This window comes from Sebastes fasciatus, chromosome 18 (assembly GCF_043250625.1).
Source record: "Sebastes fasciatus isolate fSebFas1 chromosome 18, fSebFas1.pri, whole genome shotgun sequence".
Lineage (NCBI taxonomy): Eukaryota > Metazoa > Chordata > Actinopteri > Perciformes > Sebastidae > Sebastes > Sebastes fasciatus.
The window spans coordinates 1,591,060-1,735,238 of record NC_133812.1 but is presented as its reverse complement, the minus strand read 5'-3'; the positions used below and the strand labels follow the sequence as shown (position 1 = coordinate 1,735,238).

The window sequence follows — 144,179 nt, the reverse complement described above, 5'->3', positions numbered from 1 at the left end:
AACAGATATTTAACTAACGTTAAATTGTCATTTTTCTAAAAAAGCTGTGGTACGGTGTTCCGTACACGTTACGCCCGTCAGCGCCACGCCAGGCAGATTTACATTTACATTTTCGCTGCTCTAGTCATCTCCCCTCTCAAGCTACAGTCAGGACTGGAGCTTCCCCCCCGGTGCTGTGGGAGCACCTCACAAACTCACTCAAAATAAATCTCACAGGAACAAAAGGTGGAGGTCTCTGATTGGTCGGGAATGAAAGAGGTGAAACTGAGGATGACACGCATATAAATGTTATGCACGATCTAGAAGTATTTATTCGTTACCATGGGAAACGATTCAGTGATATGACGCACCAGAAGTTAGGGACATAATTCACGCAAGGCATCCTGAAGACTAGGAATAAGGTGGATAGGTAAGAAACAGAACAGTAACGTGACTGTAGAAGCAAAGCTGGCTGTAGTGAGTGAACAGATTGATTGATTGATTGATTGATTGATTGATTGATTGATTGATTGATTGATTGATCGATTGATTGAACTAGGACATGCACTGAAGGTATTGACAAGCTCAGTGCTTGTTAAAAAGTACGTATAATATTCAACTTGTGGAATGTTGTTTTTTTTGCCCGCTAGCCATGCTAGCTCCCATGTTTTGTGCTACAACCTTACTGCCCGCTCTATTTCCTGTCCTGACTGCTTTGCCTCAGCATGCGAGTAAATCTCGTCTGACCATATTGCGTTAATTCTGTGCCTCCACTGCCTCACTTGAGAGGCAAGCTAACATTACTGTAATGGTACGTGTCTACAGAGGCGTTTTTGGACGCGAGGTATCGCCTCAATTCCCAGCACTGGATGCTTTATGGGCTGCCAATAGGCACCAGGCACTAGACACCTGATTGGACGAATGCTTTCCCTCGTGGGCTGCAGCTCCCAGCTTTGAAACTGGAACCTGAATTTTTTTTTCTCTAATATCACGAAAATAGTTCACCGAAATGTGTTTCTGAATTTCCTCTTTGATAACGCTTATACTTAAGCTGCTATAGGCATAGACTGCCGGGGGACTTCCTATGACACACTGTCATAAGGAACTTCCTATGACACACTGAGCTCCCCTCTCTTTATGTATATACTCATGTCCCATGTCCATGTTGTTACTAACTTCATTCCTTCCCGGGAGTCCTTGTGCCTCCTTGTCTCGCAGCTAACCGTGGAGCGGGGTCACACCTGGAGCGAGGTTATACCTGGAGCATGGGTACACTTGGAGCAGGGTTTCACCTGGATCTTGGTGGTCTCCGGTATTGTGGCTGCATCTGCTGCCGCGTCGGTGCCTGCTTGACACCAACTGCTACCATCCCTAATTAACTACGTCTGTACGAGGGACTACCAATGCTAACGAGGGATTTCCAACACCTAGTGACAATGTGGCAGCCTGGAGAATAACACTTCTCAATCACTGCCAAAGACATCAAGAGCTCCCAGCAAGCATGCTGATGCTGCAGGAACCAACGCACGGGCATCGATCGCAGGGACGTCCCACACCAATACACATGGACGTACTGAGGAGAGATGCTGGACAGTGCTGGCTTTCCGATAGTTGTATTATCACTCTATCCATCCACCACTATTGGTTTTGTGTTATCAGTCCTACTTGTATTAGCTATTACAGCTGCTAGACTGCTATTGTGGCTGCTTCTCTATCTCTCTCTCTCTATCTATCTCTCTGTCTCTCTCTCTCTCTCTCACTCTCTCTCTATCTATCTATCCCCCCAGCCGGTCTCGGCAGATGGCCGCCCGCCCTGCGCCCGGTTCTGCTCCAGGTTTCTTCCCAGTAATCGGGGAGTTTTTCCTGGCCACAGTGCGCTTGGTGGATCCTGTTGGGTCTCTAAACTATGGTGTACGGTCATAGACCTGCTCTATATATAAAGCGTCTTGAGATAACTTCTGTTGTGATTTGACGCTATACAAAAATGAATTGATTTGATTTGATTTGATTTGAATACATGTTAGGCGAGAAATCAACGGTTAGACACCCCTGATTTGCATAAAGTAGCCTAGACCTCAACCTTATGCGAATGAGGAGTGGCCAACGTAACAGTCCGTCTCTTGAAACGCTACGCTACCAGAATGCATTGCACGGCTGCCTACATAGACAATGAATTGGAAGCGTGGAAATGACAGATTCTGTGGACACGCATCATAAGGCAGCAAACAGCAATACCTTCCTCCATGATTTTCTATCTATTATGGCAAATCCAAAATACTTGTTCATATAACTTCTCAGTTGGTTTGGTGTCATGATTATATGTTCAGCACGGGTCACTAGTTTTCTCTACTTCACGTTATTAAAGAGCCGAGTGTGCTGATAGGGCAACGAGTGGATCAGACAGACCACTGCATGTTAGGAAAGCCTCCAGCTATTGGAGATCTATATGTAGATAATACATTTGCTTCATTCGCTCAGCTCCAAACTAAATACCGTCTTCCCCAATCACATTTTTACCGCTACCTTCAATTCAGCCAAATTCTAAACATTTGATCTCCCGCTTTGTCGCTGCTTTTACGGTTCCAGTAAACATCAGTCATCTCAGGGCGCCTGGGCCGAAGAATTGGGCGTTCCAGTGTCAGACGAACTATGGGAGGAGGGCCTGTCCAGTATACAGAGCTGTTCTAACAATTCTAGATATAGATTAATTCAATTTAAAGTCGTACACCGACTGCATTACTCTAAGACTACACTTAGTAGGATATATGAATCAGTCTCCCCCATCTGTGACAGATGTAGTACTGCAGAAGGATCACTGTCACACTTATTCTGGCACTGTCCAGTATTGGGCAATATCTGGTGTGACATATTTAATTGGTTTTCCAAACAGTATGAAATAAACATTCAGCCAGACTAATTTGTCAATATTTAGATGCTCTGACAGGACAAGGGCCCTTCCCTCCCATCAGAAGCCAGGCATGATTGCAGCAAAAATAATATTACTAAATTGGAAGTCTCCATCATCACCATGTTTCAGGACGTGGCTAAACAAAATGCTTTCCATTGCTAAGATGGAACAGATTCGCTAAGCAAATGTAATTCACAAAACAATTTTTTAAAGGTGTGGAAGCCATTTTTGACATTGCTTGATAAGACCTGCAAACTCTGCTTTATCCTGTATGCTGACTGATATTCTGTCAGTCTTTCACCCTTATGTGTGTGTGTGTGTTTGTTTTTTCTCCCTCTTTACCCTGACGGGGTCTCCTGTTTTGCTTCTATTGCTGTCGTCTGGCAGCTCTGCACTTGTTCTTGACATGTACCCCTTGTCTTTTTTTTCTGTTATTTTGTATAAGGGTACTGGGTGTTTCACGTCTTGTGTGGGTCTATTGTAAAAAAGTTGAAAAAAAAAGAAAAAAGGAAAGCCTCCAGCGGGAACACAAGGCACAGCCGGTTGTTTATACAGATTATTACAGGTTGAACATTTACCTCCAGCTTTGTGTTTGAGTGTGATAATATAATATTGATTTATTCCGTTGCTATATTAATTAATTTTGGCTGCTGGTCAAAGGCAAAGTCTGAGTATGCCTTGGTCATTATTTTTTGTCATTTTACAGTCTAAATGATAAACAAAGGTCATTAACAATTTATGTAAATGTGCGTTAGATGCAGACCTAAACTTAAATGACAGCATTGGAATCAAAGTTCTTCTGACACAACCTCCCCTAAATCGGTCAAAATGATAAAGTTTCAGCTGAAGCTGCGGTGGTGGAAAACCTGGTTGGAAATTGATCTTCTGAACAGTACGTTAAAGCCTGACAGGTCCATATGAATGCAGAAGAAGTTAGTTGCAGTTTAAAACCTCTACATGCTCAGTTGACTGCAAACAAAGTTACAATGGAAGACTTGGGCATGTCAACAGTATACTGGGCTGGAAATATCTTATTGTACAACCAACAAGCCCACAGAGGTCATCAAAACAACCTTTATTTTTGTGTCTTTGAACCAGAGAAAGAAGCTCAGACTGATATAAGATGTAAGAATGAATAATATGAAAAGGATCAATTGTACACATAAACCAAAGCAGCTTTATAATCTTTTACAAGTGAGATTTGTGGAAAAATATTCAAGCCAAACTTTTCACACAAACTCCACTAATGAAACCTGTTGATGTATTGGAGCATGATGAAGTCAACGCACCAGGGAAATGTGTTTAAAGGGAGGTTCCTCTTTGTTCTTGATGGGCAGCCCTATTAAAACAAGTGAGGATCAGCAGCAGCCAGCAAGATGGATCAATAGTGAAATCTTAAAACTGCTGATGGATCAGTTTTTTTACCAAGCTTAAAAGTTCAAAAGAACGCTCTACTTTTTGAGCCAGATGGGTTTCTAAAGCCGAGAAATCAAGTTCAGTGCAAAGATGATAAAGCAAACCTTCACTATTTAGAATTAGAAAAGTTTCTGTAATCAGCCATGTAAATGAAAGTCGGGCTTTTGTTGTCGTCTTTCACCCCAAAGTCCATAAACAGTAGTCAGCCCGTTTGCACGAAAAGGTGTATGAATGACACGATAATGTGCAAGGCATTTAGCGTACAATAAGAATGCCTCTCTTGCTTTTGGCGTGTCATTTGTACGACCATGTAATGTACTGACTGCAATGGAAACGCATCTGTGTGAGATAGACCGCTAATAGAGGGTGGGTGGAGAGGTGGATGGGTCCAACAAACCAAGACCGACGTTTGAGACCTTGTTTTGTTTTATAAGTTTGTAAGTTTTTGTCACTTTTTTTGATTGACGTTTGTGACGTTCTTTGGTGAAATGTTTTCTGTACTTAAGTTACATTGTTTCTGTACGGATTTTACTTAGTTTACATACTTATGACGTTTTATCGAAACTTAACTGTTGTTTGTTTGTTTGTCAACCTAACTGCAGACAATACCGTAGTTTTGTTGCATGGCGTACAAATGACACCCTAAAAGCCTCAAATGCGTACTCATGACACGTGGAATGTCCGTGTAATGTTGTGCTATGAATACGCCTTCCCATGAGACTGGTTGCAGTAGTATAGGGTTAGTGGGGTATACAAACATCTTTTCACCCCCCCCCAATGCTCTAATTGGTTAGCTGGCCCGCTCTGTTGTGATTGGTCAACTTCAGGCAGTTCAGGAGGAGTGTTTCTGTGGGGGAGAGTAACTCCCTTTGGCGTGGACTTTGGGCTTTGTAACTTTGCAGACCTTTTACATGCACAAAAACTATTTAACACACTAATGCTGGGATCAGACTACACGATATTTTTGTCTTTGACGATGGTCACCATGTCAGATCTAACGATCACAGCGGCATAAACTCTTGCAGTGTCTTGGTCGGGTGACTGGCAAGACTACACGTATGACAACGACCAATCACGGCACGTCGTATTCCACGATCGTGCGCAAGTTCAGACGTCATCGGGGAGGCGGTTGAAGCGACTGTCGATCATGGTGACAGAAGCGTTGTGTGTGATGCTGGCTGTCTGGTGTTGCGAAAAGAGAAAGAAAAGAAAGAAAAAACGGTTGTGCATGCGCTCCTGGGTGGCACAGAGAGGACGGTATGGGCTGTCCATACTTCAGTCAGTTTGGTTGTCCCACCTGACAGCAGCAAACTCGGCATCTCTCCTCCTTTTCTCCATGTTTGTTAGAATAGGCTAGACTAATTCCTCGGGTGTCGTGGGGCGTCCCAGACGTGGCGTCGGTTGTCTCATTTATCGTTCTCGATCCCCTACGACGGCCGTGTTGGGCTAAAATCGGGCAGATATCGTGTAGTCTGAACCGGGCATAAAGGAAAGGGGAAAAGCACAAAACCATAATAGGTCCTCTTTAAAATAGCTCTCATTGATTTGACCCCTTTAATGATGAACACAGTTTATTGTGAACAGTCTACAGTAGCAGACACCCAGGAGGCTGGCCCCGCTGATAAAAGAGCTCACCAGAGGGTGGCACTTTTATAGCTGATTTAAGTTGCTTAAATAGATGAGTCAGTGAGGAGCACATTGTTAGTGGTGCTTTGGGGTTTGTTTTTAGACCCAGAACTGCAGCAACCAGGGAGAAATACTGAAAGTGACATTTAACAGAAAAATCTATACAGTGATGACTCAGTTCTGCTGGGTTGGAGAAATGTTTTTTTGTGTTATATGTACATCTGCTTTGGTCTATTTAAACATTTTTAGATGAACCTGTCATTTGTTTTACATCATAAATTATTTATCATTTTGGCTTCCGATGCCCCTGATAATTCTGTACAAACAGGGGCTCAGTACCACATAGGCCAAATTTCCTACTGTTCCTGCTGCTGTGTTTATTAAGTATATTTATATAGTCCCTCTTCTAATCTCCCTGCCGATCTGTCTTCCTGTCAGTTTGCCAATAAGGTATGGAAAGCCCATTACCGGAGCATTATTTTAATTGTAATAGGAACGAGATATAATATAAAAACGATACCTGCGTGGGCATTCGTTATTGTGATTATGGTCACAACTGTGAGGCTGTCAGTGGCTCACAGTCAAAGGCATCATGTCTCCGTGTGTCCTCGTACATTTTAGCATGTTTCATAACCGTGTGGAAACAACCAGGAGCAGCTGTGCACCCCCCCACCCCCCCACCCCAAACTTTCTTCCTTATTTTTACGTCCTTATCGTTTCCTTTGCTTTTCAAAATGTCCCAGTCTGATTTCCAGAGTGTCTGATGAAGACAGTACAACATTCATTAAAATGGAAGATGCTAAAAAATACAAATTATGTGACAATACCTTTACCGTCTTCTGTTTTCCCCTCTACATCACACTGTACTTTATCATTTGATGTGATAATCCACAGCAGATTTAGCTAAATCTCTAGAAAATCAGCAAAAGAAAATGCATTCTAGACACCATCTTGCAAAGGAATCACAACAGCCGGGACGCAAAATCAGACCAGGCCGTAAAGTGGGGGGGCCAGTGGCCCCCTCACTACTTACCACCCCCCTGCTGTACTTCCGCCGTCCTTGCTCAGACCACACCCATCTTCAAGCGCTGCCTTCATTTTGATCTCAACCAAACACCTGTAAAGTTTTGTGACTGCATCTTGTGACACTATCGCGGTGAAAAAAATCTGTCCACAGACAGAATGACAGACATATAATATTTAATAAACAGCTGGCGAAATACTCCAAACCGATTATGTGGTAGTTCCTATACGGTGATTCCTACAGTAGGCGTCTCCAGGACCACATTGCCATGATGACACACACAGACTCCCACGCTGAAAACAATACCAGCCACATGCTGTCATGACTAGGGATGTCATGAGAACCGATACTTCGGTACCAAGTTGATTCCAAAGTTTTCAAAAGTGACGGTACTCTTTTTCTACAGTACCGAAAGTACCGTTCGATGCCTGTAATGGTCATTGGTAGGGATGTGACAGTGAGGAAAATGTTCCCACCGGTTAATAAACTTGTGACAACACCGGTGTCACCGATTACACCGGACATTTTACAAGAAAAGATTACGTGATTACGTAGATTATGTGCAGAGAGCTGACTCTGATCTTTACCGTCGGGTGGCGGTGTGTCTGGCCTCTCCGGTAGAGCTTTTGCTGCGGGGCTCCGCTGCGGGGGTCTACGTGTCGCCGCTGCTCCGTGCACACCGGCTGTGACAGCTCCATCCACCTCGCGGCGATTACCTCATTAACGTTATGGTTCCCTTAAAGCGTTGGGATTAAACCTGAAATATTACCAAATAGGTGCGTTTGCTTTTCACTTTGACAACAAATCTTCTGCCTCCTGCTCCTACTACTCTGAGCTGACGGACCAGATGCGTTCACGGTCAGTATGTAGTGTCCGTCGTCTGACTATCGATTGATAGCATGCCGCTGATATGCCAAAATGAACAAAATGGGTCAATTATTTTTATTTATTACTTAAAAGCTACATGCCTCTGCCTCTTCACTGGTATTGGTATCGACTACTAGATTTCTGGTATCGTGACATCCCTAGTCATGACTGGTAATGCGTATTTCCATCCACTACTGTTTATTAGGAGTTGGGCACATAAAGATGTACAGCGAATAATTTTCTGACTCTGTGTTACTCTTGGATGAACTCAGATATGGTGTGTTTCATTGTTCCCAATTTCAACGAGGAAGTACTCGCAGCAAACTGCTGTGCTACACTGTCTATTATATTTCTATTCTGTCACATACACTGTGAAAAATATAGGGAGGATGTCGGGGTGCCGGTTGGATGTACAAAGCTTTGGTCTGTAGTAGAGCGGTCAAAGTTAGCACCATAATAACGCAAATTAATTAATGCCACTAATACTACTATCTTGTCGGGAAAGAGGCTAAATAACACTCCAAACTTATTCTAAAGTTTGGCGAGGAAAAACTGGCATGGCCATTTTTCAAAGGGGTCCCTTGACCTCTGACCTCCAGATATGTAAATGGGTTCTATGGGTACCCACGAGTCTCCCCTTTACAGACATGCCCACTTTATGATAATCACATGCAGTTTGGGGCAAGTCATAGTCAAGTCAGCACACTGACACACTGACAGCTGTTGTTGCCTGTTGGGCTGCAGTTTGCCATGTTATGATTTGAGCATATTGTTTTATGCTAAATGCAGTAGCTGACAGGAAGTCATCTTGGACCAAAGCTGTTGCCCTAGCAACAGAAAGGCAATGAAAAGGTCCATAGGGTTTGTGTCCAGCCTTCTACCAACAGTCAGTGCTGATTATCTTTAAACATAAACCTTCACCATATCTCAATAGTATTTTAAAAATGTGTCCATAACCACTTATTCAGCCCACTTCACTATTATGTGCAAGTACTGATGAAAGTGCTGATGCATATCAACTTTAGGACGTCTAAAGACACACTATGAATAATTGGTGTAAATGGTTATCTGTGTCCGAGTCACATGTTACTGCCTGGTGTAAGCTGTGGTTTTGGTTGGCTATGTTGCAGATTGATGTTCAAGATTCAAGATTCCTTTATTTGTCATTTTTATGCTCCACATAAAAACAAAATTGTGTTTCTTACATCCACCACTCAGTACAAAAAAAACAATTGGTGAAAACTATGAAGTAATTAGCTAATAAATAAGCTAAAAGTACGCTAAAAAAGAATAGAATAAATAGTTTTAATTTAAAGATATTTTTAAATGAACAGTCTCTTTAGTGCAGTTCACATTCTCTGATTGAGCAGTCTGATTGCTGTGGTAAAGAAGCTGTTTAGCAGCCGAGTAGTCCTTGATCTGATACTTCTGTATCTTCTCCCGGACTGCAGGAGTGTGAACATGCCATGAGAGGGATGAGTGGAGTCCTTTATGATGCCGTTTGCCCTGCGCACTCACGCTCAGTGTAGATGTCCTGCAGACACGGCAGCGAAGCACCAATGATTTTTTCAGCAGATCTCACTATTCTGTTCAGTTTGTGTTTCTCCTCTGCTGTGCTGTTACCAGACCAGGAAGAGCTGCAGTAAGTGAGAATGCTCTCTATGGTGCCTCGGTAGAACATGGTCATGGCTGGGATGGGGAGGTCCACCTTCTTCAGTCTGCGGAGAGAATAAAGGCGCTGTTGGGCCCTCTTGATGACAGCTGTGGTGTTGTCACTGGAGGTCAGCTCGTCTGTCAGATGGACCCCCAGGAACTTGGTGCTGTGTACCCTCTCCACCTCAGAGCCCCTGATGGTCAGTGGGAGATGGTGCCGGTGACCAGTCCTCCTGAAGTCAACCACCATCTCCTTGGTCTTATTGGTGTTGAGGGCAAGGTTGTGGGTTTTGCACCACGCTGTCAGCTGCTCCACCTCTTCTCTGTAGGGCGACTCATCGCTGTTGGTGATGAGGTCGGCAACTGTGGTGTCGTCGGCGAACTTTATGATGTGGTTTGTGTTGAAACTAGCAGAACAGTCATGCGTCAGCAGCGTAAACAGTAAAGGGCTCAGTACACACCCTTGTGGTGATCCTGTGCTCACTCTGGTCGTCCTAGATGTTACGCTACCTACTCTGACTGTCTGCCGTCTCTCCGTCAAAAAGTCCAAGATCCATCTGCACATGCCAGGATCCACACCCAGCAACAACAACTTTTCAATGAGCTGTTGAGGCAGGATTGTGTTAAATGCCGAGCTGAAATCAATGAACAGGATCCTGGCATAAGTGTTCTTGTTCTCCAGATGCGTCAGAGTGAGGTGGAGCAGAGTGGAGATGGCATCCTCTGTAGAACGGTTTGCTCTGTATGTAAACTGCAACGGGTCCAAACTTGTTGGGAGGCCTGACTTGATGTGATTCATGACAAGCCGCTCCAAGCATTTCATGACTATAGGGGTCAAGGCTACAGGGCGGTAGTCATTCATGGAGGCTGGATTCGGCGATTTGGGCAGAGGTATTATGTCGGCGCTTTTGAGACAGATGGGCACTCTGGCTTGGCTGAGGGAGATGTTGAATATGTCCGTGAAGACATCCTTCAGCTGTTCTGCACATTCCCTCAGCACACAACCTGGGATGTGATCTGGACCAGCAGCCTTTCGAGGGTTGATGTTGGAGAAGACCCTCTTTACGCTGTCTGCGGTCAGCTGCAGTGCCTGGTTGGTGGGAGGCAGTGCCCGCCTTTGTGCTGCTCTGTTGTCTGTAATCTCAAACCGAGAGAAAAAGGTGTTGAGGTGGGGTCATTGTCCGTTGCCCGTACTCGTACAGGCTTGTAGCCTGTAGCTGTCTGGAATCCCTGCCATAAGCGCCTTGTGTCCTTGGTGTCAGTGAAATTGCTGGACAACTTTTTCCCATATACCCTTTTAACCTCTCTGATTCCTCTTTTTAGGTTGTTCCCTTGCTATATTGTACGCTTCAGTGTACAATGATGTTACACAATCATAATTCATCCTACTGTATCCTGAGTTCATTAAAGCTTGAACATTTGCTATTCCAAACGCAAAGTTTAATAATCCTCCACAGTGCAAGCAGTGATGTGTTTTCCGTATTGTGTACGCAGCAGCTGCAATTTGACCGAAGAAAATCAAAGAAAACAGACTGTGACTAATAACATATTCAATGTACATACAGTATCTGATGTGACAATTGTATTAAGATGGACTCACAAATCCTTTAATACAAGATGTGGCTTAATCAATATCCATGAAGCTATTCAACACATTCAAGTTTGACCCAGAAGCACTGAAGAAGGTTGTGTGGTCTTATTATTATGATACATTACAGCTGTCAAAAGAACGGACTTTGCTCCTTTACACACTTCTTTAGATAACTGAAAACCAAATAAATCCCCCCTGCAGCACCGTCTAATAGACTTTTAGTCAAGACACATTAAAGACAAACTAAACTTCTTTTTCTGAGATCATAACACTTTGAAGTCCTGGGGCTTATTCCCTGTCTGAAATAAAACAAAAAGCAGCACTTTTTCCTCACATTTTTTATCATGTCACATCTCAGGTGGGCGTTGTAACGCACCTTTGAAGAGGTGCAGTCTCTCTACAAAACATTGTTTGTTTATGCATCACCCGTCTGTTTTCTCCAAGATGTCCTTGTATGTAATTGGCAGGGCGCTCTGATTTTTATTACTTGCAGGGCTGTAATGGGGGGTGTGGGTGGGCAGTGGCGGGGAGGCGCCTGAGAGGGCTGCTGATGCTGGTGAGGGGATGGAAATTACCTCTCATAACAGCAGCAATAGCACCGAGATCTCCAGGAGATCGTTAATATTCATTGAACACAACGCATCTCATACAAAACACTACACTGTGGTAAAAAAAATCACAATCATAAATTTACATGAAGAACATGAACACAAGTGTTTGGAGTAGATCCATACTGGGGGGACAGGCTGCAATGTTCTTATTCTGAAAGCTACAGAATACTGAGTACCCCTCCGCTCAATCCCTTTCCAAGACTGAGGTAACGTGAGTCGGCGAGTGCACAACCGTGGTATTGCCGTTCGCTCAGCAGCCATCCTTACCACAATAACAGCCTGGACACACCAGGAACGTCAGCAGCGCGTGGCGGCTGCGTTACCTGTTGTTTTTTATTTTGGCGGCCCTGTTAACAGGTTAGAGCAGCCACACTGGCCGCGTGAGACGCGCTCTCAGCTGCGTCTCTTCTAGAGATTTAAGGTCTCACCTATTTTTGACGCGTGCCGCGCGCGTCTCACAGCAACAACAGACAGTGAAGGTGATCTATTGACTGTATATTGACATCATACCAGCTACATTACTACAGTTTCGATGTCTATCTGTAGAATATGTTACGGAGATGAAAAAAAAGTAAAGACTTATTTTTAAATCAACACATCCTGCTTTCATTTCAAAATAAAAACCCTCAAGTTTTTTTTCTGTGGACAGAATTCCTTCATTTGTTAACACAAGGCTTTTATTCTGAAATATGTGCCGGACAGTGTTGTAGAACATGCAGTGACTTGGAGAGCTCCATGAATGAATATAGTTCGGAGTTTTAATTGTGGATTATTACTATTATTTACAAATTACCACACGTTTCTTAACCTTTCTCTGTCTAAAATAAATATAAATGATATTTATAATGAAATGAAATGGCCATTAAAAGGAAAACTCTATGTAGAAAGAAAGGGCTGACAGCAGCAGCAGAAACGCAGCTGACACGCAGCTTAAATGCATCTGGTGTGAACGCCCGAAGCGTGAATAACGCTGCCGCCTCGCGCTCCTGACATTCCTGGTGTGTCTGGGGCTTTACACTACTTTAGGAGCAACGGAAGTCGGCTGGCGGTACCACGGTTTTGCACACTGCAGCTCACATTACCACAGCTTCACAAGCGTGTTGGAGAACTACGGCGGCCTTCAGGTAATATAAAAACACAAAATTCTCTCTCTAGAGGCAGAGTTTGGTTTGTCCGTTCTGGGCTACTGTAGAAACATGGTGGTGAAACATGGAGGACTCCGTGAAGAGGACCCGCTCCCTATGAAGATATGAAGGGCTCATTCTAAGCTAACGAAAACACAATTCTTGGTTTCAGGTGATTATACACTTATGAAAACATAGTTCATTCATTCATTCATTCATCATCCATAACCGCTTATCCCATTCGGGGGTTGCGGGGGTGCTGGAGCCGATCCCAGCTGACATTGGGTGAAGGCGGTATTCACCCTGGACAGGTCTCCAGACTATCACAGGGCTGACACATAGAGACAGACAACCATTTACACTCACATTCACACCTACGGGACATTTAGAGTCAACAATGAACCTGCATGTCTTTGGACTGTGGGAGGAAACCTGAGCACCTAGAGTAAACCTATGCTAACACGGGGAGAAAATGCTAACTCTACCCAGAAGGGCCCCAAGCTGTGAAGCGACAGTGCTAACCACTGCACCACCTTGCAGCCTGAAAACATAGTTATGAGTATTATATTCCATTTCTGCTAACAGATCCCCCAAAATGCCACACACTGGCCCTTTAAACCACGGCACCTCCTTGAAGGGACTTTTTTCATCCATGATAGTGTTTTTAATTTACCTATCTTTGACGCATTCAACATCTTCGCTGCACTCAAAGAAAAGTCCGTAAAAATACGGGCCAATGTCCCGCGTTAATATGAAGGAATTTTCTGTATTGATTTTTCACAGGAGTTTTCCTGTATTTTTTAAATACGCATTGCATTGTGGGAATAAGAACCTCCGCTAGCACGAAATTTCAAATTTCGGATGTGGAGAAACTTTTCTCTCACTTCTGTGTTAAAAAATCAACAGTTAATGTCTAACCAAAATGATTCATGTTCAGGACTTAACGTTAGCTCAGTATCGTTTTAGTTGGAAAGCTGTTTTGTTGTTTAGTTCAGCTGTTGTCGCCCGTTTACGTACCAGATACCCAGGAATATCTTGCTGACTCATTTTGAGACTAACACAAGTTTGATATTGTAGTTTACATTTTACCAATGCTTATATTTTAGACTTCAATGGATGTCAGGTAGAGTTAACCCCAGCTTTAGCCTCAGGCGGTTCCGCAGAGACCGATAGGTAACGTACAAATTCTAGCGCTAGCGTCTGTTTTACCTCCAGAATGTAAAAGTTAGGCCAGCTATTTAGCTAGGTACGGATGATATACTGTAAATCTACAGAATTTTCCGTTATAGGATTAACAGAAGTGTCCGTGAATGTTACAGAGGACATCCTGTAAATCAACAGAAATTTCCATTTTAGGGTTGAAGAAAATGTTCGTAAACTTAACGGAAAATGTCCAGGTAATTTTCTGCCAGGACAATATCTGTTTTTCTACAGATTGTTTTCTTAGACTGTGGCTAAAGAGGGTGTTTTGTCTCCAGATGTCTTTTGAACTTATTTGGCACTAAAGTCACATTTTACAGTATTTTTCTGACTGCTATACATCTGGAAAAGTAATTTATATCACTACGACGATCAGCAACCATGAGCAGTCTTAGCCGTGGGTTAACAGTACTTTTAATACGGTGATTTACATGTTTATTCTTCTGTTTTTATACACTTAAAAATGTAATATGACATAACGTATGTTGTTATTCCCTCCCTGCATCTGCACTGAGTATCAGCTCGGCTCCTCTGCTCCCTCCTCTTCAAACTGCAGTAACTCAGCTTAGCTGAGCGGGTAGCGGCTGTATTAGTAGCCTGAGAGATTCTTCACTTCAAAGTCTCGTCCGCTGAGTTCAGCACTCCAGCACCTGGTATACAGCAGAGCCCCGCTGCCTTATCAGAGAACAGAGACCTTCTTCATTGTGTGTATGTGTGTGTGTGTCTGATCCTGTATCACTAAATATCCAACCACAGCTTGCCTCTCAGCAAAGATCTTAAGAGTACTCCATTCACTGCAGTCAGATACCTACTGTATATCTATCGAACTATATCCTCTTACATTGTATTATATTCTGACAAACCAGGGGTCATTCCAGGACGCAGAGCTGTAGTCTTACACACTTCTCTGCGCTTCCATTAGAGCAGTTACCCACCCATAGCTTAACCCCAAACCTAACTGAGACTGTGTCTGCCCCACCTAAATTAATTAAATCAAAAGTAAACAGAAGAGGAGTTAAACATAATAATCTAATACAATCTAACACTAGCACTGCAATAAAGCAACAAAACAGGAGAATTAAATGTGGACTCTTAAATATCAGATCTCTGTCATCTAAAGCTCTACTAGTAAATGATTTAATATCAGATAATCACACTGATTTATTTTGTCTTACTGAAACCTGGCTGTGTCAGGAAGAATATGTCAGCCTAAACAAATCCACTCCCCCGAGTCATATTAATACTCACATTCCTCGAGACACCGGCCGAGGAGGTGGAGTTGCAGCCATCTTCGACTCAAGCCTATTAATAAACCCTAAAACTAAACTAAATTATAACTCATTTGAAAGCCTTGTTCTTAGTCTTTCACACCCAACCTGGAAAGCACTACAGCCAATTTTATTTGTTATAGTGTACCGCGCTCCAGGCCCATATTCTGAATTTCTATCTGAATTCTCAGAGTTTCTATCAAGCTTAGTCCTGAAAACAGATAAAGTCATTATAGTAGGTGATTTTAATATTCATGTGGACGTTGATAATGATAGCCTCAGTACTGCGTTTATCTCTTTATTAGATTCAATTGGTTTCTCGCAGAACGTGCATAAACCCACTCACCGCTTTAACCACACCCTCGACCTTGTTATGTCATATGGCGTTGAAATTGAACATTTAATTGTTTTTCCACAGAACTCTCTTTTATCAGACCATTATTTAATCACTTTTGAATTCTTATTACTAGACTATACACCATCAGATAAAAGTGTGTACACTAGATGTCTATCCGATAGTGTTGTAGCTAAATTTAAGGAAGCAATTCCATCAGCATTAAATTCAATACCATGTCTCAATATAACAGAGGACTCGTATGTTAATTTTAGCCCTACCCAAATTGATCATCTTGTAGATAGTGCTACAGACTCACTGCGAGTCACACTTGATTCTGTTGCCCCTCTAAAAAAGAAGTTAGTAAAACAAAGGAAGTCAGCTCCATGGTATAACCCTCAAACACGCAAATTAAAGCAAGCATCGAGGAAACTGGAAAGGATATGGCGTTCCACCAAACAGGAAGAATCTCATTTAGTCTGGCAAGATAGTCTTAAAACATATAGGAAGGCTCTCCGTGATGCCAGAGCAGCCCATTACTCATCATTAATAGAGAAAAATAAGAACAACCCTAGGTTTCTATTCAGCACTGTAGCCAGGCTGACAGAAAGTCACAGCTCTATTGAGCCATGTATTCCTACAACCCTCAGTAGTAGTGACTTCATGAGTTTCTTTAATGATAAAATCATAACTATTAGAGACAAAATGAATCACCTCCTACCGTCAACTGGTACCAATTTATCCTCAAATTTAGGAACCTTAGAAACAGCTGTACAACCTGATATATATTTAGACTGCTTTTCTCCTATCGATCTCCACAAATTAACCTCACTGATCTCCTCATCTAAATCATCTACCTGTCTCCTAGACCCTATTCCAACTAGACTGCTTAAAGAAGTTTTACCTCTAGTTAGCACCTCTTTACTGGATATGATCAATGTGTCTTTACTAACAGGCTATGTACCACAGTCCTTTAAAGTAGCTGTAATTAAACCTCTTCTTAAAAAGCCCACTCTTGATCCAGAGGTCCTAGCCAACTATAGACCTATATCTAACCTTCCCTTTACCTCCAAAATACTCGAGAAAGTAGTTGCCAGTCAGCTGTGTGACTTTCTACAGAACAATCATTTATTCGAAGATTATCAGTCAGGATTTAGAGTGCACCATAGCACAGAGACAGCACTAGTGAAAATTACAAATGACCTTCTAATGGCATCGGACAAAGGACTTGTCTCTGTACTTGTCTTGCTAGATCTCAGTGCTGCTTTCGACACCATTGACCATGACATCCTATTACAAAGACTGGAACATTTAATTGGCATTAAAGGAACTGCACTAAGTTGGTTTAAGTCCTATTTATCAGATCGATCTCAGTTTGTACATGTCAACGATGAGTCCTCCATGCACGCCAAAGTTAATCACGGAGTTCCACAGGGTTCTGTACTTGGACCAATTCTATTTACCTTATATATGCTTCCCTTAGGCAATGTTATTAGAAAACACTCCATAAACTTTCATTGTTATGCAGATGATACCCAATTATATCTATCAATCAAGCCAGACGAAACAAACCAGTTAACTAAACTTCAAGCATGCCTTAAGGACATAAAAACCTGGATGACCTGCAATTTCCTGATGTTAAACTCAGACAAAACTGAAGTTATTGTACTAGGCCCTGAGCACCTCCGAAACAAATTATCTAATGATATAGTTACTTTAGATGGCATTGCCCTGGCCTCCAGCACCACCGTAAGGAATCTGGGAGTTGTCTTCGACCAGGATATGTCCTTTAACTCTCACATAAAACAAACCTCACGGACTGCCTTCTTTCATCTACGTAACATTGCGAAGATCAGGCACATCCTGTGTCAAAATGATGCAGAAAAATTAGTCCATGCATTTGTTACCTCTAGACTCGATTACTGCAATTCCTTATTATCAGGCTGCTCCAATAAGTCTCTTAAGACTCTCCAGTTGATCCAGAATTCTGCAGCACGTGTACTGACTAGAACTAAAAAAAGAGATCATATTACGCCTGTATTAGCTTCTTTGCACTGGCTGCCTGTAAAATCCAGAATAGATTTTAAAATCGTCCTCCTCACCTACAAAGCGCTAAACGGTCAGGCCCCATCATATCTTAAAGAGCTCATAGTACCCTACTACCCCACTAGAGCACTGCGCTCACAGAATGCAGGGTTACTTGAGGTTCCTAGAGTCTCCAAAAGTAGAATGGGAGCAAGAGCCTTCAGCTATCAAGCTCCTCTTCTCTGGAACCAGCTCCCAGTTTCAGTCCGGGAGGCAGACACCGTCTCTACATTTAAGAGTAGGCTAAAGACTTTCCTCTTTGATAACGCTTATACTTAAGCTGCTATAGGCATAGACTGCCGGGGGACTTCCTATGACACACTGTCATAAGGAACTTCCTATGACACACTGAGCTCCCCTCTCCTTCTGTATATACTCATGTCCCATGTCCATGTTGTTACTAACTTCATTCCTTCCCGGGAGTCCTTGTGCCTCCTTGTCTCGCAGCTAACCGTGGAGCGGGGTCACACCTGGAGCGAGGTCATACCTGGAGCGGGATCACACCGGGAGCGAGGTTATACCTGGAGCATGGGTACACTTGGAGCAGGGTTTCACCTGGATCTTGGTGGTCTCCGGTATTGTGGCTGCATCTGCTGCCGCGTCGGTGCCTGCTTGACACCAACTGCTACCATCCCTAATTAACTACGTCTGTACGAGGGACTACCAATGCTAACGAGGGATTTCCAACACCTAGTGACAATGTGGCAGCCTGGAGAATAACACTTCTCAATCACTGCCAAAGACATCAAGAGCTCCCAGCAAGCATGCTGATGCTGCAGGAACCAATCCACGGGCATCGATCGCAGGGACGTCCCACACCAATACACATGGACGTACTGAGGAGAGATGCTGGACAGTGCTGGCTTTCCGATAGTTGTATTATCACTCTTTCCATCCACTACTATTGGTTTTGTGTTATCAGTCCTACTTGTATTAGCTATTACAGCTGCTAGACTGCTATTGTGGCTGCTTCTCTATCTCTCTCTCTCTATCTCTCTCTCTCTGTCTCTCTCTCTCTCTCTCTCACTCTCTCTCTATCTATCTATCCCCCCAGCCGGTCTCGGCAGATGGCCGCCCGCCCTGCGCCCGGTTCTGCTCCAGGTTTCTTCCCAGTAATCGGGGAGTTTTTCCTGGCCACAGTGCGCTTGGTGGATCCTGTTGGGTCTCTAAACTATGGTGTACGGTCATAGACCTGCTCTATATATAAAGCGTCTTGAGATAACTTCTGTTGTGATTTGACGCTATACAAAAATAAATTGATTTGATTTGATTTGATCATATTAGCTACATTACTACAGTTTCGATGTCTAGACATCTGTAGAATATGCTACGGACAGTGAAGGTGATCTATTGACAATATATTGACATCTTACCTGCTACATTACTACAGTTTTGATGTCTATCTGTAGAATATGTTACAGAGATGAAAAAAAAGTAAAGACTTATTATAAAATCAACACAAATAAAAGCCCTCACACGTTTTTTCTGTGGACAGAATTCCTTCATTTGTTAACACAAGGCTTTTATTCTGAAATATGTGCCGGACAGTGTTCTAGAACTTGCAGTGACTTGGAGAGCCCCATGAATGAATATAGTACGGAGTTTTAATTGTGGATTATTACTATTATTTACAAATTACGACACGTTTCTTAACTTTTCTCTGTCTAAAATAAATATAAATGATATTTATAATGAAATGAAATGGCCATTAAAAGGCAAAATCTATGTAGAAAGAAATTGCTGACAAAATAAGTCAGTGTTACTTTTAGTTCCACACAAACACCACTCTCCTGGTTGAAAGTCTTGTGTTTGTTTGACCCATCTACCAACCCCCCCGCCCTTAACGGACACTCACGCTATTAATACTACGTTACTCCCTCCGACCATTGAATAACACCGGGACATCAGGAGAGAAACTAAACTTCACATAGAGATTCAATTAGAAGTTAGAAGTCTCCTGCACTAGTTGAGTTCCATTTGTTTGGGAGAAGGGGGGTCGTCAAGGGTCGGCGAGGGGGAACGCAGTGTGGCCCGACCCCAGAGATGGAGTCCCTCTCGGGTGGGGCGAGATGGACCACCCGAGCTCGGCACGATAAAACAGGTAATGGAGACACAAATCAGCCTGGTTTGATCCCGGCGTGCCCAGAAGTGCCGATGGAAAAGCCTCAGAGGGACCTTTAGGGCCCCGAAGGTCTAGGGCCTCGGGCCAGTTGCTGGCTCTGCCTGCTTAATAAACTTATAAAACAGCAACAGATTTCATTGGTCAGTTTACAGCAGATCCAGTAAAAACTAATCACAGCGAGGTGTGGATTATCCAGAGTAACCAGGACATTGAAATCAAAATGTGTGTTAATTAATACACTAATTTGTGCAATTAAAGGCCTCATCAGCACATGGGATTATGTTTAATATATCATAGTGATTATGAAGAACATTAGGCAGCTCCAGCTTGTTAATAAACATGACATGGCTCCAATAAACAGTTATTTCAGAAACACTTGGCTTATAAACTGTCAAATTAAAAGACACTGAAACATATTGGCAATCAGCAACTTTGGGCTAAAAATATCTCAGCACGGGGCTTTGAAATTCACACTGTTTGAACTCTTCTAGGAGCTGATCCCAGCTCAGATCAAACACTCATGTGAGCTTTAGTTATCAGCATCCAACACGGCGTTGGTGCGTTTGACATCCACTAGCATTGCCCGTATTTCCAACAACATCATTACTGATCATTAAAAGCTCATCAGGACGTGAGCTTGTGACTAAAAGGAAACGTATGAACGGCGGCGGACGAGTTCATCCTTAATGAAGTTTGTCGTAAAGTCTGCATGCATTAGCCATTGATGGAAATGACACTGGGGCCCTTTCTGGTGGGCCTGAATGATTAATTGATTCCTCACACAAATTCCTCCTTTGCTATTGATTACCATTAGTGCACTTTTAATTTGGTGGTCCCAGGAGACATCCCTTCCCTTCACATGAGGAATGAGGTCAGAGCTGTTTGCTCACATTTGATCCAGATTAGTAATATTCCCAGACACTCACATCTGATCTAATTTGCTCACACACTGTACAGTACATGTGTCAGGAGAAATTATTTCTGCCAGGAATTGAAGTCTTTTAATTTGAAAATCTCTGTCTACCGTGTCAGAATAAACCCACACGGGGACGACGTGAAAATGAAAATTGGAGAAATGCATTTGTGTCCAGTTACATTTTGTTCACTTCCTTTTATTGATCTTTAATGTGAGGCTGTAACTGAGGGAAGACGCTAGCAGACTGCCACCCACAGCAGCACCCACCGATTCACTGCGAGATGTGATGAAGCGCTGGCCAGGGCAAACGCGCCTGCTGCCAAAAGTTGTGAACATGGACCAGAGGGATTTCATGCTTTGAGAGGAAAACAGAAGGCACGGAAAAAGTTAGCCTACACGGCTGTCATAAATCTTCAGCAGCAGTGTGAAAGCTGGCTGACTCATAATTTGCTTTGGGGCCATACCATCTCTGCAACAAAATCTATACATTCATATACTTGGGTGTGTGTAAGTATGTGTGTGCAGGTTATTTGTTGGAAAAATACAGTTTGGAAGAGTTGCTTTTCTTATTTGTCTCTGTCTTTCAGGGCACTAAAATGAGTTTTGCTCCACTGAACACAGCAGAGTTTATATGGGATTATTGAATTACGGCACTGTTCCCACAACAATGAGGTACAGCATCTCTGAATATCTGACTGGGAGGCATATTTATCTCATATTGTAAACACATATAAAGTTAAAAGAAAATTCCAACAACTTGGGTCTTTGTGGCTGTGGGCATAATTTCTATTGGAAATATTAACATTGTATTCACCAAAACAATTGAGGTCTAATAGTCAAATTTCTGATCAGTTTAGCACTAATTTGCTGACAACGTTTTTTTTTTTATAACTGACAGGATCATAAACCATAAAAATAAGTCAGTTTGTAATCTAATCTGTATGAAACCAGGCGCCAACCTCCAGGTCTGAAAAGTGAAGCCAATGCAGAAGTGGCTTAAACTTGCATTCAGCCAGCAGGGGGCGACTCCTCTGGTTGCTAAAAGAAGTCTGGTTGTATAGAAGTCTATGAGAAAATGAGCCTACTTCTCACTTGATTTATTACCTCAGTAAACATTGTAAACATGAGTTTATGGTCTCAATCTCTAGTTTCAAGTCTTCTTCAATACAGCATGATGTTCATTTGGTAAATTAGGGTCCCATTTAGAGTCAGATAGACCATAAAGCAGGGGATGCTTTACGGCGGGGCTACCTGGTGATTGACAGGTCGCTATCACAGCGTTGTCCGGTCTGGGAGTTGTTTGTGTTTTGTATAACAGCTTTAACCCTTTCACTGTGTGTTTTCAGTTCATGAAAGTTGATTGTTACATTTTGGTCGCCTAAAAATGTCTTATTCAGCGTTCGGTTGTACTTAGCTCTACCCTCTCGTATCACTTCTGGTTGCAAAAAAACCCAAGATGACCAAGGCCAAAAACCGAGATGGCGACGGCCAGAAAGCCAAACTCGACACTTCAAAACGATTCAAACCAATGGGTGACGTCACGGTGACTAGGTCCACTTCTTATATACAATCTATGTATGAAACCAGAATCTCCCTACAAAGTATAAGGCTGTTCATACTATATATTGTTTTACTGTCAAGTATTGTTTGTGTATCCAAAGCTTCTGTGACTAGACTGTTCCAAAAACTATTAAAACCACAGCGAGCCACACTGTTGCACTGGGTCACTGTAGTTTCTTTTGAGTCATGGCCATGCTGCTGTAAATACAGCACCAAATGCACATGAATCTGCACATTCAACAAACAAATGCAGTATTTACTCCGGTTTGAGTAACATCTGCTAAAAACTACAGTGCTCAGCTGTTTTAGAAAACTACTGGGGCTTTTTCTAAAAGATGGAAGTACACATTTGTGACCCCTATATAGGGCTGAACGATTTTGAAAAATATCGAATTGCAATTATTTTGACTGATATTGCGATTGTGATATGATTTGTTATATTAGAGTGAATGATCATTTTTACATATTTATTCTCATTGTCCTTGAAAAATGTATTTAAATGTTTATGGTTTAATTTTTGCAGGGATCTGTACTAGGGATGTCACGATACCAGAAATCTAGTAGTCGATACCAATACCAGTGAATTTCCACGATTCTCGATACCAAATTCGATACCACGGTAAAAAAACAAACAACATCAACAATAAATCCCCTGTAATTCAACACGCACTCTTTTATTAAAAACATTTGAACATTACAAAAAACAGAGGAATGTAGCCTTTAAGTAATGAATAAAAAGAATTGACCCATTTTGTTAATTTTTGTGTATCAGCGACATGTTATCAATCGATAGTCAGACGACGGACACTTTATACTGACCGTGAACGCATCTGGTCTGTCAGCTCAGCTTTGGGACACACCAGGAACGTTAGGAGCGCGTGGCGGCTGCGTGGTGTGGTGGCTGCGTGATACACGCGTCGGGCGTTCACACCAGCTGCATTTCAGCTGCGTTTCTGCTGCTGCTGTCAGCCCTTTCTTTCTATATAGAGTTTGCCTTTTAATGGCCATTTCATTTCATTATAAATATCACTTATATTTATTTTAGGTTAGGTTTAGGTTAGTTTTAGGTTAAGAAACGTGTGGTAATTTGTAAATAAAAGTAATAATCCACCATTAAAACTCCTTACTATATTCATTCATGGAGTTCTCCAAGTCACTGCATGTTCTAGAACACTGTCTGACACATATTTCAGAATACAAGCCTTGTATTAACAAATGAAGGAATTCTGTCCATAGAAAAAATGCTTGAGGGCTTTTATTTCGAAATGAAAGCAGGAAGTGCTGATTGAAACCCCATACTTTATCAATTCATGGAGCTCTCTAAGTCACTGCATGTTCCACAGGACTGACTGCTCATATTTCAGAATAAAAGCCTCGTGTTAACAAATGAAGGTATTCTGGCCACAGAAAAAACTCTTGAGGGCTTTTATTTTGAAATGAAAGCAGGAAGTGTTGATTTAAAAATAAGTCTTTACTTTCTTTCATGTCCGTAACATATTCTACAGATAGACATGGAAACTGTAGTAATGTTGTTGATATAATGTTAATATACAGTCAATAGATCACCTTCACTGTCTGTGACATATTCTACAGATGTCTAGACGTCGAAACTGTAGTAATCTTGCGTGAGACGCGCGTCTCATGCGGGCAGTGTGGCTGCTCTAACCTGTTAACACGGACGGCGAAATAAAAAATAACAGGTCACGCAGCCGCCACGCACTCCTGACGTTCCTGATGTGTCTCGGGCCTGAGGCGATGCTACTTTCACACTATGCTAGTTTTCCCACATCGTCGACCCTATCTTTAATGTGATTATGTTGATGATGTGTCTGTCTTTTTATTTTTTACAATTATGACCGAGAAACAGCATCCTTTTGTCCTGAGCATAACATGCAACAGCTAAGCATCAGTGGGCTGGAGTCCAATCCGTGACTTCAGTCTAATTAGCCCCCATCCATCTTCACTATCGCTCCTTAGCGTATACTGCCTCACAGAAAGCAGAGATAACAACCACTAAATACAAAAGCCTGCAGAGATCACAAACACAGCCACAGTGCAAATGTGTAAAATGTTTGTGCCTCTACTGTGCCTCCATAACAACTGTCAGCCATCCAAGATGAATGGCTGCCTTACCCAGATGGGGTGTGGGATCCATGGCAACAGCTCTACCACCTTTTAACTGCTGTTGTGTTTTCGGGTATGATCTACTTGCCTTGGCTCCGTCTGGCTGCCATCACACTGTAATCAGGCTTTAACTAAATATGTCCTATCCAGCTATACTGCTGCCAATGGGCCTGTCAGGTTCGCAACCTCCGATTAATATGGACTTGAGTTGTTGGATTGCAATGAAGCTGCCAAATAAACCACTGTAAATAATTTATCATAGTATCTGGAAATAACTTGTTACTACAGAAGTTCTGAAGGGATGGAACTGCTTGCCATTAACTCCATAATAAAACTATTTGCACTCACAGTGTAATGATGCTTACGTAAGATCAGGGAGCATTATTGTTACACTCTAAAGACAAATCAATCCCTGGAAAAGCTGCTGTTGTTCTGGTGATGGGAAAGGTATTTGCTCATTTGTTTAAATTATATTCGGACTCTAAACTGCAAATAGTCTTGAAGATTTAAAGGGTTTTGGTCGCGGACAGATTGCTAGAGTGAATGCTGAATGGGCACATGCATGGTAAGATATGTCCATTATATAGGGGCTGATCACACTGAGACACGTCGCAACAGGCATGGCCGCTTCAAAGCGTGTCGAGCAAAACAACGGTGCGCCTGTGGAGCGCTGTTTGTGTGGGCTGTATGCTTGCAACCGGGCGATCATAGTGCTGAGCGTTTCCTTTAACCCTGCCTGGGTCCAGCCGCGGTCTGGAGCTCATTCACATGAATGGAGGAAGGGAAATAACTCCACTATTAGTGCATTTGACAACTTTTAGGACCTATGATTTAAAAAGTTGATTTACCTCAAAAAAAAAGATCCACTGATTTACAGACGTCTCTTTCCGAATGTAAGTCTATGGGAAAAGTCTTTTTGCACTAAATGGCATCACGTGATAGTCCCGGAATTTGTAGTTCTACCGTTTGGCCTAGGGCTGTCACAATAACCGCAACACTGCATTACCAAATTATTGACGAGCCAACCGCAGGGGATGGCAAGCAACCGCTACGTTCATGTTTTTTTCTTTTTTTAATTCTTTGCAATGGGAGCTCCAGCTACAGTATTTACACCATGCTACAAACAGCAGCAGCGTGACGAGACGCTGAGCGCTGCTTGTTTGGAGGTTTTTCTGGTCACAGAGAGTTGAAACAACTTTTAACATAGTCATCCAATCACAGTGGAGGAGGGGCGGGACAAATACCACAAAGACCAACCGTTACATCCTACATGTAGGCTACAAGTGCTGGACAACAACAACAGTGGAAGAGAAATTAATACACATAAAGTTCATCCCATTTCCCAATTTTTTGCCTCCTCGTCGCCTCACTCCTCGTCTCCTCACTCCTCGTCTCCTCACTCCTCGTCTCCTCGATCCTCCAGCTTGTGACCCAGAAATCGATCTCAGTGCTCCATCTTGAAGGACATCCCAGTTCCTAAAATGCATCTCGAGGAGCAAGGATCGAGGATCGAGGATCGAGGATCGAGGATCGAGGATCGAGGATCGAGGATCGAGGATCGAGGATCGAGGATCGAGGAGGCTTGCCAGAGGATACACTGGAGGACACACTAGTGTGTCCTCCAGTGTATCCTTCTCGGAAGTTGTTTTACCGACCGACACGCCCCCTTATTGGATATCATTTATTGATCGAACGCTGCGCCGATTGGATTGATCTGATACGCATCAACATCACTGGAGTTTCATACCGGAGTGAACACAGATCACAGATTAAAAGTTTTATAGTTTAGTTGTCTTCTGATTTACCGTCTAGTTATAATCTGTGTTAACTGTAGGTGTGAACAACAAACGGACCATGTTGATGGTGAAGTATTCCAGCAGCAGAAGGACCTGCAGGATCTCTGCTTCACACACCGTCACTGAAGGAGTCTGTTACTGAAGGAGCTTTATAAAAGCTGACAACGAACGGGCCTCAAGCTTACTTATTATTATTTTTTTTATTTTTTTTACTATACTATTTATATATAGTCTTGCCTTAATTTGTTTCGCACCCTCTCAAGCACACACACTGTACACAGTCACATGATATTGATCCTTGCCCAGTTCTGTTGGCTTTTTAAAGTTTTCTTTATTTTTTATTTGTTTTTCACTTTCTATATTTATATATTTATTTATTTAATGAGTTTTTTATTCCATTTTGTTTTATTCATATTTCATTTTATTTTATTTGTTACAAGACAAAAAAAAAAAAAATGAATTCTCAACTGGCCGGGGATGGGCCATGCTGCCTCCATCCAAGTGGGCTCCTCCTCCATCTCCTCTCTCCTCCCTCCAATAATAATTACCTATGGATAGAAAAGGGAAAAAGCCCTGAGCTATCGACCAGGCTCACGAATTTACAAATACGAATACGGACCTCAAACAACTTCCTTCAAAGAACCATTTTTCTTTCGATGATCTGTTATTTCCCCCGTTAACTTTTATTAAGTATCCAGTTAAAGTCAGAGAGAGAAGGAGGGTCTGTCTTTTACACCTTTTACATCATTTATCCTCATTTCCATTCAGTCACATGTGAGGCTGATAATTCCTGAGCGTCGGGTCATCATTTACATTTTCCCTGAAACATTCAGCCTAATACATCATTTCTAGTGTCAGAATATAAATAAATACAGACGCTAATAATGAATAAATAATATAAAGGCATTGTGCCCCATTGTGCATTATGGCTGAAATGGTTCCTGGTCCTCTAAGCAGGACTCAGTCCACAGTAGAAATACAGACTGCAGCTGTTATTCATGTGCAGGTGTTTGTTAAACAGGTAACAGGCTACAGAGAGGAAACACTGCTGCTCTGCCACTGAGAATAACTGTATGCCTTTATTAGTATTATAAGAACAGTTCAGACACAAACAGCTGTTGAAGCCGACTGACAGCTGATCCAGCTGTGATCAGCTGCTGCTGTCATCAGAAACAGACGTCACTTCACGTGACGCTTCAGAGGAAACGACGTCTCATGTCTCTAAAAACATATTTCCTCGCATCCTCTCTCCTCACATCTCTTCCTCGCCTCCTCCGCTCGCATCCCCCGTGGGCGGGACTAGGAGAGGAATCGAGCCGTATAAATTCAGAAAAGGGAAAGGCCTATAGACTGGCGGGTCTGTCCTCTCTTCCTACGTGCTTCAGCCTTCCCTTCATCCAGACCAAGTACTCTACCTTGTGCCGCCATTTTTACTTCTGTACTAAGTGTCTTAGCTGAAAAAAAAAAAAATCATACCTAATCAAATACATAATATTAGCCTAACAATAAAACTTCTTTATATAGCATTGAAATCAGGATAAATGAATTCATTTGCAGAAAAAAAACAAATACGGCTAATATCATTCTCACCGCATGCAGGAGGAAGTCCTTCACTGAGACAGCCCTAGTTCGGCCACTACGAATATTTGCTTCAAAGCCTGGCGCTCTTCCCGGGGGCTTGATCTACAGGCAAGGAAGGAAGTGGTAAAGTAGAAAAGCCCACCTCTTGCTTGATTTGATTGGCTGCCAGGGTCGAGTTTGACATTGAGGAGTGGTGTGACTCTGCGCCTGGTGCTGAAAAATGTAGACTATTTTAACTTTTATGCTCATCTGAAAGGAGTGCACGGCAGGCACGCCATGCCATTGGAAAACAACGGTAACACGTTTCTAGCGACGTGTCTCGGTGTAATCAGTCCCATACGGTATATGCATATACATGAAATGCTGATGATACTGAGTTGATTCTTCAAGGTGTACAGTAGAAATGAGCTTCCTTTCTGTACAAATTAAACAAACAAGATACAACATGTAATTGGTCAGCTTTAGAGGTGTTAGTAGAGGACAGAGCCAAGCTAACTTCCCCCTGCTTTGAGTCCTTACTGGAGCCACATGCGTCTCTTTAGTCCCTCTCTAGTGGCTCCCTGTGGATTTATAAAATGGAAATGAATAAATGTTTTTCCTTTTAATTTATCATTGTTGTAGGTCTATGGTACGACGGAGTATTAGGGCCACATTGAGGAAAAAAAAATGTATCTGAGATTTCGAGAATAAAGTCATAATATTACGAGAATAAAGATATACGTTTACGAGAAAAAAAGTTGTAATATTATGAGAATAAAGTCAAAAGTTTAAGACAAAAAAGTCGTAGTATTATGAGAATAAACTCGTAATATTACGACTTTCTTTCTTGTAATATTCTGACTTTATTCTGTAAATCTCAGATTTTTTTCCCTCAATGTGGCCCTAATACTCCGTCATACATTTGCACTAGGGCCCTCACTGCATTAGACTTATATACTATATACTTAGACTATAAACTGTGTTACCTTCATCACAATGATCAAATGTTTTGAGGCTCCAGACAGATTTTTTATTTTTTTCTTGCCTAAAATGTCTCTTTTGATAGTAAAGGTTGCTGACCCCTGAGCTAAGCTAAGCTAAACTAAGCTAAGCTAAACTAAGTTAAGCTGCTCCTTTCTCAGACATGAGAGTGGCATCAATCTTCTTATCTAACTCTGGACAAGAACGCAAATGTAAATTTTTTTCAAAATGTTGAGTTGTTCCTGTAAAGACAAGAAGGAAAAGGAAGAGGTTTTAGTCTCTGTTAAAACATGTCATACTGACATCTGTCTTGGACTTTCTTGGCATTTTTGATATTACTTCTTTGCCCTCTTTATATTCCTACATTAAATTCATCCAAACCCTGTATGGTAGAGTGATAGCTGCAGTTTGGAGTGTGAAACCTCTGAACTGTGAGTTTAAATCTTTTAAAAGCAGCCACTGTGCAGGATACTAAAAAACCCACGATCTAGAGATTCCAGCTCAGCAAACTCTGCTGTGGAATATGTTCAGTGTATCAGTGTACCTCTGTTTTCATGTTATATTCTGGGTATGTTGGAGTGAATAAAGTGAATGTAATTTCATGCATTGCTCTATGAGGCGTTTCCAGGCTCTGACCTGTGACAGAGTGTAACACGTCTGTTTTATATGAATGCATGATGCCAAGAAGTAAACAAGTCAAATGCTGACTGTTTGACTATTTCTATATTAGCATGAAAATGACAAATGAGTAACAGGGGCTTCATTCGTGGGATATTCCACGGTTTATAAACACTCTGTGGAAGTATTGACTTTTTCCCCAGCCCCAGTCACAGGCAGACCCATCAGCGCCTTTCCTCCCCAACAAGTGTACATCTGAGACTTTCTGTCATTTGCCTCGACTTCTGGCCGAAGATCAGAGCCTCGAGATTCAAGGCGATTGTCTTTCTTTAGGATGGGTTGCTAGCTGACTGACGATCTTTTGTGGGCCCGGGGGGGATTGGTGGAAGAGAGTGGAGAAGAGAGAAGGAGCAGGAGGGGGACGGATCGATGGTTAGTCGACCCTAACAAACAGATCAAGAGGTGACCTCTAAGTGCATGCCAAGAATACCCCGACAGGAAAAAAAAAAAAAAGGAACAGAGACAGAGCTAAGAGAGTGGAAGAAAGGTGAACACAGAAGGGGGAAGTAATGGAGAGGAGAAAAGAGCTGACAAAGACCTTTAGACACTACAATCACTCTCCATCTCTCCAAGGGGGAAATACTTTGGCCAAGACTTTTCAATGATTTCATTACGTGGCAGCGATAATGTAAATGATGGTCAAAGAAGTCCCCTTTAGCCTCACTTCTAAGAGTAGAACATCTTAAAGACATCATTGGTAAATGGCAGTCTCCCTCATCAAAGTCACACACTTATTCACTATATAGATACATTATACATTCATTTTATACTGTAATTTGTATTCCTGTTAAGGTTTTGACCAATTTGTTGGAGCATTAGAAAGGTTTACATTTCAATTGTAATTCCTGTTCATTTTAAAGATGTTTTACCAAGTTGCTGGTGTACGATAACAATTCAGTACATTTATATCTATGTATGTATTTGTTAGGAAAGCATAATAAGCATAGAGCTTATTGATTAGACACTGGTATCAGATCGGTACTCGGTATTGGCCGATACCCAAAGCCCAGGTAACGCTATCGGTATCAGGACTGAAAAAGTGGGATTGGTGCATCCCTACCATATAGTAGGGTTGGGTGATTGGACCAACATATATTGGCTATAGGCGATTGGCTGAGTACATTGCCAGTTGTTTTTTTGGGCGACGTTTGTCATTTCATTTTGCCAATTTGTCCACTTCCGAAGAACGAACACCACTCAGCCACTGCTCTGCGGGCAAAGAGGATTTTGGCAAGTTATATTTTATTTTTGTGGAGTTTGAATGAAATGTGTTTTACGATGCTCCGCCAATCTGCGCTGCACACATACACACACACCTGCAAGAATCAGTAATAGGCGGTTGTTGGGCTGACGGTGACCAGTTGGAACATTTTAACATATCGCCCAACCCTACTATATAGTGCACTATACACCATCTACCATTCTATTTCAATGTGCAAATTCTAAATATATGCAGATGCAATAATTACAGACATGCCATACTACACACATACTACACAGTGATGATGCAAAAGTATGATGATTGACAAATCTTCCGAAACCTCAATTTACTGCTCACTACAGAGTGAACTACTGAGTGTGGATATATGTATACAGGGAAGGGAGTAGTAACCTAGTGAATGAGGGAGTGATTCTGGACATAGTCCTGGTCACACCATGAGAGTGGTGCAGCAAGATTATTCTGTGCTTACGCGTGTATATCGTGCTGGAAGCTTGGTGATGTAGAGACAACTTGTGGGCTCGTTGGTGTGCTACTGTAGCTGGTAATACTAGTGCTTGTCCAAGCCAGTGGGCAAGTGCCTTAAACTTGCATTCTTTTTAATAGCCAGCAGGGGGCCAATCCTCTGACTGCACAGAGAAAGACTTCTTCAATACAGCATGATGTTCATTTAGTAAATGATGGTCCCATTTAGAGTCAGATAGACCATAAAGCAGGGGATGCTTTAGGGCGGGGCCACCTGGTGATTGACAGGTCGCTACCACGGTGTTGTCCGTGTTTCCGTCTGAGAAGTTTAACCCTTTCACAGCGTGTTTTCAGTTCATGAAAGTTAATTGTAACCTCTTTGGTCGTTTTGGCCTAAAAATATTATTTTTTATTTGCAAAAAAACAAGATGGCGACGGCAAAATGCCGAACTCGAGGCTTCAAAACAGAAGTCCACAAACCAAGGGGTGACGACACGGTGACTGCGTCCACTTCTTATAAACAGTCTATGGTCCAAGCAAGCTGGCTTGCTAACTGGCAGCTCAGTGGCTAATCAAACAGTTAACACACTTTATTCAACATGTTCAACCTAACCTAACCTCTCTCCTCGTCTCGACTCAGCAGGGTTATGTAACTTTGGACGGTGCAGCACACCTACAGTAATAGGCTGTGATAGGTTCCTTTCTTTTGGACTCTCCGGCTCTCTGCTCCTTTAAAGGTCAGCGATGTCAAGACTCTGAATTTGGGATGGAGTTTGATAGCATCCGCTTATCAAAACCGAATCATTTCAAATCCCTCATAGAATCTTTTTTACCTTTCAACAGTATAAAAAAGTTAAAATGACAAAAACTCAAATACAATTTCTAATCCCTTTGGCTGAGATAGCAGAAACACCACAGTTTTTAGTAATAGTCTACCTAATGTTAACAACAATGACATGAGCAGGTTAATTAAATGGATCTGGATGTAGCGTACTGTACTTCAGCTACTGACTCCGAACACTGAAGGTCCCATCTTACTTTTAAAGGGACTGTTTGTAACTTCTTACACGTATAAATCATTGCGGGTCGGTGTCCCATGCGCTCGCGTGTGGCTACGCTGTTCAGACTCAGACTCCAACACAAACTACAGTGAAGCACCAAAACCTCTTGGTTGTATCTAGTGAAGCCCGTCTGTTAAACAGTGTTGGCCGCGGTCAGAGGACGTGGGGGAGACCGTAGCTTTGGTCTCCAGGGCCGGAGTCTCTGCTGTACTCTGCTCCTCTGCTTGCCTTCACTCACACACCGCGCTCGTTCTCACTCTTTCGCTCCACCTCTCACGTGCATGCTGCACACTCCACACTGCAGAAGAGTTAGTTTAGCTCTGAGAATATCTAGTGAAGGATCAGTGGACGTTTGTGCAGAAATAACTGCTGCAGCTCCTCCAGACCAACAGAGGTTTCCCGTGTCTTGTGAAGTGACGGGGCTCCGCAAAGAGAAACGTTATTGTCTCCGACCAAAACTCCGGTGTCTCCCCTGTTCCCTCCGGCCGCGGTCGGGAGGCTGAGGCAGGAAAAGCCAACACTAGGATCAGCATTGATTCATGGAGAGACCTTGGTCTGGTCAGCTAACATTACTGCCAAGCAGCTGAAATATAGAGTGATATTGTGCTTTTAGCTGACGTGTGTCTCCTCACTGTTTTGAGCGATGCTCCTTCATGTCTATGTAGAGCGAGCACAAGCGCCAGCAACAGGACGCTGACTTTCGTTGATTTAACGGCCACAGGTGTCGCTGTTAACAAGACATTTCTGATTCTTACAAACAGTCCTTTTAAAGTTAAAGGTATGGCTCACAGCTCCAGGAGCTTTGCAGAAGACAGAGGTTAACAGTACGCTGCCCTTCCTCTCCAACCCTCACTGAATTATTAAACCAGCAACTGACAAGCTCATCGGTTAAATCAGGACAGGAACAAATCTGACACGACACCTTCCTTCATCTTCAGCTCCACCCGGAACTAAACATTGGTGTGAACACGGACTACGCCGGCTGCTGAAGGCAACACGTTTAAACTGTGTGACCAGACCTCGCCTCTCTGCTGCTTCTACGCGTTAGCTGAGTGACAGTTGAAACACGCACCCCCGGGCGCACTCCAGCCAATCCCTATCTCCGTGGCCCCTGAGACTGTGCATTACCGTGCGGCAGAAGCATAACTTCATTAAAGTTTCATCGTGTCTTGGAGCAGGCTTGAAGGGAGCTCTGAGCTGCCTGCCTGCATGCCACCGCTGACTGAAAGTACAAACGTTCCCCCTCTCTGACTCTTCTCTTCTCTTCCTCGGACTCTCTCTCTCTCTTCATCTCTCCTTCTTCCCTCCCTCTCTGGTCAAGCCAAGCGCTTGTTAAATAACATGCAGGCCCCTTGAGATTTGCCCATAAGCCTGCTGTTGAGCAGATGGACCAGAGGACTCGGTCACTCACTTATAGCTGTCTCTTCTGGTATGTGAGCTGCCGTTGAGACTCAGGAGAGGAATGTAAGGAACACATGAAGCAGGCAGTTATCTATACTGAAACAGAATATATACCTGAGCAAGAAACCGTTCTTTCTTTGCCTTTAGAAATTCAGCTGAGGAAATGTATCAGGGAAGAGACACATTTTAGATAAAGGCAGTCAACTGATTTATCTGGTGTGACTTTCTCTGAGTACAATCAAAGAACTGATATCGCTACGAAGTGAAATCCAATTGTTCGTTCCACTGCAAAATCAGCGCCCAGCAGCAGAGCTACGCTTCCGCCATTTTGGACTGAAAGCGACTACCAGACTATTTCTAGTCTATTGTCATATTTAATGTCTCGACTAGGGCTGTCAAAGTTAGCGCAATAATAACGCGTTAACGCAAATTTCTTTTAACGCCACTAATTTCTGTAACGCATTAACGCAATCGATCTTTCGGAGGTTGTAGCCGGCTCAGTTTTAAAACTAGAGTGAAGATACTGGTATCATATGAAACTAAAAAAACTAATGAATCCATCGGTGCCAAGCATGTCATACTAAAATGGGTTCTATAGATCCCCACGAGTCTTTGTCACGAGATTGTCTATGATTAAACAAGATTAATCGCCCATTTTTTATCTGTTCAAAATGTACCTTAAAGGGAGAATCGTCAAGTATTTAATACTCTTATCAACATGGGAGTGGACAAATATGCTGCTTTATGGAAACATTTATATATATTATTGGAAATCAATTCAAGCTTCAGTAGTCAGTATATTTTTGGCATCATTGGGCAAAAATTCCATAATAACCTTTCAGCATATTGTAATTCAAGTGTTCTGAGAGAAAACTAGACTTCTGCTCCTCCTCATGGCTCTGTTTTCAGACTTTAGAACATTTAGCCCGTGACGGGAGACTTTGACCAATCACAGGTCATTTCATTGAGAGAGAGCGTTCCTATTGGTTACTTGGCGTTCCTTCACCAGATTTCACAATGGCGGCGGCGTCACAAACTTTCTCATTTTACAGCTAAACAGTCCACTACAAGATGATTCTGAGAACATCTGAGGAGAGTTATTACAGTAACAGAATATTGATTCATATTTGATCAGCGCTGTCTAGTTTGACCGTTTGGTCAGAGTTCACGAGTGATTGACAGACGGCTCTCATAGACGGTTGCTGGACAGCAGACCTCAGATCAGCTCTAACTGCTTGTTTTCCTCCAGTCTGTGAAATCTTGCAAATGCCGTTAGGAGCACCGGAGGACACAGAGGAACATGATTTTTTTCAGGTTACCTGTTTCATGTACTACTGTCACGATATAGAGGCCGTTTTATAAAAATAACTTTTTTTAATCATATTTGCTCCAATCTCGCCTACTGCAGCTTTAACAACACAAAACAATGACAGATATTATCCAGAAACCCTCACAGGTACTGCATTTAACATAAAACAATATGCTCAAATCATAACATGGCAAACTGCAGCCCAACAGGCAACAACAGCTGTCAGTGTGTCAGTGTGCTGACTTGACTATGACTTGCCCCAAACTGCATGTGATTATCATAAAGTGGGCATATCTGTAAAGGGGAGACTCGTGGGTACCCATAGAACCCATTTACATTCACTGATCTGGAGGTCAGAGGTCAACATTTATCACAGGTTTGGAGCTTTATTTAGCCTCCTTTGCGACAGGCTAGTATGACATGGTTGGTACCAATGGATTCCTTACATTTTTTAGTTTCATATGATACCAGTATCTACACTCTAGCTTTAAAACTGAGCCTGCTACAACCTCCGAAACATTGATAATGGTAATGTGTTAAAGAAATTAGTGGCCTTAAAACGAATCTGCGTTATTATCACGTTAACTTTGACAGCCCTACTTATAAGATAATAAAAGTGATAAATTACAGCCAATATATCCATTATTCCAGCCGCATACAGCTAGCAGGAAGCTGGCAGAACATAATATGTCATATGAGTGTGCAGGGCGGTGCAGTCCCGTGGGTCTGATGACCGTTCATTATGACGAGGAAAATAACTCTGGATTTGACTAATAATGAATTTTACAATTTTTAGGACATAACGATTTAAATGAGGGCTATTAAAGTGTTCGTACTGGGAAGTTGATTTACCTTAAAAAAAAATTATTCTCTGATTTACAAACTCTCTTTACACATCCATGGCCACGGACTCATTGGCGTTTTCAGTCCAAAATGGCGGCAGCGCTACCGCAACGCTACCGCAGCGCCATCTAGCGGCTTTGAGTTTAGTCTCTTTGCTACAATATTAGAACCACGACGGCTTTTTCTGGAGCTTCCCAGCAGTAGGTTGTGTATGTACCAAGTCAGTCTGTCGATGGACTTGAAAGGATCCTTTGGTAAATGCAATCTGGAATCAATTGGACTTTTAGCACAGGATTTATATAGCTGCTCACTCTGTGTGCATTTGGGGTTGTGTTTCAGTCACTGAATAGCCTCTGAGTCAACAGTAGAGCTACTGGGAGATTTTCGGGCAAAGCAGAGGGGCCCTCTCGCTAGCCATATTTCAACAAACATTTTTCACGTTTATTGTTTGCAGTCGTTTCAAAGCGGGTGCCAATATTTCTCTCAACTGAAAGTGTTTTACTTGCTTAGTGTATCACAGCGTTTGAAGCTGCAGTAAGTCAAGGATCAAGAGATTCACTGCTCTATTTATAAATGCTGATAGATCCAGCAGGGCGCTCAGTGGGAAGTTATTTTTTACTTGCTGTCAGTAAAGTTGTGAAAGTCTTTAATTCCTTTGATTTGATTGTCAGGTGATGCACTTTGTTACATTCTGCTAATAATGCTGTGACTAATAGTAGCACCACAGTGATTTCCTTCAGCTGGTGAACCTTGAATCAGATGGTACATTTGTAACACAGGATAGATGGTACAACGAGGGGACACGGTACATTTCTTCTGTGTCTACTCTCAGACATGTTGTCCAACAGTGAAGCCCGGCAGAGGGTAAAGACATCGTCCAATTCAAACACTTTTGCTCGACAGCCCACTGTGACCGTGGATGTGATGGTGATGTGAAACAACTATCATTTCTGGCGTCTCAGAGCTGCCTGTAATAACAGGAAAATGGTCTCAAACACATGGTTGCTGTAGTTTTTCCCTGACGTTGAACACTCCTTGCAAATGTCCTTTCTGTGGGTCTAATAAAGGATTATTTTATCTTATCTTAAAGGTGCTAAATGTGCTTTGGGAAAATGAACAGAAACAAGAGTGACATAGTCCTGATAAACCCAGACATTTACTTACCGGTTTAAAGCTGACTTTCAATAAGTGCTTCAACTTCAAAATAATGAACTTATTGCTGTGTGTCACAATCATATCAGAGTTTCTGTTGTCCCAAAGCTAACGTGGGTGGGAGTAATGGACACAATATGCTGGTTTTATTGGCGCAAATGGTCCCCATATGCACTTTTTAATGATCCATGCTAAGGATGCTCATTTTGAAAATGTTTCTTAACCAATAACTGACCCTCGTTAACCGATTATTAACCGTTAACCAACAAGATTTGTGCCTCGCATGCAGCGGTGTACCAGCTGCAGGAGCACAACAGATATTGGTTGACGGGAGTCTCCAGTTCACCGTCCGGGAGCGTTAACTTAGCAGCTACGATGCTGCGTGTAGTGTCGCGGACATGCAGCCACTTTCACAGTAAAAGTCTCCACCACACATTTAGTTTAGTTTAGCAGGTTGTCAGCTGTGTGTCTGCCCGGCGGAACTTTAGCGAGTGGCCAACAAACAGTGTGTGTGTTTGTGCTACGTTAGCAGCTCTAGCATTACCGGAGGCTTCGTGCTCGCCGCCACACACATAGTCTGAGTAACTTTAGTGAGTTTCCAACAGACCGTGTGTGTGTGTTGGTGGTGAGTGTGAGGTTGTTGGTGGTGTTCTAGCTGTGATCGTAGGTGTAGCAGTGTGTGTAGTTTATTTGTTGGTGAATAAATGCTATGAAACTACAACTCCTCCACTCCGCTCAAGAGAGACAGAGACCGGAGCCGACTTCCTGTATCCTGCAACTCCGGCTCCGCCTCTTAAGGTGGACTGTTAAGGTGGACCAGCTTTTCTCCTTAAAGAGACGAGCCGCTCCTCTGATCCGCTCAGCTTTTGAGTTAATTATTAACATTTCATTTAACCGTTTTAACCGATAGCATTAATCGGTTAAAGTGCTTAATGTCGGTTAACGGTTGAACGGTTAATTATGAACATCCCTAATCCATGCATTATCTGTAACCACTTATCCTATCCAGGGGCGCGGAGGGGCTGGAGCTGATCCCAGCTGATATTTGGCGAAGACGGGGTACACCCTGGACAGGTCGCCAGACTATTTTATAATATACAGTAAATTATTCAATGCCAGAATCAATATATTTGCTTCAATTGAGTCTATGTGGAGGTAGGAGGAAGGTACTGCTTTTATTGTTGCAGTCAGAGTGACGTGACGTATATCCATTCCGTATCCGTCAACCAAAACAAACCGCAGCCGGCCACAGCAAAACAACAAAGTATAAAATGTTGGAGGGTCAGCGTGGATACGACCTGCACCCTCACATTTTAAATCCAGCGTGGTAAACACTACACAGCCAGTAAAGGATGGAAACACTTTGGGTTTCACACATTGACAGGAAAAGTAGAGCTAGACATCACGGCTAAAGCTGCATGCTAACTCACGGACAGGAAACGTTATTGTATTGACTCCCGCAGGAGCAGTTTGCGTTGGTTCTGGGGGCTCACTGAACCCTCAGAAATGCATCTATATTTTCGTCGCTCTCGGCTAGTTAGTTCATTCCAATAGAAAAAAAATTTAATCAAACTAATTTTGTCACTGACTTGCTCGCGTCACGTTCTGTTTGGATGGTGTAACATGTAAGTTACACACATCCAAATGTGTAATATGTAATATATAATAATTAGACCTCTCTGCGTTGTGCACATTACATTCCCTCTAGATTTTTTTATCCCCCAACCTTAAAGTTCAAACTGCACCTATGGTGACTACGTCCACTTTTCAAAATAAGGTGTTAACAAAGGGAACTGTACTGTATATACAAAATACATATATGTAAATAAGATTGATTGATTATATTCACCAGAAGTATAAAACATTACATGTCCTGTATAAATTAAAAAGAAAATACCAGTAATTTGTGAAGGAAATGTCTTAATAATGCCTGACAATGACTGATATATTTGACTTCAGGACATCTCTGACTACATACATGCTGAAAATCACACATTTTTATTGTATCAATTTAGATATTTTCCAAAGTAAATGTCCCCAAAAGTGTATGATTCATCTTTTTCCCATGGTCTAGTGTTAAAAAGGTTAACAAAAATCACAATAATTTGTAATATTGAATTGCAATACTTGTAGAATAGCAATACATCGAATCGGCACCCAAGTATGGTGATAGTATGGGATTGGGAGATACTGTAGGTGTATCGTCCCAGTCCTACCCCTGACCATAGACCCCTGGGGGTCCCCGGACCCCACTTTGAGAATCACTGATTGAGAGGCTAGATGGATGAGCATCTCCCAAAGGAGACAATGAGACGGGAGTAATGTCACATGACTTGACACTAGTGAATGGCATCGCGGGGGTTCACAAGTGTTTATTGTTAACTCAGCCGGTGTTGATATTTCAAGCTGGTCAGTACAACCAGATGACGTAATATTTGTTAAAAATTAGCAATAAAATTAAATTTATCACATAGAAATAAGAAATTGTATGTTTGTTTTGTTCACTGTTCTGTAAGTCATGAAAGCTACGACTGAAGGAATTGTCTTTCTCCAATTTGGTTTGCTGGTCTGCCTTTCTGTCCCTCTTTTCTCCTCCTCTGTTCCTCGCCACCTGCAGCGGTCTTTCATCTCCTGAACATCAGCATCAATTTTTCACATAAATCACAGCCGCCAACATCACGGCGGGCGCATTATGCAACGGAAATGGTGTCAGCCCGTTTTGAACCCAGCCAGAACGAGTGTCTTTCAGCAGCACGGGATCCTACTTTACGTCTATGAGCATAAGTTACAGCAATATGAATAGAAATGGCTATGACTAAGCGTTATCTTGCTGTCAGCACACAGTAAACAGCAGATCTCAAAGGCGTTGTAAATCCGCCTCACAAAAGCGGGCGAGAGGTCCGGAATGACAAAGTTGAGCAACAGAGAGAGAGGAGCTGCAGAGAGAGGAGGAGAGGAATTTCCATGTCAAGCCGTAAGAAAAACTGGAATTAATTTATGTTCTGCAGGTCGACATGGGACTCATTGCCATGGTAACAGGCCATGTGCTACACCACCTTCCATCTCCACCTCCTCCCTCTCTCACTCTTTTCTTTCCTCCTCCCCTCCCACAGCTATCACTCATCTAAGGGAGATGACACTGGTTTCTTCCCTCCGTCACCGCTGCTGTCTGAGGATTAGCCCCCTCTGGATGTTGAAGTTTCACCGCCCACCACAACATCCAGAGGACACGTCACATCCTCTAATTAACAGCCCCTCTGTCTCTCTATTTGTCTCACTCTCTATCCATCTCTCACTTGTTATCTGCCACGATGTCTCTCTTTCTCAGCGTCTCTCAGCAAACCAAACATGCGTGTTGACACAGGGATGAAGCGGGGCCGAGCTGAACCGCAGCCCAGAGCGGGAGGCTTATTTCCCCACTGAGTACTTGAATGATCACAGTGTGGTTTGTTGATTATTTGGTCTGTTTGTCTCTAAAGGTGTGAAGAAAACCTTCTAGGGGAGCACTTCTAATTTCAACAGGATGGATTTGATAGGATGTGGTTTACAGAAATGGTGTCGGTTAATGTGGGCTCAGAGTAATCGCTGGTCATGCTAATTATTTTGTCTCTGGTGGCCAGCATAAACAAGGCATGACAAACAGTACAACCACACTGTGGAGATCACACTCCTGAATGTACGGGACCTACAGTACGGGCGGCTGTGGTGGGTAGAACAGGTTGTCCACCAATCGGAAGGTCGGTGGTTCGATCCCCGGCTGCTCCGTTCACATGTCGATGTGTCCTTGAGCAAGACACTTAACCCCAAACTGCTCCTGAAGGCTGAGCCATCGGTGTGTGAATGAGTATTTAGATTAGATCCTGATGGGCAAAGTTGGCACCTTAGCAGCCTCTGCCATCAGTGTGTGAAAGTGTGTGTGAATGGGTGAATGCTGACATGTAGTGTAAAAAGCTTTGAGTGGTCAGAAGACTAGAAAGGAGCTATATAAATGCAAGTCCATTTACCAGAAGACATTCCTTTGAAGGCATTGACTCTTTGATCTGCTCCCTCGGGCTACAATAAGCATCCTAGTTCCACTCCTGGTATTACTGTAATGTTTCGTTCAAAAAGAAAAGACAGACGATAAAGAATTAAATTAACATACAGTATGTGCTTTTTTCATTCATATAGAGGCAATTCCAGCAAAGTTATGTTACAGGTTACACAGGCATAGCTGGTGTGACTTATAAAGTTTGGGAGCCCGTTAAACATGTCCTGTTTGACCGAGGGAGCAGCAGTGGAATGTGCTCCCTGGGTTAACTACATTCAAATCAATCAGGCGTGAGGAGTTTAAAGGTCATCATAGATGTAGAAAATTTACTTTTCAGACGGCAACCACCGGTTCTGAAAAGTGAAGCCAATAGGGAAGTGCCTTAAACTTGCTTTCTTTCTACTAGCCAGCAGGGGGCGACTCCTCTGGTTGTATAGAAGTCTATGAGAAAATGAGCCAACTTCTCACTTGATTTATTACCTCAGTAAACATTGTCAACATGAGTTTATGGTCTCAATCTCTAGTTTCAAGTCTTCTTCAATACAGCATGATGTTCATTTAGTAAATAATGGTCCCATTTAGACTCAGATAGACCATAAAGCAGGGGATGCTTTAGGGCGGGGCTACCTTGTGATTGACAGGTTGCTTCCTCAGTATTGTCCCATCTAGGAGTTGCCCGTGTTTTTGTTTTACAACTTTAACCCTTTCACAATGTGTTCTCAGTTCATGAAAGTTAATTGTTAGCTCCATCCTCTTGTGACACTTTTGGTTGCAAAAAGCCAAGATGGTGACGGCCAAAAACCAAGATGGTGATAGCTAAAAACCAAGATGGTGACGGCCAAAAACCAAGATGGTGACAGCTAAAAACCAAGATGATGACAGCTAAAAACCAAGATGGTGACAGCTAAAAACCAAGATGGCGACGGCCAAAATGCCAAACTCGAGGCTTCAAAACGTCAGTTCACAAACCGATGGGTTACGTCATGGTGACTATGTCTACTTCTTATACAGTATACAGTCTATGGTATATTTAGAATGGACATGTTGAGAAGGATCAGGGAATTGATCAGAAAATTTTTTTCCAATTGCACTACTATAAAATTGGGGGAATTGCGAGAGACAACATTGCTTCTACATATGGGTAAAGCTACATCTAGCAGGAGGTTAGCTTAGCTTAGCTTAGCATAAAGAGCAGAGGGCAGACTGAGAGCATGAGGTAAACAGCCAGCCTAGCTCTGGCCAAAGTTTTAAAAAATATTTTAAATCTCACTAATTAACACTTATCTCATTTGTTTAATACGTACAAAAAACAAAATGTATAAAGACTCTTCCCAGTCTTTATGCTAACCAGCTGCTGGCTGTAGCTTCATATCAAACATACAAACATGAGAGTGGTATCAATATCCTTATCTAATAGTTGCCAAGAAAGAAAATAAGCTTTTTTTCCCAAAAAGAGACATATATTTCTCTCATGAGTTGGTGGAGACCAAAACAGAGCTAAGGAGAGTTAGTATTGCCCTTCCATTTGTCAGGTCACCAGACACATGACTACAAATGACTGTTAATGTTGCTCCTTGCCTGCTGGATGATTAAAAACTAGCAATAGTTTGCCAACAAGCTTGCTATATCCACTTTACAAGGCCATAATATGTCAAATGTGTGTTTATTTTGGTTTGCTGTGGAGTTCTGCCCCAAGGTGGCCAAAAAAAGGGATTAATCCAGCTTTAAGACTGTGCTTCTTCCCAGGCTTGATGCGTATTTAGGGCAGTACTTATGTTGCCTTAAAGTCAGGGAACAAAAGACTCCTGTGAGCAGTAGATGCCACAAATGACATTAAACATGATAAAATGACTGGCTGCAGCCTGGCACCGGAAGATGAACACAGTATAACTGTTTCTCAGGATGTATACAGTAAATCCTCCTGGCTGAGGTGGGTATACTCTGTATACCTGTGTTTATGTACTACTACACCTCTGGGTGTTTCCCATCTCTGCTTTCCATCACCGTGTGGAGAGAAACATTGAGTATCTCTGTGTGGCACATGTAGGCGCAGCAGCCTCAGCTGACGGGGGTCAAGGAAAGAGCAACCGATCTTTACATGCGTCCTAATTCTCCCGCCCTCCTAACTGATGGAAATGTCAACCTAGTTTGGAGTCGCTGGCAAGCTCAAACATTTACGGATTGAGGACTGAGTAGCAGAACAGGACTTCTTATTTGTCCGAGTGTGTCAGAGTGTTTGATTATCCCATAGTCTAGTGTGACATGTTTATTGCAGATGATATTATTTCATAAAACAGACATACGACAGACATATGAGGGAGCCTTTTGCTCAGTGATCCTCATGAGGCAAACAACCGCTAAACAAGTAAACGTCTGGATAAAACTTTATAATAACCATCATTTATAAATGGTAAATTGGTAGTTCATTAAAATTTTGTTAATAGTTATTTTAATGTTAAATCATCAATTAGTAATTAATAATGTTTGGTAATAATTAGTAATGCTATAATTTATGTTATTTTAACAGTTTATTGTTGCAGACATTATAACATTTGATATACTATATTAAAGGAATTTGTTTATGACTACAAAGTTATTTATAAACCTTTCAGAAGTTGTTTGTAAAACATCTATAAAATAAATAAAATATTATAATGTATACAACAACAAAGTGATAATAAATACAAGGGCTGTCAAAGTTAACCTAATAATACCGTGTTAACTTAACAAAGCGAAAATTAGTTCTAACGCCACTAATTTCTTTAACGCATTTATGTAACTTGCGATTTATATTTTGTATCAGGTGAATCCTGAGGAATCTATTGGTACCAACTAGGGGTGTGACGATTCACTCAGCTCTCGATACACAATATTGGGTTAACGATCTGATACAATACGATATTATAATATTATATATATATATATAATATTATAATTTTAACAAAACTTGAATGATGAAAATATGACTGAAAAAGTAGCCTGTTATTCAAAAGACACAAAATGCAAAACAATGCTGTTGTTTGTCCTATAAATCAATTAGTTATGGCATCAGTCCTTCCTCCTGTCCTCTGTCCTCCATCAGTCAGTATCAGTCCTTTCTCCTGTCCTCCTGTCCTCTATCCTCCATCAGTCAGTATCAGTCCTTTCTCCTGTCCTCCTGTCCTCTGTCCTCCATCAGTCAGTCTCAGTCCTTCCTCCTGTCCTCTGTCCTAGCTGAGACCAGCTTCGTCTCAGCCAGCTGATCAGTTTACCAGTCAGATACATGACAGACTAACCTAAACAGTTGGACTTTGCCAGCTTTAGTTTCAGTCTTGTGTAGCCGAGGGTTACGCTGCTCCTATACTTTATGAAGATAATAAATTAATAACATGGAGCCTCCGTAGTCTGCAGCCTCGTCAATAACAGCACGTCACCGCTTCACGTCTTCCGTTCCTCCCTTCACATTAAACTCCCCGGACACAAACACTGGATCACGGCTTACTAGAGGAACTAAAGTCATTCACAACTCAACTAAATAACTAACACGTGTTTACTGTTAGCTGTTAGCCGCCGAGCTAACACGCTCTGCTTGTGTAAACAGCAGCAGAGGATGACAGACAGCAGACAGAGCAGATTGAAATGTTGCTTTCCCCCCATGTTTAACCGTTTCATCGTGTTTATGCTCGTTGAACAGGTGTAATAACGGATCTTGGCTTTACACTTGCAAAGTTTTATTGCACTAACTTACAGCTCCATCGCGGCCTCTCTGATCAGCTGTTCACTGACTGCGCTATGTATGTGGGCCTATAGAAGGAGGCTGGGTCAAGGGCGGATATGGCTCTCGTTGTATGACACATGAACAGTGTAACTGAAGCTGCGGCCGTGCGTTGCAATTGGTTCAATTTCGGCGAGGGCAGACCAGATTTTACTGTGCATGTGTTGTACCCCTAAGATATGACGCATACTCAGCCTCCTTCTATAGGCCTCACAGAGCAGCAGGAAGAGGCTGCAGCTTTAGCCCTGGAGCCTGTATGTACCTAGTATCTATTATGCCGATATCACGATTCAGTTTTTCGTCTCGACGAATATATGGTCACGTTTTTATATTGCGATATTTCGTCACACCCCTAGTATCAACCATGTCATACTTCGCTTGTCGTGAAGGAGGCTAACTAACGCTCCAAATTTACACTAAATCTTGGCGAGGAAAAACTGTCATGGTGATTTTCAAAGGCCTCTGACCTCTGACCTCCAGATCAGTGAATGTAAATGGGTTCTATGGGTACCCACGAGTCTCCCCTTTACAGACATGCCCACTTTATGATAATCACATGCAGTTTGGGGCAAGTCATAGTCAAGTCAGCACACTGACACACTGACAGCTGTTGTTGCCTGTTGGGCTGCAGTTTGTTTTGTGTTGTTAATTGATTTCCAGTAATAAATATATACACACATTTGCATAAAGCAGCATATTTGCCCACTCCCATGTTAATTAGAGTATTAAATACTTCACAACAAATCAAACAGACAAAATTTTTTGACAAATTTCACTTTAATGTACATTTTGAACAGATACAAAATTTGCGATTAATTTGGGATTAATCAGGATTAACTATGGAAAATCATGCAATTTATTACGATTAAATATTTTAATCGATTGACAGCCCTAATAAATACTTTACTAACGTAATCAGAATGTAATTGTTATCGTCTCCTATCAACTATGATACCATATATAATTTATAAACTAAATATTTCATATTATACAAACTAATGATAAAATAACAGAAATTATAGTATTACTTATAATTAGTAAACTTTATTAATTATCATTTTATAGTTTGTTAACACTATTATAAATAATTATTATCTAAGTTTGATTAACTATCAATCTACCAATTGTAACTGATGGTTATTATAAAGGGTTCCTCACAGATGAAGGCTTCTAGTTGAAACACGTTCGGTTTTGCCCATAATAAATCAGAAGAGCTTTTATCTGAGAGTGCAGTGTTTGCCACTGAAGCTGTGCGCGCCGCTACTTTCCATTAATCATATGGTGACATAACTTATGGATAACCTGTGGACAAAGGAAACTGTGGTGTGTACTGTATATTTTCTTTATCTTCTCTTTCGAGTACGTCAGAGCTTTCTCTGGCTGAACAGCGTTTTTCATAAACTTGTGTGCACACTGACGGTGTGTATTTGAATGCTCGGGAGAAGTGTGGTTGTACAACATCTCTGGAGGTGAATACTGTAGGTGGCAGACTTTGAGCCTTGAGGGGAACAAAGGAGAACCTTGATCTATACTGCAGCTTAGGCTGTACTTTACGTCAGTGCAACAGTGCAGTGATTTAGAATGGTGTCCTGGTCAATTCTATAATAATGAATGTACTCTGGTGTTACAGGCATTGTGTGGTTCTCTCATCAGTTCCTTATATAACAGACTGAAGGATCAAAGGTACATGATTTCATGCAGTGAGAAAGTGGATTCTTCTCAAGCGTTTTAAAATCAATCCCAACCTACAAGTCCCTCATCGTCACAGATACGTTGTTTTCATTTTATCTTCCAATCTTCTTGCATTGCATAAGTGTTCACTTGTTGTACTGTCTGACCACAGACAGAGAGGGAGCAAAGTGAAAATAAGAAAGAGAAACAAGGGAGCGGTTACGTCTCGCAATCACAAACACTTAATAGATTCTCGCGATTTGTTTTGCTGCATTGCAGCAGTGGTTCCCTCATGGTCCTCTAGAAAGGAAATGAGGGAGAGTAAAAAAAAAGAAAGAAAACAGGGCAGTCTAAACCTCAGTTCAACTCCTTACATTAGAAGACACCACTCAAACACGTTCCTCTAGAAAGCTGGATCCATCCGTCATTCTTATTTTGAAGAAATACAAATGTTGAGATGATCCGAGAGTTCTTCTACTACTTCTTGCTCTCGCTGGGCTGCCAAAGAGACTGTTTCTCTGCTCATCAATATTATTCCGTGGAAGGTGTTGCCTGCTTCTCCATGATTTAGATAGATATCCCAATCCTCCTATCTTTTCTGTGACAAATCAGCTAATCCCTGTAGGGATGTGTGAGATGGCTGATCAAGGAGGCGTGATCTTGGGTCAGAGTATTGACAAACCCTCCTGCAGAGGTCAACCTTTTCACACTCCTTATGACAGGACACTCTGCAGGGGACCACGGGGACGGGGAGAAGGAAAGACAAAGCACAAATCTGAGGGGAATACCCACGGGATGAAATTAGACCCTGCATTCATGAATAGAAGCGGTTGTAGCTAATCAGTGTGCACACACAGGCAGAGACCATTCTCACTGAATGACTTCAACTTAATATACTCTTTATATAGTTCCATTGTTTTATATTATATGCACACTAATATATTTGGACAGTATTTATTAAAGTAATAGTTTGAAATTAGGGGAAATACGATGATTCGCTTTCTTGCCAGGAGTCAGATGAGTAGATAGATACCTCTCATGACTTTGTATAGAGTGCTCCAGGGATGAGGGATTTTTGGAGGCCAACCAAGGCCTATTGAAGGAGGCCGGGTCACGCTTCATGAACGCATCATATCTTTGGGGGTATAACACATGCGCAGTGAAATCTGCTCTGCACTCGCCGAAATTGAACCAATCGCAACGCACGACATCAGCTCCAGTTACACTGTGCATGTATTATACCCTGTACCCCAAGACCTGTGTCCGCCGTGTCCCAGCCTCCTTCCATAGGCCTTGAGGCCAACCAGGAAGTTAGCATCGCCCTGGTTCCCTCGACAAACAGCCAATGGGATGTTTCCATTGGGTTTTGGATTATTGCAGAAAATCAGCTCTGTGGCAAACACATGTTTAGATACTGACACGTTTTGTTCAGCAAGATAATCTCCACAAATGAACACCACCAGTTTGAATGCAATCGCCGGAAGTAAAAAGCTAACGTTAGGCTATAGACGAACTACACCACGGTCACATGAGCGTGAGTAAACACAACGAGGCTCTGAAGGAGGACGAGTCAGCGTGATGACGTTTAGTAGTCTCATTTAGACACTTGTTAGCAACCGCCTTTTATAAGACACACATAAGCTTGAATATTTACTGATGTATTTAATGTCGTAGAACAAAACATTAAAATGTCTTCAGCTTGTGTTAACCACAGACCTTATTACAGGCATCTAACTAAAAACACATTGACCTCCAGACGAGGGAACAGGAGGTGCTAAAATGTGAACTCATTTCTGTGTTTTAGGACTCATTCCTGCAGCACTCTATTAAGTACAGAGCTAGAGCTAGGAGACTGTTAACCTAGCTTAGCATAAAGACTGAAAGTAATGGAAAACAGATAGCTTGGCTCTGGCCGAAGTTCAGACTTACACCTAATAACTTCTTCTTCACTCTGGTGAGAAAGGCAAGGTAGCGCCTTCACCACCTCCAACAGCTGAAGAAATCCAGAGTCTCCCTGAGGATCCTTCAGTCTTTGTACTCTGGAGCTGTAGAGAGCATCCTGACAGGAAGCATCACTGCCTGGTTTGGCAACTGCTCTGCTCAGGATAGGAGGGCTCTGCAGAGGAACCCCACTCCCCTCCCTGCAGGACTTGTACACCAGGAGGTGCAGAACCAGAGCCTACAGGATTAGGAAGGATCCTCACCACAAAAACATCGGACTGTTCCAGCTGCTGCGGTCAGACGCCCACCAAGCATCACATGCTGCCCCCCTTATCCATACACGTTCACACACACACACACACACATAGGGCTACATACAGAGCATACACACACACTCATTACTATTCTATTCACACAGTTATATTTATATTCCATAATGTATATAGACCCCGCTCACTGTAAATATTTGTACGTTTTGGTTTGAGCATGAATTAATAAACAAATTGGACTTTGGGCGGGGCCAAGCCAGCGGTTCTCCTGTTGCCAGTCTTTATGCTAAGCTAAACTAACCGGCCATGGATGTATTAAGAGAACTGGATACAGCGTTGGAGGCGGGGTCATGTTCATTCCTATGAAAGTTGATCAGTGGCGCATGAAGCTAAAAAATGTAGAATTGTAAGTATAAAATGAGCAAGATCTTCTGGGGACCTTGGGCGTCCATTGGGCCCATAGAGCAAGCCCTCCAGTGTTTCTGTAGCAGCCAAATTCCTCATTTCAGAATATGGTGAATTGTATCTTTGTTGCCCCATTAGATATTCAGTCTATTCAATTCTTTGTGCTTTGAGTTTTGTAAATGGGTTTATCATTATATTTCATTATGGAACTCTAATATGGAGCCTTGCCTGGGTTCACTCCCCTTGTTCCCATGTTCCCCCTGTACCACTTCTACATTAGAGCAGGGAGCCAGAGCTATGCTGGACCCCAGGCAGAGTGCTAACATACCGTTTTTGACTACACTGAATTGTCAGTTGATCAGCTTATTTATTGAACCCTTTTTTTTGTTTGTTTAAAATTATAAGTATCATTGGGGCTGTGGTACAAAATATACTTTGCTTTCAAATGAAATGATATGTATCATTTAAACACACTGGATCTCTGTAATCTTTGTTTGGACTGCAATCCGAATTGCATCTGACTGCAGACATCACATAGCTGTAAAATGAGAACGCTTGTGACCCAACAGCCATGTTGAGAACAGTTAAAGAAATACCAAGCACCGCCCAGCAGCCAGATGTTCTAAAGCCTGAAAACAGAGCCATGAGGAGGAGCAGGAGTCTAGTTCTCTCTCAGAACACTTATTAACTAAGGTACTGTATATAACAAAGGTTATTGTGGATTTTTTGCCCAATGATGCCAAAAATATCCTGCCTATCAACACTTTAAATAATGGCTATTCAAGTGTTCGTACTGGAAGTTGATTTACATAAAAAAAAATATCCGCTGATTTACAAACGTATTTCTCCATTGATTTGGCCACTAAGTCAAACTTGCTTCCAAGCCTGGCGCTCTTCCTGGGGGCTTGCTCCTGGCTCTGGCTTCACATTTAGCTTACAGCAAATTGTCAGTTTTATTGTTCATTCGTTAAAATAAAGTGTTCATTAGTGAGCTTTAGAGGTGCCGGTTGTTGGTTTTTTTGAACTTTGGACAGAGCCAGACTAACTGGCTCCACCTACCCTCAGTTATACTAAGCTAAGATAATCGTCTTCTGGCTCTGGCTCCACTTCAGGCACTTAAAACATACATTTATAGACCCCCCAGACTTCCACTCTGCATATCGGCCCTATTCTTTTTATTACTTATAGCTCTTAATTATTTCCTTTTTGATTACCTTTGCTGAATCCTTTTACGGTCATTACATTGTACCATTAAATACAGTTCAATATACATTCAAAGAAAAAATAACTCCATGCAAATACAGCAGAGTGATCCAAACTGAACACTGGACCAAACAGTGTGAGTCTGTGAATGAAGGGCCTAAATGTCTTCATGTATATGATGCAAAGTGCTTTGTCATTAATAACAGGCCAGAGACAGACTGGGTCAGACCATTTGGAGCAGCTTAAACCTTTTGGAATTTGAGTGAAATAGCTTGTTATGTAGGTTGTTTCCCGGCTGGGTTGCCCAATGGTTAAACAGTCTGTCCCTCAAGTAAAAAGGCTGCATCAGGTGCTGCAGCAGCCAGAGATAACGCTTCGGTTACAAATTCTGAAGTGCAAATGTTAACTTATCCACTCAGCGCATAGATTTATTGTCGGTGGCCGACGAAAAGATCTCGGCAGCGATAGATTTCCCAGGCTGACGCAATAACACAGAAGCAATGTTCCCATTCTTACCTGCAATCAGTCATTTCCACCTTCCCGCTCTATCTCATCTGTCTCCGCTTGCCGCCACCAATCACCTGACAGTTTATGGGATACACCTACAATATATATACATCATTTCTGTGTGTTATCACATAGCAAAGCAGCAGCGACAATTGCAGCGGCGTCCAGAGCCGCTTCGTCATGGCACTTATGGAACAGCACCCTGGAGATCAATGAGGGAATCAGCGTCACGCGGGGAATGGGGGTGGGGGTGTGGAATGAGAATTAGTCTGGAGGATCAATGCACTATAAACAGTTTCACTGACAACACCCTCTGTTTCCCCCATCCTCTCCCACAGCTGAAATAAATACACCCAATTAAGCACCAGAGGGAACGCTGACTCCGACGACCCCCGGCCATACACATTTAAACAGAGCAACAGATACTGTATAATGTAGCTCTGAACAAATCAAACATCATTGATCTAGATCAATACTGCTTAGCGCATGTCTCCTACTTATGCCGTCTCAGCACTGGCGTTACTGGAAATCAGAGAAGGTAACTTTTGTCTGATGTGACTCATGCAGCCACACTGATGGCACCAACACATCTATTGTGCTTCTACTGTTCAGTAGAAGCAGCACGTCCTGTCAGCCTATCAGCAGAGGCCTCATCTAGACACATTATGAATGGGGATCGATACAGCATAGCAAATACAGCGTTCTACGGTCTGTTATTTCTTTATAACAGACCGCTGCTAGGTATAACAGACCGTTGCTATGGACGCATAGCCCTTCAGGGTAATACAAGACCCCTCCATCAGGGTCTACCCCTTTGCCATCACCCTGTCGGGGTTTATTTCACAACAATGACCGGCTCACTGTACATTATCCCTTACTTTACAATCCGCCTGCTGCTATTCTGTCTTTCAGAGGTTGTAGCAGATCAGTCTTAAAGCTAGAGTGAAGATACTGGTATCATATGAAACTAGAAACACTTAAGAAATTGATTGGTACCATGTAATATCAGCTTGTCAGGAAGAATGCTCTAAAGTTACATTTTTTAGAAATTAAATTTTCTAAATTTTGGCGAGAAAAAACTGGAATCCCTTGACCTCTGACCTCAAGATATGTGAATGAAAACTGTGAGATGTACACAGTGAGAACTGTATTTTATTAGATAAAACAGATGTTGACAAACATGCATAATTTATAGTTGAAAAAAGGTAATAAATCGTAATATATCGCAATATATCTTATCGCAATATAGCAAAATGTTTAAAATCGCCTTAACTATGAATTTTGTATTGTAATAATATCGTATCGTGTGGTCTCTGGTGATTAAATAGAATTCAGACATCTTTATTTGATTATGTAGACCTGTGCTTTACCTGCTGTTACATGTCAAAATGTCTTTTGTGTGGATTTTGGCTTTGCATTAACCCACCAAGGCAAACCATTTGGTCACACATGGATTGCCATTAAATCTAATATTTAATCCAAACTCATGCCTCACATTCCTATTAATTCAATGTAATATTTAAGATATTATTACGACTTGGAAGTTGATGTGAACACTATCTACAAGTCACAATCTCGTAATTAAGGCAACAATGACGTGAACGTAGCATTATATGCTGATGTTTCACAGGTACAGCGTTGACCATGTTCACTATCTTAATTAAGCGCATAAGCACGGCAACATTTGCTAATTAGCATTAATCAATAAGTATAGCTGAGGCTGATGGCAATGTCATTCATTTTGCAGGATTTTGCTCATAAACCAAAGCACTGGACAAAATAAAATGTTGATCAAGTGATGGTACCAGAGGAAAAGTTAAGGAGTCAAAGTTATCACAGTTCATCCTGAGGGGAACATTAATGTCAATCCATCAAATATTTGGAATGATAATTCAATCAAAAGCAGAAATGTCAACCTTATTGTGGTGCAAGAAGAAGACAAAGAGTCACCAAAATCATTAGGATTCAATATCTGGGAACCATGAATATTATTATGGCAATCTATCCAAAAATGATCAAAACATTTCACTCCAAACCAAAGCGTGAACCGACTAACCGTCATTGGACCCCTAGAGTCTAACCATTAGCATGGCTAACAATCCCACATCTTATTTCCATGCTTTAGTTACGTATAGATTTTGTTAATTTTTGGATACAGTCTTTTGTTATTTAAAGGTGCTAAATACAGGACCGGGACAATTTCTATTGCCTCTTAACGGCTCTCAACATGGCGACTGAAAGCCGTTGTTCACAGCTAACAGTGCTAACAATGCTAATCAGTACAAACAATAATGGCGAAAGTGCTGACAGACATAACAGTGTTTACCTGAACGCTTCTGCAACGGCGCCATTGGTCGATACGGCGTTATCAGCTGTAACAAGCAGTGCAGAGTAGCGGCCGTGAGCTAGCCAGTGCGGCACGCTCACATGCACAAACATACACTAAATGCATGCGTTGCCGGCCTGGCTATGTCAACAAAGCACAGAGAAACTGTGATTACCACACACACAGAGGGAGAGAGACTTCACTACTCATCAGGTAGACATTACTCCTCTATATCTTTAAATAGCAAATAGTTGTTTGCTGCTGTATTAATGCTCTGAATTTGGAATTTTAAACCCTTTAATATTTGTTTCCTACTGAATCCTATTAACATTTATCACTGGAATGACCTAATGTCCCCACAAAGTGCATGAGTTTGAATGCAGACCAAATAGTATCATTTGCTCCACCACAGAGGCCACAGAGTTAAGTGTTGTTCACAGACAAGACGTCCCAACATTATTCATCAGAAACGAGGAGCATGCCTGGCATATTTATGAGGACAGTGCCAAACCATTTCAAAGAGCATCCACTTGGAAAGAAAGAATGCTTCACAGTGTCTGAGGAGGAAAAAGCATAATTCTGATTAAACGCTGAAAGAAAATAACACGTCTTCTTCCTTTGCCTGCACCGCTAAGCTTCTGCTCCACAGCGTTCCCTTACTGCTGAACCAAGTCACACAACCACAAGAAACACATTCATTGTCATTTGACTGCTGCAGTGAAATGGCAGCCATGAAATGTTCGATAATACTGTCTTAGAAATGTTCATTGCTGCAGAGCACGAGGTTCAGAGAGATGCCATATCTGCTGAGAAAAAGCTTAAATGTTCTATTCAATCCACTCACAGTTGTGCTGTACGTTCCAGCTTTATCAAGCAGAAGAAGCAAAGCTCATCCCATTTCCAACATGTCTATGGCAGTCAGTCCACAGGAGCTCCAGCACTGACTGACTCTCCAGGATGTACCCCCACTGTCTTATTTATTAGAAGAGACTTCTCTTTTAATACCATAATATCATTTAATATCATTTCATATCATTTAATATTAGCAGCTCATTAAAGTAGTTGCTGTTTTTAAACAGATTAACAGCCTAAACTGCAGTCATCTAAAATGAAATTCCCCTGCTAGTCCTGAGATTAATGCCCTCTCCCATCATGCCTGTGGGGTTAGCTGAGAGGCACACAGCCATTAGTCACTGCTTGCACTGGATTTATGACAGCAACTCATTTTCCCGTCAGCTCAGTGCCTGTGCTTTAGCACTAACGCACACTTTGAATATCTCCTTGTTTAATCAGCCCAATGTGAATACGTTATAAAATCTGTATTGAGTTTGGAGACCTAATATGCCAATCAAAGCCCCTCCAAATGTATAATGTATAACAGCATGAATTATTTTTTTACATTTTGCATATCTGAATAGCAATGTACAGTATTTAGCTTCAAACCTGAACTCTGGAGACAGCTGGGATACAAAAGGCCAGTGTTCAGAGTGTGGGAGGACTGAAATGGTGCTGCAGCACGTACGTAATGAAGTACCATAATAGAATTATGAGAGATTTTGGCACTTGTTAATTCAGGCCATTACTAAATGGCCCCGCCTACGTTCTTTTAGCTGATAGGCCCTGGCCCTGATTCAGGATCTGCACACTCAACTGGACTTCACTTCGCTAAAATAACCAGCCGCCTCATCGCTCAGCACAGAAGCACTTTTTACTAATGCCCACAACAGCATGTGATGTTAAGGACCCTAATGGTGATGTATGGTATGGCAGGAGCTGTCCGGTCCTGACCTACAAAGCCCAAACACTGGAACTGTGAGACATAAGCCATACTTTAACTCCATCCATCCAAAGCCACCTCTGAGGTATGGTATATGGCTTAATAGCAGTTACTTTAGCTGTACAGAAGGAAATCTTAACACTAGTCATGGCCTTTGACTTGTGAGCCACTCAAGCAGTTAGTTGTACTGTACTGTAGGTGCTGAGGGGTTTTGGCAGGTGCTGTAAAGGTGAAAACACACTTTTGCAGGTCTATTGCATTCTACTTCAGATGCAGCCTCTGGTGGAAGTAGTTGAATTATTTTCATGAGCATCATCTGTATCATCTGTATCATCTGCTCATATGATTGCTAACCTTGTCTCCAAAATAATACAACTTAATACAGATATTTAAATTCAAACAAAAAGAATACTTGTATACTATGTTACTGGTATCGAGAATCGTGGAATTTCACAGGTATTGGTATCGACTACTAGATGCCTGGTATCGTGACATCCCTAGTGTGGGCCTATGGGAACCGACAAAACGCTTGTATTATTGCAGCACCAAACGGCGCGGTGAAAATTTGGGGTGAACCTATACTAAATTATGTGCTGTTGCACCTAAATGAAAAAGTTAGGCACACCAGTGCAACCAATGTAAAAAGTCTGGAGCCCTGGTCACATTTTTATAAATTTCCGCTATGAGTATTAAAGGTCCCATATTGAAAAAAGTGAGATTTTCATCTCATTTACATTATAAAGCAGGTTTAAGTGCTGTATAAATACTGTTAAACTATCAAAACACTCAATACACAGAGAAATACACACAGCCTGTATTCAGAAATTGTGCGTTTGAAACAAGCCGTCAGGATTACTGTCCATTTGTGATGTTACAAATATACAATATTTAGACCATTACACGGTTTTAAACGTAAACATTCTAAATGTGTCCCAGTTTATTTCCTGTTGCAGTGTATGTGAATAACATCAGCTGACAAGAAGTAAACATGGACCCAAGCTGTTGCCTAGCAACGCAATTCTGTTGCAATTCCGTTGAAATGCACTAAAACGGAGCGTTTCAGACAGAGGGTAAATACAGCTATATTCAGGCAGACAGTATGAGGAAAATAAAGTTTTTTTTTTACATTACAGCATTTAAACATGTTCTAGCAGAAACACAAAAAAACAGTATGAACCTGAAAATTAACACGATATGGGACCTTTAACATCTGTTAGTGATGACGCAGAATACTTATAATTTATAAGTGCCTGAAATCTCAATTTACTGTTCACTATAAAGTGAACGATTCAGTCTTTTCTATAGGGTGTACTGACTGAGCAAAGGAGTGACAGCATACTGCCAAAGTTCACTACTAGGTCAAAGGTTACAGTAATCTCTTAAATCTTCAGGCAGCATATGGTGTGAAGTGTAAACAAACAAATCCGTCAGCATTGGCATGTCCGACTTTATCAAAAGCATTCGTAGAGCAGTGTTGTTGACCATTCTGTGTGCAGAGCTTTACAGTAATAAAACCTCAGGACAGCTGTCGTGGTCGCCGCCTCATCCCAACTCCCCCACCAATGACTGTCTAGATGACCAAGAATCTGTCGCGAGTCAGTATTCGACCGGCACTGCTGTTTGCTGCGCTCAGACAGGTCTCCTGTCCAGTCAACGGCAATTTAATTAAAGCTTTTCAGGAACACGCAAAACAATAATGCAAAGTTGTGTCATAACACTCGACTGTGAAATCCTCTTATTGTCCTTCCTCTCGGCCCGCTACCCTTCATTCTGCTCTGCACCAAAGCACAGATTACTGTGCAGGCAGAGCTGAGTGAAAGCAGCAGTGGGATACATTTCGAGTGTTCACTTTCGAGGCTATTTAGATGTTGGTGCGAGATAAATCAACTTTAAATTCATGAAGCCCCCACTGAACACTATTTTTGTCCCGTGTCCACAACAGGCTCTCTGCCAGAGCTGCTTTTCCCCAACAGATTAATAATGAAGTGTATCATGCACTTATGATAAAAGTATCCATGAAATGACATTTGTAGAATCAAAAGTGTTTAGTTCTGGTCACTTTCATGGCATTAGAGTGCAGTAGTGAACTCAGTAGTGTGCAGAGGCGATGGATATTCCATCGTATTTTTAGTCTCTGAGTCGATCATCTGATTCGGCTTCTGTGGCTCAGTGATTGCTATTGATCTGTAAAAGGCAGCAAATGCAGGCTTAGTTTTCTGTGTGTGTGTGTGTGTGTGTGTGTGTGCGTGCGTGTGTGAGCGAGGATAGATACAGCGCTGTAATGTGTGTGAAAGGCAAACTCTTTGCTGGAGCCCTGCTTGTTTGCTTTGGGAAGCTGCTGTATGGTCTGCTGCAGACAGTTTGATACCACAGCTTCTCCTTTGATAATAACCCAAAGATGCATCAGCATGCACTGAAATGCCACAATGTAAACAACGTCTAGATACAGACAGACACCTTAAGGCTCCAGTGTATACTCGATGCAACAGGAAAGAAGAAGATAAAGCTGTTCCTTGCACAAGAGAAACAAGCCATTATTTTCATATTTGATGGAATGTTTTTGCTTGTTAATGTCTGCATCCGCTCACATTTTCTCTTTATTCACAATCTGCAAAAGGTCTGGGCCACAGAAGAAGAAGAAATTCAAAGTTGCGTAATAATTGCTCTTGCTAGCCGTTGAAATATTGGAGGCATATTGGCTGATACCCATTAATTATCCTCTAGCTTTCCAGTAATAAGCTTTCCAAGTATAGGCCACAGTGGTTCTTCCTACACAGAGGAACCATGCAAATGATTGGAGGGGCATAAAGGGAGGAGGAGGTGTGTGTATTCCACGTCTTCAAGGTCTCTCCATGAACATGAGAACGTTTCTTGGACTTTCACGCTGGGATAATGCCCGTCTTCCATTCCGCCTAATGAAAATAAACAAATATGTGTGTGCCTAATCCCTTTCATTTTGGTGGTGGGGAGGAAATGAAGAACAGGGGAATGTTAAATCACTGCCAGGTTTCATTTCTGCTATTGTTTTACATCTTGGATCCCTGGGTTAGGCTAGGAGATGATAATTTGTGGTTAAGTGAATTATACAGCAAAGCTTTTGTGAAAAGGGGGAGGAGTAATTTTGTAAGAACTTAAAAGAAAAAAAGAGATAGCTTCTGTCTCTGTTGGAGCTTTTGAAGTCTTTAAAGCTGTAATGACTCTTTCATGTTACACAGAAAGGCAGCAGATACAAGTTTAACATCACATCTGACTGAATGAACTGTGTGTCAGTGGTGGAAGAAGTACTCAGATCTTTTACTGAAGTCAAAGTAGCAATACCAAAATATTTCTACTCAAAATTCAAAAATGTTACTTAAGTAAAAGTTAGGGCTGTCAATCGATTAAAATATTTCATTGCGATAATCGCATGATTGTCCATGATTAATCGCAATAAATGTACCTTAAAGGGAGATTTGTCAAGTATTTAATCCTCTAATCAACATGGGAGTAGGCAAATATGCTGCTTTATGGAAATGTATGTGCATATTTATTATTGGAAATCAATGAACAACACAAATCAATGACAGATATTGTCCAGAAACCCTCACAGGTACTGCATTTAGCATAAAACAATATGCTCAAATCATAACATGGCAAACTGCAGCCCAACAGGCAACAACAGCTGTCAGTGTGTCAGTGTGCTGACTTGACTATGACTTGCCCCAAACTGCATGTGATTATCATAAAGTGGGCATGTCTGTAAAGGGGAGACTCGTGGGTACCCATAGAACCCATTTACATTCACTGATCTGGAGGTGAGAGGTCAAGGGACCCCTTTGAAAATGGACATGACAGTTTTTCCTCGCCACAATTTTGACCAAGTTTGGAGTGTTATTTAGCCTCCTTCATGACAAGCTAGTAGGACATGGTTGGTACTAATGGATTCATTAGAATTTTCAAAAGATGCCAGTATCTTCACTCTCCCTTTAAAACTGAGCCCACTACAAACTCTGAAAGATTGATTGCGTTAAAGCGTTAAAGAAATTAGCGGCATTAAAATGAATGTGCGTTAACTTTAATAGCCCTAATAAAAACACAATGATATTGCTTCTAGCAGTATTTCTCTTTAAATACTTTTTTCATATTCATAAATGATCAAAGGGCCGGATTGAGGATGTTAAAGGGCCGGATTCTACCCACAGGCCGCTAATTGAATAGGGCCTGCCATAAATACTATTGAGCCAAGATAGCCTAATATTGCTGTTTGACATAACTTCAACTAACTACACCAAATACATTAAAAAGAACGTCTGTCCTGGGGCATTTATTTGTTTCTGACTCTGGGAAAGTAAAAACAGTAACATTTCCCCAAAATACTGTCTGTCTTTAATCAAATCACACCCATTATTCTATGTGATCTTCTTTTGATATCTAATGTAATATTGTTTCACTTCCATTCACTGAGCCTCCCCTGAAACTGTTTGGAGCCCCCCTGGGGAGGCCCGCCTCCCACTTGGATAACCTCTGCTTCAGACCTTAAAATGAATCTATTTCCATTATTGCCAGTGAGTATTAGCAGATAGCTAGAACAGGGACCAGGGTCATCGTTTTACACCATAATACATCTCCATCAGGGAGCCTGCTAGAATCCTAAAAGTAGCTCAACTGCATGCCTTAAGGCAACAAATGGAAAATAACACTTTTACATATAATAATAAAAAGAGTCACGCACATCCTTGTATGGATACTAATGCTGTTTGCTGTTTCTCAATTCTCGTACTTACATTTTTGCTATTTTGAGTGCATAAGTGCGTTCACACTGAGAAGTATGGCAAAATGCAGTGCACTCTAGGTAACTTAATGTTGTATTCAAAACGGTCAAAACGTTGAGTGTGTAATGCTGGATACTTCTCACCCTCGACGGTCGGCATCTTTGCTATGTAGCAGAAGGAGGGAGGTGGGAGGGGGGGCACCAACTTATTTCAAACTTGTGAAAATGGCGGGCGAGGAAGCTGCAGCGGTTGCGATTAAAAAGGCAAACAGAACTATACAAGTAAAACGTGGCTTTCTTCTCTAGGTACCACTATACTGTAGTCGGATAGAAGCCATTATTGGGTGATTTGAGACAACACCACCCTCTCAAAATTCACCCACTACACAAGTAAGTGCACAGTGTACACAGTGTACAGGGGTTTTCCTGCATAGAGACTTACGAGGCGGCCGCCTCCGTCAAAAATTTCGTCCTGCCACCAGCTCTTGACAAAACTGTAATGAGTGTCTTCATGGAAAACACTGTTTTCTAACAAGCATCACTTAGTGGAGTTCTGTCATTTGTAACTGTAATCACGCCGTTGTGTTGGCGCTGTATCCTAATCAGCACAGTGAACCGGTAAAGGAGCTGCCATTAACTGCCAAAGAGACGTCTGTTTTGGGCTGGTCCGCAGCAAAGCGGGAGCAACAGTGTTTTCACTGGTAACATCCACGCCACAACAGCAAAAGATCATTACTAAAGAAAACAAAAGTCCTTTTCCCTGCCGTTCCATGTTTTAATATAGTTTTATATCGCCAGCTGGTGTGTTCTAATTAGTGATGTGTGATTAATGTGTTCATCACATTACTGTTGCAGCTGGTAATGGTGGAACTCATTTTAACAAACAATTGTTGTAAAAATTAAAATATTCATCAATGGGATTGTGCGAGGGACAAAAAGAGAGTTAATAACGTTTGAAAGCATCATAAAAATGTTATGAGCACATGGTAATAACTGATAATAATATGTTATAAATATATTTAAAAAAACTTTGTAAAAAAAAACATATAGACAATCTTATAAAAAAATATTTATTACAAATTCTATTATAGACAAATCTTCCATCCACTAGCTGCAGGAGTTGGTGGATTTCCAAATTCATAAAGTCTACTTTCAAATATACCTACAGTATGTAGGCCAAGTCCATTTATAGAACAGAACAGGCTTCCTAATAATAATAGTCTGCTTCATTAACTGTAAAACTGTCTGGAATTAATTTTCCACCCTCATGACAATGCATGTGGTAACACCTCATCATGCTTTCATTTTGAAATGTGACAGTTATGTAAGACTAGTGCATAGGTAACACACTCTACTGCACTTCAAGTTAAGTGTAACTAAAACCAGAAGATTACTGACAACAGATGAAATACTAGTCCAGCACCTGCAGATGGGCATTTGATCTCGTTAAAAGACAGTGAATGGAACATGAAGTTGTTAGCGGAATAGAAATTGTTTTAGGAATAGAAAACGTTCATTACTAACTATGGCTGAGTGGAAAAGACTTTCAGCTAAAGGGGGGAAATATATCCATATCCATATGCAAATGAAGCAGTGCAACAAATCAGCAAACAAACTGGGCAAATACGGCTCGGACACAACTAGCCCTGACAAAGTCATTATCAATTGGAAAAAAAAATGTAATTCAACTCCCCCCAGCCGTCGCAGACTGTGCCTGATTAAAAAGGCAGATTGAATGTGTAGCGTCTGAATCCAATTATTTTTGGAAAGCCATACCGTGGCATTGTTTCTTTTTGATTTTCACCTGCCTGTCTGCCAGCTGAGGCACCTTGCTCACTGAAACCAAATGCTGCCCAAAATATATTTACTAAAAAAATAAACAACCATTTTAATTCAGAGATGTGATCAGGACAAAAAAATGTAATTCCAAAGTCCTGAGAACATCAGTGAACACAACATTGGTCAAATTGCTTTGATAGAATACACCGAGGGGGCTCCTGCTAACAGAAAGAGAACACATGGAGCTAGATTTAAGAGAAAAATCCTAATTAGTCTTTATAAAACAAAATGTGTGATGCAATTTCTACATTTTCATTCTGCTCCCTTACAAAGAGGACTTCAAGGCAATAAACCAGATCACAAAATAGTTAAGAGGGCATGTTTGGCAAGCAGGCTACAGGTGACTGTCTTTAAAGGAACAGTGTGTAGGCTCCAGTGGTATCTAGCGGTGAGGTGAGAAGATTACAACCAACTGAAGCCTCTCCTGTGTGCCAAGCGTGTAGGAGGCCCTCTCTAGAGCTATCTAGAGCAAAGCCAGTGTGTAGAGTGTGTGTGTATGTGGGAAGTGAGTGGTGAAGCAAGAGAAAGAGAGCGGCGGCGGCGACGGCAGCGAGTAACGTTATTGACTCTGGCCCAAGCAGGAAAAGTTAACAGTGTTTGGTTTGTCCGTTCTGGGCTACTGTAGAAACATGGCGGAGCAACATAGCGGACTCTATAGGGAGGGGACCCGCTCCATATGAAGATATGAACGGCTCATTCTAAGTAGGGTTCTGACGGTGAGGACATTTTCCCACAGGAAAATACACCTGTGACAACACTGGTGTACAGAACAAAACGGTGTACAACACCATTTTACAAGGCGCTGAATATACAGAATGTAGCGCCTACTTTGATCTTTACCGTCGGGTGGTTGTGTGTCTGGCCTCTCCGGTCCAGCTTTCGCTGCGGGACTGCAGGTGTCTACCTGGCGCCGCTGCGCCACGCACACCAGCTGTGAACGCTCCGTTCTCCACATAGCGATGGCCTCATTAACATTATGTTTCCCTTTAGCGTTGGGTTTAAATCTGAAATATTGCCAAATAAGCGTGTTTGCTTTTCGCTTCGACACCAAATCCTCCGCCATCGGTCTGTCAACTCCCTCTCGTCCCGTGTGTGAAATATGACACCTGCTATATGTGTTGAGACTCCGTAAGACTCCGACATTCACCGTCGGTCTGTAGCGTCCGTCGTCCGACTATCTATTGATAACATACCGCTGATATGCCAAAATGAACTAAATTGGTTTTATTTCTGTAAATAAGCAACACGACGGTGGGGGCGTTGGGTACGTGATGTAATCGGTGTGTGCCCGACCACCGTGTAACACCGTAACACCCACTACCGCGACAAGCCTAATTCTAAGGTAACAAAAACACAACGATTCCTATTATCAGGTGATTATACGCTAAAGAAAACATACTTATTAATATTATGTTCCATTTCTGCCAACAGATCCCACTAATCGTTACACACTGGTCCTTTAATTCTGTCATAACTTCTGTTTTATCCGTTTGGAACAACGCTGCATTGAATGCTACACAGTTAAGAAAAGCAAGCACTGACAATATGGCTGTGCTATTCATTTAAACAGATGCAGTCAAGCTGTCATTGTTTTCCTCACGACTACCCACTGGATCTGTCTCCAGCATGCGCTAGAAAAACCAGCCTGACTTGAGAACAAAAACAAACCTATTCACTTCACATTTAGGGAGCTGGTGGCAGGTAAACAAACCCCAACAGCACTCTCATCGGCTCAACTTGAGCTGAGGTGTCACATCCACTGTCTACAGCTTCTACCACAAGTGCTGAGGTCATGTTAAAACCAATTTAGTATCTATCTATCTGTTGTAGGGCTGATCAATTATGGCAAAAATCATAATCACGATTATTTTTGTCAATATTGAGATTAAGATTATTTAACACAATTAGTCATTGACTATGGAAACGTCATGCATTTACAAAGAAAATCCTGCAAACAATTTAATCATAAACTCATTGGTTGTATAGATATGAATGGTGATGACATGGCAAAAAAACTCATCGACGCACTGAGGACAGTCAGTCCCGTTGACAGTCAGTGCCGTTGACAGTCGCACCGGTAGCAGGGAGCTCTGTCCCTCCCACAGGGAGAGAGGGCACAGCGAGCACTAAGCGGTGAGGCCCGGACGAGGGGTGCTGTAAAGCGCCACCTTCACCCGGGCCTTTCCAAGCCAACCTAGAGTCGGTCGTGGCGCATCGCCAGTACGCCCGGCGAGGACCTGCCAGCCTGTGGGAGAGTTCCCATGAGGGGATCCTCCCATACCGAGCGGCCGTCCCTGACCTCATTTTGGCAGCTATTACAGATTTAGTGTTAGTCTTAAAACAAAAATACTTATTAGTTTTAGTCACATTTTAGTCATTTTCATCCTCCATAGTTTTAGTCTAGTTTTAGTTGACGACAACTCAAAACATTTTAGTCCAGTTTTTTAGAAAAGTAATTTGATTTTAGTCAAAATGTAAGCTTATTTTTTTTTATATAATCTTAGTCCTGTTTAGTTATCAGATTATATTGAACATTTCTGTAATTTCAATCAAGCTCATTTCACATAAAAAATGATCTTATCATTATCTGAAGAAAAACACAGGTTGAATGATGAAGAATGCAGCTTTGCAGTTAGTTTGAGTCCTCCTGGCTGCGCTCATTAATGATACGCGGTTCAGTCGCACCCACCGGCCCGTTATGAAAGACAATCTGCCCCCCCAACATGTAAAAATATATGTTACTCAACCACCAGAACCCGACTTGACCCGCAAACCGCTAGCTTTATGCATTATAGGAGCACAATTGTAAGGACTGAGGACTGAGACAAGAAGGACAGAGACAGATTGAGCGCCACAGCCGCGGCGCATTTTGTGTGTGTGTGTGTGTGTTTGAGACACAGAGAAAGAGACAGAGAGAGGGGAGGAGAAGGTGGAATGTGACAAAAATAAAGAGAGATTTTGGTAACGTTTTTATGTTTTTAAACTACATTTTAGCCTCGTCTTTTTTTGTCAACGATATCGCATGTTTGATATTGTCACCGTTACTGTTGACGAACATATTTCGTCATAGTTTTCGTTAACAAAATGAACACTGAGCGGCGTAAAAGTCCATTGCTGTAAAGGAACGGTGTGCTCTGGATTTATAACACAAGACAAGACGAGAGAAATGTAATGTTGCACAATAATCGTTTTATGTTGATTAACTTGTTTTCATAATTGTTGGAAGTCAAAATTGTTGTTATCATAATTAAAATGTAATTAATTGCACAGCCCTAATTATTAACGTTGTATCTAGAAACTTCAATTAAGCATTTAGTGAGGTAAACAGCATTTTTATTACACTAGCAGCTGTTCAGCAACCGCTCTAATATAGCCACTAGTTTTATCAGAGAGTTTAAAGATATGGAAGAATTCATTTAAATGAGCTCATTAATATTTATTGTTATGTTGTCCTCCAGTAGTGGCAGGATGTTACTAAAATTGTAATGTGTTCGTCTGTTACGATAACGAAGAGCACATTTAGCTGACCAAGTTGTTGACAAAAAGTGAATCTAATTATGAGTTAGAACAAACAATATATTGATTAAATTCTCCTTATTTGTCAAAATAATGAGCTTGGATCTACGCTTTGCCTAAAGGTAGAGTCATGTATAGCATACACAGTACATGAAAAACACATTTAAATGCAATTATATTATTTAATTCAACGGTGAACAGGTTATTTCAACTCCAAAGGCAGCTAACCTCCCACAGAACTGCTCAAGGATATGTTGCATACAGTACACGTGAACACATTTAATGGTAAAAACACAGTAGCAGTAACAGAGCGTACTCAGCTCATTTACCCTGACTGAATACGCCCACTCATAACAGGAACAAGTAGCATACTGTATCAATACACCCACAGTTAAACGCATAAGAACCAATTATATGTGACAAACCTGAATAAGTGGATGTATTTTATACAATGCAATAATATAAAAAATAGTTAAATATTAGCTTATAAGAAATATATAAATAAGACCAACAAGGATATATACATTTTTTAAACCCGTATCTGGGTTGGAAAGAAGCAAATAAATATATAAATATATAAATAGGTAGATCGATAACATTAAGATATTTTAAAACCAGAATATATTTCCATCAGGGAAAATATGGACAGGAAGTAGGTTTTCTTTCATCGACAAATACTGTCAGGGTGTCCTTGGGCAAGGCACTTACTCCCCAGCAGCTGCTGCTCAGTTGGCAAACAGCAGCAGACTGTTATTATATGGGAACCTCCCGTGAGAGGATGCATGAAAATGTATAAATGTGATTCAACATCCCCTGAATAAAGAGGCAGTTGTACAAATGTACAAGAACCAGAACCACTCACAAAAAACAAGAAAGAGTAGAAGCACAAGAAAGCCATGAACAATATACTGAAAATCTGAAAATAACATTTTCAGCACATGGCAACAAGAAGAGCTTCATTTCACCTTGATTGCATTTGCGATGTTCACTTGTAGGGGTGGGGACGGTGGAGGTGTTTGGTCTTGGCTCTCTTTGAAAGTCCGACCCGGATCGGCCGTGTGCATGTTCTCAGAGGCTCCAGTCTCCTGATTTGCTCCGGCTGTCCTGCAAACGCGAAAACACAACAACACTAAATAAAACAGTACAGTATGCACTTCTTTAGGCCCAAAGCCCCACAGAACATTCTGGCTTTTGTTTTCTGTTAATGGTTGCGAAGAAACCACGGTGAACAAATGGACATACTGATGCTTTCAGCTTTCTTTACCAAAGCTGACAAAATAAAGGATTACTTCGGTATTTTTTAACCAGGACCCTATTTCCCCATGTTTTTGTGTCTAAGTGACAAATGGGGACAACACTTTCTGAAATTGGTCCAGTATTGAGGGAGAGCGCTGCAGCCGCCAGCCACTAAATGAGCTGTAATTTAATCCTTTGGGGCAATCTGGCACCGCCATTGTACGTCCACTAAAGCCAAGTTCACACTACACGACTTTCAAAGTCATCAGATCGCTGTACTGTTCACACTACACAACTTGCTGTCTTGTAATTGTGAGTCTTGAAGTCGTTGATTTCACACTACAATACTGACCGGCAACAGGGGGTGACACACTACAAGATCTTTCACCGGGAGGAATTCAGTCAGGACCACTTTAGTCAAAGACACTTATTACATTGCAGTAATATATACATTATATTTGGCGGTATGGCTCTGCTCTGGGACCTCCCTGCCCATCCACGCGCATACGTGGAACCACGAGCCTACGTGGTAGCATGAGGCAAGGAGAGCACTCCTCCTTGCCCTTCCATGTGCACACATGGAAAGCCAAAGGCAGGGAGAGCAGCAGCAAAGACCCCCAAAACAACCATACCAGGCAATCCTCCCTGGCCTTCCATGCGCTTACATGGAAGAGCCACAGGAGGAGCTAGCTGAGCACCCAGTGAAAACCTGTACACTGGTTAAACAAATGCCACTTTCCAGAAGTGACACAGAACATTAATATTACCCCTCCTGCCACACTACAATACAATTATTGACCTAGAATTGGTTTACACACATAAGATGCATAAAACAATTACAGTTTAATATACATGTATGTTATAAACTCAAAATATACTTACTAGAAAATGGACATTATATATATGGATATAAATGGATTACCTTGTAATATATAGTCATTCTGAACAGCCTTTACTGGCGTAAAATACAGTATATCACAGATCACATGGTTAAGATCATATCTGCCTGTTTTATAATCTTTGACCACCAGGTGGTTTCGTGCACATGATGCATCCAGATATTAACCCTTTCTGAACCAATATGCTGGAAAGCTTTGATGCTTCATGAAGCTTCAGCTCGCCTGCATCTACACAGGTTGCACCCTTCCACGTGCATTCGTGGTTCCATGTGCATACATGGAAAGCTAAAAGCAGGGAGCGCAGGGAGCCCCAAAAAATGACCACTCCAAGAAAACCTCCCTGGCCTTCCATGCGCCTACATGGAAGAGCCAGCAGGAGGGGCCAGCAATACGACTTAATGGAAAGCTAATTAGACTAAAACATATACCTCAAAACATATACCTCAAAACTGAACTTAAGTATAGTACTTGAGTAAATGTTCTTTGCAGAACTGGTAGTACTGACAGATCAGCAGGGTTAATTTAAGGCTGTAACATGGAAAACGTGATCATCTACAGACCGATGTGTTCCTCTCTGAACATACGAGTCAGCAGAGCTGTTTATAATCTTTTACACGGTTGAAGAATTCCCTCCGTCATGGAAACTGAACCCGAGTCTGATGCAGCTCCCAACATCTTCCAGCTTCCTGCATCCTTCTTCTTGAGTTTCCTCTGTCAGCGTGGAGCAGGAGCTGCAGAAACAGCAGCAACATGAAGCAGCAGCAGCATGGAGCTGCAGCAGTAGCAGCAGCAACATGAAGCAGCAGCGGCGTGGAGCAGCAGCATGGAGCTGCAGCAGCAGCATGGAGCTGCAGCAGCAGCGTGGAGCATCAGCATGGAGCTGCAGCAGCAGCAACATGAAACAGCAGCAGTAGCAGCAGCAACATGAAGCAGCAGCGGCGTGGAGCAGCATCATGGAGCCGCGGCAGCAGCATGGAGCTGCAGCAGCAGCAGAAGCAACATGAAGCAGCAGCAGCAACATGAAACAGCAGCAGCATCGTGGAGCAGCAGCATGGAGCTGCAGCAGCAGCCGCATGGAGCCGCAGCAGTAGCAGCAGCAACATGAAGCAGCAGCAGCAGCAGCATGGAGCTGCAGCAGCAGCATGGAGCAACAGCAGCAGCACTGAGCTGCAGCAGCAGAAGCAACATGAAGCAGCAGCAGCAACAGTGTGGAGCAGCAGCTTGGAGCAGCAGCATGGAGCAGCATTAGCAGCAGTAGCAGCAGTGGAAGCAGCAGCAGTATGAAGCAGCAGCAGCAGCAATGTGGAGCAGCAGCAGTGTGGAGCAGCAGCAGCGTGAAGCAGCAGCAGCGTGGAGCAGCAGCAGCAGTAGTGTGGAGCAGCAGCAGCGTGAAGCAGCAGCAGCAGCGTTGAGCAGCAGCAGCAGTAGTGTGGAGCTGCAGCAGCGTGGAGCAGCAGCAGCAGTAGTGTGGAGCTGCAGTAGTGTGGAGCTGCAGCAGCGTGGAGCAGCAGCAGCAATAGTGTGGAGCTGCAGCAGCGTGGAGCAGCAGCAGCAGCAGCAATAGTGTGGAGCTGCAGCAGCGTGGAGCAGCAGCAGCAATAGTGTGGAGCTGCAGCAGCGTGGAGCAGCAGCAGCAGTAGTGTGGAGCTGCAGTAGTGTGGAGCTGCAGCAGCAGCAGCAATAGTGTGGAGCTGCAGCAGCGTGGAGCAGCAGCAGTAGTGTGGAGCTGCAGTAGTGTGGAGCTGCAGCAGCGTGGAGCAGCAGCAGGTTGAAGCATAGAGTAGCAACTTGGAGCAACAGCAGCGTAGAGCAACAGCAGCGTAGAGCAGCATCAGCATAAACTTAATGAAAAGCTAATTAGACTAAAACATATACAGTGAAGCCTTTTGATTCTTCACCGGTTGCAAGCTGAGGCATATGGCTAGAAAATCAAATGATAGAGTCAAGCAGATATGCCGTAACATTTACTATATATAGCTAGCAAGTTACTGAGCACTCATAGCTTTTGAGCTTCGAGGATGTCTTGAGCCTCCGGCCGGAGATAACGCTCATAAGCGGTTGATGACCATCGGCCCCAAGCCTCGAGTGTGGAGACAAGAGCTGTTAATGCTGCTGTTGTTGCTGCTCCTATGCGGAGAGAATGCGCAGTGCAGCGTTCTGGTGGCAGTTCGCATGATTGGCAGAGGAGGCGAAGGTGTGAGGCAAACCAAGCTTGGGACATGGGCTTCCCCTCCTCTGTGACAAAGAATGACTCTCAATACTGAGTGTTTAATGGTTACGTCAGCTATAGTGAGATCATGCGAAGGATCGAACATTTGGTGCGTGTAGTGAACTTGCCACCTTTAAGAAACCTGAAAATGCTGTGAGGAAAACAGTTTCTAATAAGGTCTGTGTAAGCACCAAAGCACCCTTTATGAAGGATGGCTGCAAGGATTTGGCTTCTCAGATTGTGCGAAATTGCAGCAGCAGGTGGAAATAATGGACCCTGGTGGAGATTTGGACTGCAATTCCCAGAAATCTCCGTGGGACTATGACGTCATCAAAGCTCGATGGAATGACGTCATCGATCTGCGGCGCGCGTAGAGGTGACGGCCCTTCCGTGTTTTGAAAGAAGCCGGCTTGCTGGAGATGCCGACATGGACTCAAAGCTTGGATCTGGAGTCATACTGGAGATGCCGACATGGACTCAAAGCTTGGATCTGGAGTCATACTGGAGATGCCGACATGGACTCAAAGCTTGGATCTGGAGTCATACTGGCGAGTGACGACTGGATGCTGGATAGAGCTGTCATGACAGGGTTGTCCTCCTGCTCCAGGGAGCCGGCTGCCGGGGCTGGAGCTCGGGCCACTGGAGCTCGGACTGCTGGGCTCGGACCGGGGCTTGGACCGGGCCTTGGACCGGGCCTCGGACCGGGCTTGGACCGGGCCTCGGACCGGGCCTCGGACCGGGGCTTGCACCGCTGGATCTCGTGCTCTTTTGGAAGGCGGCTCAGCGGCCGTAGCTGGGACTGCAGCGGAGTTTCGGGCACTTTCTTTCCTTTTCTCAGCGGCTTTCCTGGGAGCGCAGGATTTGAGAAGATCTGCTGGTGGAGTTTTGCCATGGACGCTTTCCAAAAACATTACAAAAGCTCTTCATGAGGAGACCCGACTGGAGCCGTGATGTGGTAGGACTTGTAGGAGCCTGGACACTCGCCATTAGGAAATGCTGGGAGCAGAACTTGAATGTCTACTTATCAGATGCGAGCTCCTCCGATGGCTTCCTCTGCCTCGGATGCTGTTGTTGTGACTCCATAGCCCAGTCATCATGGATGGAAATCGACATGACCAGCAGCAGGGTAAGTTGAAGCTTGTACGTGGAAAATCTGGTTGTTCTCCTGTTGCGAGCGGCTTGTAGAGGAAGCAGCAACGGTAGGCCGGCTGAAGCAGCTTAAATAAGGTGCCCTGTATGAAATTGACCAATGAATGCATAGAGAGGAATCAGCTGATCTGTCAGCTGATGCATCAGCTGATTGGGCTGGCTTAAGATCAGCTGTTATCAGCTGATGCCATGGTATGAGCAGAGCTTGACATCATGGCCTGCATGAACTAATGCTACGCTCGATTCGTTGATGAGGTCTCCAAACTACGTTTTGTTACGAAAACACACACGAGAAATACACGGTAGATGACGTGATACCATATGCAAGACACATTGCTGATGTTGCTGTTGGCACATGTGTTCACAAAATAGCCTGTTTCCACCGGTTAACAAACTCTTTTTTACTATTTATTCCTCTAGGTGCAACAACTACTTTGCTCCATGTTGCAAATGCAACACATACAGTAAGGTCCTATTGTTACAGGCGACCCCACCCCCAGGTTTCCTTCCCCCAGGTAGCTTGTGGCCGGAGTCCTCGACAGGTCCAGATATTTAGCATGCTAGATATCTGGAATGTGTCTGCGAGGCGTTGGTGAGCCTCTCGGCTAGTGTCTTTGAGCAGCTCACACATGACGCTCGAGCGCAGATGTGCGAGTGCCGAGCCAACGCCGATTTTCCTCTGGTCTGGGGCTTTTGTTGGGGAGCGGAAAATCTGTGCTAAAGTCTTGTAGTGTGAACTAGGCATAAAAGTTCTTGTTTTTGCCACTGACAGGCTCAGATTGGTATTATAAGTGTCAGACAACATTATGGAAAGGACCTTACAGAGAAATAAAACGTTTTCTTACCTTTCACTTTCTGTTTGTTATTGTGTCATGTGACTTGTTGCCTGAAGACAGCGGTAGAAACGTGAGTGAGAGTGGAGAGACGAGTGCCAAGGGACACCGGTGTTGTCAGAGTTTGTTGTGTTGGAGTATAGAAAACATAGCTTAGTGATATCTAAAAAAAATTAAACAAAACAGACCGGATCAAGTGAAAGGTAAGAAAAACATTTCATTTCTCTGAAGGGACCTTTCCATAATGTTATCAGACACTTTTAAGAACAATCCTCAGATTGTTCTTAAAAGTGTCTGATAACCTGTCAGTGGCAAAAACAAGCACTTTTAGTGGATGTACAATGACGGTGCCAGGTTGCCCCAAATGATTAGATTACACCTCGTTTAGCGGCTGGCAGCTGCAGCGTTCTCTCTCAATACTGGACCAATTTCAAAAAGTGTTGTCCCCATTAGTCACTTAGACACGAAAACACGGGAAAGAGGGTCCAGGTTGAAAATAAGTTATCCCTTAACATAGAGCTTGTCAATGTGCAGAGAGAGTAGGCATGCTATTAAACTGATTTATTCCTTCAAACTGACAGGTGAACACATTGCATCTCCAGGTAGGCAGGTTGTTAGACTGACTCTCCTCTGAAATATTCAGAGGCCAATCCTCTTAACTCCCAGCAGACACACTTGGATTCATAATGCAGTGGAGACCAGCTTCTATGCTTATACTGTTCATTATACTATTTGTTTGTTTCTTTCTATGTCCAGATGATTTACTCTAAAATAAGTCACTAGACTGATCCATACCATTATATACTCATGGCAATGTACCAATATTAAAAACCTTTCAAATACATTTTGAGTGTTCTGTCTTTCAAAATCTTGAAATAAATGAGACTCTTATTAAAAAGAACAAATATTTTCAACACAATGCTCAGGGGCTTTTCAGTCTTTTGTCTGCCACAACAATGAGACTCACTGTGGCTCAGCTGTTCCAAGAATGGTTGACACACGAAGGACGGAGACCACATTCCCCTTTTCTGCTCCATCTCCTGGGGCTCTGAGAGGAACATATTGACAGTTAGAGACAGCCAGGAGGGACCGGCTAAATCTGTCTTATTTGTTGCTCTGTTTACCCTTAAACAACGTTTTTGCATTCATGGTGCTGTTATCGTTCCACTGCAGCTTATTAAGGGAGGGAAATTAATATTTGAACATTCATTATAGGAAGCTGTGTCAATTTGAAAAGACACATCAATAAAATTAATTGTATTTTCTCGCTGACCTTTTAAAGTCCATCTCCCAATACTCAAAACAGTGTATGTATGCAAAAAGAACACTTAGCTCCAATTAAACAATTTTAATTTTTTATAGTTGAGAAAACCATTATTTCACTCAAAATTTAGTTTCACCCTTATTATAAAAACAAATTGACTAAATAAAGTTGGATTGATTACAGAGACACTTGTTGATATTTGGTTCTTCTGTTCCTGGAGATATAATACGCTTTTTTGTCTTTTATTTTTTGGAAAAGAAAACGACAAACCTTTGTGTTTCTCTGCAGTGTACATGGATGTTTCTTGGCACAGATGGCTGCCAAGGGGCACCTCCTGCTCGCCGTCACAGCTGCCAGAGGTACAAGCAACCACTGGATCACCTCCACACATTTCCAGGCTGCGGTCTTCATCAGCATCATCTAAACAATAGACATGCAGCACACAGTGCAGTCAGAATACATTAGGACATGGAGCAGTGTTGCAGGTGGTTCTTCGTGTTTTTCTGGCATCATTGTTTGAGCATAATCGTGGTGTCAATAAAGATGATTTAAAAACTGACAGCCTGTTCTTAAGCCTCATGGTCATTTTTTTATGTGAGATATTCCATATTATACAAGGCTGAGTCAAGTGTTTGGCCTTGATTCAATAACTGTATCTAACATTAGCTGAGAAATGCTTTTACAGCTTGACTTTTCATTTAATTTTATCCAAAATGTAAAGAGGACGTGGTTCACTTTTTTAAGGACTATGGACGACAACTTCCATTGCCTTAATAGTTTTTCAATATTTATAAATTCGGAGAAAAATCCTATATTGACTGATTTTAAAGTGCACTTCTTTTCTCAGCAGCACGGCGTAGCGATAGCTCAGATGGTTAAAAAGAATAATCCCACATTTTAGGAAATACTCTTATTCTCTTTCTTGCAGAGTTAGATGAGAAGATCGATACCATCTGTTTGTTAGATATGAGGCTACAGCCAGCAGCAGATTAGCTTATTTTAGCATCGACACTGGAAGCTCAGGGAAACAGCTAGACTGACCTGTCCAAAGTGAGAAAGAAAAATAGTTAATAAACAACTCCTAAGTTAACTAATTAACACATTGTGTCTTGTTTGATTTGAACAAAAGCCAAAGGGTAAAAACAAAAAGTTTTATGGGGTTATTTGCTGAAATATTTCTTGGCAGTCACTTCCTGGAGTCTTGTCGTGACCGTCACATTACCAAGCAACCAGAGGAGACTCTCGGCAAAAAAGGTAACAATTGTAGCTCCTAAAATGTTAAACTAGTTTTAAGATTTGCTCACAGAACAACGTCAGTTTCAGTATCTGTTGCACTGTGAATTTGAAGAAAAATGATAATATATACTGTAACTAATATGACTTAAATCATCATACATTTGTGTGCGTGTGTGTGTTTGAGTAAATATATATAAATATATATATATATAAATATATATATATACGAATATACATATTAGGGCTGTCAAAGTTAACGCGATAATAACACGTTTACGCCAATTGTTTTCAACGCCAATAGTTTTTAACGCCAATAGTTTTGAATTAATGCAACTTTTAACGGCACTAATTTCTTTAATGCATTAACGCAATCGATCTTTCGGAGGTTGAAGCGGGCTGTAGCGGGTTGTAGCGGGAATATGGTTTGGATGCACCAAGAAAAGAATATCTTTCAGGGTATTATGGCTTTTATATGATCCTCATAATCTACAGAAAGGTTTTTGTGGTGTTCACACTGTGCATAATATGGAGTAAACGATACATATTACAGTAACATTTGTAAATGAAACATGGATAGCCAATTAATCAGATTGGTCAAAGGAACGTTTCTAATGGTGCTTGTTTACTTCTGTATCTGTACGTCATGGGTGCTGTCAATTCTACTGGAACCAGTCTTTTACCAGTCATTTTATACTATGAATTTATTAATTATATACAATACAGTAAAGGCGGGTTGTATCGTTTGTAGTTACCTGATGTAGTGTCTCTGAGGTGTCCTAGTTCTGGGCTGCTGAGATGTTCTTTGCAGTTTGAAGTGTCGCCCTCCAAGGCTTTAGATATATCACTACACTGCTCAGGTGATGACGCTCTACTGTCACTTGCAAAGTCGCTTATACTGATAGCGAAATACAAGTTCAGCTCTTTCAAGACCATGTCAAATTGTTTTTTCATCTCAAAGTTGGGGATGTTGTTCACATCAGAGGCTGAGCTGTGGCTCTTGGAGGGAACAGTGGAGGACATTAACTGTAGGTTTAAGTCATCCTGGAAGCACTCGGGGGAATTATAAGCTGATTCACAGTTAGGCTGTTGCTCTGGCCGTCCGAGAGAAATTACATCTGCTCCTGATATAAAGTTTGGGAATTCATAACACCTGGTGTCACTGCTTGAAAATCCCTTTGCCGTGTTTTCAGTGTGACACTCAAATCCTTCCACCTCCTCCTCCTCTTCTGGTACCTCATCATGCTCACGGCTCTCTGCCTCTGGCATAGAAGTAATAAGTTGTTGCTGGGGTGTTTTCAACAGCTGCCCGGGTAGGCTGGTGAGGAGAGGGCTGTTGCTCAGGCCAGCATCATCATCATCTAGTGAGAGCTGGATCTTCTCGAAAGTGTCAAAACCCCCCGGCATGCTGTCGTTGAAAGTGAAGGCAGATGGCACTGGGGAAAATCTGTCATGACAATTTAGAGCTGTGGGGTTGTCGTCTGCATTTTGTGAATGGAGTAATTCATGTGGCCCTGGCACAACTGCATCACCTATTGGGGGAAACGTGAAAGCCAAAAGGTCGTCTTTCATTTCAATAATGAACGTCTCAGCTCTGTGTTGGTAGTCAGAGACACAACTGAGCTTGTTTTCTTGTTGTTGACTGGTTAATTTGTGGCCACTTTTACTCATGTTGCTCTCTGTGCATTCACTGATACGTTCCTCAGTCATGTCTCCTTTCTGTTGACTTTGTTGCTGATGAGCATCCTCTGATTTCACGGATATCTCTGAGTTACTATGCACATCAGTTTCTTCTCCAACACCTGCTTCTTCTTTTCTTTCATTTTCCTCTGTTGTCCCTTCCATTGTTGAAATTACAGCGCTGTATGGGTGATCAGACAAACATCCATGGTTATTTCCCAGTTCCTCGTCAATATGTGGTAATGTGATGGAATTACCAGTTGATATTCCAATTGCGTCTCCTACGTGTTTTTCATTTTGTTGCAGCAGTTTTTCTTCTAAGTCTGGTGAGTTTTCTGATTCCCCATGTTCAACAGTTCTTATTTCTTCTTCAAAACTTGTCATTCCCTCTCTTTTTTTCATCTCAGTTGCCCCGTCCATTCTGGCAATTTCAGTCTGTAAATATTCAACCTCCTGTGTCTTCAGGTGGTCGGGACTGACAGGAACACAGCCATCCTGCTCATTCAACTGATGTCCCACAGTATCATGGCTTTCTTGTCCTCCATCCCCTGCAGGAGGAGGCTTTGCTGGACTGCTGCTGGGACTGGATTTCCAACGACAGCTGCCTTCACTGCCAGTCTTGTTGTGTGTTTCGTTGGTGTTGATGGGACAAGCCTGCGGTTCTGCATACGACTGCCATAAGTCCTCTTTTTCATCTTTGCACTGCTCTGTTCCGCTTTGGTGACTTAACTGCCCAGTCTGGTCCGGAGCTGAAATCTCCTGTGATAGCCGGACGTCGGAACAGAGTGGAAGAGGTGTTTCCATCTCGCAGACTTTTACTGATGGATATAATTCTACACCTGCGGCGCTCTCTGAGTTACAGCGTTTCTCTTTAGCCTCCCTGTCAGTTTCACTCCAGATTGCAGGGTCAATTACACTGAAAGGGCTTGCATCATTATCTCCTTCAGCAGGCCCTTGACTGATTCGTGCGGGCATCGGAGTCTCTGTTGTGTGATCAGCCGTTACACTCCGAGCTTTGGCTATCATCTCGCCAGCAGCATGTTCTCTTTTTGCCCCACTGAAGTCGTCAGCTTCAAGACTCTCAGTTGCAGTATTTCTGGCTGATACCACATCATAAGAAACAATTGATCCCTCAGCACATTCAGCAGCAGAAGGCATAGAGTTTTTCCTCATGCCATTCTCATTAACTTGGCCTTTTGTTGCCCCATCACAGACGGGAACATTTTCATTTTCACAAATCTGCAATTCTAATATTTTTTCCTCATTTTTTACACATTCTGCCAAGTTCCCAGAGGGTTGCTCTTCAGGGTTTGAGTAGAATGATTTAGAGTCTGCATAATCAGTAGAAGATATGGGACTGTTACCCTCTTCCTTTTCCTTGCTGAAAAGGATATTCTCACTTAATGCTCCATGCTCATCCCTCTTCTGATTACTCTTTTCACCTTCTGCAGATTGGCTCAATGTATTATAGAAACCTGTGTCATGTAGCGCATCTTCATGAGTGCAATCAGGCTGACATCTGACCCCCTCATCACTTGAACTGAGGGTGAATGCTTGGATTTGACTGACACTATTTTGCACCTGTCTCCCATCTTCGTCATTCCCAGCGTGAAAACTGCAACCACCAGGGGGCTCGTCCTCAAGTGATTTCCCCAGCCGTTTGCAATCAGGATGACTGGACGTGTCGGCGCTGGTGTCTTTTGAAGTGTGAGACTCTGCTAATGCCCCATCTGCATCATCTGCTGGGTATGAGCTGAGTATGTCAGTTGCAGTAACTGGAGGCTGCTCATCTATCAGCAGAAGTTTGAAGAAGCGTCTCTCAGCAGCGATCAAACAGACTTCAGAGGATCCTATGTGTGCATCGTCAGTGTGTGTCAACCTAGTAATAGGGGTGACAATTAATTGAGCGTCTTGTGGTTGCTCATGAGTTTTTTCATCTTCATTATCCCCACATTCTGCTATGTATACTAGTCCTGGATTTTCCTGCAAGATACTTGTTGATGATGGGCAGACAATGGTTTTCCGAAATGTTAAAAGCTCTGGAAAGTCAAACCTGCTTTTGTCACTGCGGTTGTTTGTCACTGTACAATCTGTCCTTGGTCGTTTGGGGGAGAGCGGTGATGTAAGCTCTCTCTCAGTTTGTGGACGGATATCTTCTTGTGTTATTTTATCCATTTTCTCCTTTCTGAAATACCTGAAATAGAAACAGCTTGAGTGTGAACACTGCATGTGAAAGCCACACAGCTCAGATCAATAAGTGTCACTCTATCAAAAGAATGCAATCATGTCAGGAATGTTTTTAATGCATAGCTTATTTCTGGTAGATAACACTTCTAGAAAAAACTATTCCATGTTAAAGAAAGACTTAGAATACTAAGAATACTAGAATAAAGAATACTGACTCAAAAACAGGCTGGTAGATGACGGTCTTGTAAACCTCAGCCTGCACTGTAGTCTTTATTTCCTTCTGTATTACCATAACAGCTCATGCGCTCTGTTGTAACTCATCTTACACCAAACATGTAGTTCAAAACACATGGAAGAAATACCACAGCAAACCACAACATTATACTCTTCAGTGAGTGGATTTCCTAAGCATACCAGAACAGATTGTGAATCAGCATGATGCTGATTCACTGTACAGAATACAGAGATGGCACTGTAGCGCTGTAACTGCTCTGCCTTCTCACATCCAACATTTTGACTTGTCATCGTAGGAAAAGCACAGGTGTCACTACTAACATTAACGATGGATCTGTTCTATTCAAGTGTCCCAGTAAGCCATGACAGTGTGACAGTGAGCCAGCATGCACATTACCTGAAACCAAAGTAGCTAAATGGAATTCATCCATCATTTATTAATAATGAATTTACACCTCACCCTCATTTGTCCCATACTAATTGTTATAAGGAGGAATTTTAGGAAACCAGGGTGCAGGCATCAAACAGCTGTCTGTTACCTTGCAGACTACCCTGTCACACAGGCATGCTTATAAATGCTCAAAAATACTGTATTTTGTATTTACAGTATGACATTTGCATTGCTATTTTTGACAAATCAAGCACTCTACAGTAACAACAAAAAATAATACACCAAAAACACACAAATGTTATCTGTCATATACTGTATCTCTGCTTTGTAGTAGACTAGACTTTAAATTACCAGATGAAAAATATATCTGAGCAATATCTTAGGAAGTTAGCTTTGTTGGTTTATTATATTTACATGGTATATTATAGTTACATATTATCTTTGTTGGTTTATTATATTTACATGGTATATTATAGTTACATATTATCTTTGTTGGTTTATTATATTTACATGGTTTATTATATTAACATGGTATATTATAGTTACATGGTATAATATATTATATTATATCATGGTATATTATAGTTGTTTATTGTAGTTACATGGTTTATTATAGTTACATGGTTTATTATATTTACATGGTTTATTATAGTTACATGGTTTATTATATTAACATGGTTTATTATATTTACATGGTTCATTATAGTCACATGGTTTATTATAGTTACATGGTTTATTATATTAACATGGTATATTATAGTTCCATATTAGCTTTGAGCAGTGAGCTAGCCAGACTAAGAGTACAAATAGCTATACACAAATTACCCAGTTTTCACCACTCAAACCAGCACCTCGGTAGTAACATTAGAGTGTTAGTTAAACATAATGATTTAGTATCATTAAGAAGCTTAGAGAAGGTCATGTTAGCAGAGTCTGCTAATGTTAGCGGTTAGCTAGCTTAGTCAACTAGCTAGCTAGATTCTAACACAGCAAACAAACCTTTAAACTCCTTCACTTCACTCATACTTTTGGACATTTGCCGACATTTTAAGCTAGTAATATATTTTACTTCTTTATCCAACTAATATTAGTTAGTCAATTTACTCTCAAATTACTCACCTCCTAGATTAGTTTAGCCAGACTATCATCCCTAGGCTAGCCCCTTTAAGAGGCTAACTAATGCTACTGTCGTTTCCCTGTTACGTCCTCTAGGTGGCGCCAAATCACTGCTGCTGACCAGAAGGTAACCCCAAGTTTAGAAAACGTGAGAAAACTATCGCGAGACTCACTGCCCCATGACCTATTCTATACTTAACCATCTCGCGAGAGATCTTGCAATTTGGAGGTTACCTTCCAGACACGACCGGATTCCTTTACGTTGCTGGTTTAGCTAGCTAACACAACGTTTGCCATTGTGTTAATTTGCGTCTCAGCTTTAACATATGAGCTAAGCTAAATGAGTTTGTCGTGTTTCATGCTGGAAGGCACGGTAAGGTCTGTGAAGAAGAAGCTGAACTTGAATGTCTAATATAGAAACTCCTGTTTGTATTTGTCATTTCTTGCTGCCATTATTTTTCTCAGTTTTTCTTTATTCGCAGCATCATGCTACAGGCTAATACTATACTATACTAATACTATACTATACAAATACTATACTATACTCCACATCATGCTACAGGATCATACTATACTATACTAATACTATACTCCACATCATGCTACAGGCTAATACTATACTATACTACTACTATACTATACTAATACTGTACTATACTACTACTATACTATACTCCACATCATGCTACAGGCTAATCCTATACTATACTAATACTATACTCCACATCATGCTACAGGATCATACTATACTATACTAATACTATACTATATTTATACTATACTACTACTATACTATACTTATACAATACTATACTAATACTATTCTACTACTATACTATACTAATACTATACTCCACCACACACACACAGACACAGAGAGAGAGAGAGAGATGCACTGCTCTCTCTCTCTCTCTCTCTCTCTCTCTCTCTCTCTCTCTCTCTGTGTGTGTGTGTCTCTCTCTCAGTAGTATGTGCCTCCTCCTCTCTACATCAGCATCAGTGTGAGTTTAGCAGCATCATCCTTCGGACCCTCACCGCTTACTTTCAGTCGAGGCTGACTTTTCTCCCGCAAAAAAACCCCCCCAAACCCTCCCGACAGCATCATTGAGCTGGTAGTGTCTCAACAGAAGAGTAGCTTCAGACCACTGAACCGCTTGTTGTCTCCGTCCTCGCAGGGTGTGTGTTGGACCACTCCAGACATCAGACCGGACTTCTCCCGTTCACTCCGCACTCCTGCAAGGTATGATGGATGTATCTCTGTGGGATCTGTTGGACGATTGTGCATGGAGAGAAAAAAACAAATGTGCACAATGACCTGCATGGTGCACCTTGCAGTGCGTCATCCTTTTGGTTTCATAAGACTCATTTGTGGATTTATTGGCGGGTTAAATCCAGATTATTGATACGCAAATTACAATAACGACGCATCATTTATCAACACAGCCTCTGTTGCAGTTTGCCATTTGATTTGCACGTTTTGCACGACTTGTCAGCATGAGATTATTTCTGCATGTCTTGCTTGGATTTACTCGCTAGGATTCAACAACAAAAGTGTTCAGACAGAGACCAATGTGCATTGTTGACGGCTGATTTGTGCAGTCTCCCCGATCAATGCACACTGTGTGAATTTCGATTATAATTGTGACTTTGCGTGGGATGTCTGTGCTTGGCACGACCTGTGCACGATGTGGTGTGATGCATTCTGGTTTAGTTTGGCACTGGTGCTGATGTTGCAAGGGTGTGTGTGTGTGTGTGTGTGTGTGTGTGTGTGTGTGTGTGTGTGTGTGTGTGTGTGTGTGTGTGGTGCTTGCAGGAGGAGGAGGAGGTGGGGGTGTGGTGTGTCTCCTTATAGCCCACATCATCCTCACAATGAGGCTACTTTTTTTGCAAATCAATGCAGGCATGGCCACATCTCATCCACTCCCACCTCTCCTGCACACACACTACAAAAAATCACTCACACATTTCTAGACAATAAGGACACCTTATTACACAGAAATCCAGATATGCCTGAATCAAATCCTTAAAGTGCATTATATGTGATGTTGCCTCTCTTGACCGGGGCTCTGCCTGCCTCTCAAGGTCATCCCCTGTTGGCAAACGCTGGTAAAGGGACAGTGTTGTGTATTAGCCTACCTACCGCCTGGCTCAGGGGCAGGTCTGCTGGTTGTTAGAGGACTATAAAATGTGTCACTCTGTCCACACCTGTCTGCTGATGAGTAACTACAGCTTTGATTTATTGTGTGACGTGGCCCCGGTGGACTGGAAGACAAAGGCTAATGACTCAGGTTTGGAGTCAGCATGGTGCACTGCAGACTAACCCAGAGTGTCTTGTCCCAGACTCTGCCCCCTCTCGTTCCTCCAGCTAAAATAAAGCACAGACATTTGCTGATTATGCATCATGCTGTCTGGTGAAAACCATCACCATGTATAGAATTAAGAGCTAACAGAAGGAGCAGGGTGTGTTCAGTGTTTCGTACTAACACGAGTGTCATGCCTCTGAATCCGTCCTAAATCAAGCCCTGATTATTTTCATATCACTTTCCTATAGGGATGCACTGATCCGACTTTTTCAGGCCCGATAGCAATACCTTGGTTTTGGGTATCAGCCGATACCGAGTACCGATCCGATACCAGTGTTTAATTAATAAGCGGTATTTCTCACTGTGTGGAAGTGATTGGGATCATTCTTAAATGTGTAAGGCAACATCAGGCCTGACTTAAATACTGTTTTATTCAACTTTGTAAAACAAAATGTAACAGTAAAACACATAGATTTACATTTACTGAATGGTACACCAGCAACTTGGGGAAAAAGTCGTCAAAATGAACAGGAATTACAATTCAAATGTCAATCTTTTTAAAGCTGCAGTAGGCAGGTTGGAGCAATTATGATTAAAAAAAGTTATTTTTATAAAACGGTCACTATATCCTGACAGTAGTGCATGAGATCTGAAAAAAATCATGTGCCTCCGTGTCCTCCGATGTCCTCCGGTGCTTCTTACGGCATCTGCAAGATTTCACAGACCGGAGGAAAACAACCAATCAGAGCCGATCTGGAGCCTTGCCGCCTCTGACCAGCTGTCAATCACTCGCAAACTCTGATCAAACGGTCGAAACTAGGCAGCGCTGATCAAATATGAATCAATATTCTGTGACTGTAATGCCTATTTCTCGCATAAAATGTTTTCAGAAACATCTTGTAGCTGTAAAATCAGAAAGTTTGGCAGCCATGTTGAGATCAGTCGAGGAAACACCAAGCACCGCCCACCAGCCACAGCAAACTTCCTCATTTTACAGCTGAACAGTACACTACAAGATGTTTCTGAAAACATTTGTGGAGAGAAATAGACATTACAGTAACAGAATATAAATTCATATTTGATCAGCGCTCCCTAGTTTGACAGTTTGATCGGAGTTTGCGACTGATTGACATCTGCCTCCGTTGAATGAACAGCCAATAGGAACGCTCTCTTTCTGAAATGACCTGTGATTGGCCAAAGTCTCGTGCACGATCTAGATGTACTAAAGCCTGAAAACAGAGCCATGAGGAGGTGCAGAAGTCTAATTTTCTCTCAGAACACTTGAAATACAATATGCTGAAAGGTTATTATGGAATTTTTGCCCAATGATGCCAAAAATATACTGCCTACTGCAGCTTTAACGGTGCTAATGACAACATCCGGCAACTAGATGTCACACCTTGTTAGAATTTGGAACCAAACGTCAGATATCTTTCACAGAGATAAACAAAACATTCATTTTTAGGAATGCGCCAGTCCAATACCGAGTGTCGGTATTAGAATAGACAATCTGATTCGATCCATTTCCGTCACATACTGTACGCTCTTCTATGTCAGTGTCTGTGCCGGGGCGATCCGGGGATCAGTCCAACACAAACACTCTTCTAAGTCAGCGTTGCCAGGTCATTTTCCTGGATCTAAAGCCCCGTGGTTTTGAGTGTAGCCCCGACAGAGAGCGTAATGCGCTTACAAACCTAGTGTTGCATAACATTACGTTACGGCATCGCTGATGCCGTAACGTAATGTTATCGAATTTTTGCCCAATGATACCAAATATATTCTGCCTACAAATTGGTCAAAACATAAACAGGAATTAAAAATCCAGTATATAATGTATATATATAAACACAGAACTGAATTGAATAGATCGGCCCCAACGTCACAGAAATCCGATCCAGCTATTAGAGTCAGTATCGGCTCGATATCCGATGCGGTAACAGTATCGGTGCATCCCTACTTTACTATAGCGTTATCCTTTTTCTTGTGACTCACACCTCTTTTCTTTGTTCATCTCATACTGCTACTTTTCTGTGTCTATCTGTTGTTGAGACAGTGAAAATGTAACCGAGTGAGCTGGAGAATGCAGAAGGAATTTCACCATTGTCACATTTGTAGGCTGCTGCATACTATCAAGCAATGACTGAGCGGAGAGATTTGGTTTAGTTATCTAACATTTAAAGATAGCTTTCATTCCATTCCTGATCCATTATTGCAGCACAAGGTTGATGGTAAACATTAACAGGACGGATGAGAGTCTCAAGGCTCTTACAGAGCTCTGAAAAAAGACAATTACTGGAGACATGAGAATGAGAAGTATGGAAGAGACATGAGTATAAATTCCTGGCACTGTACATGACAAAAGTGCACAAAAATGTATATTTTCTAACTGACCATCATTTGTGAAAGCAGACACAAAATGAAGGTCTTTAAAAAGTCTATTTAAACATGCGTAGGAAGATGATGTTTTGAAAGTGCTCCACCATACCATGTTGCTACTTGCGTCACTTTAAAGGTTGTGCAGTTGGTTTTACATAAAGTGAGCTGAGGGGGTGGCATTAAAAAATGTGTGATTCATTTAAGTGTTAGTTTGCCTTTTTGTACACCATAAATTAAATGCTTCTTTCACAAGGAGTAAAAGTAATCACATCATATTCTATAAGCTACTGCTTTTAATATAATTACTGTATGATATGGAAAAATAGCTGACATTGTGACGTAAAGCGAAGCCACCGGCAACACACTGACACGATGCAGATTCAGCTCTGCTGCTCGTTGCATGAATGAAGGCAGACACAGTAATGAGTAACACTTGCATTATGATGCAGTGTGAGCTGTTGTGAGCACATTAGAAGTGAATGAACATTTAGTACCACATCAGAAGTTTTCATCAGATGCGTATTAATTCCCCAGAGCTTTTCTATGTGTGCTGCAGCGTAATATATGCTGACAATATGCACATAATATATTTACTTTATCCTTCTATTACGCAAGTAGTCAAGCGCAGCACGCACGCCTACACAGTGACATAATGGCGATGGCTGCCGTGCGTCTTGTGCTCACATCTCACCTGGGACACATCTGTCTCCCGTTGCAGCCCCCTCCCGTCTTCAGGCTCGGCCCGTCTCGTCCGACAGCCTGTATTGTAACAGAAAAGTGTTTGCAACTTGCTGTCAGAGTGCACTGCCTCCTCGCTTTCACTGCAGCACTGAGAGACTTTTCGCATGTGACAGGATGTTGAAGAGGCTAGTTTTAAGTTGTCATATTCAGACAGTATTGTTTAACCCATGGCCGCATTTCCATAACGATTGCTGCAGATATCATCTTCTAATATATCATATTCGGGTCAGTGCATGGTTCTTTGCCCCTAAGAGAGGAGCTGAAAACTGAGGTTCAGTACTGAATCTGAATCGAGCATCGGATCCCTTTTTGAATCACAATCGACTCTTTTGGTAGATTGCTTTGCTAAATGTGCTGTTTCTGTTGCACTCACTGTAGTTACAAAGCATCTTTCTGGAAAGTCTGGGAGATCTGGGAAAATAACCCTGATGATGTCATAGTGATGCCACCTTGGCTTGGGCCTGGAAACTACAAATTTATAAAGCCCGCCTTAAAGGGACAGTTTGTAACTTCTTACACTTACACTCCTATAAATCATTGCGGGTCGGTGTTTCCTATGCGTGCTCGCGTGTGGCTATGCTGTTCCAAAAACAAACTACTCAGAAGCACCAAAACGGCAAAGTTATATCTAGTGAAGCCCGTCTTACTCTTCTACACACTGCAGAAGAGTAACCAAAACTCTGGTGTCTCCCCTGTTCATTCTGACCGCGGTCGGGGGGCTGAAGCAGGAAACACAGTATCAGCATTGATTCATGGAGAGACCTCCGTCTGGTCAGCTAACATTACTGCCAAGCAGCTGAAATATAGAGTAATATTGTGGTTTTAGCTGACGTGTGCTGCCTCACTGTGTTGATCAATGCTCGTTCATGTCTATGTAGAGCGAGCAACAGGACGCTGACTTTCGTTGACTTAACGGCCACAGGTGTCGCTGTTAACAAGACATTTCTGAGTCTTACAAACAGTCCCTTTAACTGGGGGTGTAGTGTGATAGACATGGATGTTTACCAGACAGGGAGGCTTTAATTAAATATTGTTTTGAGTTTTATTGTGGGAAATGTAGGTTCCAGTTTTTTTGGGTCTTAACCTCAGGGTCTGAAAAGTGAAGCCAATTCGGAAGTACCTTAAACTTGCATTCTTTCTAACAGCCAGCAGGGGGCGACTCTTCTGGTTGCTAAAATTTTTACTGATTCTATAGAAGTCTATGAGAAAATGAGCCTACTTCTAACTTGATTTATTACCTCAGTAAACATTGTAAACATGAGTTTATGGTCTCAATCACTAGTTTCAAGTCTTCTTCAATACAGCATGATGTTCATTTATTAAATGATGGTCCCATTTAGAGTCAGATAGACCATAAAGCAGGGGATGCTTTAGGGTGGGGCTACCTTGTGATTGACAGGTCGCTACCACGGCGTTGTCCCTGTCTGGGAGTTGTCCGTGTTTCCGTCTTAGAACTTCAACCCTTTCATAGTGTGCTTTCAGTTTTCAGTAACATTTTGGTCGCCTAAAAATGTTTTATTCAGCATTCAGTTGTACTTAGCTCCACCTTCTCATGTCATTTCTGATTGCAAAAAAACAAGATGGCGACGGCCAAAATGCTAAACTCAAAGCTCCACAAAACAATGGGTGACGTCACAGTGACTACGTCCCCTACTTATATACAGTCTATTGTCTTGACCAATACGAGGGAATAAAAGTCAGGATATCTCGGCCTCTGCTACTTCGATTGTTTTGTTTTGTCTCTCAATAGTCCTCCAACTTTGCGTACATACAATACTAAATCACTGGATTACCCATTTAATGAATCTACGTCTTTCACCACCAAATCCAACCACCAGTGCAACCCTACGGAAACTGCGATCACGTTGAACCGAAAAGGAAATTGTCATCTATACCCAGAACTAAAAAAGTTAAACTCAAATGCACTTATGCCAGGGCGTGCCAATGCTTTTGTCCCTTCAGTTAAAGGTACAGTGTAGGGTTTGGCGGCATCTAGTGGTGAGGTTGCAGATTGCAACCAACTGAAACTTCTCTCATATGCCAAGCGTGTAAGAGAACTACAGACGCCGATGCAAAAACGCGAATGTCCGTATCTAGACCCAGTGTTTGGTTTGTCCGTTCTGGGCTGCTGTAGAAACATGGCAGCCAGATCCTTGAAGAGGACCCGCTCCCTATGTAGATATGAACGGCTCATTCTGAGCTAATGAAAACAGAACAATTCTTATTTTCAGGTGATTACACACTAAAGAAAACATAATATTATATTATATTTCTGCCAATAGATCCCCCTTAATGCTACACACTGTTTCTTTAATGTTGTGACATCATTTTCACATATCAGAGAGACTTCTGAATGCTCGACGAATCAGACTGCCGTGTGATTGTAATTTGGAGGGAAAAATCACTGTTTAATAAAAGAGATTTTATTGCTGTTGTGTTGATCCGCTGGCTGCTGCTAAATCATTTTAGTTTCCGGTGAAAATCTCAGAACACCAATTTGAATGATTTTCCCATTGAAACTACAGTGGAATGATCACAGGGTCAGTTGTGAATGAGAAAGATGTACAACTTCCTCTCCTTTTCACCGGCAACTGAATGCTCTTAGAATGCCCAGCGGGTCACATTAACACAAGGCTGTTTTTCTATGCTCTTGAATAGCGAGAGATGAAAGGTTTTTATCTGAACACTTTTGTGCGCTCATATTGCATAATCTGTGTCATAACTACTAGACAGTAGTATCACCTCCTCACACACAGGGCCGTTCTCAAACCGGACGCTACACCCTCCCACTCCCACTCTCTCTGAGCTCTGTTTGTAGCACCCTTCTTTAAGGTGTATAACAGTGGTTCCCAAACTGGGGGGCGTGACCCCTAAGGAGGGCCCAGAGTTATGAAAGGGGGGGATGCAGGCTAAATATTAATGATGTAGGGTTCTGCAATGGCCTGAAGGGGAGGGGCTTGAAAATATTTGTATCTACAAAAGGGAATCCTTGCAGAAAAGGTATGGGAACCACTGGTGTATAAGGGGTATAAATACAGTGGCGAGCTTTGGTACCAACTTCCCTCTCTCCGATGGAAACAGGAACTGTTGAAACCTTTCGTAACCATGTATCAAGCAGCAACTGCTATAGAACGCTCCAGGGATGACATATTTTTGTAGGCCAACCAGGAAGTTAGCATTGCCCTGGATTTCCTTGACAAAAAGCCAATTGGATTTTTCCATTGGGTTTGGGATTATTGCAGAAAATGTTCTCTGTGGCAAACGTTTATGATAATATTACACATTTTGTTCAGCAAGATAATCTTCACATATGAACACCACTTTATGATTTTTAAAGTGTGAATGTAATCGCCCGAAGTAATAAGCTTACATTAGGCTATAAACGAACTACACCACTGTCCCATGCGCGCTCTCGTGTGACTACGCTGTTCAGACTCAGACTCCAACACAAACTACACGGAAGCACCAAAACCTCTTGGTTGTATCTAGTGAAGCCCGTCTGTTAAACAGTGTTGGCCGCGGTCAGAGGACGCGGGGGAGACCGTAGCTTTGGTCTCCAGGACCGGAGTCTCTGCTGTACTCTGCTCCTCTGCTCCTCTGCCTGCCTTCACTCACACACCATGCTCTTTCTCTCTCTCTCTCTCTCTCTCCACCTCTCACGTGCATGCGCGCACACTCCACACTGCAGAAGAGTTAGTTTAGCTCTGAGAATATCTAGTGAATGTTCAGTGGACGTTTGTGCAGAAATAACTGCTGCAGCTCCTCCAGACCAACAGAGGTTTCCCGTGTCTTGTGAAGTGACGGGGGTCCGCAGAGAGAAACATTATCGTCTCCGACCAAAACTCCGGTGTCTCGCCCGTTCCCTCCGGCCGCGGTCGGGAGGCTGAGGCAGGAAAAGCCAACACTAAGATCAGCATTGATTCATGGAGAGACCTTTGTCTGGTCAGCTAACATTACTGCCAAGCAGCTGAAATATAGAGTGATATTGTGCTTTTAGCTGATGCTCGTTCATGTCTATTTAGAGCAAACATAAGCGCGAGCAACAAGACGCTGACTGACAGATGTCGCTGTTAACAAGACATTTCTGATTCTTACAAGCAGTCCCTTTAATATGGCAGACCCCCCACATGAACGGAGTGAAAGTTGGTAGGGAGAGGGTGTAGGGGTGGTGTGAGAAAGGCCTACAGACAGACAGGTTATGTTATTAGATGGCCCACAGGTCAAGGCAGGGCTGGAAATGTAGGGGACAAGTGTGGATGAATGAGGTGTAATGGTCTCTTGGGAACTCTTATCTGAGTTCCCATGATGTCCAGACCACAGTATTTGATGGAAGTGTCAGTTTTGTAATCAAGGCTTCCTAAGATGAAACATTGTAATTTTCCTGTATTTGGTGCAAAGCAAAAAGAATAGGGCCTTGATTTGCACAAATGCAGGTGATCAAAATGCAGCTGATCCCTAATTACTTCATCAAGGATGTGCCAGACGTGACACATGTCGGTGAGCAGCAGCCATATCTAGGCGCTTCACTGGGCTCAGCTGATAGTGAGGACTGGATTTTGGTCCAGAGGGACAAGATGCAGCATCTCATGACTTCATAGTCAAGGTTTTTGGCTGTTGGATGGACTGCTGTGTTAAGATATATATTATATATACAGTATATGTGTGTGTGTGTGTGTGTGTGTGTGTGTGTGTGTGTGTGTGTGTGTGTGTTTGTGTCGCCCCATCTATCAGCCTGTCTCTCCGTGATTTTATTTTCCCATTAGCTATTAAACTTAATGGGATTGATTCTAATTTTACGACATTGTTGTATTGTTTCACTAATTAAATAGCATTTTCTTTTTACCATTATCTAATTAACTATGATCTATAATAATAATAATAATAATAATTTTATTTACTTTTCAAGCTCAGCACATCTGCTTTCCAGATTAAAAGATTTACAGAATAAAAGTAAAAATATTAATGTCAATCGACTAAAATAGTTAATTTTTTTATTTGATCAAAATGTACCTTAAAGGGAGATTTGTCAAGTATTTAATACTCTTCTTAACATGGGAGTGGGCAAATATGCTGCTTTATGCAAATTTATGTATATATATTTATTATTGTAAATCAATTAACAACACAAAACAATGACAGATATTGTCCAGAAACCCTCACAGGTACTGCATTTAGCATAAAACAATATGCTCAAATCAGAACATGGCAAACTGCAGCCCAACATATAATATATAAATATATAAGCATAATATATATATACTGTATATATATGTATTAGGGCTGTCAAAATTAACGTGTTAATAAAACAGAAAACCTAAGGAATCCATCGATATATTACTATTATATATATTACTATATTACTATATGAACAATGTAGCCTCTGTCATACCTGCAATGATTTAATTTGAAATAAATTAATTTATTTTTGTATTGTGCCTTTAGTCTACAGGCAGTGTGGAAGCACGATCGGTTAATTGAATTTCAGTTTTGTACATTATGAATCCGGAGTTCCTCGGTGAACTTGGGTCATGCATGCTGATCCTGGCTCAAAGCAATTTTAAAAATTGGATTTCAGGGCAAAGTATATCTATCTCCCTTAGATAAATGGTTTCCAAATGATGGCGCAGGGACCGTCTGAGCTGCTCGGGAAGAGTCTTTGTGAAATGAGAGATTGTTTATTTTCATCTTTTTCTCAATTCACAGATGATAACCTCTCTGATCGATGCGTCAATCTCTCCACGGTTCTCCCTCTCCGTCAACAATGGAGACACCTAAATTAGATCAACTAACCGAGCTGCCGCTTACACGCGCACACACACACACACACACACACACACACACACACACACACACACACCTCTCTCCTCTATTTCACAACTTCCTAAAATAATTTGACCCCCTTTTTATATTGAGGCCTGTATGAAAAAAGACTGTGATAATAAAACAATACAGACCATACTCCGTGCCCAATTCTATCCAGATAGAAGCTTAAACAAATTGGGAAAGATGCTTATGTGGGTTCTTGCCAAGAGAGAAGATTGATACAACTCTCATGGCGGAGTTTCTCATTTAGCTTTCATCAAGAGAGTGAATAAGGGTATTTTCCAAAATGTTGAACTGTTCCTTTAAAGCACCATAGTGGTATTGCATGTTTTAGATAATTAATGACATCACAAATATTTTCTTCATTGCTCATCAATGTGCCAAGTAGAGGCTCCATACGATACGATACGGCTCATGATACTTAAAGGGATAGTCTGAGTTGTTTGAAGTGGGGGTCTGTGAGCTACTTCTCCATAGTCAGTGTATTACCTACAGTAGATGGCAGTCGGTACGCCCCCAGTTTGGAGAAACAGACAGGAGTACCGACACCGGAGCAAAGCAATGTACTGCTGTGGACGGAGTTGAAAGAAAAACATATTTTAGACACCTAAAAGAAAGGCTCACCTAAAAACATCGACATCCGTTAGGGATGTTCATAATTAACCGTTTAACCGCTAACCGACATTAAGCATTTTAACCGATTAACGCTATCGGTTAAAACGGTTAAAAGAAATGTTAATAATTTACTAAAAATTTTAGAAAAACATCTGTTTAATGAGAAAAACTGGTCTACCTTAACAGCCCACCTTAAGAGGCGGAGCCGGAGTTACAGATACAGCAAGTCAGCTCCTGTCCATAGCTCGCTTGAGTGGAGGAGTTGTAGCCTCATAGCATTTATTCACCAACAAATAAACCGTACACACACTATCTGCTACACCTACGTTCACAGCTAGAACGCCACCAACAAAACCCTCATTCACCACCTGCCTTTTCAAGTTACATGTAAATGTCTTTATTTATGTAAAGGAAACACAAAATTCAGGCGCCAGGTGACAATTCAATTCATTGGATCCACAAGAGTCTCAACTTTACAGTCATATCCTATTTATGCAGTTCCAACACTGTTTAGGGACCCCAGTATGCAGAAATATCAAATACACCATTTTTAGTTAGGAGAAAATTACACATTTATACTGCATGCAAAAAACTGCATACGATTATGATAAAGTGGGCATGTCTGTAAAGAGGAGACTCGTGGGCACCCATAGAACACATTATTACCTCCGCCAAGGCCGAAGCCCTAGCTCAGCAGTCAGCAACCTTTACTATCAAAAGAGCCATTTTAGGCAAAAAAAAAGAAAAGATCTGTCTGGAGCCGCAAAACATTTGAGCGTGGTGATGAAGGTAACACAGTTTATAGTCTGAGTATATAGTATATAAGTCTAATGCAGTGAGGGCCAAAGAGACAATGTACTACGGAGTATTAGGGCCACATTGAGGGAAAAAACATCTGAGATTTACAGAATAAAATCGTAATCTTACAAGAATAAAGTCATAACTCTATGAGAAAAAAAAGTCTTAATATAACGAGAATAAAGTCATAACTTTGCGAGAAAAAAGGTGTAATATAACGAGAATAAAGTCATAACTTTGCGAGAAAAAAGTCATAATATAACAAGAATAAAGTCATAACTTTACGAGAAAAAAATTCGTAATATTACGAAAATAAAGTCATAACTTTAAAAATGTAAATAAAAAAACAGTTATACATTTCCATTTTTATAAATCCACAGGGAGCCACTGGAGAGGGACTATATGTGGCTCCGGAGCTGCAGTTTGCAGACCCCTGATCTAGGAAGTAGGTTATGTTTTCACCGGAATTTATTTCACTACAGTTTGATCATAAACTTCAGAGACAGCCTCTCTACTTGATTTGTATGGCGTAGTTGTTGTTATTGAACTGTAGTGATGTAGTTCCGAGCAGGGACCATTTTGGAAACTTACCTTGCTGGTTTGTTGGAGACAATCTGACAGTTGGCTGCTGAAATGCTGTGCATTCCTAAGCTATGTTGTGACACAACAAAGCCCTGAAAATGAACACTGCAAACTTGAAAGCTTTGAAAAAAATTTGATTTTAGTCATTTCTTGCGGTATAAAGGCTGCTGTTTGGCAGCCAACTTCAGAGATGGATGTTGGAGCTTCTTTGAAAGCACAGCAGGGAGAGTTTTAAAAGCAGTCCAGTGCACATAACCTCTTTACCACAAAGCAATATTGTGAGGTTGGCATTCAAAAAGGGCAGCAAAGTGATGCGTTATCTGTCTCAGGTGAGCTTGAGGGCTCTGCATTGTTGATTTTTATAGCATATTGAAATAAACCAGAGGGCAACTCCGTGTCTGAGACGTGAAGCCAATGCAGAAGTGCCTTAAACTTGCATTCTTTCTACCAGCCAGCAGGGGGCGACTCCTCTGGTTGCTAAAAGAAATCTGATTGTATAGAAGTCTATGAGAAAATGAGCCTACTTCTCTCTTGATTTATTACCTCAGTAAACATTGTAAACATGAGTTTATGGTCTCAATCTCTAGTTTCAAGTCTTCTTCAATACAGCATGATGTTCATTTAGTAAATTATGGTCCCATTTAGAGTCAAATAGACCATAAAGCAGGGGATGCTTTAGGGCGGGGTTAGATTGTGATTGACAGGTCCCTAACTAGGAATGCACCCACCTGACTCTTTCAGTCCCAATACCGATACTGATACCTGGGCTTTAGGTATCGGTCGATACTGAGTACCTATCCGATACCAGTACCGCTACATAGAGGTGGTGTTAGGAAGATAAACAGGTCATAATTCTCTCTCCAATATCTTTTTTTATATTGCTGTGAAAACATCTCCTTCTAACTAGGGATGTGCCGACTTTTTCAGTCCTGATACCGATAGTGGTACCTGGGCTTTGAGTATCGGTACCGATCCAATACCAGTTTTTATTCAATAAGCTGTATGCCTCACTGTGTGGAAGAGACCGGGATCATTCTTCTATGTGTAAAGAAACATCAGGGTGGACTTAAACATTGTTTTCTTAACTTTGTAAAAGAAAATGTAACAAATAAATACATAGATATATATTTAATGATATTATTAAAATTAGGGATGCACCGATACCAGTATCGGGTATTGGGTCCGATACTGTGCTCATGTACTCGTACTCGCAAAATGGCTCTGATACCACTTTACGGTGGTATGCCCGACCCCACTGGGCCAGGATCCCTCCCTCACTTTCATTGCGCCACGGGGTTTTTCTTGCATTCTCTGACTCGCGCGTGCATTAGACTCCCTGGTCCGTGTTTCGAGACGGGTTGGTTGGGTTGCCGACATCGCCGCAGACCTCTGGCGGCACGACGCGGTTGGGGCGCACTGATGACAGTCTGCCCCAGTCGACAGTCGTACCGGGAGCAGGGGGCCGTCCCTGGCGGGGAGAGAGGGTGCAGCCAGCCCTTTGTCCACGGTGCGGCGAGGTCCGGGCGGGGGGGCGCTGTAAAGCTGCGGCCGCGAGCCACCTTCGCCCCGAACATTTCCAAGCCGACCTAGAGTCGGTCACGGCGCACCTAGAGTCACGGCGCACTCCCCAGCCTGCCGTGTGTCGCTCACACCCTCCAGCTGGCTGTTAACGAGGGTCTTTTGGCACAGAGAAGTACTCGTATCGGTACTCAGTATCGGCGAGTACCCAAATGTAAGTACTTGTACTTGTGCCTGAATAAAAGTGGTATCGGTGCATCCCTAATGTATATAGTATATAAACATATATCACTATCTCGAACACGGCGTTGTCCGGTCTGGGATTTGTTCGTGTTTTCGTCTTTAACTTAACTTTAACCCTTTCACAGTATGTTTTCAATTCATGAAAGTTGATTGTAACATTTTGGTCGCCTGAAAATGTCTTATTCAGCATTCGGTTGCACTTAGCTCCACCCCCTCGTGTCATTTGTGGTTGCAAAAAAACAAGATGGTGACGGCCAAAATGCCCAATTCGAGGCTTCAAAACGGCAGTCCACAAACTAATGGATGACATCATGGTGACTACGTCCACTTATACCACTTATATACAGTCTATGAAATAAACGGAAACCAGTCGCAACCTTGAAGGTACTAAATCAATGGTCGCGCAGAAGCATCCCTAAATGGGGCTTTGCAGAAACCAACGCAGCATGGCAGGCCTCAGTATATGACTGGATGCTCGCCTGAGTCTGCTTTCCTCGACCCCCCCTGGTGCATGCTGAGACAGATTGGCACCACACACACACTGTTGCTACCCCGTATCTCCCTCGGTCTTTACAATTTAAAGAGGTCTAATAAAACATCTCAGCAAAGAGTTATAGTGGTAGAAATGTTCCAAAACTCTAACCATGTTTAGCAAATGATGATAATTACAGGTTGGTTAATGAACTTAATCAAGGCCATAAAGTGGCAGCATCAGCACTGTGAAGATCCACCAGCCATCCGCAGAGGCGGCTGGGTGCAAACAGCTGCAGCGGAGAAATACGGGGACATTAAACACCGAAACAGCTTCAGTGTTTCTTCAAAGTCACCGAGGGCCAACTACTTTAAGATGTCATTATTATAACCCTTTCCAAAAGGGTTTCATTTGCAAGTGAGATGCTCACAATTTGGAAAGAAGACAGCTAAAGGCTAGAACAAGAAATAGCTAAAAATAACATTTTATATGCTGAGGTTAAAGAAGGGCAGCTAGTAGTTTTTTTGGAGAAAGGGTAGAATGAAAACCTAGTGCAGTGGTTGTCATCAATCCCTCAATCCACATTTGTATAAAATACAGTTTATTATTCAGGAAGGAGATCAGAGCTCCTCTAAAAATGAAACAACAACAAACAAACCAAACCAGGACAAGCAACTGATAAAAGGAAGACAGAAAAAAAAGGTTGCATGTCTTACAAACTGACCCTATTACTTAAGCAACAGTAGAGGACTAATTTCCAACACTATTCCTGTGCCTCACATTACATTACATTTGTTTGAAAGCTTATTTTAGATGGAGCTTTGGTTCGCATTTTCCCAGTTCTCTAGAAATCTCTGCTTTCAGCCTTGATAAATCACTCTATTCCAGACGCCCTCCATACATTTAGGTTCATAACTTGGACTTCATGAAAAGGCACTTCTGTGTGTTCTCTATTAACTGAAAGGTGCCTAAGAGATCATTGATTTTACATGTGTCTGTTGCTGTTTTTGTGTGCCCTTTTTCGCAGGCAAAATGGGGAAACAGAACAGCAAGCTGACCCCTGAAGTGATGGAGGACCTGGTGAAGAACACAGAGTTTAATGAACACGAGCTGAAGCAGTGGTACAAGGGTTTCCTGAAGGACTGTCCCACCGGCCGCCTCAACCTGGAGGAGTTCCAGCAGCTGTATGTTAAGGTGAGACTCCACTGACTCACTCTCACCTGATGGATTACACACATGCCGTATGCTTTGGCACTAATTCGTGTGGGCTCACCTCACACGCGCACAAACTCAGAGCACACGGCACCCAGAGCGTATACCTCTGAGTTAACCTGACAGGAGTTCGTTAAAGCAGTAGATGTTTAACAACTAACAATGGGGTTGGATAGAGTACGTTAGAGTTTAGCAGAGGAGAACAGGAGAAAGTGTTTCCAGAACAGAACGCTGCTGAACTCATTATATGTGAGGGATAATGTGCAGCGAGCTGGTCATTGTTGTGAAATAAACCCCTTAAGGGTGATGCTGTCTAAAGGGGTTTATTTCACAGCAATGACCCGCTAGCTGTACATTATCCTGCTTATTACAAGACTACTTACTTAAGAAATCAATAATTTGACACGAAAAGGGTCCGCCAGAGTCCGACATCAGAACTGCGTTCATAGCAGCAGTCTGCTATAAAGAAATAACAGACCGTAGAACGCTGCAATTGACCAATCAGAATAGAGTATTCAACAAAGCCGTGTAATAATAGTTGCTGATCGAATCGATGTGATACGAAAAGCGAAATTTTTTGTGTTGTTTTCATGAAAAGTAGGGCTGCAACTAACAAATATTTCTATAATCGATTAATCTGTTGATTATTAATTGGATAAAAAGAAAAAAGCTAAATTTGATTATTTCTAGCTTTTATTAAAAAAACAACGTATTCCTGGTCTTCTTGTACAGTGTTCTTCTGCTACAATAAAAAATGAAATGAAATAAATGGACATTGGGGATGCAGCTGATCCCTGAGAATAGAAGGGAAATGTAACTAATATATATTTGATCAGATACTGTTCAAGGCTCTGTTGTGAAGAAATGAAGGATTCGCTTTAGACTGTCTCTGACTAAATATTCCCAAAACTCCATAATGTTACGTTATACTCCAGTGCCTCTCCACCCTAGTTTGAGCTAATTAGCGTTAGCTAAATCTGCCGCCTCCGGCAGATTTGTGCCCATTTTGGCAGACAAACACACAATTAAAGGTTGATTTCAAAACAAATGTAACAGTCTGTTTAATATGTGTTTTTGTGATGGATCAATGTAGAGTTAGCTTTATCATGTGTTAGACTTATCATGCGTTAGATTTATCATGTGTTAGATTTATCATGCGTTAGATTTATCATGCGTTAGATTTATCATGCGTTAGATTTATCATGCGTTAGATTTAAAACAAAATCACAAAACAGAGAGAAAACAGATGAAAGGTATTTCTGTCCGTTATGTTTGTTTTTAAATTACAACCTGTAATCGTGCGTTTGCTTCTACGCTTTTCTCCGCTGTATCGTTAGTCTGCCTCCGCCACTTTTCAAATGCTCATTTCCTGTAATTCATCACATAAGCTACACAAGATACCAGCACAGCTGGTATGAGCATAGTACAGCTGGTATCAGAAAAAAATAGTGTTCTTTGAACATTAAAGCATGTAAGCATGTGAATGTAGTAAACCAGGATACTAGGAAATTGTTCAAAATGAGACTATAATAGGAGACTGTGGTAGATTAGTTTAAATCTGAATTAATTCAATTTTTTTGGCCACTTGGGGATTGTGGAACAAGCTATAAACACAAAATTGACATATTATCACCATATAGTTAGCGTGTCAGTTGTTGATTTACACATCCAGAAGACATGTAGAAATATTAGCATTCATTTTAAAGTCATGTTTCATGGCCCTTGACAAATAAACAGTAACTTCAATATTCACTCTCCTTTTAGCATTGTTTTGGTCTCCACCAACCCCTGAGGAAAATGTCTGGCTCTTTAGCAGCCAAATGCTCCACTATGTTCCCTAGCTAGTTGCTAACTTTGTCTGTCTGCTGTTTTGGTGCCGGGTAGGTAGCGTATAGGAGATGTATCCAACCTTTTTCGCTGAAAATAAACAAGGTTGATGAGCGCGGTGAGAGTGAACCAAAACAGTAAAATTGCAGTTCCGGAAAACCAAAACAATGAGCTAAAAGACGCTAAAACACTGTAGAGCTGAGAGGAAATGTAGAGTTATGTGATAATATAAAAACATTGATTAGTGTAGCTTTAAATTCAGGTTAGAGAGTCATTTGTAATATGTACGGTAGGATTTTAGTGATGGTGTAGCTTAACTGAATGTGGCCAATGGGAGTCTGTAGTAGTATTTATATAGTCATGTAATTGTAGTAGTAACACTATGAGTTGTAGAAGTAATAGCAGAAGATGCAACAGTAGCATTATTAATAGTATCGCAGCATCAGTGTCAATTATTAGCTATTTGTTCATTTAAAAAAAGCCCAACAAAATGCATTCTCAGTGGGTTTTCCCACAATTTATATTAACAGGGTTGGCTGGGATCAAATGGATGTATTCTGAATCACCACAAAGACCACTGAGGGAAATTGCATTCCCATTATAAAACCTGCAAGATTTTAGCAGGCATCCTGCCATGTTCCCATTCGCCACTCCCGTATCTGGGCAGAAAACCAACAGTGATGATTATCTTCTCATGCTAATATGTAGCCCACTGTATCTCATTACCTCCGACAGAGCAGTGTGAACGTATTCCATCATTAATTCATTTAGTCTTATAAAACAGGTAGGAACTCTTTCATAGAAACAATGACGATCTGGTAATGAAGGGAGATTGTGATGAAATAGCTCCATAAGTGGCTATGAATTTGGTGAATATACTGTATATTCACTACCACTAGGAGTTTTTCTACTTTTATAACTAATACCACTCTCTGTTGCTAATAATAATGAAAATGCATAAAGAGGGCTTTTTCTTGGCTCAAAATGAGGGAAATGTTATACCTTAGGTGTGACCTCCTGAACCTTTATTTATTTATTTTCAATTGAAACTAACCGCCTGCCTACAGGAAGCCCCGACTGTGACTTTGATACTCTTACATTTGTTTCATTATTAAATGGATATTAAACCTGACCTGGTTGGGTTTTAGGTAAAAGGGGCAATGGAATTCAAGCCAGCTACCTTTAAAGGTCACCTATTATACAAAATGCACTTTTCCATGTCTTTTAAACATCAATATCTGTCCCCAGTGTGTCTACAGGTCACCATAGTATCATAAAAGATCATCCTCTCTCTTTTTCTCCTGCTCCATCTGTCCGAAAATGGGTGTGGAAAATCGCTGCGCAGCTTTTCCTTACACTGGTGACGTCGGTTGCGAATCACAAGCCATATAAGGGTTTCCTGGTGGAACGGTTAGAACCTGCAGCTAGCTGACCCCGCCCACAGAGCGTCACTCTCTCCTCCGCATCCTAACTATGAGCAAAGTAGCTCCTACTGTTAGTCTGCAAGAACCAGCAAAACAGTCTTGATGTACTCCCGTCATCTAAATATAACATGTTCTTTCATAAAGGCTTTATGTAATTACACTGTTTAAACAGCTGATATTTATATATGATATATATTTGATGTCATGCATGTAGAAGAGTACAGGTAGTAAATAGTGACTGTAAGCAACACAACACATTTCTGTTTCACAGTCAAACTTTATTTGAGTAGACAGATGACAATATTAATTATACACAGCATTTTTAATCCCTCCTGCAGTTATGTTGACATGGTACAGGAGAAAGTCTTTCAGCTCCGGTAAACTACGGTGAGCTAAGCTCCGGTGAGTGTGACGTTAACCGGCCTGTAGTCGTGGTAACACAGAGACAGCTCCTACAGTAACTAATATACCATTACTCTGATTACTTTACTACGTTTATCAGGTGTCTTTTAGCAGAAATAATGAACTGACCACTCTTTCACATCTTCTATTTTCCACCCTGATGTTCGCTGTGTTTACACACCGTCTCATAGCGGTAGCATGTAGCTACATGCTAACGGGTTAGCTCTGTATCTCCCATCTGCTCACAGCTAATGTTTTCTCCTCCTCTGGGATGATTCTGTCGGTCATTTCTCACAGATGGATCTGTGAAGACAAACGTAAAACAGAGTGTATGTTTACGGTTTACAGAGTTGATGCAGAATGTAAATACTGAGCTAACTAACAGAGCTATAAATAGCATTATTTACCGGAGAAAAACCGTCAGGAACACCTGGAGTCTTGACCGCAGATGTTGTTCATTTCTCGCCGATTTCTGATCAGATTCCTCCGGTAACGTGCGCTGGGTGAAGTTTCTGGTTTATATACTTTGAAGTAGTTTAAAGACTCTTCCTAGCTGCTTCTCTCTGTGTAGCTCAGAGAGAGCTGATGCGGGCGAGCTGCTGCACGGAGGGGGAGAGAGTGACGCTGTGTTGAGGGCGTTTGATTGACAGGACAGCAAGAAACGCTGACCAATCAGAGCAGAGTGGGAGGAGACAGGCTCTAAATCAGGGTCTCTCAGACAGAGGCTGAATTAGGCTCTGACTCAGGCAGACAGTATGAGAAGAATAAAGGGTTTTTTGAACATTACCCGCGGGATCACCGCGCACCTCAGTGAATAAACAGGCAGACACAGAGCGCTTGTCAGCCAGGAAACGGTCTCTGTGCTCTACTGTATGTAGACTAGGCACGTGAAGTGCATTATTATCATACTGTCGGAGATGTGTCGGTGTTTTTGTTCCGCTGCTTTGGGAACCAAACGTCAGATATCTTTCACAGAGATAAACAAGACATTCATTTTTAGGAATGCGCTGACCAATACTGGCCAAAATAACTGGATCGGATGTCGGAGAAAAAAAATAGACAATCTGATTCGATTAATTTCCATCACATACTGTACGCTCTTCTATGTCGGCGTCTGTGCCGGGGCGGTCTGGGGATCAGTCCAACACAAACACTCTTCTAAATCAGCGTTGCCAGGTCATTTTCCCGGATCTAAAGCCCCGAATGCTTTGAGTGTAGCCCCGACAGAAAACGTAATGCACTTACAAACCTAGTGTTGCATAACATTACGTTAAGGCATCGCACCAAAACCAACTCAAACGATAAACGACTCATTTGACTAGAGGTGAAAAGAGAGAGAACAGAGAGAGACAGACAGCAGCAGTAGATGATGGAGAGGTAAACAGTGCACGCACTCTACAGCATTAACTGGATTTGAAAATTGTGTGTATGTGACTGAAAGGAAACCCTTTTAATATTTCAATAAACTAATATTAATGTACAGAGATGGAAGAAAAAATCTGATCTCTACTTAAGTTAAAGTAGTAATACTACAGTGTCAAATACTAGCTACAAGTAAAAGTCCTACATTCGAAATATTGGGCTACTCAAGTAAAAGTCAATAAGTATTAGCATCAATATATACTTAAAGTACCAAAAGTAAAAGTACTCATTATGCAGAATAATATAGATGATATTAATTAATTATTGATGCATAAATGTGTTCATTACTTTAATGTTGCAGCTGGTGTGGAGGTCATTTTAATGACTTTATATACTGCTGGGTAGTTTAATCTATTATAATACATCATCATTTATTAGTTCATAATATTTTGTATTAATAACTTGTTAAATGTATTAGACTTAGTTGTTTAAGAGAGGGGGAAAAGGCAGTATCAGATCGGCGGATACTCAAGGTTGTGGTATCGGACATTAAAAAGTGTTATCGAGCCATCTCTATTCATTTTGGACACGACAATTTTTTTAAATGATTAATTCACAATCATAATAATTGTTTGTTTTTTTTCATTCGGCTCCTTTCTAAAAGCTCAGTGGAAGTATTATTTAATCAAAATTATTTGTCTACTTAAAATTCAATAAGACCTTTCAAATCTGATTCATAATACTGTTATGTTCTGGTTTAAACAATAGCGTGGACTCAAATGCAGACACACACACACGAGTCCTTTAAAGGTGTAACAAAGATAATTTATTACACTAATCTTAAATGTACAGTGAACAGGGCTGGGGTTCCTGGAGGTCCAAAACGTGGCAGTAATAAAGACAGTACTTAATTCACGGAACGGGGGGCACGGGGAGGGGGTGTCCAGGAATCTTTCCGGAGGAACAGATGAATCCACTAGAGCTCCAAGCGGTGGAATGGCGTCGGAGAGTGAACAGGCTGGTAAGTAACAAAGGCAGGGATCCAGGTCGAGGAGGAGCAGAGGGTAGGAGTGAGCAGGCAGGTTGAAATCAGGAAACAGCAGCAGCTGGTAGGTGAGCAGACCTGAGCAAAGCACGAAAAAACAAGGTAAATCCAAAAACAAGAGCATGAGCAAAGTCAATAGTAATAATCTAAGAGAGCCTGAATTTGTCTAGTACCACTGAGGGTGACGGAACGATCTGGCGATGAGTGGCAGGAAGACCGGGGTAGATATACTGCAGGTGTGTGTGATGATTGGTTGATTGCTGTCAGCTGCTCCAGCAGTGCCTGCCCAGGAGGAGGGGGAGGAGGAAGGCCACACCTCCCAACACACTGACAGACTAGACAAACAGGGAAAAACACACAGGAGACAAAAGGGCAGGGAAACAGAGGAAACACAAGGAAAAACTAGGCTGCCAAGATGATATCATGACAAATACTGTAAATCCAATAATACTGCATGTCCAAATTTTATCTTACGTCATCTTGTGTCCTCTTGCACTGTATGGTTTAACTTCCTGAGAGTTCCCATGGAAGAAAGCACTGTGAGTAGAGTAAGAATAGGCATTAATCTTTCATCACTGGTGCCAGGAAATGCCTTCTAACCGGAGGGGGCAGCCGTTACATAAGACACGCCTGGGCACTGAGGTCATGGCTACACTTCCTCTAAATGCCAACGGAGCTCATGCATCAGCTGAGACCAGAAGAGAAAGTAAGAAAATAAATCTTGAAAACATTAGAAATAGAAGGTCTAGCTGCCATCTGTCACCACTGGGAATGACATTTTACATTTGGACCAATTTGTCCCATTAAAAACTAAAATTGAAAAGCATCAAAATGTAACCTGGACTCCCGGGAAATAAGATGATAATAGAGGGATGTAAACACAGAAGAAATCAGATGGAACATCAATTAAAATCTCTTTATGACGGCACACGAGCAGCAGAGGCAGGGAAATTACCACGGCACAAAGGGGGCAACACGGCTCAGATCTAAAGGGGTCTTGTAGACTTCTGGGTAAATCCTATTATTGATGCATCCTATTGTGTCTCCAGGCAACAGTGTAACAGTGATGGGGCTTTATTTAAATCCAGAGAGCTGATAAGTGGGGGAAAAAACGGTCTGCTGCGACCTCACATTACAGTAACGGGACAGATTGTTCCTGTGAAGAGTGACTGTGATGTGTGGCGGGGCGGGGGGGGGTCATATGTTCAGTGGGAGGGAGACGGAGACGGTTTTGTGCCGGTTGAAAGCGAGAAACACAGAGAGGGGCAGAGATGGGAAAAGTAAGCAAGTGAAGGAAAGTGTGTATACATAATTTATTAGTCATTATGTCTGATGGAGTCAGGAGGAAATGTGCGTGAGTATGTGCGTGTGAGAGACGGCGTCCTCGCTGTGCACGCATGCATGAGAAAGGCAGGGTTCGACTTACACCTGCGCACCGGGATCTTTATTTTCCGACACGCCCGCGCACGACGTCCCCCCCCACTTACGCCCCGAGATCTCCCCACACAGATCTGCACCTGCGACAGTCATGCAGAAGCCCCCCCCCCCCCTGCCAGGGTGCTAAATGCAGTGTTACCTCCACTCGGCTGTCTGCCCGGACTTAATGTACTGTTTTGGCTGGACGTAGACACGCTGTTCTCTCGCTTCTTCTTCTTCTTCTTTCTGTGCTCTGTCTCCTGCTCTTTTAATTCCCTTTACGTTTGTGGAGGTAATTATCTCTTAGGCTGCGAAAAAAGGAGACAGAAGAAGAGAAAGTGATAAAGAGGGAGAGGCATCAAAGAGCAGGAAGAGAGGAAGAAACAGGCGAGGGGGAGAGAAAGCAGGTGTAGCATGTTGGCTGGAAGTAATAGGCCCGCGTATCACGGGCAGCCGGTGATATTCATATTTGATGCTGCGGTGTAGCATATAGTCTATAGTATTTCTTTATCGTTCCTTAAGTGGTGGACACACTGCCCGCATGAGGCTCGTGTGAGTCTCGCGTGGCGGTTTGTTTTTTATTTCGGCGTCCATGTTAACAGGTTAGAGTGGACACACTGCCCGCATGAGACGCGCGTCTATTTTATAGAATAGAAGGCTCGCCTATTTTACATGCGAGCCTCTCGCGTCTCAGCTGCGTGTCCCAGCAGCAACAGACAGTGAAGGTGATCTATTGACAGTATATGGACATCATATCAGCTACATGATACAGTTTCCATGTCTAGACATCTGTAGAATATTTCACAGACAGTGAAAGGGATCTAGTGACTGTATATTAACTTCATACCAGCAATACTTTACTACAGTTTACATGTCTGGACATCTGTAGAATATGTCACAGACAGTGAAGGTGATCTAGTGACTGTATATGAACATCATACCAGCAAGATTACTACAGTTTCCATGTCTAGACATCTGTAGAATATGTCACAGACAGTGAAGGTGATCTAGTGACTGTATATTAACTTCATACCAGCAAGACTTTACTGCAGTTTACATGTCTAGACATCTGTAGAATATGTCACAGACAGTGAAGGTGATCTATTGACAGTATATGGACATCATATCAGCTACATAATACAGTTTAGATGTCTAGACATCTGTAGAATATGTCACAGACAGTGAAGGTGATCTATTGACTGTATATGAACATCATACCAGCAAGATTACTACAGTTTACATGTCTAGACATCTGTAGAATATGTCACAGACAGTGAAAGTGATCTAGTGACTGTATATTAACTTCATACCAGCAAGACTTTAGGTTCGATGTTTATCTGTAGAATATGTTACGGAGATGAAAAAAAAGTAAAGTTAAGTAAAGTTGTTTTTTAATCAACACTTCCTGCTTTCATTTCAAGATAAAAGCCCTAAAGCGGGTTTTCTTTGCACAGAATTCCTTAATTTGTTAACACGAGGCTTTCATTCTGAAATATGTGCCGGACAGTGATGTGGAACAAGCAGTGACTTGGAAAGCATCATAAATGAATACAGTACTGAGTTTTAATTGTGGATTATTACTATTATTTACTAATTACCACACGTTTCTGAACCTTTCTCTGTCTAAAATAAATATAAATTATATTTATCATGAAGCCATTAAAAGGCAAACTCTATGTAGAAAGAAAGGGCTGTCAGCAGCAGCAAAAACACAGCTGACAGGTAGCTGACACGCAGCCGACAGGCAGCTAACTCGCGTCTAGTGTGAACACCCTAGGTGGGCATCACGCAGCCGCGACGCTGCCTTCAGATGAGCCTCATGCGGGCAGTGTGCCCACGGCTTTACAGTTTCATCTGATCAGGGCCGGGGGGTCATGAATTCCTTAGCATATCATTATAAAATAACTTATTAAAAGTAATGAATCACTTTCAAACAGCCAGATTGCTTATATATATATATATATATATATATATATATATAGTAGTTTAAGAATTACTCTTGATCAATTGCTGGATTCAAAATGGATATATAAATTAAGATTGTAGAATTAGAAGTAGTTTAAATGGTTTCCAGATGATAATAACACAATTTAAATGTCCATCAGTAATGACATTTTCAATTCAAATTAAATAGCTGCTTTAAATGTATATTTTACATTTAAGCAATCAGTAATATCTCACTGTAATATCTCATAGGGTGAATAGATGGATGGATTTAGGTTTTTTCAATCATCTACCAAGTTTTTTATTTTATTTAGGGCTTTCAATCGATCAAAATATTTAATCGTGATTAATCGCATGATTGTCCATAGTTAATCGCAAATTAATCACACATTTTAATCTGTTCAAAATGCACCTTAAATGGAGATCTGTCAAGTATTTAATACTCTTATGAATATGGGAGTGGGCAAATATGCTACTTTATGTAAATATATGTATATATTTATTATTGTAAATCAATGAACAACACAAAACAATGACAGATATTGTCTAGAAACCCTCACAGGTACTGCATTTAGCATAAAACAATATGCTCAAATCAGAACATGGCAAACTGCAGCCCAACAGGCAACAACAGCTGTCAGTGTGTCAGTGTGCTGACTTGACTATGACTTGCCCCCAAACTGCATGTGATTATCATAAAGTGGGCATGTCTGTAAAGGGGAGACTCGTGGGTACCCATAGAACCCTTTACATTCACTGATCTGGTGGTCAGAGGTCAAGGGACCTCTTTGAAAATGGTCGTGGCAGGTTTTCCTCGCCAAAATGTAGCACATTTGGAGCGTTATTTAACCTCCTTCATGACAAGCTAGTATGACATGGTTGGTACCGATGGATTCATCAGGTTTTTCTAGTTTCATATGATACCAGGATCTTCACTCTAACGCAAGTTGTCTTAATGCGTTAAAGAAATTAGTGCCGTTCAAACAAATTTGCGTTAACGCATTATCTCGTTAACTTTGACAGCTCTGATATATAGTAGTTTAAGACTTACTCTTGATCAATTGCTAGATTCAACATGATGGCTAAATGGATATAGAAATTAAGATTGTAGAATGAGAAGAAGTTGAAATGGTTTCCAGATGATAATAACATGATTTAAATGTCCATCAGTAGTGACATTGTCAATTCAAATTAAATAGCTTATTTAAATGCATATTTTACATTTAAGTAATCAGCAATCTCTCGCTGTGTTGGATAGATTTAGTTTTTTTCTGAATAGAAAAAAAACATCCACCAAGGCTTTTTATTTTATTTTATTTTATTGTATTTTTTTGTATTTTTTTTGTATTTCTTTTTTGTATTTTTATTTTATTTTTTTTATTTGTGTGGGGGGGGAAAATCACATCTTTTGTGAATTATATTTGTTGAGTTATACCCATATACTTTAATGTGTAAAGAGCAAAATTCATCCCCATGTCTTCGCAAAACAGACAGAGGCTTGGGGACATAGGGACTATAGTCGGTCAAAATTGTCATTGTAATAGTTAAAAATAGTATCTGATCTGTTAAAAATCACTTGACACTCTTGTCTGTCTTGTTTTTCAAGCGTCGCTGTTCATAAATCCTGGTCAACCTATTCAGGATCATTAAACTGACCCCCTGCAGGTTTTTGTTTACCAGTGGATCTTCACTTTTAGTGGCATCGCCGATGCCAGACAGCGATGTAAAAATGGAAAAGAGGGTTTCCGTGACAACTCGCACTGAATCGCTCGCATGCCACGGCGTGTGAAATGTCTCATCCCTGACACATCGGCCGCTCGGGGAGCCGTTTGTAACAGGATAACGACGCTCCCTGAGATGTTAAGGTGATAGATTTTGTCACTGGATTATTTCTTCTTGAGCTTGACGGATGCAGAGACAGCAGCACTCACAGATAGCCATGAACGCAGATACACATAACAGGGATCCATCCACAACATATTATTCATTTTTTCATTTATAACAGGGAAATACTGTTATAAATGCCCCGTTATAAATAACACATGAAATGAGCAGCGATATCGTTGGTCTCCTGCCAGTTGGTGTTGTGTTGTTGTCAGTGTGATGTGGTAGCATCCTAGTAGAATGGACTTCACTCTGCTACACACAGCAACTCTTTGTCTCTTCTACTCATATTACTGTTATTGTTTCTATGGAGAAATACAGGAAAGATATATAACAGTTAGATATTACGATGTTGTATTTTGAACATGCAGGTGCTGTCATGGTTTCTGTGGAGGTCTGGAAAGGCATCAAATGTTTAGAAAATGTATTATAATTAGCGATAATAACGAGTTAACGCAAATTCGTTTTAACACCACTAATTTATTTAACGCATTAACACAACTCACTTTTAAAGCTAGAGTGACATACTGGTATCATATGAAACTACAAAACTTAAGGAAAAGATCGGTACCAACCATGTCATACTAGCTTGTCACAAAGGAGGCTAAATAATGCTCCAAAGTTACACTACATTTTGGTGAGGAAAAACTGCCACGACCATTTTCAAAGGGGTCCCTTGACCTCTGACCTCCAGATATGTGAATGTAAATGGGTTCTATGGGTACCCACGAGTCTCCCCTTTACAGACATGCCCACTTTATGATAATCACATGCAGTTTGGGGCAAGTCATAGTCAAGTCAGCACACTGACAGCTCTTGTTGCCTGTTGGGCTGCAGTTTGCCATGTTATGATTGGAGCATATTGTTTTATGCTAAATGCAGTACCTGTGAGGGTTTCTGGACAATATCTGTCATTGTTTTGTGTTGTTAATTGATTTACAATAATAAATATATACATACATTTGCATAGAGCAAACATATTTACCCACTCCCATGTTGATAAGAGTATTAAATACTTGACAAATCTCCCTTTACTGTACATTTTGGACAGATTAAAAAAATGTGTGATTAATCGTGATTAACTATTTTATTTGATTGACAGCCCTAATTTTAATCATACCATGGAATTCAGTTGTAATAAGTTAGTAACATTGTACACAAAGTTGGGTGAAAGATATGAAAATATGAACATTTAACTCCTGGTTTGTTGCTTTAGATGAGAAGAAATATGAAGATGGCCTTGCTGTAGATTGGAAGCATTGTTGTGACACTGGCCCACACACACACACACACACAGATGCTGACCAGAATGTAGATGTATGGATGGATTCCGCTCTGTTGCGTCTCATTTGCATAGCCTCGAGGTTTCTGCTGTTGGAGCGTGTGTGTGTGCGTGTGCGTGTGCGTGTGCGTGTGCGTGTGCGTGTGCGTGTGTGTGTGTGTGTGTGTGTGTGTGTGTGTGCGTGTGCGTGTGTGTGCGTGTGTGTGTGTGCGCACCACTGACCATCCAGCAGCACTGACTGTGAGACTCACCCCAGAGAGACAGACAGACAGATAGGGAGTTAAAGGTCACCTATTATGCAAAATGCACTTTTCCATGTCTTTTAAACATCAATATCTGTCCCCAGTGTGTCTACAGGCCACCATAGTATCATAAAAGACCATCCTCTCTCTTTTTCTCCTCCTCCGTTTGTCCGGAAATGGGTGCAGAAAAAAAATTCGCTTTTTTCCTTGTATTCTGACGTCATTAGAGAATGCAAGTCACGTGAGGGTTTCCTGGTCGAACCAGAGAGAACCTTCAGTAGCTGACCCCGGCCCACAGCGCGTCACTGTCTCTCCTCCTCAACCGAACTTGAGCAAAGTAGCTCCTACAGTTAGTCTGCAAGAACCAGCAGAACAGGCTTCATGTACTCCCATCATCTAAATATAACATGTTCATTCACAAAGGCTTTATGTAATTACACTGTTTAAACAGATGATATTTATATATTATATATATTTGATGTCATGCATGTAGCAGATTACAGGTAGTAAATAGTGACTTGTAAGCAACACAACATATTTCTGTTTCACAGTCAAACTTTATTTGAGTAGACAGATGACAATATTAATTATTCACAGCATTTGTAATCATCTCACCTGCAGTTATGTTAACATGGTACAGGAGAAAGTCTTCAGCTCTGGTAAACTATGGTAAGCTAAGCTCCGGTGGTCTGTAGTCATGGTAACACAGAGACAGCTACTACTGTAAATAATATACCATTACTCTGATCTTCCATACATTTATCTTTTAGCAGAAATAATGAACTGACTACTGTTTCACATCTTCTATTTTCCACCCTGATGGTCGCTGTGTTTACACACCGTGTCATAGCGGTAGCATGTAGCTAACCCGTTAGCATGTAGCTACATGCTAACGGGTTAGCTACATGCTACCGGGTTAGCTTTGTATCTCCATGTAAACAGAGCCATCTGCTCTCAGCTGTCTGCTCTCCTCTGGGATGATTCTGTCGGTCATTTCTCACAGATGGATCTGTAAAGACAGACGTAAAACAGAGTGTATGTTTACGGTTTACAGAGTTGATGCATGAGGTAAACACTGAGCTAACTAACAGAGATATAAACAGTATTATTTACCTGAGAGAAACCGTCAGGAAAACCTGGAATCTGGACCGCAGATGTTGATCATGTGTCGCCGATTTCTGATCAGATTCCTCCGGTAACGTGCGCTGGGTGAAGTTTCTGGTTTATAAACTTTAAAGTGGTTTATAAACTTTATTCTAGCTGCTATCTCTCCACTCGTCTCTCTCGCTCTCTCTCTCTCTCTCTCTCTAGAGAGAGAGAGAGAGAGCTTCTCCGGGAGGGAGGGGGAGGGTGACGCTGTTGTTGAGGACGTTTGATTGACAGAAAACGCTGACCAATCAGAGCAGAGTGGGAGGAGACAGAGGCTACAGACACAGAAATCAGCACTTTTGGAAATGGGCTGAAACAGGTTATAGAGACATGCTGGAATGCATGATCTGATTGTTTTTTTGAAAAAAAAACTTCAGAGACATGGTTTGGAGGTGTCTGAGACCTATAATAACTAGTTTAAATGGAGTATAATATGTGACCTTTAAATGGAGCGACAGACAGACACTGACATCATCTGGCCTAACAGCCTGTTTCTGTGTGGGAACATATGTCCCCTGATCACAGGAGACAAAAGACTGACAGAAAAGATAAAGAAGCCGTGTTAGATTGACATGGAATATTAGTTTGAATTATTTGGAAAATTCTTTTGTAATAGATGTGTCGCACAGTAGAGCTAGACCTCTGCAGTGGTTGCCACATGGAATAGAGATGGCAAAGAAAATTTGGTGAACATGCTTCTATTCACTGACAGTGTTACATATTGACTCAACAACAGTTCAATTCCTTTACAGTGGAATAATAAACTTGTCAGTGCTCTCTGGGGTACAAACTATACGATGGAGACACTGTTTCTGAATTTGCTCAAACATCATTTTGGCATTTCTCTACTGCAATGTTTTTTTCTTAATCCGGCGCCATGATCCGATTTAAGGATGATTTATAGTTGTATGTAGGCTCTACGCCGTAGCCTAGTGGCTCACACCATTGTCAGCATTTATGCTTGTGCGCTGGTGTGTCTGCGTCGCTCTGCAATTACACCATCAAAACGCTAGCGGCGAGATTGAAGCAAAATATGATTATTAGTTATTAGTTATTTTTATAAAACGGTCGCTATATCCTGACAGTAGTACATGAAACAGGTAACCTGAAAAAAATCATGTGCCTCTGTGTCCTCCGGTGCTCCTAATGACATCTGCAAGATTTCACAGACCGGAGGAAAACAAGCTGATCTGAGGTCTGCTGTCCAGCTGCTGTCTATGAGAGCCGGCTGTCAATCACTCACCAACTCCGACCAAACGGTCAAACTAGGCAGCGCTGATCAAATATGAATCAATATTCTGTTACTGTAATGCCTATTTCTCTCCTCAGATGTTCTCAGAATCATCTTGTAGTGCACGGTTTAGTTGTAAAATGAGAAAGTTTGTGACGCCGCCGCCATTGTGAAATCTGGGGAAGGAACGCCAAGTTCTGGTTACATGACCTCTCTCTCTGAAATGACCTGTGATTGGTCAAAGTCTCCCGTCCCAGGCTAGATTTTTTAAAGCCTGTAAACAGAGCCATGAGGAGGAGCAGAGGTCTAGTTTTCTCTCAGAACACTTGAAATTGGAATTGGAATTTTTGCCCAATGATGCCAAACATATTCTGCCTACTGCCACTTTAAGTTTCTCGCCACAAGATTACATTTGAACACGTCACGATAACATTATAATTTACCTGCGCCTAATACTCATATTTACTGAAAAGAGCTTGAACGCATCATGTATTTCAATGCAACCTCCGTACATTAGCTGTTAACTCCGTTATTTAGCCAAGCAGGACTGTGCTGTTTGCCACCTGCTAACGGCTAACGTTAACTAGCTCTCCTCCTGCTGATTTCAACACAGATTTGTTGTTCACAATGTGGCATTATCAGGGAAATCTTCTACGGTCCCCAGGACGCAGGACGCTGTTAATCTCGAGCCCTGACAGTACGTAGAAAAACAAGTACCGTCACGTTTTCAGAATTTAGGCATTGACTCGGTCCTGAAGTATCGGGTCCTCGTGACATCGCTAGTTACATTTCTTGGGAGGTGCACGTCAGGCTACAGCGTAGGCTACACATTACCTGTGATAAGCTTACGCCGTCTGATAGCTTCGGCATGGCCCATGTATCGCTTTGGCTCTACCTGAAATATGTAAAACAAATAGTTCACTAACAAATTTTGTACATTTTGAAATACAGTGTGCTTCGAAATTAATAATTTGTACAACAGAATTTTGCGAAACAATACTTCGTATAATCACACCATAGTGGCCGTTTAACCATATTCCAAATATCAAGGCTACTTATGCAGGCGAGGCCAAATGAGGGCTTTATATAAAGATTCAGATCACAAAATCATGGCATGTGGTTCCTAGAAGGGATAGGAATCACCAGAGGCCCCACAATACGATATAATATCACAATACTTAAGTCACGATACGATCTAATGTGATTTTAAACATTCGCAATATGTTGAGTATTGCTAAGATCATTTATTACCTTTTCAACTGCAAATGATGCAGTTTGTCAACATCTGTTTTATCTAATTAGATACAGTTTTCACTCTGCTCATCTCAGAGCTTTCATTCACACATCTTGAGGTCAAAGGTCAAGGGACCCCTTTGAAAATGGCCATGCTGGGTTTTCCTCGCTAAAATTTAGCGTAACTTTGGAGTGTCATTTAGCATTCTTCCCAACAAGCTAATATGACATGATTGGTACCGATCTTTTCTTTAAGTTTTGTAGTTTCATATGATACTAGTATCTTCACTTCTTCTTCTCTAGCTGTAAGGCTGAGCCCGCTACAACCTCTTAAAGACAGAATAGCGGTCGGATTGTTAAGAGGTTAATAGGTTATATAATAAAAGATCGATACTTGACGTCCGTGTATCGATACAATATTGGCACGCAAATTTTCGTGATATTATGCTGTATGGATTTTTTTAGAGCTACATTTCAGGGCTGTCTCTGGCTTCTTTCCTCCCGTCTCTCCCTCTCTGCCCACTTCCTCTCTCCCTTCCCTTCCTCCCCGTCCAAGTGGGCTTGTGGCTGCCATACACTAAAAATAGCTTTTGTCATCTCAGAAGCTCTCATGTCCTTCTCCATCGCTGTCACAACACAGGCACACGAACACACAGGGCCGAACGCCGCACACGACGCCTCCCAAAAGGCAAGAGATTCTGTTCGTGTGGTTTAGAAACATCAAACACTTTGTGTTCACTTTGAAAAGACTTCTTTATACGAGTTGCGCCGAATATAGAAACTTTTTGCTCAGAAGATTTGAGTCAGACAAATGGTAATGATCAACTGTGGACAAAATGACTCACTCATTACGTTAGTGACTATAGTTTACAACGTTCACAGAGGGAAGGGAATCTGACGCTGAATAAGCAGACTGCAATTTTCACAAAGACAAACAGTGGTTTTCTCCGAACGAAAATTTGGTGTTAATTGTCGAGAGTGTCTGTGTCAGTGTTTGCAGAGATGCATCCGAAATGATCTGTAACGGAGAAAACACACACACATAAATACACTCCGAGAGGTAGGAAGGAAGATAGAACGATGGGCTGCATAGAGACGGAGAGAGGGAAACTAATGGATGGTTGGATTTATCAATTGCTTTTGACCTATCAGCTGCTGTCTGACCACTTTGCAATGTTATACTCCGGACCTTGAAGTTGCAATTGAATTATTCAGCAACTTCCAGCGAGTCTCAGCGCCGCTGCAGAGAGGAGGAAAAGGGAAGTTAGTGAGTGCCTTTAGAGTAAGATAATAGGGTCTGTTCTGGTGGGAAATCATATTCAGATGGAGCCGTGTATAACCATTAGCACTTCCTCTGTGAGAATAAATCACGGTTGAATGGTGAAGGCAACAGGCCACAAAGTTAATAGTCTCACGGTGCTGGTTTAAAATCCTGCGGTGCAGCGGGGGGGTAGTGACAATGACCTTCAACCGGTTAACAAGGGTTCAAGCCACCATGTCAGCAAGCATCCACCCATGAGAGAGACGCTGAATCCCCATCAGTCTGACCTCTGACCGTCATGTGGAGGGAGACAAGCAGGGATATTCCTTACATGAATCTGGTTACATTTAGGGATGCTCATTTTGAAAAATGCTCTTAACCGATAACCGACCCTCGTTAACCCATTATTAACCGACAAGATTTGTGCCTCGCGCCAGCTGCAGTGTATGAGCACAACAGACAACTGAGACCTCAGTTCACCGTCCGGGAGCGTTAACTTAGCAGCTACGATGCTGCGTTCACTGTCTCCAGTTCACCGTCCGGGAGCGTTAACTTAGCAGCTACGATGCTGCGTTCACTGTCCCCAGTTCACCGTCCGGGAGCGTTAACTTAGCAGCTACGATGCTGCGTGTAGTGTCGCGGACATGCAGCCACTTTCCCAGTAAAAGTCTCCACCACACATTTAGTTTAGTTTAGCAGGTTGTCAGCTGTGTGTCTGCCCGGATTAACGATTGCCCGATAAACTGTGTGTATTTCTTCTACGTTAGCAGCTCTAGCATTGCCTGTGGCTTCTTGCTCGCCGCCGCCACACACATACAGTCTGTCAGCGCGGCGTAACTTTAACGAGTGTCCGTGTGAGGTTGTTGGTGGTGTTCTAGCTGTGAACGTAGGTGTAGCAGTGTGTGTACAGTTTATTTGTCGGTGAATAAATGCTATGAAACTACAACTCCTCCGCTCCGCTTTAGTGAGCCAGAGACCGGAGCCAACTTCCTGTATCCTGCAACTCCGGCTCTTAAGGTGGGCTGTTAAGGTGGACCAGCTTTTCTCCTTAAAGAGATGAGCCGCTCCTCTGAGCCGCTCAGCTTTTTAATTAATTATAAATATTTCTTTTAACCTTTTTAACCGATAGCGTTAATCGGTTAAAATGCTTAACGTCGGTTAACGGTTAAACGGTTAATTATGAACATCCCTAGTTACATTCCTATCATGTGTGAATAAAAAGATTACGATTAAAAGAATTAGGCCACGATGTTGTTGTGTATTCAAATGTGCACTCGAGGTCAATTCAGGTCGTCCTGCATTTGCCAGAGTACTCTGTAAATAGAATGGGCGTTGTTAATCAATGGAGTGGCCCTCCTCTTCCCAGCTTGTAGTGCTTTGGAGTAGACCATTATTAGGTTAGCAGCCTGGCTTTCCCTCTCTTTCCCTCCTGCTCTCCTTATCATGTGTCTCATTTTTGTTCTCTTGGTTTGTCTCTCTACGTCTTGCCGTTTGTAATCATTCTCCTTCGTTGCTGTCAGCTTTAGATTTGTCTGTTAACTCCTTGTCTCTGAGTCTTTCTCTTTATCTAATATTCTGTTGGATTTTTGATCAAAAGTATGTCCCGCCGCATCGACAGTTACAGGAATAGTTTGACATTTTTGGAAATATGCTTATTCACATTCTTGCAAAGAGTCAAATGAGAATATCAATACCAATCTCATGTCTGTACGCTAAATATGAATCTAAAGCATAGACTGTACATAAGAAGTGGACATAGTCACCGGGACGTCACTCGTTGGTTTGTGGACTGCCGTTTTGCCTCAAGTTCGGCATTTTGGCAATCGTCATCTTGTTTTTTGCAACCAGTTTTAGGCGACCCAAAATGTAATAATTAACTTTCATGAAGTGAAAACACACTGTTGTAAGACGAAAACACAGACAACTCCCAGACCGGACAACGCCGTGGTAGCAACCTGTCAATCACAAGGTAGCCCCGCCCTAAAGCATCCCCTGCTTTATGGTCTATCTGACTCTAAATGGGACCATCATTTACTAAATGAACATCATGCTGTATTGAAGAAGACTTGAAACTAGAGATTGAGACCATAAACTCATGTTTACAATGTTTACTGAGGGAATAAATCAAGAGAGAAGTAGGCTCATTTTCTCATAGACTTCTATACAATCAGAGGAGTCGCCCCCTGCTGGCTGTAAGAAAGAATGCAAGTTTAAGGTACTTCTGCATCGGCTTCACTTTTCAGAACCGGAGGTTGTCCACTGATCTACAGCCAGGAGACAGTTAGCTTAGCTTAGCATAAAGAGTGGAAACGGGGAAACAACTAGCCTGGCTCTGTCTTTATGCTAGGCTAAGCTAACTGGCATCGCCTGCTGGTTCGAGGTTCATATGTAGCTCTCTGCAAAAATGAAAATAAGCACATATTTTGAACTGTGGAGCTATCCATTTAAAGGGAATAAGAAATGTCCATCAAAAGCACTAATCAGCTCTTATAACATTTCACTTAGATCCCACCAGCACTCCCTAAGGTATCCTACATTGTTATATCTAGCATCGGGGTCACTCTTATTTTGACTATTTTGTCTCTGTGCTTCTGCCGTTATGATCCTGCCTCATGTTTAAATAATTACAAGTTCAAGTTAAGTTTCAGTTCTCTCTGCATAATCAGTCTCTCTTGCTCTCCCACTCCTAGGCTCGTTTATGTTTTGACACATTCAGAGAGACAGTTGTAAGTCTGAAAAACGCACATATTCCGATTTTTATAAAAACAACACTGCTATCTTTAAATGTGCACAGTATTAACAATACTGACAGTCACAGCAATATACCACTTCTCAAAATAGTTGTCTCCCTCCTGCAGTAAAGTCCAGAGAGTCAGTGCTGAGAGACAGATTTTGTTCTGACATTTGGTTCTTTGCAGTTTTGTCATCTGTCCTCGCTGACCCAGCTGTCCGATCAGCATAACTTAACATGACTTAACCGTCTGACAGATTGAAACTATTCTCAAAACTGAAGGAGCGGAAAACAGGACAGTTCTGGAAGTGAAACAATTAGAGCGATGAAAGCCAAAGGCTTGTTTTGCCACACTATGATACGAACAACATTACAGCCCTCGTCACGGTTCAGACAGTCCCGTGACTGCATCTATATGATCTGAACAGTTAGATAAACGCATTACATTAAAGTTGTGTAAATCCATTTGTGGTTATGTAGAGAGTGTCTCTTAATCAGCAACATCTGAATTGATATTCCCTAAGGGTAAAGCGTGTCAGATAATATGGCTACAAGATTCCCAAATGAAGTTATACAGGGAGCTTGTTTCTCCAAATACAGTTGATCGAAAGCATTTGATTATGGAGGCTAATCTGAACTCAAGTTGTTAATATTATGTACTGCATCAGCCTTGAAATCATTGTTGTTGTTATGCTTTGGCGGGGAAGAATATTTCAGAAGTTATATATATAAACTGGAAAAACCAAGTTTGGAAACTTGTGTTTGGTGGATTATTTCTCTGTTGTTACAATGCTAATGGTCATTGTATTTTACATCGTTGGAAAGCCTGTTTATTTACCTTCGCAATGATGTCCAACTTGTAAGGATCATGCATTTGTGGGATGAGCAGCACAGCTGATTATGTGGGTAGCGCCCAAGAAAGATTTGCCAAAATGCTCCGTCAATGGTAAACAGTGTATTCTCCTGTTGGTGTTGACTCTTGTTTTGAGATGTTTGGTGGATTGGATGATTGAACTATCTATCAGTAACAAGGAACAAACAAGACATATTGACAATTTTACACTTGATTCATTTAATCCACCGTCAGGAGCCTCAGTAGCGGTGGAAGATCCATACGCAGCCACAACAGCCTGGCACCTCCTCCTCATGCTGGTCACCAACCTGGTCACACGTTGCTGTGGGATGGCGTTCCATTCCTCAACCAGGATTCGTTGCAGGTCAGCCAACGAGGTTGTGTTGGTCACTCTAACACGTACAGCACGCCCAACCTGATCCCACATGTTGAATTGGGTTGAGGTGTGGACTCTTGGCAGGCCGTTCCATTCTCTCTACTCCCACATTATGGAGGTAGTCTGTGATAACCCTGGCTCTGTGGGGTGAGCGTTGTTTCTTGGAGGATGAAGTTAGGTGCCAGATTGTGGAGATATGGGATCGCCACTGGCTGCAGAATCTCATCCCGATATCTCACTGCATTGAGATGGCCTTCAATGATGATAAGCCTTGTTTTGCCAGAGAGGGAGATGCCCCCCCCCACACCATGACACTGCCCCCACCAAAAGCTTTTACTCCATCAGTTCAACAATCAGCATAGCGTTCTCCGCGTCGTCTCCATACTTTGACCCTGCCATCCAACTTTGGCAGACAGAACCTGGACTCATCACTGAACATGACATTCCCCCACATGTTCAGGTTCCATTGCCTGTGTTGTCGACACCAGCGCAAACGGGCCTGCCGGTGAAGGGCAGTCATTGCAGGCTTCCTGGTAGCCTTATGAGAATACACTGTTTACCATTGACGGAGCATTTTGGCAAATTTTTCTTGGGCGCTAACCACATAATCAGCTGTGCTGCTCATCCCACAAATGCATGATCCTTACAAGTTGGACATCATTGTGAAGGTAAATAAACAGGCTTTCCAACGACGTAAAATGCAATGCCAATTAGCATTATAACAACAGAGAAATAATCCACCAAACACAAGTGTCCGAACTTTGTTTTTCCAGTATATATATATAAATATATACAGTAGTAGGGGTGGGAATCACCAAAGGCCCAAAGATACAATATTATCACAATACTTGAGTCATGATACAATCTTATTGCGATATGTTGAGTATAAGATATATTGCGATTTATTACCTTTTTTCAACTGCAAATGATGCAGTTTGTCAACATCAGTTTTATCTAATAAGATACAGTTTTTCACTCTCAGTTCATCTCAGAGTTTTCATTCACATATCTTGAGGTCAGAGGTCAAGGGACCTCTTTGAAAGTGACCATGCCAGTTTTTCCTCGCCAAAATGTTGTATAGCTTTAGAGCGTTATTTAGCATTCATCCCGTCAAGCTAACATGACATAGTTGGTACCGATCGATTCCTTAGTTGTTCTAGTTTCATATGATACCAGTATAGTTTATATAATAAAATACTTGACATCTGTGTGTCGATACAATATTGCCACGCAAAATATGGCGATACTATGATTGATTTTTCCTCTACCCCATACAGTAATTATAGTTACAGTAAGTTGTGACTGTTGTAATAACTGGGGCCACTTGAAATGTATAAATACCTATAGAGACATTATACCATTCAACACTTACCTAGAGCTTTGTGAAGATCAAGACAGAGAACCTACACATGCCATCCATGTATCAATAAATACATTGACCTCATTTGAAGTGGGCATTTTGTGCCAAACAGTCACCAGAGAGTGGGCAAGGTGCTGACACCTGTAAGGAGTGGACAGAGAGAAAGGGAAAGAGAAAGGTTGGTACTGTTCATCTTAAAGCCACATATTATGTCCTGAGGCTATTAACTCCAATGGGAGAAGTGAACGTGAACACAGATTAGGACTGATTCTTTCGCCCCATAGTCACCAAAGTAAATAATGGACCCATTTTTCCCGAGTCACATATCTTCCGAACATTCTGACACTAAAATAGCATTTTCCAGACAGACAAATCAGGAGAAAATAAACTTTGTTCAAGACCTTTTTCTGTCTCAGCAACACACTTTTGCGAGATCTGGCAACTAACATTTGCAAACGCTCTAGCTAACTCATTTTCGTAATGCTAACAAATATCTAATGTTAGCAAAAGAAAACATAAATACATTATGCAAAAATAATCCAATCTGCTTTCATCCATCCACACAACGAGGTGGAGGGGGTTGAGGGGGAGAGGCAAACATGCCATGACCAAACCCACTTACTAGACAGGAAGTGTATACCATTTCAAACCATTGGCGGAGCTGGTAATGCGCTATCTTTGTTATAGAGCATCTTTGGCTACGCTCTAACTAGCTTTGTTTGAAAGCGTGCAAAACTAGCAGCTAGGCAGGCATTATGCAAATGTGTTACTTGGTGACATCACTACGTTACGGAAGAAGAGGCGGGACTTCAAGCAAGGCGTTTCAGGCAGTTCAGGAGCAGTGTTTCTGTGGGGGAGAGGAACTCCCTTCGGCGAGGACTTGTATCGTGGGGCCTCTTCACCAAGTTGAACGTCATTTTAACAGCAGAGTAACTGGATCCAACTGGTGCTCAGTAATGTAACGTTAGTTCTTCATGGTTTTCTCCTGAAGCTTGATTGAATGCTGTTGGATTGGTTCAAACTAAGTGGATCTGGGGAGTTAAGTGTAAGATAATCAAATGCAAGTCCCAATAACATTCACCGGAAATACAGAGTCCAGAGTTCAATAAAAAAAACACCACTTTTTAGCAATAAGCAACAAAAGATAGAAATTCAGTTTGTTCAGTTCAGTTAAGTTTTTTCCCCCACGAGTGAATCCTCTTCTCAAACATAAAGGATCTCTGCATCTCTGGATCTCACTGCTGCATGGCGCTGTAGTGTGTGTGTATGTGTGTGTGTGTGTGTGTGTGTGTGTGTGTGTGTGTGTGTGTGTGTGTGTGTGTGTGTGTCAAATCCGACACAGAGAGCAGAGGACAGAAGCAGCCGCCTTTGGCGCTTGGCGGGTGTTAATGTCGGACCCTGCATGCATCGTACGGTTCTGAGGGTCAGAACGAATGCACATTAAATTTAGATTAATAAATGTTATCCAATGTGAGAGGGATGATAGAAGCTATTTAGACATCTTGTGGGTGCTTCTCTAAGTCAGATGGAAATAACGTTCAGGCAGCAGGGAGTACAACACATGAAGGTTCGCATGCACATTCAGACATATGAAGTTTTTTTCACACAGATGCACACACGCAGCAAGTCAGACATGATTGAGCAGCCATGAATGATGAATTTATGCTGGATGGATCATGCAGAATGGAGACACAATGTAAATAGACTTCTAAAGAAAATGGGAAAGAGGTTGTGTTTTGGTTCCCTCGCTTCCCTCGCCTCTTTCTTCTTCTTCTTCTTCCTCCCTTCCTCTCCGGCGCTGTCTTTTGGCCCGGCTGAGCGGGGAGAAGCTTGCAGGCCGATTATGAGCTTTTTTAAAAGGTGGCTTCAAACTGCACAAGCTGCTGTGGATTTATCTCGCCAAGCACTTTAGAGACCGGCCATTCTGGACACACCACTGGCAAGTGAAGATAAAGCCAGCGAGTCCTCCCCTTTTTTCTTTTTTTCTCTGTTATTCTGCCTCGCGTTGAGTTGCGTCACGAGGAGCAGGGGGTAGCTCTCAGATCTACCTGCCAAACCTGGCAGCCAGCAGTGAGTCATGCTTGGCTTCCCGCCCTGCTTGGCTGCTTTTCTGTATCTGATTTAAATCAGGCAGGAAAAAATGGCACTAGATATGATATTTTTCATACGTTGATAAATACCTGTTGTTAGCCTGTTTTAGCACCAGAATGGATAGTTACTGATCTGGGTTATTGATAGGAATAATGCCATGTATGTAGTCTATTCTCCTCACCATCCCCTGAGGCATGAAATTGTTTCCACACTCAATAGTGCCATCTGCCGTTGTGCCGTCATCTACACTCGTGCAGAGTCAGAGCTGCCAGATGGGTGTTTTGTAACCACAGATAAACCAGGGTCAGGGACGGGTCCGCTCCAAATTCCTCTTAAATCACAAGCTGAATGGTTTTGTGCACTTCAGGAAATCAGCCGCACACAATCATTCATGATAGACAGCGGGGATATCTAGTCAGCCGTTCAAAGCCAGGTGGAATATTCTTTTTGGTCAATCCACTGTATGCGGTGTCAAACGAGGATTTCCCACCCGTCAATATCTGCTCCCCACCTCCAACACACATAGAACCAGTTCTTGTTGCACTTATCATTCGGGGTTTATGTTTCAATCAAGTGGCGGCCTCTTCTTGAAGGCCTATTGTCTCACTGAATTAAAGGCTCATCCCTCAAAACCAAAGCAATCTCACAGACCTTGACCATAAACAAAGGTCACACATGTATTAATGCGGTCTGATTACGCCGCGGCAGCAGCCAGAGACCGATGCCTGCCACGTTCGTCTCATAGTAGCATCTTTGATTGTGTCAACAGGCCTGCTGCGTTCACAGTATAATGTTGAAACAATAATTAGCAGCAGAAGAGTGGGAAAAAAACCTCATCCTCTGACTTGTAATTTTAGGGATACTGTTAAATTTGAGGGGATATTTCCCACATGGTGAAAGAAACTACAGACATGTCAACGAACTGTTGGCAGAATGGCTGCAAATGCACCATCACTGGCAGTTACATCAAAATAAAATCCAATATTAACAATAACACAATCCTTTCAGCTAAATGAATAGGATATACACTTTGTATCTGGTTGTTAATATTATGTACTGCATCAGCCTTGAAATCGTTGTATCTGGTTTCAAACTGCTACAAATAGGTAACACAACAAAAGCTAATATAGGCTATTTATCTTGTGTGTGGTGATGTGATGTGGCTGTAGGAGAGTGGACATGGGAGGCTGATGTCAATGAGATGAAATTACTGTAATGCTGGATACATTTGGATCCAGCGCAGGAATGGCGGTGTGAGGTAATTAGAAAAAGTGCAAACCAAAAATGTGGTTTTACTTCATGGAATCTTAAAGATGCAGTGTGTATTATACATTGTAGCATCTAGTAGTGTGGTTGCAGATTGCAACCAACTGAGTAACCCTTCGCTCAGTCGTCCCTTTCCAAGACTGGTAACGTGAGCCGCACAGAGGCCATCCATACCATAAGAACACTACTTTAGGAGCAACAGAAGCCAGACGGCGGCTGGCGGTACCACGGTTTAACACTCTGCAGCTCACGTTTTGTGTCGGAGAACTACGGCGGCCTTCAGGTAACGTAAAAATGTGAAAGGCTCTCTCTAGAGGCAGTGTTTGGGCTACTGTAGAAACTGCCCAGTCGCACAGCAGTTCGTGAAATAGTCACGAAATTGCATTATGTATTGCTTCCTGTACATAGACCCAAATGTCACATTTTTTTCATGATGGTCAGCACGAAATCAATTTGTATGTAATCCACGTAACTGTGAATCGGGAAGTATAGAGAGCCAGGAAGGAAGAACCAGGAAGTATATAAAGCCAGGAAGGAAGAACTAGGAAGTATAAAGAACAACAAACGCTGCGTAGGGAGGAGGTCAGGGTGGGTGGGTCAAAAAACACTGGACTTTTACCCAGGAGACCGTTGTTCGTACCCTGTGTGAAACCACGAGTCAAAGTTGATTTATTTGTCAAGTAACCTCCGTCGTTAAGTTACAGCACTTCCAGAGTTATTTTAACCCAAACCGCGATCTTTTCCTAAACCTAACTAAGTAGTTTGTTGCCTAAGCTAACCAAATCGATCTATTCCTAAACCTAACTAAGCTATTTTATTTTGAAAAGACTGGAGTGGAAAGTCGAGCTGCGCATCACGAAAAAAAGGGAAATTAGTGTCTATGTACACGAATCAAATAGATTCAATTTGGTGACTATTGCATGAACTACCGTGAGACTGTGTTGGTAGAAACATGGCGGACTCCGTGAAGAGGACCTGCTCCCTACGGAGATATGAAGGGCTCATTCTAAGCTAACAAAAATACAACCATTCTTAGATTCAGGTGATTATACCCTAAAGAAAACATAGTTATGAATACTATATTCCATTTCTGCTAATAGATCCCCGAACACTGTTCCTTTAAGGATTTTAACTTTAATAAGATTAGAGCCGAGTGAAGAGCTAATTTTAGCGGTTATTCTCAGAGATAAATTACTGCTAACTTGCTTACCTTTGGTGACACAGATATCACAGCAGACTCCCATCTGAGAATAACAAGAGGGTGATTCAAAATGCATTTTACAGTGCAGAGGGGATTGAGTCTGTGAGTGTGTGTGTGTGTGTGTGTGTGTGTGTGTGTGTGCGTGTGTGCGTGAGTGTGTTAGACCCTGGAGGCTTGGAAGCAGTAGCAGCTACAGCAGCGCGCTGGCTAAGTTACTGTTGCTGCCTGGCATGTCGCTGAGGGTTTATGTAAGAGCACACGCAGCCTCCATCTCTCTCACGCAGACACACACCCTGTAAATACCCCAGCGATGGATTATGCATGTATTCCCTCTCTCAAGCCGTCGCGTTCTGCTCACTGAAGTAGCATCTAAGCAGTGCTTTGATGAAGCAATGTAAACAGCCATATGCGACAACAACCAGCGCCGTCGTGCCAAGGTCCTGCTGGTGTGTTCCTCCAAACAGGCTCGACTGCATGTGACAACGTTAGCAAAGGGACGCATGGAACATACGGCATTGTTTACGCAGCCCTCTGGTGCCACAGCGGAATGACGGAAACCTTAAGTCAAAGCCTCGTTCTTTTGAGTGTATCGCTAACGGGAAAAACACAGACCTCGAGTGCTTTGAAGGGCAAATTAGAGTCCCAGACTGACCTCTAAAACCTGTGCTGTTGAGATGAATAGCCAATGGCTAACCTGCTCCATATCGTTGACAACATTAGAGGCAGTGCAGAGTGTCCTGTAGGACCCTTGAGCGAGGACAGATGACCTTGTGGGCTTCATGAGTGGAAATATTAATAGGCTTTAGACCGTAAATTCTTCTTATAGCCGTACAGCTCAGATCTGTGGCATTCAATTTGACTCTATGGTATTCTTTTTTATTCTATTCTTTAATGTGCCACTTGAGTCTGATCACTGAGCAGTTACAGTGAGAGATTCATTTTTCTTTTGGCACACGTCCTGCAGGTAATGATAACATTTATCCACAGGGCAGTATGATATCGAACCATCCATATTGCTTTGGGAGAGGGAAACCGGAGCACAAATGAGCTCTGAGGCTCCCGGATGTGTGTATGTGTGAGGGAGGGAGTGTGTCATGTTTAGCATGCGTCAGAAAGATATGGAGAGGGATACGCTATCAGTGGAAAATAGAGAGCACACACGACAGGGCACGGCATCGCCATGGCAGTGGTCCACGACAGGCATTATGGGACAGTGAGTGCGTGAATGATCACCCGTTGGGTCATCTTCTGGGAGATAGGGGGGGCAGGGTGATGTCTGTTTTGGCAGGTCTGCAGTTTGTCAGGTTTCATGTCTACTGGCTTTGTGAGGTGTGATTAATTACAGCAGTCATATATGGAGAAGGTTCTAGGTCTTCATTATATTAGTTCATCAAAATAGAATCAATGGATCCTTTAAAGTTACAATACAGAACTTAAAGGGACTGTTTGTAAGAATCAGAAATTGCTTGCTTGTTGCTTGTTGCTTACCGTTAAATCAACGAAGGTCAGCGTCCCGTTGCTCGCTCTACATAGACATGAATGAGCATCGCTCAAAACAGTGAGGCGACACACGTCAGCTAAAAGCACAATATCACTCTATATTTCAGCTGCTTGGCAGTAATGTTAGCTGACCAGACGAAGGTCTCTCCATGAATCAATGCTGATCCTAGTGTTGGCTTTTCCTGCCTCAGACTCCCGACCGCGGCCGGAGGGAACGGGGGAGACGCCGGAGTTTTGGTCGGAGACGATAACGTTTCTCTCTGCGGAGCCCCGTCACTTCACAAGACACAGGAAACCTCTGTTGGTCTGGAGGAGCTGCAGCAGTTATTTCTGCACAAACGTCCACTGTACATTCACTAGATATTCTCAGAGCTAAACTAACTCTTCTGCAGTGTGGAGTGAGCGCGCATGCACGTGAGAGAGTGGACACCTGTGGTAAATACCTGTTATTATCTAAAATACAACTCTGGGATCTGTATTTTAAAAAACAAAGTTGTCCATACCACAAATAACGATGTTATATAATTGCGATATTATGTCGTGCGATACTGTATCGACTCTCCAAAACACTGTATCGATTTTTAATCAACCTCTTAAAAATCCGACGGACGCTATTCGATCTCTCGGAGGTCGTAGCGGGCTCAGTTTTAAAGCTAGAGTGAAGGTAGTCATGTTATACTAGCTTGTCGAGAAAGACACTAAATAACGCTCCAAAGTTATTCTCATTTTTGAGGAAAAACTGTCATGACGATATTCACAGGGGTCCCTTGACCTCTGACCTCCAGATCAGTGAATGTAAATGGGTTCTATGGGTACCCACGAGTCTCCCCTTTACAGACTGCCCACTTTATGATAAACACATGCAGTTTTTTTAATGCAGTATAAATGCCTATTTGAAAATGGTTTATTTCTGATGTGTTTTTCACACAGTGACAGTTTTTCCTAAAAATATATTTAAAAACTGGCAATATATGGCCTTGCTCACAGTATTGCAATATATTGAATTGTTATCCCTGTATCATGATACGTATCATAGCGCCAGATTCTTGCCAATACACAGCCCTAGTCATTTGACAAAAAAGTCTTAACTCAAGGTCCACTTACCAGCTTTTTCTAGAGCTTTCAACTGTATCTGGCAGTCCAAGTAACAAATGTTTGCCTTAACAAAAGTATGGCTTACATAAGGAACATAAACTCTTCTTCATTGTCACATCTTAATTGAAAGAATACGTCTTCTACAGTCATTAATGCAAACAAAAAATGCAGCTTTATTATTTTCATTTAAATATGATGTAATTATAGACTAAGGCCATCAACATAAATTGAAGCATAAGCTCAACCAAAACGATACTAAAAAAGAAAAAAGAACAGTACAACATATGTGTCAGTTCCCTGATTATCAGCTCTTAACTAATTAATTAGTTTTCCACTCTTAAAGTGCAGTATTTGGAGGAATACGGTTGGATTTTTGTGCCACTGTGTTATTTAAAAATAATTAATAAATATAAAACACATTACAGGGATTGTGCTGCTGGAATTACTGTGTTGCTTATAAGTGTATAGCGCGGCTCAAGTAACGTTACGTTAATCATATGCTGAAATCCAGCGTCCTCCACGACTGCATAAGGCTGCATATCTTTCACTGTAAACCTCCCCGATGCTGTAGTTGTGTTTTTTGCCACATGTAGAGGCTGTTTAAATGCTGCGGGGAGAAGGAGTTGCTCTTTCATACCCGGAGTGTTTCCGCTAGCATAAACCAGACGTGTTGCACGGTGCTCACATACAGTCGCCGTTTTATCCACCACTTTTTTCCATCATTTTCATGGTAACATTAAATCCGTAATGCTTCCATACAGCAGAGCCAAACGATGCTGGTGGATCCTCTAACTGGACTTTATCGTGTCCACTCGCCATTTCCATAAGTGAGTGACAGCCGCACTCTGCACTTCATCCATGAACAGGGCTGGGTCACGCTTCATCAACACATGCGCAGTAAAATCTGGTCTGTACTCGCCGAAATTGAGCCAATAGAAACGCACGACCGCAGCTTCAGTTACACTGCGCATGTGTTAAACCCCGTACCTCAAGACCCATGTCCACCCGTGTTCAATAGGCCTTGATTTTTCTAGTGTGACAACACACGGGAGCCAAACTCTACATGAAAAAATACACAATCGGCCTCATAACTTATTTCAAATGAACCGCGCAATTCATACACGTCCCTAACTGTGACTAGCGAACCGAACGGTTCGGATTTTTTACCTGGACCGTTTCATCCCTAATATATTGATATATATAATAACAAATGAATTAAGTGATAAAACAATCAACAGATGAAATGACAGTGTAAGTTAGTCGGTGGTCCAGAGAGTATATAAATGTGATTGATGTTGCTTTATGACAGCAGGGAGATGCCCTCAAACGACATCTATCAGATCCCAAAACTTCTTACAGTGGGCTGCCTCAGATCAGTTACACTTATAGAGGCTCATATTTACAAACTATTAGATAACAGTAATCCAGTTACATGCAATCTGCGGCTCCCCAGACCGCAGCAGAATGTGCATATAGTAAACATGAAATTCTGACCCTTTGCAAGCTCATCACTGGAAGCTTTTAAGCTACAAGATGTCTGTCCAGCTTAACTGTTATCTGAGGAGCTGGCAGAGCAGGCAGGGCGACTGAACACAAATCTGGATGGAACACTGCTGTTACCTAACTCTGAAGTTATTTTCAAACCAATTCTTTTGTCGCCTGTGACTGATGAGTTTCACATTTGAGGATTGCTGTTGAATCACTACTTTGATGCAGTGTTCTCAGTCTTATTATTCATCTGTTCTATGATCTTTACAGTCAGTCACTGTTCCCTCAGTGTGAAATGGCCATTCATGTAAGTGTGACTTTCTATTTTGCGCTATCTCTCTCTTCTCTCTCTTCTCTCTCTTCCCTCCCTGCTCATGTTTTTCTATCCTCTTCTTCCCTTTCTCCCTCTCTGGCTTCCCCTCTCTCAGTTCTTGGATCGGCACCAGTGCCAGCTTGCGGTCTGATTATGAAGGCTTTAATGTTCCGTTTAACAGCAGCATGTTGCGGGTCGTGGTTGGGTGTTGTGGGTAGGGTATCTGTTTGACAGAATGGGCCTCTCCACACACTCACTGACCCACACAAACACGGTGACATTAGCCTTTATTAGGCCAGCTGTGCCTGTCCGCCTCGCTCCTCCCTGAGCGGACAGACACAGTCTGGCATTCAGCCTGTCCTTTGATGGCCGACTCCAAACAGCCATATCAAACAGCCATAACGGCCAAATCAGGACAGAAATAAGACTTAATGGAAATGTTAACGGCCTAATATCCGTAGCTGTAAAGGCGAGGAAGCAGTAGCTGGCTCTTTTTGGTTAGGATGGGAACTGTGTGCCACCTAGTGAAGGTTTTTCGTCCTCTGCAGTTGCTGTCTGTTTCTCTGACGTCTGACAGTGACAGATAAGATAAACCCAAGAAACTCAAATGGAGGAATTTCACAGTCTCGTCGCCCTGTCCCTTGTCTTCTTTCTTCTCTCTGTTTTTACATAACAAAGTGTTTCATAACTGGCCAGATTGTCGAGGAGCCGCGGCGGCTCTCTCTCCTCCCCTCCCTCCCATCCTCAACATCTCTAACTTCCCCGACACCATTCCTCCTCCCTCTCTCGCCCGCTCCCCTCAGCTCTTCCTTCCCACGTCGTCCCGACCGTCCGTCCACGTGCCTCCTCCAGGGCCCGGGCAGATGAGTAGAGGCAGGGCCATACGGGGGCAGGAGGCAGCTCTTGTGAGAAGGAAGCCATGTCGCATTTGTGCAGAAAGCGCCAAGCGCCGCACTGTTCATCCTGGCAGCTTTGCACCAGCACCTCCCCCGCCCCCCCCGTCCCGAGGGGGCTTCCTTCCTCATATTAGTTTGGCTTCTCCAGAGCAGAAGGCCAGATAGGGACCTGGATCGAGCTCTCTCTCTATGGCTGTCACACTCCCTCTACTAACTCGTTCTCTGTCACACTTATTTCAGTCTCCTCCTCCATCTTTTCCTTCTTGTTTTCACTCTCCTGTCTCTCCTCATCTCTCTGTTTGTTTCCTCTCTCTCGTCTGTCTGTTAACTCCTCGCTGCAGTCTGATCACTTTGCCACTGCAGCAGAATCTACATGGGTGGGACCTTATTGCGGATGGGCAGTTTTGCAACCCGAACTGACTCTCGCTGTCTAACCCTGTCTTATTTATCCTCCTCTCTTTTTTATCTTGCATCCACTGCACCCTCTCCTGCCCCATTAGGATTCATGGCCTCGACTCCCCTGCGTCGTGACTCCAGACAGTTTGTACTGTGCTGGGGGCGGTTACTCTTATGAGAGGCTAAGGTTGCGTCCTCACCTTCCTCTTCCCCTGTATGACGAGACTGTCTGCTCCGCACGCCAGACGAGGACACAGTGTAGAACAGTCTCGTACCGCCTGGAGCAAAAGTACACGTGCCTCGGATCTCCCGCCGTGTGGAACTGCAGCGGTGGAGTTTAAAGCTGCTATAATCTAACTTTTTACATTAATTATGGATGAAATGACTGTGTTGTATGAAACTTGCTCTCAGTGATGGAACCAGAGATAGAAATCAACTGATTCTGCAACTCTCCTCTTTACAGGAGTTTTCACAGCATCAGTTTTGGTTACACGTCCAGCAACTTCACTGTTTGGACAACACATTCTCACTCTCAAATACCGCCGCTTGGTCAGTCAGTCTCTGATGCCGCTCGAAAACATTTGTTTTCACAGGAAGTTAAATTTAGGCAACACAACTACTTAGTTAGGGTTAGGAAACGACTAGCGACTCACGTGACTCAGGGGACTGACAATACCGACGACTCACGTGACTAACGGGACTGACGATACCGACGACTCAGGAGAATGATGATGCCGACAATACCGACGACTCACGTGACTAACAGGACTGACTATACTGACGAATCAGGAGACTGATGATACCGACAATACGACGACGCTCCAGAACTGCTAGGTGTGTACACCATCAGCCATAACATTCAGACCACTGACAGGTGAGATGAATAACATGGATTATCTGGTTACCATGGCACCTGGCAGTGGGGGGGATATATTAGACAGCAAGTGAACATTCTGAACTTTGAACTTTGTGTTGGAAGCAGAATAAATGGGCCAGTGTAAGGATGTGAGCGACTTTGACAAGGGCCACATAGTGCTGTCTAGACGACTGGGTCAGAGCATCTCCAGAACTGCAGCTCTTGTGGGATGTTCCCGGTCTGCAGTGGTCAGGACCGACCAGAAGTGGTCCAAGGAAGGAGAACCGGTGAACCGGCGACAGGGTCAGACCCGAGGCTCATTGATGCACGTGGGGAGCGAAGGCTAGCCGTGTTGTCTGATCCAATAGAAGAGCTACTGGAGCTCAAACTGCTGAACAAGTTAATGCTGGTTCTGATAGAAAGGTGTCAGAACACTCAGTGAGGAGCAGTTTGTTGTGTATGGGGACCAGTCAGGGTGCTCGTGGTGACCCTAATGTTATGGCTGATCGGTGTAAATAAGCAACTGTTCGCCATATCAACTTAAAAGGTGATGATATGTCAAAGTTGTGTTCACAACTTGTTTCCACTGCCCCCAGGTTGCCAAAAAAATCACTTATTGCAGGCTTACACTTTTTTTCTAAAGCCCGTCTTACACATAAAACTTGACTTCCTCCTGAACATGTACACTACCTCTCATCATTCAGTCCCGTAATTGTCAGTACAAGCAGGTTCTGTTGACATTTACTGGCAGATGAAATATTAAAACAGTGAAGGTACTTCATTTCCTCTGAGCTGATTCACCTTGACTTAATGAATTCATCCGCGCAGCGTTCACTGAATATGAGCAAACAAAAGCCAGACAGAAAGTTCAAGAGCACTTTTTTCCAGTGTTTCCTCTGCTCCTGTCTTCCATAAAAGAAGTTGCATTTTTAGTTTATATACATCCAACCATGACTGAGTTGTTTTTTGTACAATCGGCAACAAAACTGCACAAAATAAACTACAAGATGTTTGCTCAAATAATCCCACAGAATGGAATATCTCCCAGTTTGTTCCATTTCCTTAATGAAGGCTGTTCATAAATCCTCAGAGAGCAGCCTCATTCAGCTTAGATTACCGTCGGCTCTAAGAGTTTTTACCAGAGAGGTCAAGTGGAAGGTTGCATCTAATGAATCGCTCGGCTTCTCGCGGCCACCCACGGGGTTCGCGGTCTCCAGTAGATGACGAGCCGAGCAGGGGCTCAGTGGTCATCCACAGAGTTACTGCATTAGCCTTTGACCTTGTGTACATGTAGCTCAGGGATGCAGTGATGACATGGATGGCTTGGACCTCCGACACACAGAGGGGCTTTAAGTTCAGAGCTGATCCATAGTATTTACTAAATGATATACAGTAGAGTCGCAGGGCCGTACTTTGGCGTCACCGCACTGAGTACAAACCAATTTTAACCTTTTAAATGTGCAAAGGGCAAAAAAAGTATTGTTTTATCTTTACCTCTTTCACTGTAACTCCGTGATAGTTATTACATGGTTTAGGCTTGATTTTAATTTATTAATTCTCCAGTACTGTTGTCCAATGGAGTGCTGCAGGGATGACGTATTTTTGTAGGCAAACCAGGAAGTTAGCATCTCCCTGGTTCCCTCGACAAAAAGACAACGGGATTATTCCGTTGGGTTTTGGATTACTGCAGAAAAAAACTCTGTGGCAAAGACACGTTTATGATACTTAAAACTTTTGTTCAGAAATTTAATTTTTACAAAGTTATGACTTTATTCTCGTTATATTACGACTTTTTTTTCTCGTAAAGTTATGACTTTAATCTCGTAAAGTTATGACTTTACTCTCGTTAAATTATGACTTTAATCTCGTAAAGTTATGACTTTAATCTCGTAAAGTTATGACTTTATTCTCGTTATATTCTGACTTTATTCTGTAAATCTCAGATGTGTTTTTCCCTCAATGTGGCCCTAATACTCCGTAGTACATTGTCTCTTTGGCCCTCACTGCATTAGACTTATATACTATATACTCAGACTATAAACTGTGTTACCTTCATCACAATGCTCAAATGTTTTGCAGCTCCAGACAGATTTTTTTTTTTTTTTTGCCTAAAATGTCTCTTTTGAGAGTAAAGGTTGCTGACCCCTGCCCTAGATGAAAGTACAGGGATTATATTTGAAACATTAAATTGAATTAGTTCAATTAAATGTGATAGTAACACTGGCTGCAAAGACCCACAGGACCCATTAAAGCTGAGAGTTCACTGAGCCTCCAGGTGACACCTATCTTTTTACCAGCGCATTTTCTCTGTAACTTGCACTACGAATTTTATCCTGCACTATTTATATTTTACTATTTCTACTGTTCTAAAATGTTTTATTATTTTGATCATGATTTTGTTGACTCCGTGCACTGCTCTTGCTGCTTGTTTCTATATTTTAAATTTATTTTATGTAAAGCACTTTGAACTGCAACTCCTGTATGAAATGTGCTATATAAATAAAGTCTTACTTACTTACTTACTTACCCGTGATCAGTTAAGTGTCAGAAAACATTAGATACTGTTATCAAGGGATATAAAACACTTCAGAACAGGAAAGTGCTGCAAAGGGAAGTAGTGAGGGAGGAAGACTCATATTCAAGTCATTTGTGTGAGGACGCATCTGGTGTGTGAAAGTGTCTCGGAGTGAATGAATGGCTCTACCGGCTCCTGGCTGCTGTGTGTCGGTCACCCTGACCTTCATAGGTGTAGGGGCCTGAGGGAAAAGACAACGTCCCTTTAGGGACCAATACAATGGAATTGTTGTTGCCAGAATTCCATATGCATCTCTACGGAAAGGCTGTAAGCTATAGAGTTTGAAGTGACAGGTTTCCCAAGGGAACTATACACTATAGGGTTTGAAATCGCCAGAGGCCCCACAATACGATATTATCACCATACTTATTGCAATTTGAATCATTTTGCGATATGCTGAGTATTGAGATAAGATATATTGCAATTTATTACCTTTTTTCAACTGCAAATTACGCAGTGTGTCAACATCTGTTTTATCTAATAAGTTCCAGTTTTCACTCTGCTCATCTCAGAGTTTTGATTCACATATCTGGAGGTCAGAGGTCAAGGGACCCCTTTGAAAATGGCCATGCTGGTTTTTCCTCGCTAAATGTAGCGTAACTTTGGAGCGTTATTTAGGGTTGTTCCCAACCAGTGTTCATTTCGTTAACCAAAACTATGACGAAATAGGTTCTTTTCTTTTTTTCCATGAGTAAGACTAGACAATGACGAGACGACACCGATGTCATTAAACACTAACGTTGACGATATCAAAAATGCAATATCGTTGACGAAAAAAGACGAGACTAAACTGTAGTTTAAAAACATAAAAACTTTACCAAAATCTCTTTATTTTTGTCACCTCTCCTCCCTTCTCTCTGTCTCTCTCTCTCTGTCTCACACACACACACACACACACAACGCGCTGCGGCGGTGGCGCTCAGTCTGTCTCTGTCCTTCTTGTCTCAGTCCTCAGTCCTGACAATTCTGCTACTATAATGCATAAAGCTAGCGGTTTGCGGGTCAAGTCGGGTTCTGGTGGTTGAGTAACATATATTTTTACATGTTGGGGGGGCAGATTGTCTTTCATAACGGGCCGGTGGGTGTGACTGAACCGCGTATCATTAATGAGCGCAGCCAGGAGGACTCAAACTAACTGCAAAGCTGCATTCATCATCATTCAACCTGTGTTTTTCTTCAGATAATGATCAGATAATTTTATGTGAAATAAGTTTGAATAAAAAGACAGAAATGTTCAATATAATCTGATAACTAAACAGGACTAAGATTAAATAAATAAATAAAAATAGCTGACAAAATTAAGAGAGAAAACATTTTGACTAAAATCAAATTACTTTTCGGCGACTAAAACTAGACTAAAACTATGGAGGATAGAAATGACTAAAATGTGTCTAAAACTAATAAGCATTTTCGTTTTAAGACTAAGACTAAATCTGAAATAGCTGCCAAACATGGCCATGACATGGTTGGTACCAACCGATTCCTTCGGTTTTCTGGTTCCATATTTTACCATATCTTCACTCTAGCTCCAAGACCTAGTCCACTACAACCTCTGAAAGACACAATAGTGCTTGGGTTGTTAAGAGTTTAATAGTTTATATAATAAAAGATTGATACTTGACGTCCCACCCCCCCGCCCCCCTACTATAGGGCAATCTGCCAGACTTCTTTAAGCCACCTTGCAGTATGGATAGTTGTGCAAACATGCACATGAATACACAGACCAGTGATAACATTTACAGAGGTGGAACTTAAAAGCACTGGATGAGAATAGGAAATCAAAGTTCACTTAATTACTGCAGGTAATGAATGTCCATCGATTTAAAATGCAAATGATTCTTTGCCATTATTTTCCCAAATAGCACCATCTGTTTCCATTAATCTGCCCTTTCAAACTACCACATGATGTGGCAAAATCTGATAGTGGCTCTGATAGATTTGACCAAGGTTATATAAAGGTACAGGCGTGTTTTGGAGGTGTACAGGCAAATATGGTGTATTTTTGCGCAAATTTCTTGCTGAATATTGATGTTAATTTGGGAGGTGTTTGCATCACGGAGATATCAAGTTTATGGCGCCTCGGACACACCAGGAACATCAGGAGCGCATGGCGGCTGCATTACCTGTTGTTTTTATTCTGGCGTCCGTGTTAACAGGTTAGAGCTGTCACACTGGATATGCGTCTCAGCTGCGTCTCTTCTAGAGAATAGAGGTCTGGCCTATTTTTGACGCTTGACGCGTGCCGCGCGCGTCTCACAGCAGCCACAGACAGTGAAAGTGATCTATTGACTGTATATTGACATCATATCAGCTACATTACTACAGTTTCGATGTCTATCTGTAGAATATGTCAAGGACAGTGAAGGTGATCTACTGACTGTATATTGACATCATATCAGCTACATTACTACAGTTTTGATGTCTATCTGTAGAATATGTTACGGACATGAAAAAAAAGTAAAGACTTATTTTTAAATCAACACTTCCTGCTTTCATTTCAAAATAAAAGCTCTCAAGCGTTTTTTCTGTGGACAGAATTCCTTCATTTGTTAACCAGAGGCTTTTATTCTGAAATATGTGCCTGACAGTGTTGTAGAACATGCAGTGACTTGGAGAGCTCGAGGAATGAATATAGTACGGAGTTTTAATTGTGGATTATTACTATTATTTACAAATTACCACACGTTTCTTAACCTTTCTCTGTCTAAAATAAATATAAATGAAATTAATAATGAAATGAAATGGCCATTAAAAGGCTAAATCTATGTAGAAAGAAAGGGCTGAACACCAGCTGCGTTTACCAGGTTAGCAGAGTTGGAGACGGGGAGCGCCAAAACTGCTGGCGATAAATACACAGTGCATCATTTTTGGAGGGAATATTAAAACTGCTGACTCTGGAACTTGACTTGATCATAAATATTATGATATATTCTCTTCCTCTTTCTGTCCTTCCCAGTTCTTCCCATACGGCGATGCGTCCAAGTTCGCCCAGCACGCCTTCAGGACCTTCGACAAGAACAGCGATGGCACCATCGACTTCAGAGAGTTCATCTGCGCGCTGTCCATCACATCACGAGGCAGCTTCGAGCAGAAGCTCAACTGGGCCTTCAACATGTACGACCTGGACGGAGATGGCAAGATCACACGGGTGGAGATGCTGGAGATCATCCAGGTATCATATCATGTATTCATCTTTTTAAGGGAGCTAAATGGAATTTTTTTGTTTTGACAGCCACATTGCAATGGAGCCAAGTTAAAGGGAATGTTTGTAACTTCTTACACGTATAAATCATTGTGGGTCGGTGTCCCATGAGCGCTCGCTTTTGGCTACGCTGTTCAGACTCAGGCTCCAACACAAACTACACGGAAGCACCAAAACCTCAAAGTTCTATCTAGTGAAGCCCGTCTGTTAAACAGTGTTAACTCTTCCTGCTCCAGCCCCCGACTGTAGTCAGAAGACACAGAGGAGACCGTAGCTCCAGGGCTTTGGTCTCCAGAGTCTCTGCTGTCCTCTGCTCCTCTGCCTGCCTTCACTCACACACCGCGCTCGTTCTCTCTCTCTCTCTCCACCTGTCACGTGCATGCGCGCTCACTCCACACTGCAGAAGAGTTAGTTTAGCTCTGAGAATATCTAGTGAATGTACAGTGGACGTTTGTGCAGAAAAAACTGCTGCAGCTCCTCCAGACCAACAGAGGTTTCCCATGTCTTGTGAAGACAGAGACAAACGTTATCGTCTCCGACCAAAACTCCGGCGTCTCCCCTGTTCCCTCCGGCCGCGGTCGGGAGTCTGAGGCAGGAAAAGCCAACACTAGGATCAGCATTGATTCATGGAGAGACCTTCGTCTGGTCAGCTAACATTACTGCCAAGCAGCTGAAATATAGAGTGATATTGTGCTTTTAGCTGACGTGTGACGCCTCACTGTATTGAGTGATGCTCGTTCATGTCTATGTAGAGCAACAGGACGCTGACTTTCGTTAACTTGACGGCCACAGGTGTCACTGTTAACAAGACATTTCTGATTCTTACAAACAGTCCCTTTAAAAGACTTAGTAATCTAAAGATTTTTGAGAATTTTGCCAGATGTTTATGTCTGTCTGTCTGTAGATTGATATTGTCACCGCGATAGTGTCACAACCATGAAAGATGCAGTCACGGAACTTTACAGGTGTTTAGTTGAGATCCCCCCCTACTTTACGACCTGGCCCGATTTGGCGTTGCGGCTAGTGTGATCCCATCGTAAGATGGTCTCTAGTTTGATCTTGAACTGATACAATGAAGCATCAGTGCATTCACTGGCAACACTGTTTTAAAGAGGACCTATCATGCTCATTTTCAGGTGCATACTTGTAGTTTGGGTTTCTACTAGAACATGTTTGTACTAATGTTCATAAAACAGTTTACTGTTCTCACACCGGCCGTGCTGCAGCAACTCTTTCCACCCTCTGTCTGAAACGCTCTGTTTGAGCTAGCTTCTTTTTAAAGGAACAGTTTGGCATACTGGCAAATAAGCAGTTGGCAAGTGATACATTGCCACATGCCTCGTGTGTTTTTTAACCTGCTGAGTCACGAGGATGCAGCACTTTTGATTTTTTTTCCCTACTTAGTTAAAGGTTATACAGCAGAGGGCTGAGCCTGCAGGGCCTGACAAGACACAAATTATTCATAAACACAAATGTACGACTAAGAAACAAGCAACGAAAGGCAGAAGAGCATGTAACGAGCCAACTCATGTAGAATTTAGAGCACTTGGTCTCATGGATAATATCATCGTCAGGCAGAGCAATCAAAATGACATTGTCTATCGGCATGATTGTTTCTATTTACTCACGTTAAATCCCCGTGCCGAGGGTAACTATGTCTTCATGTAAGATATATTAACCTAGGCTAATTTAATTTCTCTAAAATATTTATACTACCAAACAAAACCTGGATTATTCAATTATAATTTGTATTTATTTTATTTTATTATAATTTTAATTAATTATTTATAATTGTATTGATTATTTCCATCCATACATGCATGCATCTGAGCAGTAAAAAGTCCACGAACAAACTGTGCTTTGACTCATCTGCACATAGTATAAATATAGAATCATGTTCTTCATGCATCTTGCAGAGACTAATCTTTCACATTCTGTTCTGCCATGTGGGAGGACATCAATAATAATTTAAAAAACTAATAGCACAGGCTGTGGTTACTGTGCATCCCTATTATTATTTGGACAGCACATCACATTATCTGTGCAAACACAAACAGCGAGGCATCAGAAGACGCTGCAGAGCAGCTGAAGCCGGCTGACAGGAGATCCAGCTGTGCTCCATCTGTGCTGCCGACATCAGAAACTGACACCTCATCTCAACATGTTTCCCTTGATTCCTCTTTCCTCGCGTCTTTTCTTTGCATCTCTCAGGAAAACACACACAAGTGACGGAAAATGTGGCTGCATCCGAGCTGAAGTAGGCAGGTTGGAGCAAATATGATTAAAAAAAAGTTGTTTTTATAAAACGGTGGCTATATCCTGACAGTAGTACCCGATTTGACTGTTATATGGACATTAAATAGGCGTTATCAGCCGCTATAAGCACCATAGAGGTGGGGAGTAGGGGCCTACTACACCTACTATGTTGTGCAAGTGAAACTTAAAAGCAACTTAAAACTGAATGAGACGTCATGTTTTGAACACAAACAAAAAGGTTAGGCAGCAAAAACAGTTAAGTTTAGGGAAAAACATCGTGTTTTGGGTTAAAATAACAAGAACACAAAGACATCTACACATTGTTGGTTTCACACGGGATGCGGAATTCGGTCTCCTGGGTGAAACCCCTGTGTTTCCAATCCATCGTCCCCGACCTCCATCCCATATGGAGTTTCAGGCTGTCTATACTACAGCACCTGACTTCCGCTTCTGCTCCTGTCATAATTACTACGGTCACTAGAGGTCGCTGTCATGTTCTTTTATACCTTCTTTCAGTGATCTACCATGCGAATATATGATAAAACCTACTAGTGGGTGTAGTAGACCCCTATTGACCCACATCTATGGGGCTTATAGTGACTGATGACGCCTATTTAATAGCCTGACAACAGTCTAATCAGCTGCCTCCAGTGTCCTCTGTTGTCCTCCGGTGTCCTACGGCATCTGCAAGATTTCACAGACCGGAGGAAAACAACCAATCAGAGCCAAGCTGGAGCCTTGCCGTCTCTGAGCAGCTGTCAATCACTCACAAACTCCGATCAAAGAGTCAAACTAGGCAGCGCTGATTAAATATGAATCAATATTCTGTTACTATAATGCCTATTTCTCTCCTCAGATGTTTTCAGAAACATCTTGTAGTGTACTGTTCAGCTGTAAAATGTTTGTGAGCCAGATCAACACTTGAATTACAATATGCTAAAAGGTTATTATGGAATTTTTGCCCAATGATGCCAAAGATATTGCCGCTTTAAGAGACTTGAGGTGCGCTCTATCTCTTAAAAAAAAAAATACAATCTGCCGCTCTCTTTCCTTCCCCCCCCCGCAGGCGATCTACAAGATGGTCGGCACGGTGATCATGATGAAAATGAACGAGGACGGCCTGACGCCCGAGCAGCGGGTGGACAAGATCTTCTCCAAGATGGATAAGAACAACGACGACCAGATCTCGCTGGACGAGTTCAAGGAGGCGGCCAAGAGCGACCCATCCATCGTACTACTGCTGCAGTGCGACCTACAGAAATAGGCCGGTACGGGCGAGGCCGCCGCCGCCAGCCACCACGGACTGCACAGAAAGAATTTCATGTTCCATTCAGTTTGCAGCTATTTCCACTGAAAAAAATATATATATGCTTGGACTACCTTTCAATGGATCTGCTTCTTGTGTTTGAAACACTCGTGTGCATGAGAATGTTATTTGCTATAAAAAAAAAGATCTACACACACAACATACAACAACAGTGTACGGGTGCACGCCACAGTACACACACAAACACACACTCACTACATATGCACAAATAATAAATATAGATATATAAATATGAATATATATATTTCAATTATCTAAAGATCAACTGCCAAAATGTGAAGTGTGCAAAGTATTTTCCATACATTCTACTGGAGCTTGCGCATCAGTGATGTGCCACGTCGAATTTGCCGCTACTCTATTTATTGTTCCGAGTTTACCGACGCTAGCTGTATGTGTTTCATTAATACCGAGTAATATCAACCGAACCAAATTCCTATGATAATGTATCTGCCTCCAATAAGACACTCTATCCATCGTCTCCAATATTAGCTCTAGAAGAGATGGATTTGTCCAACTTTGTCCTTCCGAAACATGCTTGTACTGTCAGTAAAAAAGATGTAAATGTAGTTAATTTGCATGCCTTTAGGTTCTGCCTTAAAAAAATCTCCTCGTTTTGCATCCTGTGATCGAAGACAGGAAGCCTTATCAAAGCAGCGCGGTGACACAGAAAACATTTTCACAGGATAAAAAATCAGTAGTCATGCGGGGTGTAATTTCTGTGATCCGCCGAGGCGTCTTCTTTCGACTGCTTTAACTGTGGGAGCATGTTTCCTCGCAGATTTCGCTGTAGTATATGTTGCTAAGTACTAAATCCCCGCCCCCGTGCATTCAAACACACTATCTCATTACAAATTAGATGTTGAATGTGGAGGAATCCGTCATTTTGAGCCAGTATCAGATTAAAAAAAAAGCTAAATTGATAGATTTGTGAAGCAAATGGACCGGAGGCATGAGATGAAACATTTCCATCTGGATTCCCTGGAGAACAAATGAAAGCTAAATTAGATTAGAACGAAGATCTATAGCTGGAGAGCGTTGTTATCAAACTACGTGTCACCATCACATCCACTTTTGTTCCGATTAGCCCGCAGGTTGCATATCAATACGATGAATTCAGGAGCGCTAAAAGAAGAGAAGACATGAGGCCCCGTGCAGCATTTTAACTTTGTCGTTTGTCTTTTTTCAGTGGAAGTAAATGAGTGCTAACATAGTGAGAGGAGCAGTGAATGGTTTTTCATTACACACAGTATGTAACTAGTAGAGGACAGCCCTTACTGTAAAGCCATGTGTTTAGTAGGTTGGACAATTGGCCCTCCCTAACCCGAACCCTCGGAAGTATTTCTCTCTTACCAATCAGTCAATCTTTTTGTACTTTTTTACTCCCTTCTCTCACACATTGTTCACATACTGATGCGTTCGAAATGTAGAGAAGTTCAGTGAAGTGTGGTGCCTCCTGCAAATGATTTGGAAATAACCTGAAGGAGTTTACCCGGCCCTGTCTGAAAACACCACTCCCCCCCTGCATTAATACTACTAGTGTTAACAGCTTCAAGGAGATGTGCTATGTCGTAATATTGCAATAAAGATCTAACATACCAGTCCATCGTCATCTCCCAGCAGTGTGGCTCGCTCCTCCCCCCCCCCTCTGTCACTTTGTAACCTGAACTTCTTTACATGAACATCTTTGGCCAGACAATGTTTCCAATTCCAACTCTGTTGTTACTATTATTGCTATCAAGATACCAAATGTAAGCAAAGGCAAAACGTGTACAAGGATTCCTTTGTAGCATGTATTGTGTCCCTGACGACATGGCTGCACTACTCCCTGTGTTGTGATTTAATCTAATAAAAGGAACTCTATGGGCTCTTGTCTGGTGTGTTAACTCTCAACCAACCATCTTCTACAGCAATGTCAGATGTAGCTGTACACGTAGACCAGTGGCTCCCAACATCTGTAGTCAGATTATCTCAAATACCCATTCATGTTCCAAATAGGGCTGTCAATCCATTCAAATATTTAATTGCAAATTAATCAAATTTTTTTTATCAAAATGTACCTTAAAGGGGGGCGGGGGGGGCAAGATGACGGATTAACGTGGAAGCTCCGTACATCTATGCAATAAACAACTTAAAGGTCCCATATCGTGCTCATTTTCAGGTTCATACTTGTATTTTGTGTTTCTAATAGAACATGTTTACATGATTTAATATTAAAAAAAAATACTTTATTTTCCTCATACTGTCTGCCTGAATATACCTGTATTTACCCTCTGTCTGAAACACTCCGTTTTAGTGCATTTCAACGGAATTGCGTTGCTAGGCAACAGTTTGAGTCCATGTTTACCTCCTCTCAGCTGATTTCATTTACATACACTGCAACAGGAAATAAACTGGGACACATTTAGAATTTTTATGTTTAAAACCGTGTAATAATCTATGTATTGTATATTTGTGACATCACAAAAGGACAGAAATTCTGACGGCTTGTTTCAAAAGCACAATTTCTGAATACGGGCTGTGTGTATTTCTCCGTATATTGATCGTTTTGATAGTTTAACAGGATTGATGTAGCACTTAAACCTGCTTTTATAAAAGACATGAAAATCTCACTTTTTTATGATATGGGACCTTTAAAACCCTAATTTAACAATACCAACTGAACTTGGACTATGTCAAAAAAAAGACGAGGATTAAAGACTGATATCTTGACCGAAAACGCGGCTCCCAAAAGACGAAAATCAACACTACATCCGAGTGACACGAGGAAGCTAACATTAGCGGCATGATGGACTTAGCGACGGTGCTAGCTGAACTGAAGTCACTTATATCTCCACACTGGGCTGGGAACGCCTCGGGATCCCCCAGTCAGAGCTGGTTAATGTGGCCCAGGAAAGGGAAGTTTGGGGTCCCCTGCTGGAGCTGTTGCCCCCACGACCCAACCCCTGATAAGAGGTTGAAGATGAGAGCATGACATGACATGACAAAATGAATATATTGCCAAAATGTATGTATCTCTTTCAATCACTCTTCATTACCAAAGTTATTTTTTGATAAGCTTAATCGTGCTTTTGGTAAATTCATTTGGAATAACAAAAGATCTCGGCTGAGACTTCAGCTGCTATACCTGTTAAATCACAAGTCCCTAACCCACCTGCAGGCATGGTATAGAATGCACACTTGACTAAACCACTCCCCCGTAAGTTATATAAGTCTGCCCTCCAGGCCTGAACCCTCCTTTTTCCCTCCAAACAATTCCAGGCAGAACAAAGAGAGAGTGATGTGAGTTTAATGTGGCTTTTGTGCCTTTATAATTTATTTGGTTGAAATGAGATATATATTGTTTGAAAGTTAACAGATTGTTTTGTGTTATGTTAGATACCTGAGTTTAATATGTGAAGGAGAAAAGGCAAATTCCAGATTGTGGATGCATAAAGATGTAAGTTAAAATGAATTGACTTATTAATTGTAATCTGTATTATATTTATGAGATTTATAATATCATCTGTTAATGTCTTTTCTTAATAGAAAAAATCATCCACCAACTGCCATCCAACTTCACACCTTGACTTTAATAAATTGTTGGAACGGCTCCCTGGATCCTGTGTTTAAATGTGCACCACATCAGATGTTTTATGAACCAACACCATCACAAGCAACATAGCTTCTTCATGGTCCTTCGAGCCGGAGAAAACATCTATGTTGGGAAATGGATCCACATGCCGTTTCACCCGAGCAGGAGAGACAGCAGGGAGGAAGGCCACAGCGGGAGAGGATGCCTCCACGGTATCTACAAGACTACCAAACTGAACTCTACGCCAAGCCCCCTCAACAATTAACAGAGTGTGCAGAACCTGTTTCAGAGACTTCAGAGACTGTTTTATTAAGACAGGAAGTAGCACAGTTAAAGGGTATGGTTAATGAATTAATGGGAAGAGTTGAGCATTATGAACAGTCTTATTCAGAGGGAGATTCAGAGGGAGAGGGTGATATACAGTCCCAAGGAGCCCAACACTCACATGAATGTGACCAGCCACTGCAAACTCACACAGAGGCTCAGTGTGATAAAACCCGATCTGAACCTAACCTAGCTGGTTTAGTACCTGCAACGAATCCTGGTAAAATTTCCCAGTCTGCCCAAACACTTTTTCCTTATGTTCATAAGCCCTCTGCCTTTGTAGAATGTGAGCATAAAAGACCTGCTTCAGCCTCCTATACCAGATATGGTTCAGAGCTTCAACCCCAGGAACCCTCAGGCTCATTACCTGTAGCCTCATCAGCTCATGTGCCATTTAATCCAGTATTTTCCTCCTATAGACCTAGTGTAAGCTCAGCCTTACCAGTTTCAGGGCCTGGCCCCTATATCACTTCTACCCATATGCCTGCAATTCAGCCTCCTTCAGTACCTCTACCAACACCTCAAATTCCTATCCACGTGCCACCGGAACGGATGCCACCAGCTACTTTCTCCTATGTGTCTTCTCATCAACTATACCACCCAGTACCATCACAGGGGGTTAGCACAGCTCCAGCAGGCTATGACCCACAGTCATTCACCACCAGCCCAGGGGACTTTGCTCCCATCGTATGGAATACAACTCCCACCTATTCCTACAGCCCAAGTTTCGTCAGCCAGTTTACAGCCATCTGCTTACCATCCAAGTAATGTAGCTTCATACCAGTTTCAGCATGTACCTCAGCAGCATGTGCAGCAGCCTCAACC

At 42.1% G+C, this 144,179-nt stretch overlaps 2 protein-coding genes and 1 long non-coding RNA gene across 4 annotated transcripts; 2 read left to right on the top strand and 1 right to left on the bottom strand.

Annotated features, from left to right (window-relative positions):
- Nucleotides 1-64,670: 64,670 nt before the first annotated feature.
- On the bottom strand, nt 64,671-79,766 carry LOC141756369 (uncharacterized). 2 transcript variants are annotated; one of them, XM_074616038.1, is made up of 6 exons: nt 79,296-79,766; nt 77,418-77,558; nt 74,440-77,243; nt 72,722-72,871; nt 72,155-72,235; nt 64,671-65,965 (listed from the first exon to the last, which is right to left on the bottom strand). In XM_074616038.1, the coding sequence occupies exons 2-6, from the start codon at nt 77,537-77,539 to the stop codon at nt 65,847-65,849; spliced, it is 3,276 nt and encodes a 1,091-aa protein (XP_074472139.1). In that variant the 5' UTR covers nt 77,540-77,558; nt 79,296-79,766; the 3' UTR covers nt 64,671-65,846. The 2 variants fall into 2 exon arrangements, with proteins under 2 accessions (XP_074472139.1, XP_074472138.1); XM_074616037.1 differs by having other exon boundaries at nt 74,440-77,558.
- Nucleotides 79,767-80,217: 451 nt separating this feature from the next.
- vsnl1a (visinin-like 1a) lies at nt 80,218-141,324 on the top strand. Its single transcript, XM_074615489.1, has 4 exons — nt 80,218-80,532; nt 95,791-95,957; nt 135,631-135,846; nt 139,199-141,324. Exons 2-4 carry the CDS (start codon nt 95,796-95,798, stop codon nt 139,394-139,396), a joined length of 576 nt encoding a protein of 191 aa, XP_074471590.1. The 5' UTR covers nt 80,218-80,532; nt 95,791-95,795; the 3' UTR covers nt 139,397-141,324.
- Nucleotides 141,325-142,701: 1,377 nt separating this feature from the next.
- On the top strand, nt 142,702-142,895 carry LOC141756316 (uncharacterized). The gene is made up of 2 exons (XR_012591445.1): nt 142,702-142,738; nt 142,835-142,895. It is a non-coding gene; the product is annotated as an uncharacterized LOC141756316 (long non-coding RNA).
- The last annotated feature ends 1,284 nt before the right edge of the window (nt 142,896-144,179 follow it).

What these genes read in the sequence shown, in the direction of transcription:
- LOC141756369 (XM_074616037.1), bottom strand. Translation starts at nt 77,539, where the DNA reads ATGGATAAAATAACACAAGAAGATATCCGTCCACAAACTGAGAGAGAG. An exon ending in CACTGCAGAGAAACACAAAG is followed by an intron (nt 72,236 to 72,721) that starts GTTTGTCGTTTT and finishes TGTTCCTCTCAG; the next exon opens with AGCCCCAGGAGATGGAGCAG. An exon ending in CTTGGAACAGCTGAGCCACA is followed by an intron (nt 65,966 to 72,154) that starts GTGAGTCTCATT and finishes TCGCGTTTGCAG; the next exon opens with GACAGCCGGAGCAAATCAGG.
- vsnl1a (XM_074615489.1), top strand. Translation starts at nt 95,796, where the DNA reads ATGGGGAAACAGAACAGCAAGCTGACCCCTGAAGTGATGGAGGACCTG. An exon ending in TCCAGCAGCTGTATGTTAAG is followed by an intron (nt 95,958 to 135,630) that starts GTGAGACTCCAC and finishes TGTCCTTCCCAG; the next exon opens with TTCTTCCCATACGGCGATGC. An exon ending in AGATGCTGGAGATCATCCAG is followed by an intron (nt 135,847 to 139,198) that starts GTATCATATCAT and finishes CCCCCCCCGCAG; the next exon opens with GCGATCTACAAGATGGTCGG.